We start from the raw sequence: 144,179 nt of genomic DNA, 5'->3' as shown, positions 1-144,179 counted from the left end.
ACCAATATTCAAAAAGGGTGTAAAAGGGAACCTGGAAACTATAGGCCGGTAAGCTTAACATCTGTTGTGGGTAAAATTTTTGAAGGGTTTCTAAGGGATACCATTATGGAATATCTCAATGTTAATAAATGTTTAACTCCATATCAATATGGATTTATGAAGGATCGCTCCTGTGAAACTAACCTGATCAGCTTCTATGAGGATGTAAGCTCTCAAATGGACCAAGGAGAATCATTGGATGTCATTTATCTCGACTTCTCTAAAGCATGTGACACTGTCCCACATAAAAAGATTGGTCAGTAAGATGAGAAAGCTTGGGCTAGGGGAAAATGTGTGTAGATGGGTAGGGAGCTGGCTTAGTGATAGAAAACAAAGAGTGGTTAATAATGGGGCATCCTCAGATTGGGCCAGGGTTACTAGTGGGGGACCACAGGGGTCTGTATTGGGCCTCCTACTATGTAATATATTTATTAATGATCTAGTGGATGGCTTACACAGTAAAATATCAGTATTTGCAGATGATACAAAACTATGTAAGGTAGTTAACACAAAGGAGGACAGTTTGCAACTACAGACAGATTTGAGTAAATTGGAGAATTGGGCTGAAAAATGGCAAATGAGGTTTAACACAGATAAGTGTAAGGTTATGCACATGGGAAGGAGAAATGCTCAGCTACTTACTGGTAGCGGTGTTTTTCAGGAGCCCATGACCCTCCCTAATCGGGTGGTGCAGTGAGATTCCGAGTGCCCCACAATTAGTAGATCGTCTAGATAGGGGATCACAAGAATGTCTTGTTCGTGCAAATGAGCCTTAACCTCCGCCATTATCTTTGTGAAGACCCGGGGTGCCACCGCCACCCCGAAGGGAAGTGCCCTGTAATGAAAATGGCCTATAACTCCGCCCACTGAAACAGCCACCCTTAGGAATTGCTGATGATCTGCGTGTATCGGAACATGATAATAGGCGTCTTTAAGGTCTAAGACTACTATAAAGTACCCACTGAAAAGCAATTTAATCGCCGATTTCACAGACTCCATTTTGAAAGAGTGAATTTCAATTAATTTCTTGAGGCTTCTGAGATTAATAATGGTGCGGAAGGAGCAGTCGGGATTCTTAACTAGAAAGAGGGGGGAGTAGAACCCCTTACCTCTTTATAGCTCAGGAACCTTCACCAAGACACCTTTCTTAGGGATCCCCTCTCATGCTCTGTAATGCAACTGAGGAGGGAGAGAGGGCCGCCCTTTTTATGTCTGTAGGTTTCACTAGAAGCCTTCACTAGACCCCTGTACAGCTGTTTAAGGAGGCCCAGACTTTATAGTGAAGGGACAGGAGTGAGGGCCTGTTCCCAGGAGCTACAGTCTGAGGAAAGGGCTAAAAAGCCTTCACTAGACCCCTGTACAGCTGTATAATGAGGCCCAGGCTTTATAGTGAAGGGACAGGAGTGAGGGCCTGTTCCCAGGAGCTACAGTCTGAGGAAAGGGCTACAAAGCCTTCACTAGACCCCTGTACAGCTGTATAATGAGGCCCAGACTTTATAGTGAAGGGACAGCAGTGAGGACCTGTTCCCAGTAGCTACAGTCTGAGGAAAGGGCTAAAAAGCCTTCACTAGACCCCTGTACAGCTGCATAATGAGGCCCAGGCTTTATAGTGAAGGGACAGGAGTGAGGGCCTAATCCCAGGAGCTACAGACTGAGGAAAGGGCTAAAAAGCCTTCACTAGACCCCTGTACAGCTGTATAATGAGGCCCAGGCTTTATAGTTAAGGGACAGGAGTGAGGGCCTAATCCCAGGAGCTACAGACTGAGGAAAGGGCTAAAAAGCCTTCAGTAGACCCCTGTACAGCTGTATAATGAGGCCCAGGCTTTATAGTTAAGGGACAGGAGGAAGGGCCTGTTCCCAGGAGCTACAGTGTGAGGAAAGGGCTAAAAAGCCTTCACTAGACCCCTGTACAGCTGTATAATGAGGCCCAGGCTTTATAGTGAAGGGACAGGAGTGAGGGCCTGATCCCAGGAGCTACAGTCTGAGGAAAGGGCTAAAAAGCCTTCACTAGACCCCTGTACAGCTGTATAATGAGGCCCAGGCTTTATAGTGAATGGACAGGAGTGAGGGCCTGTGCCCAGGAGCTACAGACTGAGGAAAGGGCTAAAAATCCTTTACTAGACCCCTGTACAGCTGTATAATGAGGCCCAGGCATTATAGTGAAGGGACAGGAGTGAGGGCCTGTTCCCAGGAGCTACAGTCTGAGGAAAGGGCTAAAAAGCCTTCACTAGACCCCTGTACAGCTGTATAATGAGGCCCAGGCTTTATAGTGAAGGGACAGGAGTGAGGGCCTGTTCCCAGGAGCTACAGTCTGAGGAAAGAGCTAAAAAGCCTTCACTAGACCCCTGTACAGCTGTATAATGAGGCCCAGGCTTTATAGTGAAGGGACAGGAGTGAGGGCCTGTTCCCAGGAGCTACAGTCTGAGGAAAGAGCTAAAAAGCCTTCACTAGACCCCTGTACAGCTGTATAATGAGGCCCAGGCTTTATAGTGAAGGGACAGGAGTGAGGGCCTGTTTCCAGGAGCTACAGTCTGAGGAAAGGGCTAAAAAGCCTTCACTAGACCCCTGTACAGCTGTATAATGAGGCCCAGGCTTTATAGTGAAGGGACAGGAATGAGGGCCTGTTTCCAGGAGCTACAGTCTGAGGAAAGGGCTAAAAAGCCTTCACTAGACCCCTGTACAGCTGTATAATGAGGCCCAGGCTTTATAGTGAAGGGACAGGAGTGAGGGCCTGTTCCCAGGAGCTACAGTCTGAGGAAAGAGCTAAAAAGCCTTCACTAGACCCCTGTACAGCTGTATAATGACGCCCAGGCTTTATAGTGAAGGGACAGGAGTGAGGGCCTGTTTCCAGGAGCTACAGTCTGAGGAAAGAGCTAAAAAGCCTTCACTAGACCCCTGTACAGCTGTATAATGAGGCCCAGGCTTTATAGTGAAGGGACAGGAGTGAGGGCCTGTTCCCAGGAGCTACAGTCTGAGGAAAGAGCTAAAAAGCCTTCACTAGACCCCAGTACAGCTGTATAATGAGGCCCAGGCTTTATAGTGAAGGGACAGGAGTGAGGGCCTGTTCCCAGGAGCTACAGTCTGAGGAAAGAGCTAAAAAGCCTTCACTAGACCCCTGTACAGCTGTATAATGAGGCCCAGGCTTTATAGTGAAGGGACAGGAGTGAGGGCCTGTTCCCAGGAGCTACAGTCTGAGGAAAGGGCTAAAAAGCCTTCACTAGACCCCTGTACAGCTGTATAATGAGGCCCAGGCTTTATAGTGAAGGGACAGGAGTGAAAAAACTGGGGAGAGGAGCCAGAAGAGCCGGACTGCCCATCACTAACCTGCAGAGCCGCACTCCACATATATGGCTGCTCTGTGCACAGGACCTGTGATGAGGTCACAGGAGGGGAGGAGTCAGGGGGTCACATGATCTCCGGAGTGCTGACCTCCATGGAGCCTTCTCCTCAGTCAGTGACATTCCCGCCATTATTTGCCCCTCACTACTGGCACAATTACCCCGCGCCGCCTTCTCTACACAGTGTTATGTGTGGAATGTAACGTGTGATTTCTCTGGAGGGAAATAGACCCCACACATGAGGGAATTCTCCCCAGTTACCGGCCGTCTACTATATGGCGGCATATGATTGTGCTATCCACTCCACACCAGGAGCTAAAATGCCCAAATCTCTAATGTAACCGCTATAAGAGAAGATATAACAAATTTCCCCTAAACTCACACAGCGGAGGAGGCCTCACTTGGAGCAATGTGACTCGCGCACAGAAAATCTATTCCCGGTTCTGTGATAAGTTATCGGCCGACAGGAAGAAGAAAGGTCTGAATTACAGCCCAGACTGGAGGAGAAACTGCAGGAGTTAGAATTGGCCAATCAGCGCTCTTCACCCCTATACTTCTCTACACAAATACAAGACATGAAATGACAATTAGACGCCATTCTCACCACCAGAACGGAGAGGCGCTAACTTGGAGTAAAGCCGCGTTTTATCACCATGCCAATAAGCCTAATAAGATGCCGCTCGTAAGCTCAGAATGAGAGAGTCACTGCATATAATCTCCTCTATAAAAGACCCTAAGGGTCAGATCTCAGCCCACCCCGATGTCATGTATAGCACTTATAATGAACACTCCCAGAGTTTGTATTCGCCCCCACAATCACCCCCCCCACTACTGGAGTCATTCCTTCTCACACTACATCTACCTAACCTGACTGAGTCCGCGGCACAACAACTCCATTTACACATCTCTGAGGAGGAAATAGTTTCATCAATCAAAAAACTAAAAAAGGAAAGGCCCCGGGGCCGGATGGTCTTACAGCAATATATTATAAAAAATGCAGCGATGTGCTGACACCACATATAAAAACCTCTGTAATTCACTACTAAATGGCTCACAGCTGCCCCCTGAGCTCTACGTGGCGCATGTAACCGTAATCCCTAACCCTAAGAAAGATCATCTCACCACAAATTATAGACCTATATCCCTCTTATACATTGACTTCAAAATCTTTACATCCATTGTGACTAACAGGACCAATAAAATCCTCCCTCACCTCATCCATCAGGGTCAGGTTGGTTTTATACCAGCGCGACAGGCCCCAGATAATATTAGGAGAGGGCTAAATATTATTCATACAACTAACCTACAGCAAAAGCGACTTCTCCTGCTTGCATTAGATATTGAGAGGGCTTTCGATTCGGCGTCCTGGACATATCTCTTTACTGTTCTATCGGAAGTCGGATTCTCCCCTAAACTTATAAAGTGCCTCCAATTGTTATATGATAGCCCTATCGCTTATGAAAAACTCCCGTCACCACATCCCCCTCCAATTAATATTCAGAAGGTACCAGGCAGGGCTGTCCTCTATCTCCAGATCTTTTTGCTTTTGCAATGGATCCCATTGGGGAAGCAATAAGGAGAGATCAGAATATCCTGGGCCCTGAGAATATGGGAGACCAATATAAAGTCAGCCTCTTTGCGGATGATCTCCTGCTAACATTAATAAGTCCCCACACTACACTCCCTCACTTGTTTTCCCTCCTTCACGAATTTGAGAAGATCTCAGGGTTAAAGATTAACATTAATAATTCCGAAGCATTATTTGTAAATTTTCCTAAGAGCAAACTAATATAGCCTCCCATTTTGGGTTTATACACAAAGAACATTATCTAACATATCTGGGTATCAACTTAACAGCCAACAGGTCACCTCTGTTTAGGTGGAATTACTCTCCACTAGAGTTGAGCGATACCGTCCGATACTTCAAAGTATCGGATCGGAATGGATCGGCCGATCTTAAAAAAAAGTATCGGTATCGCCGATTCCGATACCGGAAGTCCCATTCAAGTCTATGGGACTTCCGGTATCGGAATAAGAAAAATCCTGTTTTTCCCTTGTACAGCCTCTCTGGGGTCTGTACGGGCCTTTCGGGGGGCTGTGCCGGCCTGCCGGGGGGCTGTGCAGGCTCCGGTGGGCTGTGCCGGCCTGCCGGGGGGCTGTGCCGGCCTGCCGGGGGGCTGTGCAGGCTCCGGGGGGCTGTGCAGGCTTCGGGGGTCTGTGCAGGCATCGTCCGATGGGACTACAAGTCCCATCGGGCGATGCCTGCTACCATGACAGTGATTGACACATTAGCCAATGATGGGACAGTAGTAGTCCCATCATCCGGCTAATGTGTTGAATGTAAAAAAAAAAAAAAAAAAAAATTACATGCTACATACATACAACATGCATACTACATACATGCTACATTCATACTACATACTACATACATGCTACATTCATACTACATATATACTACATGCAACATACATACTACATATATACTACATGCAACATACATACTACATATATACTACATGCTACATACATACATACTACATATATGCTACATACATACTACATATATACTACATACTACATACATACTACATGCATGCTACATACATAATACATGCTACATACATACTACATATATACTACATGCATGCTACATACATACTACATGCTACATACATACTACATACATACTACATACATGCTACATACATACTACATGCTACATACATACCACATACATACTACATACATACTACATGCTACATACATACTACATATATACTACATGCATGCTACATACATACTGCATGCTACATGCATGCTACATACATACTACATACATACTACATGCTACATACATACCACATATATACTACATACATACTACATACAATACATTCATACAATACATACATAGACATACAGTACATATAACATAGAGTAACATACTTACCAATACTTGTCACATTGTTCCCCGAAGCCATTGTCGTCTACGGAATAAATATTAACATAACAAACCACAAAAATACTCACCCACGATCCGAAGCAGTCCACGAGTGTGTCCCACGACGATCTTGGGTAGAGAACTGCAGCATCAGCTGTTGCTGCCGTTCTCTACGGGCTGCAGGAATCCAATGACGGAAGGTAGGTATCCTTCCGCACTGTATTCCTCCGCCACTTAAAAAAAAAAAGTCCCTAGTCTCACTTTATGCCATTGCTGTGTGGGAAATTCCCACGCAGCAATGGCATAAAGTGAGACTAGGGACTTTTTTTTTTTAAGTGGCGGAGGAATACAGTGCGGAAGGATACCTACCTTCCGTCATTGGATTCCTGCAGCCCGTAGAGAACGGCAGCAACAGCTGATGCTGCAGTTCTCTACCCAAGATCGTCGTGGGACACACTCGTGGACTGCTTCGGATCGTGGGTGAGTATTTTTGTGGTTTGTTATGTTAATATTTATTCCGTAGACGACAATGGCTTCGGGGAACAATGTGACAAGTATTGGTAAGTATGTTACTCTATGTTATATGTACTGTATGTCTATGTATGTATTGTATGAATGTATTGTATGTAGTATGTATGTAGTATATATGTGGTATGTATGTAGTATGTATGTAGTATGTATGTAGCATGCATGTAGCATGCAGTATGTATGTAGCATGCATGTAGTATATATGTAGTATGTATGTAGCATGCATGTAGTATATATGTAGTATGTATGTAGCATGCATGTAGTATGTATGTAGTATGTATGTAGTATGTATGTAGCATGTAGTATGTATGTAGTATGTATGTAGCATGCATGTAGCATGCAGTATGTATGTAGCATGCATGTAGTATATATGTAGTATGTATGTAGCATGTAGTATGTATGTAGTATGTATGTGGTATGTATGTAGCATTTAGTATGTATGTAGTATGTATGTAGTATGTATGTAGCATGTAGTATGTATGTAGCATGCATGTAGTATATATGTAGTATGTATGTAGCATGTAGTATGTATGTAGCATGCATGTAGTATGTATGTAGTATGTATGTAGTATGTATGTAGCATGTAGTATGTATGTAGCATGCATGTAGTATATTTGTAGTATGTATGTAGCATGTAGTATGTATGTAGTATGTATGTAGTATGTATGTAGTATATATGTGTTATGTAGTATGTATGTATGTATGTAGTATGTATGTAGCATGTAGTATGTATGTAGCATGCATGTAGTATGTATGTAGTATGTATGTAGTATTTTTTTTTTTTTTTAACATTTAACACATTAGCCAGATGATGGGACTACTACTGTCCCATCATTGGCTAATGTGTCAATCACTGTCATGGTAGCAGGCATCGCCAGATGGGACTTGTAGTCCCATCGGACGATGCTTGCACAGACCCCCGGACATCAGCACAGCCCCCCGGCAGGCCGGCACAGCCCCCCGGCAGGCCGTTACAGACCCCCACAGGGTGCACAGACCACCGGCAGGCCGGCACAGCCCCCCGGCAGGCCGGTACAGACCCCGGGCAGTCCACACAGCCCCCCGGCAGGCCGGCACAGCCCCCCGGCAGGCCGGCAGAGACCCCCGGAAGGCCCGAAATGACGGCGCATCATGATGCGCACACACCGTGCATCATGATGACGTCAGGCTGTCAATCAACTTTGAACTTCCGATTCCGATGCCGACTTCCGATATTGAAAAAATATCGGAAGTCGGTATCGGAATTCCGATACAGCAAGTATCGGCCGATACCCGATACTTGCGGTATCGGAATGCTCAACACTACTGTCCACTGATCCAAAACTTCCAGAGGGACCTGGATAGATGGGCTTCCTCAAAGTTATCCTTGCTCGGCAGAATACATGCATTAAAAATGGTGTCACTGCCTCGCTTCTTATATCTATTTAGGTCCCTCCCAATTATGGTACCAGCCAGAACGTTCACTCATTTATAGAGTTGAGCGACTTTTGGTTTTTTAGGGTCGCGTTTCGTTTCGTGAAACCCGACTTTTCCAAAAGTCGGGTCGAGCAAGATCGTCCGATTATAGGGAAAAGTCGGGGTCGTCCCGAAACACGAAACCCAATGTAAGTCAATGGGGAATAAAAGTCGGCAGTGAGAGGAGGACAGGAAACACACCTACAGTGCCCATTTGAATGCCAAAAGCATCAATTCTTCTTACTTAAGCTTGTCAACCTTAATTAACTTCATAATACAAGTTACGCACTGAAAAATGGGGGTTATTTGGCTAAAGTTGTGGGGGGGAGGGCTGGCTGCAGGATTTCATGTGCCCTGGGCGAAAGAGCGCCCCTTTAACACATACCACAACTCATCATGCTCCGATACGGCAGAGAAATAGCGGTATAGTACAATGAAAAATACCTCACTTTTTACATCTCATGACGAGGCCCATCTATTTCTCCATACAGAATCATTGGTCCCATATAATGTTTGAAACAGTATATTATTATTATTATTATTATTTATTGTTATAGCGCCATTTATTCCATGGCGCTTTACATGTGAGGGGGGTATACATAAAAACAAGTACAATAGTCTTAAACAATACAAGTCATAACTGGTACAGGAGGAGAGAGGACCCTGCCCGCGAGGGCTCACAATCTTCAAGGGATGGGTGATAATACAGTAGGCGAGGGTAGAGCTGGTCGTGCAGCGGTTTGGTCGATCGGTGGTTACTGCAGGTTATAGGCTTGTCGGAAGAGGTGGGTCTTCAGGCTCTTTTTGAAGGTTTCGATGGTAGGTGAGAGTCTGATATGTTGTGGTAGAGAGTTCCAGAGTAGGGGAGATGCGCGAGAGAAATCTTGTATGCGATTGTGGGAAGAGGAGATAAGAGGGGAGTAGAGAAGGAGATCTTGTGAGGATCGGAGGTTGCGTGCAGGAAAGTACCGGGAGACGAGGTCACAGATGTATGGAGGAGACAAGTTGTGGATGGCTTTGTATGTCATGGTTAGGGTTTTGTAATGGAGTCTCTGGGCAATTGGGAGCCAGTGAAGGGATTGACAGAGGGGAGAAGCTGGGGAATAGCGGGGGGACAGGTGGATTAGTCGGGCAGCAGAGTTTAGAATAGATTGGAGGGGTGCGAGAGTGTTTGAGGGGAGGCCGCAGAGCATGAGGTTGCAGTAGTCAAGGCGAGAGATGATGAGGGCATGGACTAGGGTTTTTGCAGATTCTTGGGTGAGGAATGAACGGATGCGTGAAATATTTTTGAGTTGAAGTCGGCAGGAAGTGGAAAGGGTTTGGATATGTGGTTTGAAGGAGAGATCAGCATCAAGGATTACTCCGAGGCAGCGAGCTTGTGGGACTGGGGAGAGTGGGCAGTCATTTACTGTAATTGATAGGTTCGTAGGGGGGGTCACGTGAGATGGGGGAAAGATGATGAATTCTGTTTTGTCCATGTTGAGTTTCAGATATCTAGTGGAGAAGAAGGGTGAAATAGTGGACAGACATTGAGGGATATGATGAGCTCCACATAATGCTACAGTATATGTTGGTCCCCATGGATGAAGCTCCACTGTCTTATGGGCCCAAATAAAGCTCCAAACATAATGGGCCCCATTTCTAATGCTCTAGTGTATAATGGGCCCTGTAAATGCTGCTCCAGTGTCTGATGTCCACCTTTGGAATGTTCCAGTGTATGGTGGGCCCCATCTATCATTCTCCAGAGTATAGTGCCCAACAAAAATTGCTGTCCCAACATTGAAAACAATCAAATAAGTCTCCTCGCTAGGGAATCCCTGTACTTGTCTGGATTCCTCGTCGTCCCCATCTTCCATCTCACTGCACAGTATTTCAACTTTGCAAGTGCTGTGATCCTGAGCAAGCAGGGGGGGCCCACTCGTTGGCGACGGCACTGGCACAGGGCCCCTGATAGTACGGTGGTGTGTCTGATGGCGGGTGGGCCGAACCTGCACTTTCATCTGCAGCTTCCTCTTTGTCACCGTGTAAGATGGAACTGTATATGGGAAGGGTAACCTGAGTTTCATCAGGGTCAGATTCAGGTCATGTAGCGTGCGAGGGGAATGTAGTGGTCTGGGTCAATGTACCAGCAGATTCATCGAGCAGTGGCTGGGCATCAGTGCACTTGTGTCGCCCCCAGGAGTACGGTCGCCACAGTGGCATTACCTTCTTCCTAGGGAGTGTGATGTCATGCTTGGGAGCAACGAAGGATCTCTCTAGCAGGTTAACTGATTGGGCGGCGTTATTCCCACGAGTCATGACCCTCCAAACAGCGTTCATGAAGGCAAAGTGTTTGTTTTACGTGGGCAGTATGGTTGCAAAGCTGAACCTTAAAGGAATGTCCAGAAGGGCACCACCAGGAGTGGAGCCTACGGTTAAATTCGACTCCACCTGGGAAACCTCAACCATGCCAGCTACAGAACAGATGCACACATTGCAAGCTTAATTCCGTTAACGAACGAGACTCCGTCATGCCCCGCGGTCCGAGTCCGGCTTACTAGATGGACACGTGAGGCTCTGGCACATGAGATTGGCCAATAACTGGTGTGTCATGCCCTTACATGTCCGTGGCTGCATGTGCGCTACACTGAAAAGGCCAGCGTTTGTCGCTTACAGGTGCAGATAACCCGCTGAACAACGTTAGTGATGGGGATCACTGATTACAATTATTACCCGCGAACGATGATTTCCCAGTAAGTGCAGGTCAACCGCAGTTCCGGAATTAGCCCTAACCGTCATTCCTGAAAAAATGACAAACTTACGTGTGCAAACCACAGGTGCTGTAGCTTGCTTAACAGCTCGCCAGCCGTTCTCACGCCCAGTATGGATTACACGTGATTGCACAAAGGTGAGAAAGGGTACCGTATCCCCAGATAACATGTATGGATAGCGTACACATTCAAAATATATGTCTCAGGAGGCAGGCTCAGACGGTGTTAGGCCCAGTATGGATTGCACGTGATTGCACAAAGGTTAGAAAGGGTACCGTATCCCCGGATAACATGTATGGATAGCGTACACATTCAAAATATATGTCTCAGGAGGCAGGCTCAGACGGTGTTAGGCCCAGTATGGATTGCACGTGATTGCACAAAGGTTAGAAAGGGTACCGTTTCCCCGGATAACATGTATGGATAGCGTACACATTCAAAATATATGTCTCAGGAGGCAGGCTCAGACGGTGTTAGGGCCAGTATGGATTGCACGTGATTGCACAAAGGTTAGAAATGGTACCGTAACCCCGGATAACATGTATGGATAGCGTACACATTCAAAATATATGTCTCAGGAGGCAGGCTCAGATGGTGTTAGGCCCAGTATGGATTGCACGTGATTGCACAAAGGTTAGAAAGGGTACCGTTTCCCCGGATAACATGTATGGATAGCGTACACATTCAAAACAGTATGTCTCAGGAGGCAGGCTCAGACGGTGTCAGGCACAGTATGGATTTGACGGCCCAGACTACACAGCGGAGGAGCAGGGAGAGGTAAAGATTGCAAATGCTGGGGCCCTGCCCAAGCAAGGGGGGCCAACTCGTGGGCGTCGGTACTGGCACTGGGCCCCTCATAGTACGGCGGTGTGTCTGACGGCGGGTGTGCACCACCACCGTCAGAGACACTTGATTGCACTATGAAGGACCCTGTACCAGTGCCCGCGCCCAAGAGTCGGCCTACCCACCTGTCCAGGGCAACGGCACTCGCACGGTGTCGTGCGCTAGGTGGTGACCCCGGCCATGGGGGGGGGGGCAGCACAGTTAGGGAGTTTTAGAAAGTGGCATATGTTGATGTTGGACATTCAGCTGATGCAAAAGGTGAAATAGGTCAAGTCCCAGGAAGAGGTGGACCAAAGCAAGCCATTTTTCTGTCACCCTATGTGTCATCAGAGGAAGGTGGGACAAAATCCTTGGAAACCCATGCGTGGTTCATTTTAATGAAGGTTAGATCATCCACATTTTGGGTTGACAGACGGGTCCTTTTTTCTGTCAGGATTGATCCAGCTGCACTGAAGACTCTTTCCGATAGCACACTTGCAGCTGGGCAAGCGAGCTCCTGTAAGGCATATTGTGCCAATTCAGGCCAGGTGTCCAGTTTAGCGGCCCAATAATCAAAGGGGAATGACCTGTGTGGGAGAACATCGATATGGGAGGAAAAGTAGTTTGTAACCATAGTTGACAACTGCTGTCTCCTGTCACTTTCCATCGATGCAGTATTACCAGTTGTGTGAGCGGTACTTGAAAAATCAGTCCACAACATTGTCATGAAACCCCTGTCTCCAACGCCACTTCTGCTGTGTGCACCACGAACACCTCTGCCAAGCTGCCCCCGTTCCGTACGGCTCGTGTGAGAACCATCACCGCTGCTGTGTGCTGGGAATGCCTCAAGCAACCGATTTACCAGAGTTGCTTGTTTATTAGCCAATATTAGGTCAAGGTTCTCCTGTGGCATGATGTTTTGTAATTTGCCTTTATAGCGTGGATCCAGGATGCTGGCCAACCAGTAGTCGTCATCGTTCATCATTTTAGCAATGCGTGGGTCCCTTTTTAGGATCTGCAAGGCATAATCTGACATGTGGGCCAATGTTCCCGGTGTCAATGATGCACTGCGAGTGCTGGTTGGAGGAGCACTTTCTGGCAAATCCACATCCCTCCAGTCACGCACAAACCCTGTACCAGACCTTGCCACGCCAACATTTTCACTTGCCCCACGAGATGCATCCTCCTCCCCTAAGTAATCATCCCCATCATCCTCCTCCTCCTCCTCTTCTTCCTCCACCTCGTCCAGGAGAGGTCCCTGAGCAGACAATGGCTGAATGTCATCAAGGATTCCCTCCTCCTCTTCCTCCTCATCAACATTGGCTGCAGACGCCTGCTCCTTAAGGTGCGTCAAAGTTTGCATGAGCAGATGCATAAGTGGGATGCTCATGCTTAGGATGGCGTCGTCTGCGCTTACCAGCCGTGTGCATTCCTCAAAACACTGAAGGACTTTACAGAGGTCTTTCAGCTTCGACCACTGCACACCTGTCAACTCCATGTCTGCTCTCAAAGTGCCTGGCCGTGTATCCTCCCACAAATGCATTATGGCCTGCCTCTGCTCGCACAGCCGCTCCACCATGTGCAGGGTGGAGTTCCACCTTGTTGCAATGTCGATAATGAGGCGGTGGTTGGGAAGGTGGAGCAATCGCTGCAGCTTCTGCATACGAACGGAGTGTACAGGCGACCGGCGGATGTGCGCGCACAGTCTTCGCACCTTCTGGAGCAGGGCTGTTAACTCCGGATAATTTTTGAGGAAGCACTGCACCACCAGGTTCAAGGTGTGAGCCAAGCAAGGTATATGGCTGAGTTTTGAAAGGGCTATGGCTGCCACAAAATTACGGCCGTTATCACTAACTACCTTGCCTGCCTCAAGATGTACACTGCCCAGCCATGACTCAGTTTGTCGCTTCAAGTACTCGGCCAGCACCTCGGCGGTGTGTCTGTTGCCCAAACACATCATCTGCAACACAGCCTGCTGACGCTTTCCACTAGCTGCTCGATAGGGGGACACATCATGTGCAACAGTGGCAGCTGCAGATGGAGTGCTCGTACGACTGCGCTCTGTGGACGAGCTTTCGCTTCTGGAGGAGGTGGAGGAGGAGGAGGGTCGAACGCCTACAGCCAACTGTTTCCTATACCGTGGGCTAGGCAGCACTGCCCCACCACCGCTGTCCCCTGTGGACCCTGCATCCACCACATTAACCCAGTGTGCAGTGATGGACACGTAACGGCCCTGGCCATGCCGACTGGACCATGCATCAGTTGTGAGGTGCACCTTTCCGCTCACTGACTGCTTGAGTGCATGGACAATGCGGTCTTTCACATGATGGTGGAGGGCTGGGATGGCTTTGCGAGAGAAGAAGTGGCGACTGGGTAGGTCATAGCGTGGTACTGCATAGGCAATGAGTTCGCGGAAAGCTGTGCTTTCCACCAACCGAAAGGGCATCATCTCAAACGAGATTAGTTTGGCAATGTGGGCGTTCAAACCCAGTGTACGCAGATGAGAGACTGAGTACTTTCTTGACCTACTCATAGTGTCTGGGAGGGTGAGCTGGACTTGAGAGCTGCATATGGTGGAAGTAGCGGTGGACAGGGCGGACTGAGAGAGGGTTGATGATGGTGATGGAGTTGGTGTTCTTTCTGATGGCCTAGAATCAGTCTTTCGTTGATATAACAGTGGGATTCCCTGACTGCTGTGGCCTTGCAACAACACCTCAACATTTGCTGCTGTGCTAACCGGTGGGCTTACAGTGGGGGAAACAATGTAGCGTTGCTGACTACCTTCGTTGTGATCAGTTGCACATGTGGCACTTGAGGTTTGGTGTTGTGTCCATGCTTGCAAGTGCATGCTGGTTAAATGTCTAAGCATGCAACTGGTATTCAAATTTTTCAGATTTTTCCCTCGGCTAAAGGTCTTTGCGCACTTCTTACAGATAACCTTGGCCTGATCATGAGGATTTTGTTCAAAAAAGTGCCACACTGCACTCTTCCTACTTTGGCAGACATTTTGCGGCCTAGCACGCTGTGATCTTTTGACCCTCTGGACAAGCTGTCCAGCAACTCTTTTGATGTTTGGAACTTGTCTTTGGAGTGCTCCGGGCCTGCCAGATAACAGCTGTTGCGATGTCGATGTCTGCTGTGGATGCTCCTCATCTGAGCTATTGGAAGCAGCACCCTCTTCCCCCAATGGATGCCAATCTGGGTCAACAACTGGGTCATCCATCACCTCCTCTTCTATGTCATGTGCACCTTCCTCTGTGTCACCGTGTATGGTGGTATAGTGTGCGGGAAGGGGCACCTGAGTCTCATCAGGGTCAGAATCTGGCTCTGTACACTGCGAGGACAATGTAGTGCTCTGAGTGAATGTACCAGCAGAATCATCCATCAGCGGCTGTGCATCAGTGCACTCCATGTCAGATTCATCTTGGCCTGGGTAATTCACCATTTCACTTGATAATCCAGGCATGGTATGTGAAAACAGCTCCATGGAGTAATCAGTAGTATGGTCTGCGTCATCCTTCAATCTTGGTTGGGGTGAAGGACACAAGGAAAGGTGTGGTTCATGAATATGAGCCTCCAATGACGACTCAGTGCTTTGCTTTTTACAACTGAAGAAGAGGAGGCGATAGAGCTGGAGGCTGAGTCAGCAATGTAAGACAAAACTTTTTCCTGATGCTCTGGCTTTAAAAGCGGTTTGCCAACTCCTAGAAAACTAAGCATTCGAGGCCTTATGTAGCCAGACGATGACGCAGGCTCAACACCTCCTGCATTCGGTCCTATTTTGCTCTTGCCACTACCATCAGATCCACCACCAACACCATCATTACCAGCTGCCAACCCCCGCCCAATTGCACGGCCTCTTAAACCAGCCTTCCTCATTTTTGGTAGAAATGTAGACAAAATCCAACAAACTATATAGTAATGTAAAACAAGGTACAAGGTGTCTATAGGACAGGGGAGATTTTGAATTTCTGCACACACTTGTGGACACTGGACACTTTTGGATTGTGTGAGGCCCACTGATATCTGAGCGCTATGTGACAGGCTCGATAGCACAGCTGTGACCAAAGTGACTAGAGGATAAGGGAGATTTTGAATCTCTGCACACACTTTTGGACACTGGACACTTTTGGATTGTGTGAGGCCCAATGAATATCTGAGCGCTATGTGAGAGGCTCGATGGCACAGCTGTGACCAAAGTGACTAGAGGATAAGGGAGATTTTGAATCTCTGCACACACTTTTGGACACTGGACACTTTTGGATTGTGTGAGGCCCAATGAATATCTGAGCGCTATGTGACAGGCTCGATGGCACAGCTGTGACCAAAGTGACTAGAGGATAAGGGAGATTTTGAATCTCTGCACACACTTTTGGACACTGGACACTTTTGGATTGTGTGAGGCCCAATGAATATCTGAGCGCTATGTGACAGGCTCGATGGCACAGCTGTGACAAAAGCGACTAGAGGATAAGGGAGATTTTGAATCTCTGCACACACTTTTGGACACTGGACACTTTTGGATTGTGTGAGGCCCAATGAATATCTGAGCGCTATGTGACAGGCTCGATGGCACAGCTGTGACCAAAGTGACTAGAGGATAAGGGAGATTTTGAATCTCTGCACACACTTTTGGACACTGGACACTTTTGGATTGTGTGAGGCCCAATGAATATCTGAGCGCTATGTGACAGGCTCGATGGCACAGCTGTGACAAAAGTGACTAGAGGATAAGGGAGATTTTGAATCTCTGCACACACTTTTGGACACTGGACACTTTTGGATTGTGTGAGGCCCAATGAATATCTGAGCGCTATGTGACAGGCTCGATGGCACAGCTGTGACAAAAGTGACTAGAGGATAAGGGAGATTTTGAATCTCTGCACACACTTTTGGACACTGGACACTTTTGGATTGTGTGAGGCCCAATGAATATCTGAGCGCTATGTGACAGGCTCGATGGCACAGCTGTGACAAAAGTGACTAGAGGATAAGGGAGATTTTGAATCTCTGCACACACTTTTGGACACTGGACACTTTTGGATTGTGTGAGGCCCAATGAATATCTGAGCGCTATGTGACAGGCTCGATGGCACAGCTGTGACAAAAGTGACTAGAGGATAAGGGAGATTTTGAATCTCTGCACACACTTTTGGACACTGGACACTTTTGGATTGTGTGAGGCCCAATGAATATCTGAGCGCTATGTGACAGGCTCGATGGCACAGCTGTGACAAAAGTGACTAGAGGATAAGGGAGATTTTGAATCTCTGCACACACTTTTGGACACTGGACACTTTTGGATTGTGTGAGGCCCAATGAATATCTGAGCGCTATGTGACAGGCTCGATGGCACAGCTGTGACAAAAGTGACTAGAGGCTAAGGGAGATTTTGAATCTCTGCACACACTTTTGGACACTGGACACTTTTGGATTGTGTGAGGCCCAATGAATATCTGAGCGCTATGTGACAGGCTCGATGGCACAGCTGTGACAAAAGTGACTAGAGGATAAGGGAGATTTTGAATCTCTGCACACACTTTTGGACACTGGACACTTTTGGATTGTGTGAGGCCCAATGAATATCTGAGCGCTATGTGACAGGCTCGATGGCACAGCTGTGACAAAAGTGACTAGTGGATAAGGGAGATTTTGAATCTCTGCACACACTTTTGGACACTGGACACTTTTGGATTGTGTGAGGCCCAATGAATATCTGAGCGCTATGTGACAGGCTCGATGGCACAGCTGTGACAAAAGTGACTAGAGGATAAGGGAGATTGGATTGCTTTTAAAAAAGCAGTTTGCAGAGCAGTGGGTAAACAGCAATGCCAGCCTGTCAGGAAGCCTTAAAAGGCAGCCCAACAACCAACACCACTGATACACCACAATATAGCCTCCCCTTGCACTGCACACACAGTGACTGGTGTGTTGTGCAGGCCAAATTGCTAGCAGCAGAAGCAGTTTTTTTTTCTTCTCAGCAGGACAAAAAAAAAAATTGGGATTGCTTTTAAAAAAGCAGTTTGCGGAGCAGTGGGTAAACAGCAATGCAGGAATGTCAGGAAGCCTTAGAAGGCAGCCCAACAACCAACACCACTGATACACCACTATATAGCCTCCCCTTGCACTGCACACACAGTGACTGGTGTGTTGTGCAGGCCAAATCGCTAGCAGCAGAAGCAGTTTTTTTGTCTTCTTCCCTGCCTAATGCTCTCCCTACAGACTCAGCAGCAACCTCTCCCTATACTGAGATCGGCAGAAGTAAGATGGCGGTCGGCGTGCACGCCCTTTTATACCCCCTTTGACGCCCACCAAAGCAAGCCAATCACTTGCATGCCCTTCTGAAAGATGGTGGTGACCCCTGCCTATGTCATCACGTTGCCCACAGTGTCCGTGGATCCTGATTGGCTGAAAAAGAGCGCAAAACAAACTTTTGAAACGCGACTTTGGCGCGTAAGTCGCCGACCTCGTGGCCGACCTCATCCTAGGGTCGGGTTTCGTTTCATGAAACCCGACTTTGCCAAAAGTCGGCGACTTTTGAAATTTTTCGACCCGTTTCGCTCAACTCTACTCATTTACACTCTACGATGTCTAAGTTTCTTTGGCTCGGAAAACAACCCAGAATTGTGCAAAAACTTATGTTCCGTCACAGAAAAGAAGGGGGTTTATCCCTCCCTAATTTTACACTTTATTACAAGTCGGCACAGACTACTCCATTAATAAGTGCGTGTTCATATCCCAATAGTCCGAGATGGGTTATTCTGGAATCATTTCTCTCCAAACCATTCTCTTTATCAGGCCTAATGTGGACCACAGACCGACTTCCACGGGGGTTAATGAATGTGGCTCCTTTTACAGTCCACTCGTTGCTTCTTTGGAGGAAAGTCTGGTTTAAATATAACTTACAATCAAGCCCTTCTCCCCTGACAGCTATATTACAAAACCCCATGTTCCCGCCAGGCCTTGAGCCACTAATTTTTTCTTGGTGGAAGCTGAAAGGTATTCATATACTTAAACATTTGTGTTCCCCATTTAATATCTTACTTGACAGACAGGAATTTGTTCAAATATTTGACCCTCCAGTTCGGGAGGTAATGCGATTGAACCAGATCTCCCACTTTGCAAAGCAGATCCTCCCGAGCGGTACTACTCTCAGGGCAACGAGTTTTATTTTTGAAAATAAATGTCTAAATGACCCTTTGGGCAGGGGAACGATCTGATTGATCTACTATGCTATAAATTCTCCACAAGATGATAAAAAATTGAAGTATACAGTATGTTACAGTGGGAGGAGGATCTGGGGTTTGAACAGTCAATTGATGAATGGTATTGTAGCTGTGACACTATATCATGAGGTAGTCACCAGACTTCCCTTGTGGAGACCTCCTTAAAACTATTGCACAGGAAAAAATTCACAACATTTTTCCTAAAATCTCGGGAGACTGTTTTAGGGGCTGTGGAATATCTGGTGACATGAGACATATTTGGTGGTCTTGTATGGTGGTTTCTGAGATATGGGAGAAGGTGAAGCGTCTGATAGCACAGATGTATGGTGGACCAGTTGATCTGGAACCTTCTACCCTTTTACTGGGAACCAGGCCTTCTCGGCTTCCAGAAAGCTTTCAGAAGCTAGTAAACTACTTATTTATGGCCACTAAAATCCACATTGCGGCAAAGTGGAAGTCATCCTCACTGTCAATATCTATGGTGAAAGAGAAGATGAACGACATTATGTTATTCTCATTTGTGGCCCCAGCGTTTCTTGTAGAATAAATCCCTTTCTCACACAGTCCTGTAGTAATGACTTTGTTCTCACGTTTTGTTGGAGGGTTCGTCTGACTCCATCTTATGTTATCAGTATAAGTGCGAGAGATGAGAGACCGACGACTGCAGTTTTACCGTGTGAGTCCGGCGTCAGTTCTACAGTGTGAGATATGCGGGGTCTGTGACCGAAGCTGGGGGTATACGGGTGTATACAGCATACACAGGGGTTTGCGACTGAAGCTGGGGGTATACGGGTGTATACAGCGTACACAGGGGTCTGTGACCGAAGCTGGGGGTATACGGGTGGATACAGCATACACAGGGGTTTGCGACTGAAGCTGGGGGTATACGGGTGTATACAGCGTACACAGGGGTCTGCAACCGAAGCTGGGGGTATACGGGTGTATACAGCATACACAGGGGTCTGCGACCGAAGCTGGGGATATACGGGTGTATACAGCATACATGGAGGGGTCTATGCCTGAACCTGGGGGTATACGGGTGTATACAGCATACACGGAGGGGTCTATGCCCCAAGCTGGGGGTATACGAGTCTATACAGCGTACACAGGGGGTCCGTGACCAAAGCTGGGGGTATACAGGTGTATACAGCGTACACAGAGGGGCCTGCGACTGAAGCTGGGGATATACGGGTGTATACAGCATACACGGAGGGGTCTATGACCGAACCTGGGGGTATACGGGTACATACAGCGTACATAGGGGGATCTGTGACCAAAGCTGGGGGTATACGGGTGTATACAGCATACACAGAGGGGCCTGCGACTGAAGCTGGGGTGTACGGGTGTATACAGCAAACACGGAGGGGTCTATGACCGAACCTGGGGGTATACGGGTGCATACAGCGTACATAGGGGGATCTGTGACCAAAGCTGGGGGTATACGGGTGTATACAGCATACACAGAGGGGCCTGCGACTGAAGCTGGGGTGTACGGGTGTATACAGCATACACGGAGGGGTCTATGCCCGAACCTGGGGGTATACGGGTGCATACAGCGTACATAGGGGGATCTGTGACCAAAGCTGGGGGTATACGGGCGTATACAGCATACACAGAGGGGCCTGCGACTGAAGCTGGGGTGTACGGGTGTATAGCACACAGGGGGTCTGTGACCAAAGCTGGGGGTATACAGGTGTATACTGCGTACACAGGGGTATGCGACCCAATCTCGGGATTTAGAGGTGTATACAGTGAACATAGGGGTCTGTGACCGAAGCTGGGGGTATACAGGTGTATACAGCGTACAGAGTGGTCTGCGACCGAAGTTGGTGGCATACGGGTGTATACAGAGTTCGCAGAGGGGTCTGTGACAGAAGCTGGGGGTATACAGTTGTATACAGCATACACACAGGGTTCTGAGACTGAAGCTGAGGGTATACGGGTGTATACAGTGTGAGAGACGCGGGGTCTGTGACCAAAGCTGGGGGTATACGGGTGTATACAGTGTACACAGAGGCGTCTGCGACCGAAGCTGGGGGTATACGGGTGTATAAAGAGCACACTGAGGGGTCTGCGACCGAAGCTGGGGGAATACAGGTGTATACAGCATACAGAGGGGTCTGCAACTGAAGCTGGGGGTATACAGGTGTATACAGCGTACACTGAGAGGTCTGAGACTGAAGCTGGGGGTGTACGGGTGTATACAGCGTACACCGAGGCGTCTGCGACCGAAGCTGGGGGTATACAGCATACACAGAGTGGTCTGCGACCGAAGCTGGGGTTATAAGGGTGTATACAGCATACACAGAGGGGTCTGTGACTGAAGCTGGGGGTATACAGGTGTATACAGTATACACAGGGGTCTGTGACTGAAGCTGGGGGTATACGGGTGTATACAGCATACGCAGAGGCGTCTGCGACCGAAGCTGGGAGTATACCTCGTACACACACAGCTCTGCTTGGTACATCTCGTACACACACGGCTCCACTCCGTAGACCTCGTACACACTCGGCTCCGCTCCGTACACCTCGTACACACACGGCTCCGCTCCGTACACCTCGTACACACACGGCTCCGCTCCGTACACCTCGTACACACGCGGCTCCGCTCCGTACACCTCGTACACACACGGCTCCGCTCCGTACACCTCGTACACACACGGCTCCGCTCCGTACACCTCGTACACACTCGGCTCCGCTCCGTACACCTCGTACACACACGGCTCCGCTCCGTACACCTCGTACACACACGGCTCCGCTCCGTACACCTCGTACACACTCGGCTCCGCTCCGTACACCTCGTACACACACGGCTCCGCTCCGTACACCTCGTACACACACGGCTCCGCTCCGTACACCTCGTACACACACGGCTCCGTCCGCTCCGTACACCTCGTACACACGCGGCTCCGCTCCGTACACCTCGTACACACGCGGCTCTGCTCCGTACACCTCGTACACACACGGCTCCGCTCCGTACACCTCGTACACACACGGCTCCGCTCCGTACACCTCGTACACACACGGCTCCGCTCCGTACACCTCGTACACACACGGCTCCGCTCCGTACACCTTGTACACACACGGCTCCGCTCCGTACACCTCGTACACACACGGCTCCGCTCCGTACACCTCGTACACACACGGCTCTGCTACATCCACCCTGTAAACCCCTCCTGACCCCACACAGAAACTTCCCCTCATCCAGCACCATGACAACCAGCACAGCAGAGTCCTGCACACACTGAGGCCCCTGATCATGTGACCCCTGACTCCTCCCCTCCTGTGACCTCATCACAGGTCCTGTGCACTGAGCAGCTGTAGAAATCTCCGGCCTCGGGGGTCTCACCAGACTTCGCTCTTTTCTTGCAGGGGCCGCAGTGGATTTCATCCTGGATCCATAGAGCTGAATAGAGGAGCGATGTTCCTTCACTCTGATGGGAATTGATGGTGACGTTGATGAGTCTATGAAGAACGTGTTCAGCTGCCGACTCCGAGGAGGAAACTGCTTGTTGTCTGTGGCCTAAATATATAGGTTTTATTAGTAGATGTCAGGGGAGAAAACTAAACCCTGTAAGATAATAAATCTCCTCATATGTTTCCCTTATTATCTCCAGTAATTGTATTATTACACAGGATTCTTATGATGTTACATCGGATCATCATCTTCTCATTCAGGTCTCTACAATATTGGATCCTCTCAGAGAAGATCTTCTACAGAAGAGAATTTTCCTGATTTACCCATCAAGGATGGATATGGACAGAGACAAGATGGCGGAGAGGATGTTACACCTCACCCTAGAGATCCTCTTCCGTCTCACTGGAGAGGTGAGAGATTCTGATGACGTCACATTACATCATTCTTATCTATGGGAATAACAGATGGACAGAACTGGAGAGGTGAGGACTCTGGAAATGTCTGTAGTGAGATTTATTAATGTGTCTCTCCATAACCAGGATTACACAGTGGTGAAGAAGACCTCTAGTGATCGCTGTCAGGACCCTGTGTCTGAGGGATGGGGAAGACCCCTGAGCCCAATCACGGGGCCTCCACCTCACCCCCTGATCCATGAGGACATCAATGACCAGAAGATCCTGGAACTCATCTACAAGATGATTGAGCTGCTGACTGGAGAGGTGACACTGCTGGGAATGCTGGGACATTATACAGTAACACTATGAAGGGATCGGGGGGATGACGGTATCATTGTATGTGTCAGGTTCCTATAAGGTGTCAGGATGTCGCTGTCTATTTCTCCATGGAGGAGTGTGAGTATTTAGAAGGACACAGAGATCTGTACAAGAACGTCATAATGGAGGTTCCCCAGCCCCTCACATCACCAGGTAATAGACAGGACTAAATACACACGGCCTATAATTATCTGTATGTAGAGAATGAATTCAGTCCCTGTATGTGTTTCCTCCAGATCTATCCAGTAAGAGGACAACACCAGAGAGATGTCCCCGTCCTCTTCTTCCACAGGACTGTAACCAAGAAGATCCCAGTGCTCCTCAGGATCATCAGGTAGATGGAGAGAAGGTGTCAGGAGATCTCCCCTATGATGTGTAGACGGCTGTGAAGGTCTTGTGCTCAGTCTTGTTTTATCCACCAGTATTATATGTTTTATACTTGTGTAATGAGAGCGGTGGAGATGGCAGGATTAGAGCTGATCATAGATGGGACTTCTCCATCTGTCGGTGACTTTTACAATATTTGTTTCAGGGTGAAGATCTGACCCATATTAATCCTACAGAGACATATGTGAGAGATGATGAGTGGTGTAAAGAGGAGATTCCCACATATGACTACCCAGGTGAGTAGTAACCACTGAATGCAGAGAAGTCACAGATTCCTCTCAGTCACCGGCTGTGGCTGCTTTATCGGTGGTGTAGTCCGGCCGTATTACCATGATCACCATTTTGCCTCTAGACCACAACATTCTCCTCCACCCAAAGCTGTTCAAATTTGTTTGGGCATTGAAAGCCCTTTTCTATAGAACTAGGAACCTGGAGGATCCACCTACCCCCAGGTATTAGTGTGAGGGTGATCCCTTAAAGCGAGATCTATATGATTGCTTGTACCTGACCCAATATAGGCCGAGTGTCACACCGAACACAGAGTTAGATGTCTACTTCTTTCTCAGCAAAGGCTTGCACACAACTGAAGTTTTCTCAAGACAAAGAGACAGGAAACGGGTGTCACACAATCTTCTGAGTAGCCAGTGTCAGTCTATGATACGTCCATTTCAGCTTCACTTCCATATATGACCTAGCATAATAGTATCGTGGATTCTGGCTGATGAATTGGGACATATATAAATTTGTAGGACAATATGCTCTAGCAAGCTATCTGTCATAAACAAATGAAAAAAAAATTAGTCCAAATTTTTCCACGTCCACATTTACACTTGGAAAGACATTAAAATTAGGGATGAATGGAGTAGCTGAATCCGAAGCCTCCCATCTGGGAAATGCTTCATCAAGAGGCAAAAGCCCCTTGGTCATTGGTGTGCGCCAATTCACGAGCACTAGGGACAGCGCTAGTACTGGGCATTGTTCCCTGAGTTGGAGACATTTCTCCAGAAGCGCTATTTGTCCTTCTTGTTGTACTGGTCCTTGTGTGTGAGGATGGACCAGAATCACTGCTCATTTCTGAGCTATCACTGTCGCTGCTACTAAAGCCCTCGAAATCCACATCGCCATCTGACACTGCACTTTCTTCACTGTCAGAACATAAAAGTGCATAAGCCTCCTCTGCACTATAATACTGACCGGCCATTTTATTCGTTTTGATTTTTTTTTTTCCGGAAAAAGAAAACTCTGACATGACTGATGTGACGTGACCCAATTATTGGGGAGACAATTCTTTGGCCTAATCCTAACTTCAGCCTAACAGTAACCGTTACTTTAGCCCAAACACTAACTCTAACTTTAGCCACAACATTAACCCTAACTATAGCATTAACAGTAACCTGCCTTATCTGTTTTTCTATTGACAAATGATGGACCTGATTGGGGACTTGTTTTTTGTGAGATGAGAATTGGTATTATTTTTGCCTACATAACATTGATTGGTTTCTTTTTATTCGATATTTGGGAGGCAGAATGAACAAACAGTTGAACACCACACACTACTGGTTCATCCAACAAGGTTTTCTATTAGACGGTGAACTGTCATTGTCTTGGTAAATAATTAAAGTTTTTTACATAGCTTGCCATTTTTATGGACAGTTTAAGTAGAAATATTCAAAAATATAAAACTCAAGGATATTTTATTAAAAAAAATTGTTTATCTTGGCAGATGACTGTACCAGGAGATCAGAGAAACAGCTGACATCTTCAATTTTTAAATCTGATGATCTTGATATCCTACAAGATACAAATGAAGTGAAAGCCATTACTCCAGATATACCATCATCCATTCACAGCAAAGATCTGTCATCTGATCCTATGAAACAGGTCCCATCTTCTGATTCATTACTGACTACTAAGGAAAATCAAAGTCACAAAAGAGGCATTAAAAAACACACTGCTCCTAAAGCAAAGAAGTCATTTTCATGTTCAGAATGTGGGAAATGTTTTAACAAGAAATCTCATTTTGTTACACACCAGAGAACTCACACAGGGGAGAAGCCTTTTTCATGTTCTGAATGTGGGAAATGTTTTAAATGGAAATCACAATTGGTTAATCACCATAGAACTCACACAGGGGAGAAGCCTTTTTCATGTTCAGAATGTGGGAAATGTTTTAACTGGAAATCACATTTGGTTAATCACCATAGAACTCACACGGGGGAGAAGCCTTTTTCATGTTCAGAATGTGGGAAATGTTTTAACTGGAAATCACATTTGGTTAATCACCATAGTACTCACACAGGGGAGAAGCTTTTTTCTTGTTCAGAATGTGGGAAATATTTTAACCGGAAAGAACATCTTATTAGTCACCAAACAACCCACACAGGAGAAAAGCCTTTTTCATGTTCAGAATGTGGGAAATGTTTTAACCAGAAAGCGATTCTTGTTACACATCAGAGAATTCACACAGCAGAGAAGCCATATTCATGTTCAGAATGCGGGAAATGTTTTAACAAGAAATTTCATTTTGTTACACACCAGAGAACTCACACAGGGGAGAAGCCTTTTTCATGTTCTGAATGTGGAAAATGTTTTAACTGGAAATCACAATTGGTTAATCACCATAGAACTCACACAGAGGAGAAGCCTTTTTCGTGTGCAGAATGTGGGAAATGTTTTACACAGAAATCACATTTTGTTTCTCACCAGAGAACTCACACAGGGGAGAAGCCTTTTTCCTGTTCAGAATGTGGGAAATGTTTTAAGCAGAAAGCGATTCTTGTTAGACATCAGAGCAGTCACACAGGGGAGAAGCCTTTTTCCTGTTCGGAATGTGGGAAATGTTTTAACCAGAAAGCGATTCTTGTTAGACATGAGAGCAGTCACATGGGGGAGAAGCCTTTTTCCTGTTCAGAATGTGGGAAATGTTTTAACCAGAAAGGAAGTCTTAATGAACACCATAGAACTCACACAGGGAAGAAACCTTTTTCCTGTTAAGAATGTGGGAAATATTTTAACAGGAAAGCACTTCTTGATCGCCATCAGAGCAGTCACACAGAGAAGCCTTTTTCATTTTCTTAATGTGGGAAATATTTTACTTGAAAATCAACTGTTAATAAACATCAGAGACGTCACATAGGGGAGAAGCCTTTTTTATGTTCATAGTGTTGGAATAGTTTTAACCAAAATTGAATCTCTTTAAATGGGTTGTCTCTTGTCATTCCTCAAGTTTGCTGACAAACTAGGATAAAACTAAACTTTATTAATTCCAAATGTAAAACTATACCCATAATTTACCCCCTGAGGCTATGTGTACATGTGTGGAATTGCAGGAATTCCAGAATTCCATTCCGCGGGACATATGCGAGAAAACCGTATTTTAAATTCCCACCTATTTCCCGCTTAAAAACTAGTGATATGCAAGTGTAATAAGTTTTCAAAATGCTAGCGTTTTCCAAGTGATCTGTAACTAATCTCCAAGCAGTGAGGGAAAAACTATGCAAATAGTTTAAATAATCAAGTAATGCTATTTGATTTCATCACCATTCTTACCCTTTATGTAAATACTGAATGTGGGACACTTGTTAAGTCTAAAAATAGGTTACATACCTGTATATAAAGAGTAAAGAGACAGAGGGAAAAAGCCAGAGAGATTCTGCCAAGACATCCATACATCCCAAAAGGACCAGAGACAGGACAGCAGACATTTTACATCATGGCTTCATTGCGAGGGACACAGATCTATGATTCTATATAGGAAACAACCTAGGGGTTTTTAGCCTCAGTTGGAAGAATACCGATCTGCTTCATTGACCATTGCTGAACTATGGATACGTTTTGTGACAGGTTATGATCCTCAGATCAACTAGCCTTGTTCCTTGTATGGACTCAATGGACTGCCATCTTTCTACACTTGTTGTCACCTCTCTGTGTGCGTGCCACAGGTGGAGTAACCGACCCTGGAATATGAAGCCAGGTTGTGATCTTCGGATCAACTGGCCGTGTATGGACTGTCATCTTCCTACGCTTGTCGTTACCTCCTCTCTGTGTGCGTGCCACAGGTGAGGTAGCGACCCTTGAAGATATGTAGTCACAGCTGCTCTTATCCCAGCGGGTCAGTGGAGGGTGAGACTCTGTAATGTGCCCCATCTTGGGTATTTTGCTGGGACTGTTCTATGTGTTATCTGCCTGTTTTGTGGTACAATAAAGCATTGCCACACTGTTTTACCCTCACCCTGTGCTGTCTGAGTAGAGTTTTGCCCACTTTAAAAGGATAGCAGGAATTTGGCAGGGGAAGAGTCCTGAGGAGATCATTTGCATATTCCCAGTGCCTTCTGGGATAAGTGAAGAGTCTCCGCGAGCTCAACGATCACTGGATTTTGGCCGTTGCAGCTGAAAAGAGGAAATCGGTAAACCGCGCGTCTATCAGCACGTGAATTTTGGCTCATTTTTCATCGATTCGAAATCTCTTTAACAATCTCAATATGGAAGAGGCCAGGAGCCATTTGGTGAGCTGCATTTCTTGCTACATGTTCACAGACTTAACAGTGGAAAAGCCAAACTTCACATGCCACAAATGCAAGCTTGTGACCCTGTTGGAGGAAAAGTTGCAAAATCTCGAGGAGAGGTTAGCTACGTTGAAGATCATTAAGGAAGGTGAAGAGTTCTTAGACAGAGCAGAATTATCTCTTCATGTTACAGAAAGAGATGAAATTCGAAGTGCACCTGAAGAAACAGAGGAATGGAAACGTGACCCAGAGAAGCAGGAGGATCAGGAGGCAGTCAGCACCCACACTGCTCAGGAACCAGTACCAGGCTCTTACGCAGGAAAACGATGAAGAAATACATCAGGATAAGACTTTGCCCACAAACAGCAACCTTGTACGCCTTCAGAGTCCTCCTGGATGGAGAAAGAAAAATGTTGTGAAGAAGAAACGGAGAGTGGTGGTCATGGGGGATTCCCTGTTGAGAGGAACAGAGGCCGCTATCTGCAGACCGGATATAACTTCAAGAGAAATGTGCTGTCTTCCAGGTGCAAAAATTAAAGATGTGTCTGACAGGATATCAGGACTCTTCAGACCTACAGATGACTACCCATTCCTGCTACTAAATGTGGGGACAAATGACACCGCAAGAAACGACCTGGAAATCATCTGCAGAGACTTTGAAGACTTAGGCAAGAAAGTGAAAGAACTGGGAGCGCAGGTGGTCTTCTCTTCCATCCTCCCAGTGGATGGCCATGGAACAAGGAGGTGGAATAAGATTCTGCAAGTGAACAACTGGCTACGTCGATGGTGCCGTCAGCAACGATTTGGATTTCTGGATCACGGAGTCAATTACCTATACGATGGACTACTTGCCAGAGATGGGGTGTGAAGAAAAAATATCTCTTTCTTACTTTTTTCTTTAGTAAGAGCACAGTGAGGATAGAAAGGAAAACAATATTGAATTGTGTGGATAAAGCAAATCTTGTTTACTGTTCATTCAAAAAAAGGATTACAAAAATGAAGAAAAGTAAGTTCATAGCACACAAAATATAAATATTAGATTAAAAGAAGGGAAAAAACAAGTATTCATTGGTTCTTACATATGGTCTTGAGGCATGTGGTATGTGTTGGAGATTCTCAAGGTATGAGAGATCTCCCTGTAAACGACTTAGGTCGGCTTTTATACTATTTTGACCCATAGACTTGCATTAGTGTCTATTTTTCCTGTCTCATAACCACATATGGTGATCTGGTGATCTGCCGCTACGTTCATAGCTTCTACCAAATTAGAACAACAGTAGTAACTTATAGAATATGTATATTAGTTTTTATGCATTACCTTATTCTGAAAAACTTAAGCCTATGGCCTTTGACCTTTGGAACCATTTACAACCTCCAAATAGCCACATATTGACAGTTCTGATAAATGCTCTATAGTTCTGACAAACAGGGAACAGATGTATGAGCCAAAGTATTCAGAATAGCTCACTCACCCACTAACCAGAGTTTCTGCTTCCCTGCAAATGTTAAGCAATCTATATTATTTTTTTATTATAGAAATACTGATATTTTACAGTCCCCCCTGATTATGATTTGAGAAATATCATAATCAATCCTAGCTCATTCTCTCACCATTCGTATCACATTCATTCTTTATTCTGAAAACCTTGTATCACCATCTGCCCTGAATGTCATCTGAATTCTCAAACCTATTGTAATAATTAAATCAGAGAGTTATATTTTTCCGTTTTAACATCTGTCTTAAAATATCCTCTTCCTTTTTCATTTCTATCTTTATATTCTTATAAATTCTCCTAATTTTACACATAATAATTATTTGATATATTATACACAGCAAAACTATAATAAATATGATAACAATCGGATTAGATGATACATTCCCTGCTGCCATTTTCGCTGAAGACTGTGACCAACTAGTTACGGATTTTCCTAAATTCCTCCACCAAGATGACCCTGACATACTCGTCCATTCATGGTCAATATCATGTAAATTCCCTTGCTCATGTCTGAATACGATTTCAGCTTCTTTTAATTGTTTTGTCAACAGATTTAATAAACCCTTGTCTTTCTTTATCTCATTTGTCAGTGTACATAAAAAATCCCCTTAAAACACAATTTTATTAATGATCATAAAACACACCTTCCCAGTGACGTTGAAAAAATGTCAAAAAATAGACCTAGTATAAGGTGCTGCATAGCCCTACATTAAGGCCTAACTGATACCTTCCTATCCGTGGAGGTTGGCACCCTAATAGTACGATATTGGCGCCCCCACTCAACGAGGACTATCCCTCACTTCCCTAGTGATCCCTAGTATCACAGAGGGGAAAACAATTTCCAAGATAGAACAGTAATGAAAAGATCAGAATGCCCTAGGACTTATGCAGACCAAACAGATAATACAGCAATAAAAACATTTACCACATCATGATATCATGTGACCCACAAAGATAGCAGCTATTCTCGCTTGGAGAGATAAACATCCTCATATACAATCAGCAATTAATAAAAGGTCACTTATCATGTCTCATGGGGGACCCTCAACGCGTTTCCCCGCCGTAGCGGTTCATCAGGAGGAATAGTCCTATCAAAGATATTGTTGCTGCTTCATGCCTGATACCTTCAATAATAATGGCACCAGAAGTCTAGGAAACCGGATTTAAATAACCGGTGTGATTGTATTGCATACCACCCACTATCCGGCAGTCCAATCGGTGTGAAGATGCAAATAACTGAGAGAGTGTGAATGGATGTTCAGACTGCAATCGGTCTTCCCTAATGGGATGAATGAATGCATCTCATATGCCTGTTTTTTATGATCTTTTGATTCTCTGGTTGGTTGAACTTGCCCTTTCTCTGTTATAGGGGGTTATGATAAGAGGCTCTATATGTCTGGCATATTGGATGATGCCTGTATGGCATGGGCCACATTGTATGGTTGATTTGATTTATCGCATAGCAATATGCACATATTTTTATTTTTCTATATTCCTTGAATTTCTGATGTGCAGCATTATGCCGAATATGAGGACATTGGTACTACTAGATTTATTGGGGTTATCCTTACTGTGATAAATCTGTGGGACATTGTATTGCGGGCAGACTCTTTATTTTCTGGCGATCTCATGTGATGCGCTCTGTCTGTTTCTATGGTTACATCATTGAGCAGGGAGAAAACATGTGATCGGAAGGTCCGGCCCCATTGGTGATGCGTCCATTGCTGGTTACTATGGGCGTGTCCGGGAGCAAAGGGGAAACATGTGACCGGAAGTTCCGGCGCCATTTTTGATTCCCCTCCGCCCTGCCCGCACAGGATGGTTCCGGAGGCTACAGCCCGCTGAGGGGGTTGCGTGACCGGAAGTATGGGCGCCATATTGGATACGCCCCACGGTGGAACGCACGCTAATGACCCCCCTTCCGCTTTGAATTTCGAATGCAGCGGCGGGCTCTCAGGTATATGACATTTTTTGCTGCACACCTGGCTCTCAGTTATTTGCATCTTCACACCGATTGGACTGCCGGAGAGTGGGTGGTATGCAATACAATCACACCGGTTATTTAAATCCGGTTTCCTAGACTTCTGGTGCCATTATTATTGAAGGTATCAGGCATGAAGCAGCAACAATATCTTTGATAGGACTATTCCTCCTGATGAACCGCTACGGCGGGGAAACGCGTTGAGGGTCCCCCATGAGACATGATAAGTGACCTTTTATTAATTGCTGATTGTATCTTAGGATGTTTATCTCTCCAAGCGAGAATAGCTGCTATCTTTGTGGGTCACATGATATCATGATGTGGTAAATGTTTTTATTGCTGTATTATCTGTTTGGTCTGCATAAGTCCTAGGGCATTCTGATCTTTTCATTACTGTTCTATCTTGGAAATTGTTTTCCCCTCTGTGATACTAGGGATCACTAGGGAAGTGAGGGATAGTCCTCGTTGAGTGGGGGCGCCAATATCGTACTATTAGGGTGCCAACCTCCACGGATAGGAAGGTATCAGTTAGGCCTTAATGTAGGGCTATGCAGCACCTTATACTAGGTCTATTTTTTGACATTTTTTCAACGTCACTGGGAAGGTGTGTTTTATGATCATTAATAAAATTGTGTTTTAAGGGGATTTTTTATGTACACTAAGTTTTTTCCAATCTCCATGAATTAGTGATTTTTTCTGGTTTATCTCATTTGTCCACAAATCCCAAGGAAATTTATTGACTTGTGACAAATTGAACTGGATCGGAAGGACTTTCAGACATCTTGAGCCTATTGACGTAATATTAATACTTCCTTCCTTCTTTGTGAGAGCTTTAACATTTCCCTCTATACAATATAAACCTACTGTCAGATTTTCGGCATGTACACAAGATGAGAAGAATGCAGAAACTGCTTCTCTTCCTGACATAACTTGGAAACAAATCCTGTTAGCACTTACTGGTGTCACCGGGTCATGTATCGTGTGGACAGTCTCAACTCTGGCATGACATGAGGTATGATTATGGAAACATGAATGATAAATGACTTTATCCTGGCCAGGTAGACACATTACCTTGGAAACAAAATTTAAGCATGACGAAATGTCTAATTGTTCAGTGTTTATACCATCAAATGCAAACTCTGTGTACTGTAATTGATAATATAACAATTGTGTAGGGCTGACAGGAATTCCCAGAACACCTATAGGAACCAGGGTTTCTTCCCTTCCTGACACTGGAATCAATGATGTTCCTACACAAATGTTCTGTTCACATCCTAACCACTTATTTACCCACAAATCTGTATGGTTTAACGCAAAGTTATATTCTATGGGCAAATTTATTATTAGCCCTAAAGGGGTAATTCCACTTTGTAAGGCTTGTGCAATCATTTTCAGATTGGTGGAATATTCAATCTGAATTTCTAGACATGTTTTGGCCACTTGAGATTCCTGTTCACTTTCCATTAAAGCTAAAGTAGCATCTTGAAGATGTGATACAGAAGATCCCAATACAGTAGCAGTGTTCAAAACCATCTTTTCAAGGACTTGATTCAAGCTTTTCTGAATCTTTACCCCTTTTCCTCCAATATACCCAATATTTTCCAGATCTGATTTAAGTGTATGAATGTCCATAGTGTTAATTAAACTTCCTACTGTTCCTAATCCCCCCAAAATACCTTCTAACACTCCCCTCTTACTTCTAACCTGTGTTGAAGTTCTTTTCCCAAACCATTGTTCTATTCCCATCTCCATGTTAGTGAGATGTGGTTGACACTGGGGATATCTAGAAGAGATTTTCCAGTTAGACATGTTAAAGGTCCATACCATGGTCAGAAACACTCCATCTCGTAACAGAGGTTTAGTTTGGAACTGATTGATCTGAAAAGGAGTAGATGGTTGAAATCTTGTCTGTGTGCATACATTATCCACTGCTGATCATATATTTACCTTTACATCTCTACATTGTTTGTAGTTATATTTCGTTAAAATGCAACATTGGTAAAGTCCAGAATCCTTAGGAGATGGATTATCTACAGCAAAAATAAAATCCTTATTTAACCATCTCACGTTACCGGATTGACCTCTGTGTATAACATTTGTTGGACCATTTGAAAAACTTCCCAAAAATGATTTATCTTTGGTCCATATTAACAAAGATTCTGAAGGTAGCTCTAACCTCGTGCTGCATTTTAGTAATAAAGGAGACATATTTTCTTGACTATATACTGCTTGTGGTGTAACCCTTACTTCTGGAGCTATAGTATTTGAAACTGTAAAAACTACAGATACCTGTACTTGTACTGGTTCTCTGGTTCTCTGAAAATTCCATGTTTTTACCCAATCCTCGTCTCCTTCTGTAATAGAAAGAAATGCAGGATCTAAAACTTTCCCAAATAGTTGTGTCCTTAACCAAGCATCTGTTTTGGATGTTTCAACTTTCCCTTTTGCGATCATATCATTTGTAATATCTCCTGACCACACAGCTCTCTCTTCTCCTCTTATCTCTATATTCCAGAATAACACATCTGTAGGACTACATTCCCATGTGCCTGTCTTATTATTGTGTATATAATCTCCTTGTAACTGTGTGAACTTCGTCTTAGGTCCTGTGGCTGCATGTAATATTATGTCAGTGTCATGTATGAAGTGTAGCTCAATACAGCATTTTGCACCAAAACCCATGCAAATGTTTCCAGTAATATCTACTGAATCGTCCGGTATGTCCTCATCTATTAAGCTTTGTAGATTCGTTCCTCTTGGTTTCCTTGGATGTAAAGTTCCTTTGAAAAGTTCCTTCACTTCACTAGTATTTGTTCCATGGTGTGAAATATCTTCAGCGTAGATCACAGTTGAAACAGTACAAAACAGCAGAAATGTGATTCCCATCAGATAGTAGCTTTTCCTGGGAAATGTCTTTTTCTCCTGAAGGATTGGTGTTGAATCCCTTCCATCAAGGACGTGGAGTTTCGTATTCCAGTTCTTATTGGAATCCATTTCTTCCTAAAAGAAATGCAGTATCATTATTTTGCAATATACAGTTTGCATTGATCAACATGTACCCACAATTTTTGTTGTCTGCGGGTATTTTTAACCACCTTAGATGCTCGTTGCACAAGTATCATCACTTGTCCCATGGTTTCGATAATTTCAAAGGGACCTTCCCAATTACTTTCCCAAGGTCCATTCTTCCTGAAAGTTTTAATCATCACTAGAGCCCCTTTCTTGAATTTGGATACATATGGTGGCTCCATTCTCTGCATTCTTGATGCAGCATGTGGAAGAATCGTTTTCAAATTTTCCTGCAACAATTGCAACCATTTGGACCTTGCAACAGCATCTTTTTGTGGTGTAGACAAAAATGGTTCATGAGGAAAAATCAATGGCATTTTTCTTCCTGTCATCAGTTCAAAAGGAGTAAACTGAGTTGTGGCAGAGGTTGTTCCTCTTACACTCAACAGTACAAAAGGTACTGCATCAACCCAAGTATTGCCTTTGTCCAATAACATCTTGGCAATTCTGGATTTTATTGTTCTATTCATCCTTTCCACAATACCAGCAGACTGTGGATGGTAGGGTACATGAAACTGTTGTCGTACCCCTAGAATAGCACAAACGGCTTGCATGATTTTTCCTGTAAAGTGACTTCCTCGATCAGAGGTGATCATTCTTGGGATCCCCCAAGTACAAAAGACATGATTAACTAATGCTCTAGCTGTAGACAAAGCATCATCTTTCCTGACAGGTAAAATTTCAACCCACTTAGAAAAAACATCTACCACAACCAATGCATACCTGAGACCATTTTTACCTGATGGTAACGGTCCAATGTAGTCGATTTGTAACGTAGACCATGGACCATCTGCAGGTGCGATTCGGAGTAGTGGCGGTTTCTGTCCTTTTGGTCTTGGATTAATTTGGGCACAAATGAGACATGATTGAACAACACTTTGCACTGTCTCTTCCATCTTTTCCCAGTAAAATTTCTCTCTGAGAATGCCTAACAATTTTTGTTGGCCCAAATGACCCAAACTTTCATGATTGTATTTTGTGAACTCAACCTGTAGATGTCTTGGGACAACAGGACGCAACTCCCCGTTTAAGTCATGACACAAAACCCCGTTTTCACAAACAAAGGGAGGTTTTGGATCAACCCGGGAAGCAACAAGAGATGAGTCTTTTTCTTGTTCTTCCGCAAAAGAAGGGATATGCGTGTCTGTTCTTTGAACTGCTGAAACCTCGAGAGGTTCAGGTTCAAACACCTCTTCTCCTGTCAGGGCTGCCTCTTTGGCTAGCATATCTGCGGTTGCATTTCCAACAGATAATTCATCATCAGATTTTTTATGGGCCGGAACCTTGACAATAGCAAAACCATTAGGGTTTTTTGATGCTATCCTGAAAATTGTCTTCAGTGTGTCACTGTGTACAAGAGTCTTATTAGATGAATCTACATAGCCTCTTTTTTCCCAAACTGACAAGTAATCTGTCAGTGATCTTACAACATAAGAGCTATCACTGTAGATCACAATGGGACACTGATCATCTGCTTCATTCAGCTGTAGTACCATTTTTACTGCTTCTAGCTCTGCTCTTTGAGCTGAAAAATGACTCGGTAATTTGTGCTTCACAACCTGTCCTCTTTTGGGATAAAAAATGGCATATCCTGAATAATAGTGCCCATCTGAATAGAATCTGGAACCATCTACAAAAATTGGTTCGTCTGTTACCTCTGCTTTCCGTCTGAAAAGTGATGGACTTGGATCCTGAAAAGACTGTAAACAATCATGAGTTTGTCCTTCATATTGCATCAGCTGAGGAAGAACATATTTGGCCTTGTAATCTACCTCAATTTGTTTGGGAGACAATGACAATAACCAATGAGCAAATCTCTGATGTGACACACCTGGGATATTATTCTCAAAGAGAAGTTTTAGTGTAGAGTGAGGAGTTTGCAAAATGATTTTGTTGAACCCGACAATATGTTCGGTTGCTTTGACTGCAAAGTACACACCTACCAAGTGTCTTGCACAGGTCTCAAAACCTTTTTCAACAGGTGAGAGAAGTTTTGAAAAATAGCCCAAAATTCTCCACTCTTCTCCCTGTAATTGCAGTAATACAGCAGAAACAGATGTTCCTGATGTATGCACTTGCAAAGCAAATGGAGCCGAAGGATCTACTGTGGACAAAGCAGGTGCATTTTGTAAATTCATTTTCAATTGTTCAAATGAGGTTTGCTGTTCATCACCCAAAGGACCAAAGTAATCACTGTTTTCACCTTTCAAAAGATCATATAAAGATCTGGCCTTATCTGCAAAATTCTCAATGAAATCCCTTGAATAATTCATAAGACCTAAAAAATGTCTCAATGCCTTGTGTGATGTCGGAATTGGTAGGGAAGCAATTGCCTCAATTCTTTCCTGCAGTGGCTGCCTTTTTCCTGGACTCAACAGCACCCCTAAAAATCTGACCTCAGTCTGCATTAATTTGACCTTTTTGGTGTTCAATTTCAACCCTGCATCATGCAGCAACTCAAACAATTCTGTCAGAAGAGAAACATGTGTCTCTTTATCCTCTGTAGACAATAAAATATCATCCACATATTGCAGAATGCAATCAGGCCTCGAAAATCTGGATAATACCTTTGCCAATGCCTGATGAAAAACACTAGGTGACAAATGTGCTCCTTGAGGTAACCTGCAAAACAGATATTGCTCGTCCAAGAAAGTAAATGCAAACTTATACTGACAACTCTTTTCAAGAGGTATACTGAAAAAACCATTGCTAATGTCCAGTACAGAGAAGTATTTGGCCTTTGCATTTAACCTTGCCATCATGTCATGAGTATCTGCCACAATTGGCGCGACATTGGGTGTATGCTTATTAAACATCCGTAAATCCAATATCATTCGATAAGAACCATCAGATTTCAAAACACACCACAAAGGATTGTTACTTACAGAATTAGCCTTTCGGATAACACCTTGATCTAACAATTCCTGTATGATCTTTGACATAGAGTCAATTGATTCTGGAGGCAATTTATACTGACGCTGTGGCGGGGGATCACGCCCCTCCACATTCACGATAACGTCCTTCATTGTTCCAACCTCATTCCTGAACTGAGCCCAAAGAGAAGGAAAAAGCTGTACAATTTCTGTCAATACCTCGTCATCATTAGTGTCAGGCCACAAATGGTCAGATGACACCACATTATTCAAGCAAATACTTCCAACATGGCTATAATCATTAGGATCAATGACTACCGGTTTACAACCATTGGAATCTTTCCAGATCACTTGATTTCCTAGGTCAACTACCCATCCGAATTTCTGCATAAAATCTGTGCCAAGTATATTTTCAGAATCACGACAATACCAGATGTCAATTTCTGTTTTGAAAGATCTAGGTATTTCCAAAATCACATTGGGAACTAAGGTCGCTTTAGTTCCACCTTTTCCACTGAAACCGACAATTGTACAAACTGGTGAATCTGGGTTTAGCTTCAAATCAAGGTTTGTAACACTTAACTGAGCTCCTGTGTCAATGAGAAATACAACATTCTGGCCTGCTAAACTTACTTTGATAAATGGTCTTCCACAGTCATCCAATGTAACTCGAGTCACAAATTCCAATGGATGTGGTACAGGAATAGTCTGTGATTGTCAGAAAGATGAAGGAGATGGGAGAAGACCTGTGTCCTTTTTAAAAGACCTTGGAATTCTATCCCTTGACTCTGTTTCCTTCACTGTCATTTCTCTGATCTGTCTGATTAATGGTGCATATGGTGACTGTGTTTGTCTGTTGGCAGTCTGAGCAGGTGCAGATAATTGTAATGCAGGTGCGGAAGGTGTGGTGTATGATTTTGGCATGAGTCCGTTTTCCCTTCCAAGCTTACCTGTTCCTTGTGTACCCATCTCTGATTCTGCTCTCAAAAATTTCCTGCACTGCCACTTCAAGTGTCCAGGTATACCACAAAAATAACAATGGATATTGTTCCTTTGTGTAGTATTTTTACCTCTATGCTCAATGTAATCCCTGCTCTTGGAGAATACTGTGGCTCTAGGTTTCAGCTGACTGTCTTCCTTCTCATGAACTACCGCTATTTTAGCCTTGACCTGATTTTGTTTCATGGATCTCCTTACTCTGTCAATAAAAACTGTTGCTTCTTGCAATGATGGCTGAGTGTTAGCCAATTGCACTGAGGCAGGATCTAAGTACTTGAACTTCTTTACAAAAAATTTGATCATGGATGCCGGCTCTTCGTGAGGCCCGAGATCCATTACCATCCTATAGGCCTGTTCAAACTTTACCAAAAAAGAGAATGGGTCTTCAGAAATATTTGTTTGTAAACTCCCTAAAATATCAACTGTAGGCATGTCTTCTCCAGTTGTAAACAATACTAATTGTCTAAGTCTGTCTTCTTTTGTACTATGTGCCATTTCATTCTCATCATTTAATCTGGGTGTGGTCTGTAATCTTTTTCCCATATGTGAAGGTAACCAAACTTTGAATATTTTATTCTTTTGCTCATCATTCAGATTGTATTTGTCTGTGTTTGATTCAAAAGTGTCCGCATTATAAAAGGCATCCATCTTATCATTGTAATTTGGAATGTCTTTTACAATTTTCATTAGCTGATCGTGTATTTTCAGATTAATGCGTGCTGCTCTGTCATGTAATTTTTTCCGTTGTAATTCTACTGCCTCTAATTCCTCTACTGAAGCATCTGGATTTTGCATATTTGGTACAAATGATGACGCAGCAGCACTCTCCTCCTGTTTACCTGTTGATCTTGTGTTAGCAGAAACCCTTTTTATATCTTGTCGTAATTTGGACAATAACTCTGTCCTGGTATCTATTTGATCTTCCAATTGTTCAATATGCTCTGACAAAATCAAACAATTTGGACAATCAAAGTAATCCCCGTCAGACTCTTGTGTGTCACGTGGTGTGTCAGTGTGATTAATGTCTTGTGTGACAATGCATGTTTTATAGGTGTTAGGTTCAGTTTTCTCAAAGACTAAGCTATTATACACATGGACTAGCTGCATAACATTCTGAAGTTTCCTTTGTAATTTTCTAACTGAGAAAAACCTTTTGTCAATTTTAACATTTTCTGCCTCACATTGATTATACAAACTAGACCATAATTGGGCATCCGTATGATTATGAACAAACTTGAAATCTATGTTACTTTTCTTAGCATAATCATGTATAAAATCCATTATATTTTTTCTCACCTATTGAGAGTCTTTCCCGTCAATGGATGGTCCTCTGTGTCCTTATGCAATCCTCAGATCTCCGTCTGGATGAGACGCATGCAGCTCTTTACGATCCTCACCCGTCGTCTTCAGGTTCAGTGTGATCCTTTGTGCCGTGAAATAGTGGAATTCCTGAGGAAGCTTGTACAACAGGTGGTTTTTTAGCAGAGTTCGTGCTCCCCCCTTGCACAATCGAGGAAGGAATGCCAGCCAAAATTAGCACAAAAGATCAATCTGGCTAAGGCTCGCCAAAATGTAGAAAAATATATATATATATATCTTCTTGCACGGTTGAGAATCAAAAGTAAAGGCAATGTTGAATTGAGGATAAAATAAATCTTGTTTTTAATTGTTCATTTCCAAAAGTGATTACAAAAATGAAGAAAAGTAAGTTCATGACATGCAATAATTATTTGAAGAGAAAACGAGCATTGTTCTTACATATAGGCTTGAGCAGCTGTCCGGGTGTTCGAGAGTCTCAAGGGATATGAGATCTCCTGAACAAGAGTTAGGCCGGCTTTATATACTATTCTGACCTATAAACTACAACCACATATGGTGGCTTGCCACTATGTTCATAAGTTCTTCCATATTAAGTGAACCCTAGTTATTTTAAACAATATGCATACAGTTATTTATGCATTACCTTAGTCTGAGATATTTAAGCCTAAAGTCTGAGATCTTTAGAACCATTCATTATCTCTAAATAGTCACATTTTGACAGCTTTGACTATTTTGACCTATACATTTGACAAGAGAGACAGCTGTGTGAGCCAAGGCACTCAGAATAAGTCAGTCACTTCTCTAAAGTAAGCAAAGCCTGTTAACTATATTCTGTATGAGAGAATTAATCCATATTATAGAAATACTGATATTTTACATATGTCCATGTCCACCCTTGCGCCGACAGTTACCCGCCTCCCGTTGCCCGATAAATATTCTGGGGATGGAGTCCCTCCTCCATCAGCGGACCCGGGTGCATCTGTAGGAGATGGTCGCGAGCATTTGATGTCGCTGGTTCGTTCGTCGGTGACTTCGTCTACGTGGCAAGCCTATGATGCCGTTAGACCGACTGTCTGGTTACTAGGACACTCCTACATATTTTGAGCAGCACAGCGAGCTGAGTGCCGCCCTGGGGGGAGGCATCTAGGTTTCCGTGACGTGGCCTTCATGTGGAGAGGCATCAGGGGCTTGCAATGGCCGCAAGTTCTACCGGAAGTGGTATCGATTGCAAGAGGAGCCAGGGGTCCTATAATTTTGGATTCTGCACGCAGGGGGGAATGATCTATGATCGTACAAGGTGGCAGAGCTTCTCACAATGATGCGGGCTGATATGGAACGTTTCCATGGTTTTTTTTTCAGGAATTGGTGCTAGTCTGGTCTGAGATTGTCCCGAGGGCGGTGTGGCAAGGAGCTAGGGATGGTATTGCCGTTGAGCGCACTAGGAGGACCATACACGCCTGTATTTCTAAGATGGTGCGTGAGAGGTTTGGTTGTTAGACACAGACAACTGGAAGGGGATAATGCTGCTTTATTGAGACCTGACGGGGTGCACTTGAACAATATCGGGCTCGATATCTTATCCGGTCTCCAAGATGGCATAGAGCAGGCATTGCTACTGATGGGTGGGGGTCGGAGTCCTGTTTGAGAAACAGGATCCTCCGTGGCGGTGGAGAAGTAATGGCACATAAGTTACGGCTTGCTGGCTGACTTGCCTGCGAATATGGAGTAGGGCATTAGGCAGCGAGCGCGTTTTTAAGAAAGCTAAGTGCCTTTTCAAATGGTTGGTAAGAAAACATTTAATAAAGCTGTGACTGACCTTCACCCATCACTTGGTCTCTGAGTTTTGATTTGTATGGTTAAGTGGGGCTGAGGAAATGCGCCAAGGGGTTGTTTAGCCCTATGTCAACACAGTCAAACAGGAGGAGAGGTACTGTGCAGTATATACATATACAGGAGTGGTACTGTGCAGTGTATATATATACAGGAGGAGTGGTACTGTGCAGTATATACATATACAGGAGTGGTACTGTGCAGTGTATATATATATATATATATATATATATATATACATACATACATACAGGATGAGTGGTACTGTGCAGTATATACATATATAGGAGTGGTACTGTGCAGTGTATATATACAGGAGGAGTGGTACTGTGCAGTATATACATATACAGGAGTGGTACTGTGCAGTGTATATATATACAGGATGAGTGGTACTGTGCAGTATATACATATATAGGAGTGGTACTGTGCAGTGTATATACACAGGAGGAGTGGTACTGTGCAGTATATACATATACAGGAGTGGTACTGTGCAGTGTATATACACAGGAGGAGTGGTACTGTGCAGAGTATATATAAAGGAGGAGTGGTACTGTGCAGTATATACATATACAGGAGTGGTACTGTGCAGTGTATATATACAGGACAGGAGTTGTACTGTGCAGTGTATATATATACAGGAGGAGTGGTACTGTGCAGTGTATATACAGGAGGAGTGGTACTGTGCAGTGAATATATATAGGACTGGAGTGGTACTGTGCAGCGTATATATACAGGACAGGAGTAGTGGTACTGTGCAATGTATATATACAGGAGTGGTACTGTGCAGAGTATATATACAGGAGGAGTGGTACTGTGCAGTGTATATATACAGGAGGAGTGGTACTGTGCAGTGTATATATACAGGAGGAGTGGTACTGTGCAGTGTATATATACAGGACAGGAGGAGTGGTACTGTGCAGTGTATATATACAGGAGGAGTGGTACTGTGCAGTGTATATATACAGGAGGAGTGGTACTGTGCAGTGTATATATATACAGGAGGAGTGGTACTGTGCAGTGTATATATATACAGGAGGAGTGGTACTGTGCAGTGTATATATATACAGGAGGAGTGGTACTGTGCAGTGTATATATATACAGGAGGAGTGGTACTGTGCAGTGTATATATATACAGGAGGAGTGGTACTGTGCAGTGTGTATATACAGGAGGAGTGGTACTGTGCAGTGAATATATACAGGACTGGAGTGGTACTGTGCAGTGTATATATACAGGACAGGAGGAGTGGTACTGTGCAGCGTATATATACAGGACAGGAGGAGTGGTACTGTGCAATGTATATATACAGGAGTGGTACTGTGCAGTGTATATATACAGGAGGAGTGGTACTGTGCAGTGTATATATACAGGAGGAGCGGTAATGTGCAGTGTATATATACAGGAGTGGTACTGTGCAGTGTATATATACAGGAGGAGTGGTACTGTGCAGTGTATATATACAGGAGGAGTGGTACTGTGCAGTGTATATATACAGGAGGAGTGGTACTGTGCAGTGCATATATACAGGAGGAGTGGTACTGTGCAGTGCATATATATACAGGGCAGGAGGACTGGTACTGTGCAGTGTGTATATGCAGGACAGGAGTGGTACTGTGCAGTGTATATATACAGGACAGGAGTGGTGCTGTGCAGTGTAAATATACAGGACAGGAGTGGTACTGTGCAGTGCATATATACAGGCCAGGAGGAGTGGTGCTGTGCAGTGTATATATACAGGACAGGAGGAGTGGTACTGTGCAGTGTATATATACAGGAGGAGTTGTACTGTGCAGTGTGTATATGCAGGATAGGAGTGGTACTATGCAGTGTGTATATACAGGACACGAGTGGTGCTGTGCAGTGTATATATACAGGACAGGAGGAGTGGTGCTGTGCAGTGTATATATACAGGACAGGAGGAGTGGTGCTGTGCAGTGTATATATACAGGAGTGGGACTGTGCCGTGTATATAGACAGGAGTGGTACTGTGCAGTGTGTATATATATACAGGACAGGAGTGGTACTGTGCAGTGCATATATGCAGGACAGGAGTGGTACTGTGCAGTGCATATATGCAGGACAGGAGTGGTACTGTGCAGTGTATATATACAGGACAGGAGTGGTGCTGTGCAGTGTATATATACATCACAGGAGTGGTACTGTGCAGTGTATATATACAGGACAGGAGTGGTACTGTGCAGTGCATATATGCAGGAGGAGGGGTACTGTGCAGTGTATATATAGGAGTGGTACTGTGCAGTGTATATATACAGCAAAGGAGGAGTGATGTCGTGCAGTGTATATATACAGGATTGGTACTGTGCAGTGTATATATACAGGACTGGAGTGGTACTGTGGAGTGTATATATACAGGAGTGGTACTGTGCAGTGTATATATAGGAGTGGTACTGTGCAGTGTATATATACAGGAAAGGAGGAGTGATGTCGTGCAGTGTATATATACAGGATTGGTACTGTGCAGTGCATATATACAGGACTGGAGTGGTACTGTGGAGTGTATATATACACAGGAGTGGTACTGTGCAGTGTATATATACAGGATTGGTACTGTGCAGCGTATATACACAGGACAGGAGTAGTGGTACTGTGCAGTGTATATATATATATAGGAGTGGTACTGTGCGGTGCATATATACGGGACAGGAGGAGAGGTACTGTGCAGTGCATATATACAGGACAGGAGTGGTACTGTGCAGTGTATATATACAGGAGTGGCGCTGTCCAGTGTATAGATAAAGGAGGAGTGGTACTGTGCAGTGTATATATACAGGACAGGAGTGGTATTGTGCAGTGCATATATACAGGACAGGAGTGGTGCTGTGCAGTGTATATACAGGAGTGGTACTGTGCAGTGTATATATACAGGAGGAGTGGTACTGTGGAGTGTATATATACAGGACAGGAGTGGTGCTGTGCAGTGTATATATACATCACAGGAGGAGTGGTGCTGTGAAGTGTATATATGCAGGACAGGAGTGGTACTGTGCAGTGTATATATACAGGAGTGGGACTGTGCAGTGTATATAGACAGGAGTGGTACTGTGCAGTGTATATATACAGGACATGAGTGGTACTGTGCAGTGCATATATGCAGGACAGGAGGAATGGTGCTGTGCAGTGTATATATACAGGACAGGAGTGGTACTGTGCAGTGTATATATACAGGACAGGAGTGGTACTGTGCAGTGTATATACAGGAGTGGTGCTGTGCAGTGTATATATACAGGACTGGAGGAGTGGTACTGTGCAGTGTATATATACAGGAGGAGTGGTACTGTGCAGTGCATATATACAGGACAGGAGGAGTGGTACTGTGCAGTGTATATATACAGGAGTTGTACTATGCAGTGTGTATATACAGGACACGAGTGGTACTGTGCAGTGTATATATACAGGACAGGAGGAGTGGTGCTGTGCAGTGTATATATACAGGAGTGGGACTGTGCCGTGTATATAGACAGGAGTGGTAGTGTGCAGTGTATATATACAGGACAGGAGTGGTACTGTGCAGTGCATATATGCAGGACAGGAGTGGTACTGTGCAGTGCATATATGCAGGACAGGAGTGGTACTGTGCAGTGTATATATACAGGACTGGAGTGGTACTGTGGAGTGTATATATACAGGAGGGGTACTGTGCAGTGTATATATAGGAGTGGTACTGTGCAGTGTATATATACAGGAAAGGAGGAGTGATGTCGTGCAGTGTATATATACAGGATTGGTACTGTGCAGTGCATATATACAGGACTGGAGTGGTACTGTGGAGTGTATATATACAGGAGTGGTACTGTGCAGTGTATATATACAGGATTGGTACTGTGCAGCGTATATACACAGGACAGGAGTAGTGGTACTGTGCAGTGTATATATATAGGAGTGGTACTGTGCGGTGCATATATACGGGACAGGAGGAGAGGTACTGTGCAGTGCATATATACAGGACAGGAGTGGTACTGTGCAGTGTATATATACAGGAGTGGCACTGTGCAGTGTATAGATAAAGGAGGAGTGGTACTGTGCAGTGTACATATGCAGGACAGGAGTGGTACTGTGCAGTGTATATATACAGGACAGGATTGGTGCTGTGCAGTGTATATATACAGGAGTGGTACTGTGCAGTGTATATATACAGGAGGAGTGGTACTGTGGAGTGTATATATACAGGACAGGAGTGGTGCTGTGCAGTGTATATATACAGGACAGGAGTGGTACTGTGCAGTGCATATATACAGGACAGGAGTGGTGCTGTGCAGTGTATATATACAGGAGTGGTACTGTGCAGTGTATATATACAGGAGGAGTGGTACTGTGCAGTGCATATATGCAGGACAGGAGGAGTGGTGCTGTGCAGTGTATATATACAGGACAGGAGTGGTACTGTGCAGTGTATATATACAGGACATGAGTGGTACTGTGCAGTGCATATATGCAGGACAGGAGGAGTGGTGCTGTGCAGTGTATATATACAGGACAGGAGTGGTACTGTGCAGTGTATATATACATGACAGGAGTGGTACTGTGCAGTGTATATACAGGAGTGGTGCTGTGCAATGTATATATGCAGGAGTGGTACTGTGCAGTGTGTATATGCAGGACAGGAGTGGGACTGTGCAGTGTATATATACAGGAGTGGGACTGTGCAGTGTATATAGACAGGAGTGGTACTGTGCAGTGTATATATATATACAGGGCATGAGTGGTACTGTGCAGTGCATATATGCAGGACAGGAGGAGTGGTGCTGTGCAGTGTATATATACATGACACGAGTGGTACTGTGCAGTGTATACAGGAGGAGGGGTACTGTGCAGTGTATATATAGGAGGAGTGGTGCTGTGCAGTGTATATACACAGGAGGACTGGTACTGTGCAGTGTATATATACAGGACAGGAGTGGTACTGTGCAGTGTATATATACAGGAGTGGGACTGTGCAGTGTGTAAAGACAGGAGTGGTACTGTGCAGTGCATATATACAGGACAGGAGGAGTGGTACTGTGCAGTGTATATATACATGAGGAGTGGTACTGTGCTGTGTGTATATGCAGGACAGGAGTGGTACTGTGCAGTGTGTATATACATGACAGGAGTGGTGCTGTGCAGTGTGTATATACAGGACAGGAGGAGTAGTGCTGTGCAGTGTATATATACAGGACAGGAGTGGTACTGTGCAGTGTATATATACAGGACAGGAGGAGAGGTGCTGTGCAGTGTATGTATACAGGACAGGAGGAGTGGTGCTGTGGAGTGTATATATACAGGACAGGAGTGGTACTGTGCAGTGTATATACAGGAGAGGTACTGTGCAGTGTATATATACAGGAGGAGTGGTACTGTGCAGTGCATATATATACAGGACAGGAGGAGTGGTACTGTGCAGTGTGTATATGCAGGACAGGAGTGGTACTGTGCAGTGTATATATACAGGACAGGAGTGGTGCTGTGCAGTGTAAATATACAGGACAGGAGTGGTACTGTGCAGTGCATATTTACAGGCCAGGAGGAGTGGTGCTGTGCAGTGTATATATACAGGACAGGAGGAGTGGTACTGTGCAGTGTATATATACAGGAGTGGTACTGTGCAGTGCATATATACAGGACAGGAGGAGTGGTACTGTGCAGTGTATATATACAGGAGTTGTACTGTGCAGTGTGTATATGCAGGATAGGAGTGGTACTATGCAGCGTGTATATACAAGACACGAGTGGTACTGTGCAGTGTATATATACAGGACAGGAGGAGTGGTGCTGTGCAGTGTATATTTACAGGACAGGAGGAGTGGTGCTGAGCAGTGTATATATACAGGAGTGGGACTGTGCCGTGTATATAGACAGGAGTGGTACTGTGCAGTGTGTATATATACAGGACAGGAGTGGTACTGTGCAGTGCATATATGCAGGACAGGTGTGGTACTGTGCAGTGTATATACACAGGAGGAGTGGTACTGTGCAGTATATACATATACAGGAGTGGTACTGTGCAGTGTATATACACAGGAGGAGTGGTACTGTGCAGAGTATATATAAAGGAGGAGTGGTACTGTGCAGTATATACATATACAGGAGTGGTACTGTGCAGTGTATATATACAGGACAGGAGTTGTACTGTGCAGTGTATATATATACAGGAGGAGTGGTACTGTGCAGTGTGTATATACAGGAGGAGTGGTACTGTGCAGTGAATATATATAGGACTGGAGTTGTACTGTGCAGCGTATATATACAGGACAGGAGGAGTGGTACTGTGCAGCGTATATATACAGGACAGGAGTAGTGGTACTGTGCAATGTATATATACAGGAGTGGTACTGTGCAGAGTATATATACAGGAGGAGTGGTACTGTGCAGTGTATATATACAGGAGGAGTGGTACTGTGCAGTGTATATATACAGGAGTGGTACTGTGCAGTGTATATATACAGGAGGAGTGGTACTGTGCAGTGTATATATACAGGAGGAGTGGTACTGTGCAGTGTATATATATACAGGAGGAGTGGTACTGTGCAGTGTATATATACAGGAGGAGTGGTACTGTGCAGTGTATATATATACAGGAGGAGTGGTACTGTGCAGTGTATATATATACAGGAGGAGTGGTACTGTGCAGTGTGTATATACAGGAGGAGTGGTACTGTGCAGTGAATATATACAGGACTGGAGTGGTACTGTGCAGTGTATATATACAGGACAGGAGGAGTGGTACTGTGCAGCGTATATATACAGGACAGGAGTAGTGGTACTGTGCAATGTATATATACAGGAGTGGTACTGTGCAGTGTATATATACAGGAGGAGTGGTACTGTGCAGTGTATATATACAGGAGGAGCGGTAATGTGCAGTGTATATATACAGGAGTGGTACTGTGCAGTGTATATATACAGGAGGAGTGGTACTGTGCAGTGTATATATACAGGAGGAGTGGTACTGTGCAGTGTATATATACAGGAGGAGTGGTACTGTGCAGTGCATATATATACAGGGCAGGAGGACTGGTACTGTGCAGTGTGTATATGCAGGACAGGAGTGGTACTGTGCAGTGTATATATACAGGACAGGAGTGGTGCTGTGCAGTGTAAATATACAGGACAGGAGTGGTACTGTGCAGTGCATATATACAGGCCAGGAGGAGTGGTGCTGTGCAGTGTATATATACAGGACAGGAGGAGTGGTACTGTGCAGTGTATATATACAGGAGGAGTTGTACTGTGCAGTGTGTATATGCAGGATAGGAGTGGTACTATGCAGTGTGTATATACAGGACACGAGTGGTACTGTGCAGTGTATATATACAGGACAGGAGGAGTGGTGCTGTGCAGTGTATATATACAGGACAGGAGGAGTGGTGCTGTGCAGTGTATATATACAGGACAGGAGGAGTGGTGCTGTGCAGTGTATATATACAGGAGTGGGACTGTGCCGTGTATATAGACAGGAGTGGTACTGTGCAGTGTGTATATATACAGGACAGGAGTGGTACTGTGCAGTGCATATATGCAGGACAGGAGTGGTACTGTGCAGTGCATATATGCAGGACAGGAGTGGTACTGTGCAGTGTATATATACAGGACAGGAGTGGTGCTGTGCAGTGTATATATACATCACAGGAGGAGTGGTACTGTGCAGTGTATATATACAGGACAGGAGTGGTACTGTGCAGTGCATATATGCAGGAGGAGGGGTACTGTGCAGTGTATATATAGGAGTGGTACTGTGCAGTGTATATATACAGCAAAGGAGGAGTGATGTCGTGCAGTGTATATATACAGGATTGGTACTGTGCAGTGTATATATACAGGACTGGAGTGGTACTGTGGAGTGTATATATACAGGAGTGGTACTGTGCAGTGTATATATAGGAGTGGTACTGTGCAGTGTATATATACAGGAAAGGAGGAGTGATGTCGTGCAGTGTATATATACAGGATTGGTACTGTGCAGTGCATATATACAGGACTGGAGTGGTACTGTGGAGTGTATATATACAGGAGTGGTACTGTGCAGTGTATATATACAGGATTGGTACTGTGCAGCGTATATACACAGGACAGGAGTAGTGGTACTGTGCAGTGTATATATATATAGGAGTGGTACTGTGCGGTGCATATATACGGGACAGGAGGAGAGGTACTGTGCAGTGCATATATACAGGACAGGAGTGGTACTGTGCAGTGTATATATACAGGAGTGGCGCTGTCCAGTGTATAGATAAAAGGAGGAGTGGTACTGTGCAGTGTATATATACAGGACAGGAGTGGTATTGTGCAGTGCATATATACAGGACAGGAGTGGTGCTGTGCAGTGTATATACAGGAGTGGTACTGTGCAGTGTATATATACAGGAGGAGTGGTACTGTGGAGTGTATATATACAGGACAGGAGTGGTGCTGTGCAGTGTATATATACATCACAGGAGGAGTGGTGCTGTGCAGTGTATATATGCAGGACAGGAGTGGTACTGTGCAGTGTATATATACAGGAGTGGGACTGTGCAGTGTATATAGACAGGAGTGGTACTGTGCAGTGTATATATACAGGACATGAGTGGTACTGTGCAGTGCATATATGCAGGACAGGAGGAATGGTGCTGTGCAGTGTATATATACACAGGAGTGGTACTGTGCAGTGTATATATACAGGACAGGAGTGGTACTGTGCAGTGTATATACAGGAGTGGTGCTGTGCAATGTATATATGCAGGAGTGGTACTGTGCAGTGTGCATATGCAGGACAGGAGTGGGACTGTGCAGTGTATATATACAGGAGTGGGACTGTGCAGTGTATATAGACAGGAGTGGTACTGTGCAGTGTATATATATACAGGGCATGAGTGGTACAGTGCAGTGCATATATGCAGGACAGGAGGAGTGGTGCTGTGCAGTGTATATATACAGGAGGAGTGGTACTGTGCAGTGTATATATACAGGAGGATGGGGTACTGTGCAGTGTATATATACAGGACAGGAGTGGTACTGTGCAGTGTATATATACAGGAGTGGGACTGTGCAGTGTATAGACAGGAGTGGTACTGTGCAGTGTATATATACAGGAGGAGTGGTACTGTGCAGTGCATATATACAGGACAGGAGGAGTGGTACTGTGCAGTGTATATATACAGGAGGAGTGGTACTATGCTGTGTGTATATGCAGGACAGGAGTGGTACTGTGCAGTGTGTATATACAGGACAGGAGTGGTGCTGTGCAGTGTATATATACAGGAAAGGAGGAGTGGTGCTGTGCAGTGTATATATACAGGACAGGAGTGGTACTGTGCAGTGTATATATACAGGACAGGAGGAGTGGTGCTGTGCAGTGTATGTATACAGGACAGGAGGAGTGGTGCTGTGGAGTGTATATATACAGGACAGGAGTGGTACTGTGCAGTGTAAATACAGGAGTGGTACTGCGCAGTGTATATATATACAGGAGGAGTGGTACTGTGCAGTGCATATATATACAGGACAGGAGGAGTGGTACTGTGCAGTGTGTATATGCAGGACAGGAGTGGTACTGTGCATTGTATATATACAGGACAGGAGTGGTGCTGTGCAGTGTAAATATACAGGCCAGGAGTGGTACTGTGCAGTGCATATATACAGGCCAGGAGGAGTGGTGCTGTGCAGTGTATATATACAGGACTGGAGGAGTGGTACTGTGCAGTGTATATATACAGGAGGAGTGGTACTGTGCAGTGCATATATACAGGACAGGAGGAGTGGTACTGTGCAGTGTATATATACAGGAGTTGTACTATGCAGTGTGTATATACAGGACACGAGTGGTACTGTGCAGTGTATATATACAGGACAGGAGGAGTGGTGCTGTGCAGTGTATATATACAGGAGTGGGACTGTGCCGTGTATATAGACAGGAGTGGTACTGTGCAGTGTATATATACAGGACAGGAGTGGTACTGTGCAGTGCATATATGCAGGACAGGAGTGGTACTGTGCAGTGCATATATGCAGGACAGGAGTGGTACTGTGCAGTGCATATATACAGGACAGGAGTGGTACTGTGCAGTGCATATATACAGGACAGGAGTGGTACTGTGCAGTGCATATATGCAGGAGGAGGGGTACTGTGCAGTGTATATATAGGAGTGGTACTGTGCAGTGTATATATACAGGAAAGGAGGAGTGATGTCGTGCAGTGTATATATACAGGATTGGTACTGTGCAGTGTATATATACAGGACTGGAGTGGTACTGTGGAGTGTATATATACAGGAGTGGTACTGTGCAGTGTATATACAGGAGTGGTACTGTGCAGTGTATATATACAGGAAAGGAGGAGTGATGTCGTGCAGTGTATATATACAGGATTGGTACTGTGCAGTGCATATATACAGGACTGGAGTGGTACTGTGGAGTGTATATATACAGGAGTGGTACTGTGCAGTGTATATATACAGGATTGGTACTGTGCAGCGTATATACACAGGACAGGAGTAGTGGTACTATGCAGTGTATATATATAGGAGTGGTACTGTGCGGTGCATATATACGGGACAGGAGGAGAGGTACTGTGCAGTGCATATATACAGGACAGGAGTGGTACTGTGCAGTGTATATATACAGGAGTGGCACTGTGCAGTGTATAGATAAAGGAGGAGTGGTACTGTGCAGTGTACATATGCAGGACAGGAGTGGTACTGTGCAGTGTATATATACAGGACAGGAGTGGTACTGTGCAGTGCATATATACAGGACAGGATTGGTGCTGTGCAGTGTATATATACAGGAGTGGTACTGTGCAGTGTATATATACAGGAGGAGTGGTACTGTGGAGTGTATATATACAGGACAGGAGTGGTGCTGTGCAGTGTATATATACAGGACAGGAGTGGTACTGTGCAGTGCATATATACAGGACAGGAGTGGTGCTGTGCAGTGTATATATACAGGAGTGGTACTGTGCAGTGTATATATACAGGAGGAGTGGTACTGTGCAGTGCATATATGCAGGACAGGAGGAGTGGTGCTGTGCAGTGTATATATACAGGACAGGAGTGGTACTGTGCAGTGTATATATACAGGACATGAGTGGTACTGTGCAGTGCATATATGCAGGACAGGAGGAGTGGTGCTGTGCAGTGTATATATACAGGACAGGAGTGGTACTGTGCAGTGTATATATACATGACAGGAGTGGTACTGTGCAGTGTATATACAGGAGTGGTGCTGTGCAATGTATATATGCAGGAGTGGTACTGTGCAGTGTGTATATGCAGGACAGGAGTGGGACTGTGCAGTGTATATATACAGGAGTGGGACTGTGCAGTGTATATAGACAGGAGTGGTACTGTGCAGTGTATATATATATACAGGGCATGAGTGGTACTGTGCAGTGCATATATGCAGGACAGGAGGAGTGGTGCTGTGCAGTGTATATATACATGACACGAGTGGTACTGTGCAGTGTATACAGGAGGAGGGGTACTGTGCAGTGTATATACACAGGAGGACTGGTACTGTGCAGTGTATATATACAGGACAGGAGTGGTACTGTGCAGTGTATATATACAGGAGTGGGACTGTGCAGTGTGTAAAGACAGGAGTGGTACTGTGCAGTGCATATATACAGGACAGGAGGAGTGGTACTGTGCAGTGTATATATACATGAGGAGTGGTACTGTGCTGTGTATATGCAGGACAGGAGTGGTACTGTGCAGTGTGTATATACATGACAGGAGTGGTGCTGTGCAGTGTATATATACAGGACAGGAGGAGTAGTGCTGTGCAGTGTATATATACAGGACAGGAGTGGTACTGTGCAGTGTATATATACAGGACAGGAGGAGAGGTGCTGTGCAGTGTATGTATACAGGACAGGAGGAGTGGTGCTGTGGAGTGTATATATACAGGACAGGAGTGGTACTGTGCAGTGTATATACAGGAGAGGTACTGTGCAGTGTATATATACAGGAGGAGTGGTACTGTGCAGTGCATATATATACAGGACAGGAGGAGTGGTACTGTGCAGTGTGTATATGCAGGACAGGAGTGGTACTGTGCAGTGTATATATACAGGACAGGAGTGGTGCTGTGCAGTGTAAATATACAGGACAGGAGTGGTACTGTGCAGTGCATATTTACAGGACAGGAGGAGTGGTACTGTGCAGTGTATATATACAGGAGTGGTACTGTGCAGTGCATATATACAGGACAGGAGGAGTGGTACTGTGCAGTGTATATATACAGGAGTGGTACTGTGCAGTGCATATATACAGGACAGGAGGAGTGGTACTGTGCAGTGTATATATACAGGAGTTGTACTGTGCAGTGTGTATATGCAGGATAGGAGTGGTACTATGCAGCGTGTATATACAAGACACGAGTGGTACTGTGCAGTGTATATATACAGGACAGGAGGAGTGGTGCTGTGCAGTGTATATTTACAGGACAGGAGGAGTGGTGCTGAGCAGTGTATATATACAGGAGTGGGACTGTGCCGTGTATATAGACAGGAGTGGTACTGTGCAGTGTGTATATATACAGGACAGGAATGGTACTGTGCAGTGCATATATGCAGGACAGGTGTGGTACTGTGCAGTGTATATATACAGGACTGGAGTGGTACTGTGGAGTGTATATATACACAGGAGTGGTACTGTGCAGTGTATATATACAGGAAAGGAGGAGTGATGTCGTGCAGTGTATATATACAGGATTGGTACTGTGCAGTGTATATATACAGGACTGGAGTGGTACTGTGGAGTGTATATATACAGGAGTGGTACTGTGCAGTGTATATATAGGAGTGGTACTGTGCAGTGTATATATACAGGAAAGGAGGAGTGATGTCGTGCAGTGTATATATACAGGATTGGTACTGTGCAGTGCATATATACAGGACTGGAGTGGTACTGTGGAGTGTATATATACAGGAGTGGTACTGTGCAGTGTATATATACAGGATTGGTACTGTGCAGCGTATATACACAGGACAGGAGTAGTGGTACTGTGCAGTGTATATATATAGGAGTGGTACTGTGCGGTGCATATATACGGGACAGGAGGAGAGGTACTGTGCAGTGCATATATAGAGGACAGGAGTGGTACTGTGCAGTGTATATAGACAGGAGTGGTGCTGTGCAGTGTATATAAACAGGGCATGAGTGGATAGTGCAGTGCATATATGCAGGACAGGAGGAGTGGTGCTGTGCAGTGTATATATACAGGACACGAGTGGTACTGTGCAGTGTATATATACAGGAGGAGGGGTACTGTGCAGTGTATATATAGGAGGAGTGGTGCTGTGCAGTGTATATATACAGGAAAGGAGGAGTGATGTCGTGCAGTGTATATGTACAGGATTGGTACTGTGCACTGTATATATACAGGACTAGAGTGGTACTGTGGAGTGTATATATACAGGAGTGGTACTGTGCAGTGTATATATAGGAGTGGTACTGTGCAGTGTATATATACAGGAAAGGAGGAGTGATGTCGTGCAGTGTATATATACAGGATTGGTACTGTGCAGTGCATATATACAGGACTGGAGTGGTACTGTGGAGTGTATATATACAGGATTGGTACTGTGCAGCGTATATACACAGGACAGGAGTAGTGGTACTGTGCAGTGTATATATATATATATAGGAGTGGTACTGTGCGGTGCATATATACGGGACAGGAGAGGTACTATGCAGTGCATATATACAGGACAGGAGTGGTACTGTGCAGTGTATATATACAGGAGTGGCGCTGTGCAGTGTATAGATAAAGGAGGAGTGGTACTGTGCAGTGTACATATGCAGGACAGGAGTGGTACTGTGCAGTGTATATATACAGGACAGGAGTGGTACTGTGCAGTGCATATATACAGGACAGGAGTGGTGCTGTGCAGTGCATATATACAGGAGTGGTACTGTGCAGTGTATATATACAGGAGTGGTACTGTGGAGTGTATATATACAGGACAGGAGTGGTGCTGTGCAGTGTATATATACATCACAGGAGGAGTGGTGCTGTGCAGTGTATATATGCAGGACAGGAGTGGTACTGTGCAGTGTATATATACAGGAGTGGGTTTGTGCAGTGTATATAGACAGGAGTGGTACTGTGCAGTGTATATATACAGGACATGAGTGGTACTATGCAGTGCATATATGCAGGACAGGAGGAGTGGTGCTGTGCAGTGTATATATACAGGACAGGAGTGGTACTGTGCAGTGTATATATACAGGACAGGAGTGGTACTGTGCAGTGTATATACAGGAGTGGTGCTGTGCAATGTATATATGCAGAAGTGGTACTGTGCAGTGTGTATATGCAGGACAGGAGTGGGACTGTGCAGTGTATATATACAGGAGTGGGACTGTGCAGTGTATATAGACAGGAGTGGTACTGTGCAGTGTATATATACAGGGCATGAGTGGATAGTGCAGTGCATATATGCAGGACAGGAGGAGTGGTGCTGTGCAGTGTATATATACAGGACACAAGTGGTACTGTGCAGTGTATATATACAGGAGGAGGGGTACTGTGCAGTGTATATATAGGAGTGGTGCTGTGCAGTGTATATATACAGGAGGAGTGGTACTGTGCAGTGTATATATACAGGACAGGAGTGGTACTGTGCAGTGTATATATACAGGAGTGGGACTGTGCAGTGTGTATAGACAGGAGTGGGACTGTGCAGTGTGTATAGACAGGAGGAGTGGTACTGTGCAGTGCATATATACAGGACAGGAGGAGTGGTACTGTGCAGTGTATAAATACAGGACAGGAGGAGTGGTGCTGTGCAGTGTATATATACAGGACAGGAGGAGTGGTGCTGTGCAGTGTATATATACAGGACAGGAGGAGTGGTGCTGTGGAGTGTATATATACAGGACAGGAGTGGTACTGTGCAGTGTATAAATACAGGAGTGTTACTGTGCAGTGTATAAATACAGGAGTGTTACTGTGCAGTGTGTATATGCAGGACAGGAGTGGTACTGTGCAGTGTATATATACAGGAGTGGAACTGTGCAGTGTATATAGGCAGGAGTGGTACTGTGCAGTGTGTATATATACAGGACAGGAGTGGTACTGTGCAATGCATATATGCAGGACAGGAGTGGTACTGTGCATTGCATATATACAGGACAGGAGTGGTACTGTGCAGTGCATATATGCAGGAGGAGTGGTACTGTGCAGTGTGTATATATACAGGACACGAGTGGTACTGTGCAGTGTATATATACAGGACAGGAGGAGTGGTGCTGTGCAGTGTATATATACAGGACAGGAGGAGTGGTGCTGTGCAGTGTATATATACAGGAGTGGGACTGTGCCGTGTATATAGACAGGAGTGGTACTGTGCAGTGTGTATATATACAGGACAGGAGTGGTACTGTGCAGTGCATATATGCAGGACAGGAGTGGTACTGTGCAGTGTATATATAGGAGTGGTACTGTGCAGTGTATATATACAGGAAAGGAGGAGTGATGTCGTGCAGTGTATATATACAGGACTGGTACTGTGCAGTGTATATATACAGGACTGGAGTGGTACTGTGGAGTGTATATATACAGGAGTGGTACTGTGCAGTGTATATATAGGAGTGGTACTGTGCAGTGTATATATACAGGAAAGGAGGAGTGATGTCGTGCAGTGTATATATACAGGATTGGTACTGTGCAGTGCATATATACAGGACTGGAGTGGTACTGTGGAGTGTATGTATACAGGAGTGGTACTGTGCAGTGTATATATACAGGATTGGTACTGTGCAGCGTATATACACAGGACAGGAGTAGTGGTACTGTGCAGTGTATATATATAGGAGTGGTACTGTGCGGTGCATATATACGGGACAGGAGGAGAGGTACTGTGCAGTGCATATATACAGGACAGGAGTGGTACTGTGCAGTGTATATATACAGGAGTGGCGCTGTGCAGTGTATAGATAAAGGAGGAGTGGTACTGTGCAGTGTACATATGCAGGACAGGAGTGGTACTGTGCAGTGTACATATACAGGACAGGAGTGGTACTGTGCAGTGAATATATACAGGACAGGAGTGGTACTGTGCAGTGTATATATACAGGAAGAGTGGTACTGTGGAGTGTATATATACACAAGACAGGAGTGGTGCTGTGCAGTGTATATATACATCACAGGAGGAGTGGTGCTGTGCAGTGTATATATGCAGGACAGGAGTGGTACTGTGCAGTGTATATATACAGGAGTGGGACTGTGCAGTGTATATAGACAGGAGTGGTACTGTGCAGTGTATATAGACAGGAGTGGTACTGTGCAGTGTATATAGACAGGACATGAGTGGTACTGTGCAGTGCATATATGCAGGACAGGAGGAGTGGTGCTGTGCAGTGTATATATACAGGACAGGAGTGGTACTGTGCAGTGTATATACAGGAGTGGTGCTGTGCAATGTATATATGCAGGAGTGGTACTGTGCAATGTATATATGCAGGACAGGAGTGGGACTGTGCAGTGTATATAGACAGGAGTGGTACTGTGCAGTGTATATATACAGGGCATGAGTGGTACTGTGCAGTGCATATATGCAGGACAGGAGGAGTGGTGCTGTGCAGTGTATATATACAGGACAGGAGGAGTGGTGCTGTGCAGTGTATATATACAAGACACGAGTGGTACTGTGCAGTGTATATATACAGGAGGAGGGGTACTGTGCAGTGTATATATAGGAGGAGTGGTGCTGTGCAGTGTATATATACAGGAGGAGTGGTACTGTGCAATGTATATACACAGGACAGGAGTGGTACTGTGCAGTGTATATATACAGGAGTGGGACTGTGCAGTGTGTATAGACAGGAGTGGTACTGTGCAGTGTATATATACAGGAGTGGTACTGTGCAGTGTATATATACAGGAGGAGTGGTACTGTGCAGTGCATATATACAGGACAGGAGGAGTGGTACTGTGCAGTGTATATATACAGGAGGAGTGGTACTGTGCTGTGTATATGCAGGACAGGAGTGGTACTGTGCAGTGTATATATACAGGAGGAGTGTGTCACGGGGGCTTAGTTCAACTAAGGCTGAAATACCCGGGGCCCCTGTGGTGTCCCTTTACTAGGGGAAACCCTGTCTGACCCTCAACCCAGGGTTTTTGCTGAAGGTGCAAATGCCTGAGCCTCCGACCTTTCCTTATCTCCTGCTCAGCCCTGCACTTAACCCTCCACCCAGTGAGAAGTCACCACCAAAGCTCCCACACAAATAATGACAGACAGGGAGAACTTAAACTGCACTGCGCCGCACACACACAGGAATAAACAGTAATGTGAACAGGGCACAACTAAACACAAATATGGGAAGGAGAAAGGATAACGACGGATCATACGACACCAGATATGAATCTCTCTCTCTTGAACACCTCCACTCCAGACCGGAACCACTTGGTATGAAACACAAGCTATAATCGGCGACGCCCATAGGCCAGCATGACTATTTAAAGACCGTGGGCGTGACTAACCATCCAACCTGGTCTCCAGCAGGATTAACCCCCGAGAGCCTGAAGATCAGGCCGGCGCCACTGAGGCTATAGTGGCTGGAGGTGGAACTACCTCTGCCTGCCGGATGCTGTGGTGTGAACAGCGTCCGACATGACAGAGTGGTACTGTGCAGTGCATATATACAGGACAGGAGGAGTGGTACTTTGCAGTGTATATATACAGGAGGAGTGGTACTGTGCTGTGTGTATATGCAGGACAGGAGTGGTACTGTGCAGTGTATATATACAGGAGTGGTACTGTGCAGTGTATATATACAGGACAGGAGGAGTGGTGCTGTGCAGTGTATATATACAGGACAGGAGTGGTACTGTGCAGTGTATATATACAGGACAGGAGGAGTGGTGCTGTGCAGTGTATGTATACAGGACAGGAGGAGTGGTGCTGTGGAGTGTATATATACAGGACAGGAGTGGTACTGTGCAGTGTATATACAGGAGTGGTACTGTGCAGTGTATATATACAGGAGGAGTGGTACTGTGCAGTGTGTATATGCAGGACAGGAGTGGTACTGTGCATTGTATATATACAGGAGTGGAACTGTGCAGTGTATATAGACAGGAGTGGTACTGTGCAGTGTGTATATATACAGGACAGGAGTGGTACTGTGCAGTGCATATATGCAGGACAGGAGTGGTACTGTGCAGTGTATATATACAGGACAGGAGTGGTACTGTGCAGTGCATATATGCAGGAGGACTGGTACTGTGCAGTGTATATATACAGGACAGGAGTGGTGCTGTGCAGGGTATATATACAGGACAGGAGGAGTGGTACTGTGCAGTGTATATATACAGGAAAGGAGGAGTGGTACTGTGCAGTGTATATATACAGGACAGGAGTGGTACTGTGCAGTGCATATATGCAGGAGGAGGGTTACTGTGCAGTGTATATATAGGAGTGGTACTGTGCAGTGCATATATACAGGACAGGAGGAGTGGTGCTGTGCAGTGTATATATACAGGACAGGAGGAGTGGTGCTGTGCAATGTATATATACAGGACAGGAGTGGTGCTGTGCAGTGCATATATACAGGACAGGAGGAGTGGTGCTGTGCAGTGTATATATACAGGACAGGAGTGGTACTGTGCAGTGTATATATACAGGACAGGAGTGGTGCTGTGCAGGGTATATATACAGGACAGGAGGAGTGGTACTGTGCAGTGTATATATACAGGAAAGGAGGAGTGGTACTGTGCAGTGTATATATACAGGACAGGAGTGGTACTGTGCAGTGCATATATGCAGGAGGAGGGTTACTGTGCAGTGTATATATAGGAGTGGTACTGTGCAGTGCATATATACAGGACAGGAGGAGTGGTGCTGTGCAGTGTATATATACAGGACAGGAGGAGTGGTGCTGTGCAATGTATATATACAGGACAGGAGTGGTGCTGTGCAGTGCATATATACAGGACAGGAGGAGTGGTGCTGTGCAGTGTATATATACAGGACAGGAGTGGTACTGTGCAGTGTATATATACAGGAGGAGTGGTACTGTGCAGTGTGTATATGCAGGAGTGGTACTGTGCAGTGTATATATACAGGACAGGAGGAGTGGTGCTGTGCAGTGTATATATACAGGACAGGAGTGGTACTGTGCAGTGTATATACAGGAGTGGTACTGTGCAGTGTATATGTACAGGAGTGGTACTGTGCAGTGTGTATATGCAGGACAGGAGTGGTACTGTGCAGTGTATATATACAGGAGTGGGACTGTGCAGTGTATATAGACAGGAGTGGTACTGTGCTGTGTATATACATATACAGGAGTGGTACTGTGCAGTGTATATATACAGGAGTGGGACTGTGCAGTGTATATAGACAGGAGTGGTACTGTGCAGTGTATATATACAGGACAGGAGTGGTACTGTGCAGTGCATATATGCAGAACAGGAGTGGTACTGTGCAGTGTATATATACAGGACAGTAGTACTGTGCAGTGCATATATGCAGGAGGAGTGGTACTGTGCAGTGCATATATGCAGAACAGGAGTGGTACTGTGCAGTGTATATATACAGGACAGTAGTACTGTGCAGTGCATATATACAGGAGGAGGGGTACTGTGCAGTGTATATATACAGGAGGAGTGGTACTGTGCAGTATATACATATACAGGAGTGGTACTGTGCAGTGTATATATACAGGAGGAGTGGTACTGTGCAGTATATACATATACAGGAGTGGTACTGTGCAGTGTATATATATACAGGATGAGTGGTACTGTGCAGTATCTGTATCCAACATTCTGCCCCAGCTCACAGCCTGCCCCCATGTCCAGCATTCTGCCTCAGTCTCCAGCATTCTGCCCCAGCTTTGAGCATTCTGCCCCATGTCCAGAATTCTGCCCCAGCGTCCAGCATTCTGCCTCGTCTCACAGTCTGCCCTCATATCCAGCATTCTGCCACCAGCGTCCAGCATTCTGTCCCCAGCGTCCAGCATTCTGCCCCATGTCCATTCTGCCCCCAGTGTCCAGCATTATGCCCCATGTCCAGCATTTTGCCCCAGGCTCCCTGGATAGCCGCTCTCAAAAAAAAAAAAAAAAAATTCTTCTTACCTTGTTATCTGGCTGTGATCCAGCGGCGAGGCTCCCTCCCTCTCCCAGTCCCACGTGGCACACTGACTGAATGAGGAAGTGGAGGAGCAGAGCAGTGTGTGACGTCAGGTGAGGGCGGAGCTGTGGCTGGACCATTGTGCAGGGGGGGATTTCGGCGCTGGCTGGACCATGGTGCGGGGGGGGGGGGGCCTGCCCGAGGGGCCCGGCAGGCGCTGAGTCTGAATTTAAAATATAGCTGCAGAAGCCTGTATAAAATGTAGGGGGGCCCCAGCGCGGATCGGGCTGCCAGCATGGTCGGGCCCCCCTAATCACCGGGCCCCATACACATGTAAGGCCTGTCATGCCCTGATGGCGGCCCTGGTTTCAGGATGCTTGACAGTTGGCATGAGACAAGACTGGTGGTAGCGCTCACCTGGTCTTCTCCGAATAAGCCGTTTTCCAGATGTCCCAAACAATCGAAAAGGGGATTCATCAGAGAAAATGACTTTACCCCAGTCCTCAGCAGTCCACTCCCTGTACCTCTTGCAGAATATCAGTCTGTCCATGATGTTTTTTCTGGAGAGAAGTGGCTTCTTTGCTGTCCTCCTTGAGACCAGGCCTTGCTCCAAGAGTCTCCGCCTCACAGCGTGTGCAGAAGCACTCACACCTGCCTGCTGCCATTCCTGAGCAAGCTCTGCACTGCTGGTAGTCCGATCCCACAGCTGAAGCACTTTTAAGAGACGGTCCTGGCGCTTGCTGGTCTTTCTTGGGCGCCCTGGAGCCTTTTTGGCAACAAGGGAACCTCTCTCCTTGAAGTTCTTGATGATGCGATAGATTGTTGACTGAGGTGCATTCTTTCTAGCTGCGATACTCTTCCCTGTTAGGCCATTTTTGTGCAGTGCAATGATGACTGCACGTGTTTCTTTAGAGATAACCATGGTTAACAGAAGAGAAACAATGATGCCAAGCACCAGCCTCCTTTTAAAGTGTCCAGTGGTGTCATTCTTACTTAATCATGACAGATTGATCTCCAGCCCTGTCCTCATCAACACCCACACCTGTGTTAATGGAGCAATCACTGAAACGATGTTAGCTGGTCCTTTTAAGGCAGGGCTGCAATGATGTTGAAATGTATTTTGGGGGATAAAGTTAATTTTCTAGGCAAATATTGACTTTGCAAGTAATTGCTGTTAAGCTGATCACTCTTTATAACATTCTGGAGTATATGCAAATTGCCATTAGAAAAAATGAAGCAGTAGACTTTGTAAAAATTATTATTTGTGTCATTCTCAAAATTTTTAGCCATGGCTGTACAGACCAAAGTTTGGACACACCTTCTCATTCAAAGAGTTTGCTTTATTTTCATGACTATGAAAATTGTAGATTCACTCTGAAGGCATCAAAGCTATGAATTAACACATGTGGAATTATATAATTAACAAAAAAGTGTGAAACAACTGAAAATGTGTCTTATATTCTAGGTTCTTCAAAGTAGCCACCTTTTGCTTTGATTACTGCTTTGCACACTCTTGGCATTCTATTGATGAGCTTCAAGAGGTAGTCACTGGAAATGGACTTCCAACAGTCTTGAAGGAGTTCCCAGAGATGCTTAGCACTTGTTGGCCCTTTGGCCTTCACTCTGCGGTCCAGCTCACCCCAAACCATCTCGATTGGGTTCAGGTCTGGTGACTGTGGAGGCCAGGTCATCTGGCGTAGCACCCGATCACTCTCCTTCTTGGTCAAATAGCCCTTACACAGCCTGGAGGTGTGTTTGAGGTCATTGTCCTGTTGAAAAATAAATGATGGTCCAGCTAAACACAAACCGGATGGAATAGCATGCCGCTGCAAGATGCTGTGGTGGCCATGCTGGTTCAGTATGCCTTCAATTTTGAATAAATCCCCAACAGTGTCACCAGTAAAGCACCCCCACACCATCACACCTCCTCCTCCATGCTTCACGGTGGGAACCAGGTATGTAGAGTCCATCCGTTCACCTTTTCTGCGTCGCACAAAGACAAGGTGGTTGGAACCAAAGATCTCAAATTTGGACTCATCAGACCAAAGCACAGATTTCCACTGGTCTAATGTCCATTCCTTGAGTTCTTTAGCCCAAACAAGTCTCTTCTGCTTGTTGCCTGTCCTTAGCAGTGGTTTCCTAGCAGCTATTTTACCATGAAGGCCTGCTGCACAAAGTCTCCTCTTAGCAGTTGTTGTAGAGATGTGTCTGCTGCTAGAACTCTGTGTGGCATTGACCTGGTCTCTGATCTGAGCTGCTGTTAACCTGCGATTTCTGAGGCTGGTGACTCGGATGAACTTATCCTCCGCAGCAGAGGTGACTCTTGGTCTTCCTTTCCTGGAGCGGTCCTCATGTGAGCCAGTTTCTTTGTAGCGCTTGATGGTTTTTGCCACTGCACGTGGGGACACTTTCAAAGTTTTCCCAATTTTTCGGACTGACTGACCTTCATTTCTTAAAGTAATAATGGCCACTCGTTTTTCTTTACTCAGCTGCTTTTTTCTTGCCATAATACAAATTCTAATAGTCTATTCAGTAGGACTATCAGCTGTGTATCCACCAGACTTCTGCACAACTGATGGTCCCAACCCCATTTATAAGGCAAGAAATCCCACTTATTAAACCATAGTCATGAAAATAAAGAATACGCTTTGATTGAGGTGTGTCCAAACCTTTGGTCTGTAGTGTGTGTGTGTGTGTGTGTATATATATATATATATATATACACACACACACACATACTATGACTTATCTCGGCTAAGACAAAGCCTAGATCCTCAGGCTACATCCACATCATGGGCGTAGCCAGGATCAAACCTGGGGGGGGCAGAACCTCATACTGCACACCCCTACACTTGAAAATAAAGCCTGCACCTTAAGAAGATGTGGTGGTGAATGCAGTATATTTATTCCAACTATCAGTTGATGTTACTGAAGACGAGCAATGCCTGTCCTGGGCGTCCTTTTGGGCAGCTATGAGGTGGACCTGACTGGTGCTAAAAAAAAGGAGTGTTAGTCTGTGTGCTATCCGGCTTTCATTCTTTTTGGTACAGATATGATATGGATAGACAGATATATAAATAAAAGCAGATTAGAAATCTGCTCTGATATTGAAAACATTATCTATGAGCTCAAAAACCTTTCAGGTGATGCAGTTTTTAAAAAGCTGATCGGCTTTTGCAACTGAAAAACGTATCCTCAAAAAACGCAGCAAAAACGCTGTGTGTGAATGTAGCCTTAGATCAGGAATAGAACAGCCATTTATAGGACATTTCATAACTTTCCCAAATTCCTATGAAAAAATATTCAGCACATTCTGCATTGAACTACTGTACCCAATTTATTATATATTTTAGGAGTCGGAATCGGTCCATTTTATACCAACTCCGACTCCACCAAAATGAGCTCCGACTCCGACTCCACAGCCCTACATACTAAGGTTGTGTTTTATCTCCCGTCCACCACACTCCAGCTCCGGCTCCGCCCCCTAAGCACCATCCTCTGCTCCCCCCATGCTCAGCCTCTGCTCCCCCCCCATGCTCAGCCTCTGCTCCCCCCCCATGCTCAGCCTCTGCTCCCCCCCCATGCTCAGCCTCTGCTGCTCCCCCCCATGCTCAGCCTCTGCTGCTCCCCCCCATGCTCAGCCTCTGCTGCTCCCCCCCATGCTCAGCTTCTGCTCCCCCTCCCATGCTCAGCTTCTGCTCCCCCTCCCATGCTCAGCCTCTGCTCCCCCTCCCATGCTCAGCCTCTGCTCCCCCCCCATGCTCAGCCTCTGCTCCCCCCCCATGCTCAGCCTCTGCTCCCCCTCCCATGCTCAGCCTCTGCTCCTCCCCATGCTCAGCCTCTGCTCCTCCCCATGCTCAGCCTCTGCTCCTCCCCCATGCTCAGCCTCTGCTCCCCCCCATGCTCAGCCTCTGCTTCCCCCCATGCTCAGCCTCTGCTCCCCCCACTCTCTCTCTCTCCCTCCCCATGCTCAGCCACTGCTCCCCCCCCATGCTCAGCCTCTGCTCCCCCCCCATGCTCAGCCTCTGCTCCCCCCCATGCTCAGCCTCTGCTCCCCTCCCATGCTCAGCCTCTGCTCCCCCCCCATGCTCAGCCTCTGCTCCTCCTCATGCTCAGCCTCTGCTCCCCCCCATGCTCAGCCTCTGCTCCCCCCCCATGCTCAGCCTCTGCTCCTCCTCATGCTCAGCCTCTGCTCCCCCCCATGCTCAGCCTCTGCTCCCCCCCCCCCATGCTCAGCCTCTGCTCCCCCCCCATGCTCAGCCTCTGCTCCCCCCCATGCTCAGCCTCTGCTCCCCCCCATGCTCAGCCTCTGCTCCTCCTCATGCTCAGCCTCTGCTCCCCCCCATGCTCAGCCTCTGCTCCCCCCCCCCATGCTCAGCCTCTGCTCCCCCCCATGCTCAGCCTCTGCTCCCCCCCATGCTCAGCCTCTGCTCCCCCCCCCCATGCTCAGCCTCTGCTCCTCCTCATGCTCAGCCTCTGCTCCCCCCCATGCTCAGCCTCTGCTCCCCCCCCCATGCTCAGCCTCTGCTCCCCCTCATGCTCAGCCTCTGCTCCCCCCCATGCTCAGCCTCTGCTCCCCCCCATGCTCAGCCTCTGCTCCCCCCCATGCTCAGCCTCTGCTCCCCCCCCCCATGCTCAGCCTCTGCTCCTCCTCATGCTCAGCCTCTGCTCCCCCCCATGCTCAGCCTCTGCTCCTCCTCATGCTCAGCCTCTGCTCCCCCCCATGCTCAGCCTCTGCTCCCCCCCCCATGCTCAGCCTCTGCTCCCCCCCATGCTCAGCCTCTGCTCCCCCCCCATGCTCAGCCTCTGCTCCCCCCCCATGCTCAGCCTCTGCTCCCCCCCCATGCTCAGCCTCTGTTCCCCCCCATGCTCAGCCTCTGCTCCCCCCCCCCCATGCTCAGCCTCTGCTCCCCCCCACGCTCAGCCTCTGCTCCCCCCCCCATGCTCAGCCTCTGCTCCCCCCCCCATGCTCAGCCTCTGCTCCCCCCCCATGCTCAGCCTCTGCTCCCCCTCCCATGCTCAGCCTCTGCTCCCCCCCCATGCTCAGCCTCTGCTCCCCCCCCATGCTCAGCCTCTGCTCCCCCCCCATGCTCAGCCTCTGCTCCCCCCCCATGCTCAGCCTCTGCTCCCCCCCCATGCTCAGCCTCTGCTCCCCCCCCATGCTCAGCCTCTGCTCCCCCCCCATGCTCAGCCTCTGCTCCCCCCCCCATGCTCAGCCTCTGCTCCCCCCCATGCTCAGCCTCTGCTCCCCCCCATGCTCAGCCTCTGCTCCCCCCCCCCATGCTCAGCCTCTGCTCCCCCCCCCCATGCTCAGCCTCTGCTCCCCCCCATGCTCAGCCTCTGCTCCTCCCCCCATGCTCAGCCTCTGCTCCCCCCCCCATGCTCAGCCTCTGCTCCCCCCCATGCTCAGCCTCTGCTCCCCCCCCATGCTCAGCCTCTGCTCCCCCCCCATGCTCAGCCTCTGCTCCCCCCCATGCTCAGCCTCTGCTCCCCCCCATGCTCAGCCTCTGCTCCCCCCCATGCTCAGCCTCTGCTCCTCCCCCCATGCTCAGCCTCTGCTCCTCCCCCCATGCTCAGCCTCTGCTCCCCCCCCATGCTCAGCCTCTGCTCCCCCCCCATGCTCAGCCTCTGCTCCCCCCCCATGCTCAGCCTCTGCTCCCCCCCATGCTCAGCCTCTGCTCCCCCCCATGCTCAGCCTCTGCTCCCCCCACTCTCTCCCCCCACACACCGTCTCCCTTCTGTCCTCTGCGGGGTGTCGCCGCTCCCTCCTCCGGGCTTTGTGTTGTGCCGCGCTCTTCCCCGCTGACAGCTCCGCTCCTCTGCTGCGCTCTCCACAGCAAACATTACGACACCACCGTCGCCTCCTCCATGACTCAGTCCGGCCTCCCACGTCTCCTCACCACACGTCACTTCCCCGCCCGGCCGCCATTTTAGTTCCTGTGGTGGCGGAGCACAGGCGGAAGTGCCGCCATCTGTAGCAGCGGCTGCGGTCCTCCTCACCGTGTCTCCGCCGAGTCAGGAGGTTTTCGTGAGGGGGAGATCTCGGCGGCCTGATACCATAATGCCGTCCACCCCGCTCCGTGTGGCCGTGGTGTGCTCCAGAACCGCAGCATGGAGGCGCACAATCTCCTCAGGTAATGGCGGAGCCCCTTCTTCTTCAGTCTGTGCGCGTAGTTCGGGCCGTGTGAGGCCGGTGATGTCTCTAGGCCTCTGTATGTGACGGAGGACCCTGGGAGCGGCCATACCTTCTTACACACACCTCCATGGTGGCCTTTTCCCCCTCAGATGTAGGAAAATTACACATTTGTAACTGAATGTGTTAGAAACTTTTTTTGGGTGGGAACTTGCGCCATATAACAACTCTCCGGCCATTTTATTTAAAATTCTTTTATATGACTGGGAAAGGATTAAAAGCATAACAGTAGTGGCCTTTTCAGTTACCGGGGCCGACTAGGCCTCACATGGGTTCTGGTCGGGTCGTCATCAGTCCAGTCTGGGCAGGTGGTGTGTATATATATATATATAATTTAGTTTTCACCCCCCCAGTCTCTTCGCTAGTTTTAATCTTCAGGGGCCTGAAGGTCCTGGAAACCCTTTTATTTCGAGTGATTTCTGGCCGAAGCAAACTTAGGTTTGTTTGTGTCTGGTGGAAACTGATGGCCTTCACTCTGTTTTTTTTTTCTGTTTTTGGAGTAAAAAAAAAAATATATATATTAGGTTCTTTTCACACCAGGACGTGTACACTGAATATATTCTATAGGGTATAACAGGCACCCGTCTGCCGAGAGAACGTCCTTCTCAAATCCATCTGACCACTGTACATCCAAAAACACTTACCAGCTGATTCATCAGTTTAAATTTTTTTTTTTTTTTTAAGCCAAAAAATGTCTCTTGATGTTTTTACAGCCTCTCTGTTAACTTTGTGAAAAGTTGAATAAAATGCCTTTATCTACGATCATCTGATGTCTTGTTACAAAGAAATTAGACAGGGACAGAGTTTTGAATATTGGAATATTACAATTTTTTCTCATGTAGGGTGACCAGCCAATGTTACTGGGCACAGTGAGGCTACATGAAAGCTCCACATGTCCACTGTTAACTCCTGGTGGATTGTTTTATTAGTAATCTGTTCATTATGGTATAAGTTGTATGCACAACTTTTTGTGTTTTTTGTGTTGTATTTGAATTCAAATGGAATTTGAATTCAGGGGGTCAGAGCCTGGCTGTCCATGGATAAAAGTGGTCCTTGTGGTGCAGGCTTGAGGGTGCACAAATGCCCAACAGAGCACCACACAGCCCCATTAACTGCTCCCTCACCTCAGTCTGGTAATTAGCTTTCAAATGACATCCCAATGTCCCCTCTGGCTTTGCCAGAAGTCCCACCAGGGGCCCCAATGTCTGATTTGGACAGCAGATCTGTACTGAAGTCCCTGGTGGTGCAAACTCTTGTGTCACCAGGGAGCATGTCAATGTCAGCAGTCAGGATGGCCTAGTGGTCTAAGGCACTGTGTTCAGGTTGCAGTCTCCCGTGGAGGCGTGGGTTCGAATCCCACTCCTGACAGCAGCAGTACTGGTCCCTGGAGGTGCAAGCTGTTGTGCACCAGGGAGCGTGTTAAGCGTCTGCAGTCACCACATGTGGAGGCGTGGGTTCAAATCCCACTCCTTGACAGCAGCAGTACTGGTCCCTGGAGGTGCAAGCTGTTGTGCACCAGGGAGCGTGTTCAGCGTCTGCAGTCACCACGTGGAGGCGTGGGTTCGAATCCCACTCCTGACAGCGACAGTTTTTTTTTTTTTTTTAAAGAAAAGAAAATAAACCTAGTGGCAGCATGTGTAATAACAGTCTCCAGTGGAGGCGTGGGTTCGAATCCCACTCCTGACAGCAGCAGTACTGGTCCCTGGAGGTGCAAGCTGTTGAGCACCAGGGAGCGTGTTAAGCGTCTGCAGTCACCACATGTGGAGGCGTGGGTTCAAATCCCACTCCTTAACAGCAGCAGTACTGGTCCCTGGAGGTGCAAGCTGTTGTGCACCAGGGAGCGTGTTCAGCGTCTGCAGTCACCACGTGGAGGCGTGGGTTCGAATCCCACTCCTGACAGCGACAGTTTTTTTTTTTTTTTTTTTTTTTTTTAAAGAAAAGAAAATAAACCTAGTGGCAGCATGTGTAATAACAGTCTCCAGGTCTTATAGCCTAATGTATACACCATAAATATTTATATGTGTGTCTATACAGTTGGTGTATATATGTGTGAGTATATTTTTTAGCCTTAAAGTTTTGATTCTCCATCCTCATTTCTTTCTTTTCCAAATCAAAAAAACACTCGTGTGAGAGCAATCTGCATCCAAAAAAACTTAGGGATAGGGACAATTTAGTGAGTACGTCGGGCTCCCTTAAAAGGTCAATTCACCCAACGAACAAGGGTGCTGCTCAGGGTGGATTGATTTAAATCACGCCAATTTAAATCACGATTTAAATCAAAAGATTTTTTTCTATTTAAATCGGATCGATTTAAATCATGATTTTAATCATGATTTAAATCACTGATTTAAATCAAAAGGTTTTTTTTTAATATAAATCACGATTAAAATGAGAAGTGAGAGCAGTGTGCATGTGCGCCCATAGTTACACGGACGAAAGTAGGGGCAACGATCTAACGCCAGGGTGAGGGGGCGACCCCAAAGTAAGTAAAAATCTTTTTTGTTTTACTATATGGCAATAGGTAGGTGTTTAAAAGCAGCATGTCTTAATTGTATAAACTATTAATAGCCTCCACATTTTGTTCATACTGCCCCTTTAATTCCACACTTCTAGCTTGGTTTCAGTTTTGGTTTAGTTTCTTTTTCCCTGCATTCAGTTGACATGCCCAAACTTGTTGGATAGTCAGCAGTACTTGGCTCAGGCTGTAGTAACATCAGCAGTGCTTGGCTCAGGCTGTAGTAACAATCAAACTTCATAAGTGATCTGTGTGAGCCATGGCAGCAGGTCGTAAGAGAGACCCTATTTGGGTTCATTTTGTTGAGATGCCAGCAGCAGAGCTTGGAAAGAAAGGTGCAAGAGCAAAGTGCAAATACTGTCAAAAGGATATCCAAGGACTTGTTTGCCGTTTGAAATCACATTATGAAAACTGCAATCAAATGATTTAAATCAAAAAAATCTGATTTTTTTGATTTTTTTAAAAAATTCAAGATTTTTATCCACCCTGGTGCTGCTTGCTCGTCGGGTGAGATGGGCAGCACGATTATTATCATCTAACACGCTTTCCTAGGATAATCTGCCAACACAAATCTCTTCTTGAATGGACAATCGTTTCTTAAATGACAATTTATGCTGATAAAAAAAACCAAAAGCTCTAAATTAGGAAGGAGGCTGGAGGGGGGGGCGTCAGGGACTGGAGGGGGGAGACAGAGGCTGGAGGAGGAAGTGTGGTGGTGTAGACGGGGCTGCGGGAGGCTGTGTGGTGCTGTAGAGCGGGTTGCGGGAGGCTGTGTGGTGGTGTAGAGGCCTACAGGGCCACACAGCCCCCTGGTGTGACTTCCCGAGTGCCATGACAGCTGACTGTATATACATGTTTACACATACATGTATGTACATGTGCCATGACCGCTCCTTAGACCATACATACATGGATTGTCACTTACCCAAACCGAGGATGAAGAGGCTTAGCTGCTCCACATGATGATGGTGGCCGGAGAGCTGTGTTCCTCCATAGCGATGTCGTCCATTAGGCAAACTTGGTGTCCTTGTCCCGCCAGTTCTTGAGCCAGTTTAGTGTCCACGATGCCTTGTTACCTATTGGAAAAAAAAGGGAAAAGGAAATTATTGAATTTTGACATAGAATAAAAATTAAGTCCTATGAATTGTACTGGTACATTAACCCCTTTTTCTACGAGCGTATATTGCCAGCAGACACACAGAGAGCGGGCGACTGCCCCAAGTGTTACCTACTGAGAGACAGAGAAATAAAAAAACAATAATTAATAAGGGAAATATTGCATTCATAATTAGTGTTCACAGCAGAGTGACAACACAGCCCCCCTAACCCTCCCCTACCCCACAGGGAACGCCTGTACCCCGCCATGCCCCCCACAGCTGTGCCCATACACTGTCCTCACCTCCCCCTGCAGGGACCCCCTGTCTCCCACGCAGTGCCCCCCACAGCTGACCCCAAACACTCTGCAGGGACCCCCTGTCTCCCACGCAGAGCCCCCCACAGCTGACCCCATACACTCTGCAGGGACCCCTGTCTCCCCCGTAGTGCCCCCCACAGCTGACCCCATACACTCTGCAGGGACCCCCTGTCTACCCGCAGTGCCCCCCACAGCTGACCCCATACACTCTGCAGGGACCCCCTGTCTCCCCCCCACAGCCTCCGGGCTGCGAAGAAATCGCGACGGAGCCGCCGTCCCTGTACCGGAGCACAGCCCGCTGCCACCACCGCACCGCAGAGCGCCGCCCGCTGCCACCACCACAGAGCCCACCTGCCCCAGCACAGCTGCCCCTGCCCCAGCGCAGCTGCCCCTGCCCCAGCGCTGCTGCTGCCCCTGCCTCAGCGCAGCTGCCCCAGCGCAGCTGCCCCTCCCCCAGCGCAGCTGCCTCTCCCCCAGCGCAGCTGCCCCAGCACAACCAACCTGCCCTAGCACAGAGCCGCCACCGCACGAGCCTGGACCACTGAATGACCCCTGTGACTACTTCACCTGTGCCAGATCCCTTCCCAGGTAAGCTGAATTCGGACTGTAAGACGGACCCCCATTTGACACATTATTTTTTTTCCCCCTATTTTCCTACTGAAAATTGGGGTGTTCTTATGGTCCGTTGCATCTTTTTTTTTTTTTTAAAGAAAAGAAAATAAACCTAGTGGCAGCATGTGTAATAACAGTCTCCAGGTCTTATAGCCTAATGTATACACCATAAATATTTATATGTGTGTCTATACAGTTGGTGTATATATGTGTGAGTATATTTTTTAGCCTTAAAGTTTTGATTCTCCATCCTCATTTCTTTCTTTTCCAAATCAAAAAAACACTCGTGTGAGAGCAATCTGCATCCAAAAAAACTTAGGGATAGGGACAATTTAGTGAGTACGTCGGGCTCCCTTAAAAGGTCAATTCACCCAACGAACAAGGGTGCTGCTTGCTCGTCGGGTGAGATGGGCAGCACGATTATTATCATCTAACACGCTTTCCTAGGATAATCTGCCAACACAAATCTCTTCTTGAATGGACAATCGTTTCTTAAATGACAATTTATGCTGATAAAAAAACCCAAAAGCTCTAAATTAGGAAGGAGGCTGGAGGGGGGGGCGTCAGGGACTGGAGGGGGGAGACAGAGGCTGGAGGAGGAAGTGTGGTGGTGTAGACGGGGCTGCGGGAGGCTGTGTGGTGCTGTAGAGCGGGTTGCGGGAGGCTGTGTGGTGGTGTAGAGGCCTACAGGGCCACACAGCCCCCTGGTGTGACTTCCCGAGTGCCATGACAGCTGACTGTATATACATGTTTACACATACATGTATGTACATGTGCCATGACCGCTCCTTAGACCATACATACATGGATTGTCACTTACCCAAACCGAGGATGAAGAGGCTTAGCTGCTCCACATGATGATGGTGGCCGGAGAGCTGTGTTCCTCCATAGCGATGTCGTCCATTAGGCAAACTTGGTGTCCTTGTCCCGCCAGTTCTTGAGCCAGTTTAGTGTCCACGATGCCTTGTTACCTATTGGAAAAAAAAGGGAAAAGGAAATTATTGAATTTTGACATAGAATAAAAATTAAGTCCTATGAATTGTACTGGTACATTAACCCCTTTTTCTACGAGCGTATATTGCCAGCAGACACACAGAGAGCGGGCGACTGCCCCAAGTGTTACCTACTGAGAGACAGAGAAATAAAAAAACAATAATTAATAAGGGAAATATTGCATTCATAATTAGTGTTCACAGCAGAGTGACAACACAGCCCCCCTAACCCTCCCCTACCCCACAGGGAACGCCTGTACCCCGCCATGCCCCCCACAGCTGTGCCCATACACTGTCCTCACCTCCCCCTGCAGGGACCACCTGTCTCCCACGCAGTGCCCCCCACAGCTGACCCCAAACACTCTGCAGGGACCCCCTGTCTCCCACGCAGTGCCCCCCACAGCTGACCCCATACACTCTGCAGGGACCCCCTGTCTCCCCCGTAGTGCCCCCCACAGCTGACCCCATACACTCTGCAGGGACCCCCTGTCTACCCGCAGTGCCCCCCACAGCTGACCCCATACACTCTGCAGGGACCCCCTGTCTCCCCCCACAGCTGACCCCATACAGGCATACAGTTACCGGCCGGCAGCTCCAAGGTTCAAATCTGGCGCTCAGGTGACGTCATTGTTGCTGCAGTTAGACCGAGAAAGCAGGGGGTGGGCTCGGAGCCACGTGACACAGAGCCCGGCCGCCCATCCCCCAGCCTCACTGTACTGCAAGCCAGGGAGAGACTGTTTGTGTGCTGCACGGCGCTGACTCCGCCCCCCGAGCCAGGGGATGAGTCACAGGCAGCTCGGCGTGTCACACGACTCCTCCCTCTTCCACCTTCTATGCAGGCCGGATCTTGGTTCCCATAGCACAGTGACCCTGCCCACCGGCCAGTCACTGCCGCCCCTCCCCCACCACTAAGCGATCTTACACAGCAGCACAGAGCCAGGGAGGAGATGGGAGATGACCCCGCACCACACAGCGGAGCACTATGAGCCCTGGGGGTGCAGCGCTGACCCCACCCACGCCGCACCACACAGCGCAGCGCTATAAGCCCTGGGGGCGCAGCGCTGACCCCACCCACCCCGCACCACACAGCGGAGCACTATGAGCCCTGGGGGCGCAGCGCTGACCCTGCCCACCCCGCACCACACAGCGCAGCACTATGAGCCCTCGGGGCAGTCTCCCGTAGAGGCGTGGGTTCGAATCCCACTCCTGACAGCAGCAGTACTGGTCCCTGGAGGTGCAAGCTGTTGTGCACCAGGGAGCGTGTTCAGCGTCTGCAGTCACCACGTGGAGGCGTGGGTTCGAATCCCACTCCACACAGCGCAGCACTATGAGCCCTCGGGGCGCAGCCAGGGGTGGGATTCAGCGGGTTCTCCCCGGTTCGGTGGAACCGGTTGTTAAAGCTATTGCTCTCATTTTTGGCACCATTAGCCGGCTCTCACTTTTGAAAATGAGATTTCAAATTTTGAGGTCTGCGGCAGATTCTTTCCGGCGTCCATGCTCCCGGAGGCCACTGCAACATGGCGGCGGCCAGCAAGGGAAGTGCGGGGGCCTCCGGGCTGCGAAGAAATCGCGGCGGAGCCGCCGTCCCTGTACCGGAGCACAGCCCGCTGCCACCACCGCACCGCAGAGCGCCGCCCGCTGCCACCACCACAGAGCCCACCTGCCCCAGCACAGCTGCCCCTGCCCCAGCACAGCTGCCCCTGCCTCAGCGCTGCTGCTGCCCCTGCCTCAGCGCTGCTGCTGCCCCTGCCTCAGCGCTGCTGCTGCCCCTGCCTCAGCGCTGCTGCTGCCCCTGCCTCAGCGCTGCTGCTGCCCCTGCCTCAGCGCTGCTGCTGCCCCTGCCTCAGCGCTGCTGCCTCTCCCCCAGCGCAGCTGCCCCAGCACAACCAACCTGCCCTAGCACAGAGCCGCCACCGCACGAGCCTGGACCACTGAATGACCCCTGTGACTACTTCACCTGTGCCAGATCCCTTCCCAGGTAAGCTGAATTCGGACTGTAAGACGGACCCCCATTTGACACATTATTTTTTTTACCCCTATTTTCCTACTGAAAATTGGGGTGTTCTTATGGTCCGTTGCATCTTATAGTCCAAAAATACGGTAATTTATCCTGAGATTACAGAGTCTGCAACTTTTCTATCTAGCCAGTTAGAAGTGACTCATTGTAACACTTAGGGTACCGTTACACCTAGCGATGCACCAGCGATCCCGACTAGCGATATGACGCGGTCAGGATCGCTGGTACATCGCTAGGTGGTCGCTAGTGAGCTGCTACACAGGCAGATCTCACCAGCGACATTGCTGGGGACGGGGATCGCTACTTACCTGTCAGACGCGGCGATCCTGCGTCCTCCCGCCCTGGGCGCCACAGGAAGCCCAGCAGGAAGTGGCCGACGAGGAATGGACCAGGAGCTTCTCGCGCGATCAGTGATAACCAGCGGGGGAGCCGGTCGGAGGTAAGTATCACATGCAGGGATATCGCTAGCAATATCGCTGCAACGTCACAAAATCAGTGACTTTACAGCAATATAGAATCATAGAATCGTAGAGTTGGAAGGGACCTCCTGGGCCATCTGGTCCAACCCCCTGCTCAAAGCAGGATTCGCTAAATCATCCCAGTCAGATGTCTGTCCAGCCTCTGTTTGAAGACTTCCATTGAAGGAGAACTCACCACTTCTCGTGGCAGCCTGTTCCACTCATTGATCACTCTAACTGTCAAAAAGTTTTTTCTAATATCTAATCTGTGTCTCTTCCCATTCAGTTTCATCCCATTGCTTCTAGTCTTTCCTTGTGCAAATGAGAATAAAGTTGATCCTTCTACAATGTGACAGCCCTTTAGATATTTGTAGACAGCTATTAAGTCTCCTCTCAGTCTTCTCTTTTGCAAACTAAACATTCCCAAATCCTGCAACCTTTCCTCATAAGACAGGGTTTGCAGACCGGTCACCATTCTGGTCGCTCTTTTCTGAACTTGCTCCAGTTTGTTGATGTCTTTTTTAAAATGTGGTGCCCAAAACTGGACACAATATTCCAGATGAGGTCTGACCAAAGAGGAGTAGAGGGAAATAATGACTTCACGTGATCTAGACTGTATGCTTCTGTTAATACATCCTAGAATTGCATTTGCCTTTTTTGCTGCTGCATCACACTGTTGACTCATATTCAGTCTGTGATCTATTAGTATACCCAAGTCTTTTTCACATGTGCTGTCACTTAGCCCTATTCCTCCCATTCTATATATGCTTTTTTCATTTTTATTGCCCAGATGTAGTACTTTGCATTTCTCCCTGTTAAAAACCATTCTGTTAGTTGCTGCCCACTTCTCCAGTTTATTTAAATCTTTTTGAATCCTCTCTCTCTCTTCTCTAGTATTAGCTATCCCTCCTAGCTTTGTGTCATCAGCAAATTTAATCAGTTTACCCTCAATTCCTTCATCTAAATCGTTGATAAAGATGTTGAACAATACAGGGCCCAGGACAGAGCCCTGTGGTACCCCACTTGAGACATTCTTCCAACTGGATGTGCAGCCATTTACGACCACTCTTTGGGTCCGATCACTAAGCCAGTTATGAATCCACCTAACAGTTGCCTTGTCCATTCCATACTTAGTCATTTTTTCAATAAGGATTGTATGAGAGACTTTGTCAAATGCTTTGCTGAAGTCAAGATATACTATATCTACAGCATTTCCTTGATCCACCCAATCAGTGATACCGTCATAGAAGGAAATTAAGTTAGTCTGACATGACTTATTAGTTAGAAACCCATGCTGACTCTGTTTAATCACTTCATTCTTATCCAGGTATTGACATACATGTTGTTTAATAATTTGTTCAAAGATCTTTCCTGGTATAGAAGTCAGACTCACCGGCCTATAGTTGCCTGGGTCCACCTTCTTCCCCTTTTTGAAGATAGCAACAACATTTGCTCTTCTCCAGTCTTCTGGCACTTCTCCTGTTCTCCAAGAATTTTCAAAGATTATGGAGAGGGGTTCAAAAATATTGCTAGCGATATCGCAGTGTGTAACGGGGTCTTTACAGACAATGGCGTTTACCATCTGTCTGCAGAACTAAAGTAATGAAAAAGAAGCTGGTAATTAGCTTTCAAATGACATCCCAATGTCCCCTCTGGCTTTACCAGAGGCCCCAATGTCTGATTTGGACAGCAGATTTGAAAAGACATTTTCAGTCTGGGGCAGTCTTGGGGGTTCTCAATCCCCTTAACTACTCTGCAGAAGGGGTCAGGCAAATCAAGCTTGGCAGGAACATCATCCAGGAGGCCACCTACATACAGCAACATCACTTGTCCCCCTGCTCCAAATGGAATTTGAATTCAGGGGGTCAGAGCCTGGCTGTCCATGGATAAAAGTGGTCCTTGTGGTGCAGGCTTGAGGGTGCACAAATGCCCAACAGAGCACCACACAGCCCCAAGAACTGCTCCCTCACCTCAGTCTGGTAATTAGCTTTCAAATGACATCCCAATGTCCCCTCTGGCTTTGCCAGAAGTCCCACCAGGGGCCCCAATGTCTGATTTGGACAGCAGATCTGTACTGAAGTCCCTGGTGGTGCAAACTCTTGTGTCACCAGGGAGCATGTCAATGTCAGCAGTCAGGATGGCCTAGTGGTCTAAGGCACTGTGTCCAGGTTGCAGTCTCCCGTGGAGGCGTGGGTTCGAATCCCACTCCTGACAGCAGCAGTACTGGTCCCTGGAGGTGCAAGCTGTTGTGCACCAGGGAGCGTGTTAAGCGTCTGCAGTCACCACATGTGGAGGCGTGGGTTCAAATCCCACTCCTTGACAGCAGCAGTACTGGTCCCTGGAGGTGCAAGCTGTTGTGCACCAGGGAGCGTGTTCAGCGTCTGCAGTCACCACGTGGAGGCGTGGGTTCGAATCCCACTCCTGACAGCGACAGTTTTTTTTTTTTTTTTTTTTTTTTAAAGAAAAGAAAATAAACCTAGTGGCAGCATGTGTAATAACAGTCTCCAGGTCTTATAGCCTAATGTATACACCATAAATATTTATATGTGTGTCTATACAGTTGGTGTATATATGTGTGAGTATATTTTTTAGCCTTAAAGTTTTGATTCTCCATCCTCATTTCTTTCTTTTCCAAATCAAAAAAACACTTGTGTGAGAGCAATCTGCATCCAAAAAAACTTAGGGATAGGGACAATTTAGTGAGTACGTCGGGCTCCCTTAAAAGGTCAATTCACCCAACGAACAAGGGTGCTGCTCAGGGTGGATTGATTTAAATCACGCCGATTTAAATCATGATTTAAATCAAAAGATTTTTTTCTATTTAAATCGTATCGATTTAAATCATGATTTTAATCATGATTTAAATCACTGATTTAAATCAAAAGGTTTTTTTTTTTAATATAAATCACGATTAAAATGAGAAGTGAGAGCAGTGTGCATGTGCGCCCATAGTTACACGGACGAAAGTAGGGGCAACGATCTTAACGCCAGGGTGAGGGGGGGACCCCAAAGTAAGTAAAAATCTTTTTTGTTTTACTATATGGCAATAGGTAGGTGTTTAAAAGCAGCATGTCTTAATTGTATAAACTATTAATAGCCTCCACATTTTGTTCATACTGCCCCTTTAATTCCACACTTCTAGCTTGGTTTCAGTTTTGGTTTAGTTTCTTTTTCCCTGCATTCAGTTGACATGCCCAAACTTGTTGGATAGTCAGCAGTACTTGGCTCAGGCTGTAGTAACATCAGCAGTGCTTGGCTCAGGCTGTAGTAACAATCAAACTTCATAAGTGATCTGTGTGAGCCATGGCAGCAGGTCGTAAGAGAGACCCTATTTGGGTTCATTTTGTTGAGATGCCAGCAGCAGATCTTGGAAAGAAAGGTGCAAGAGCAAAGTGCAAATACTGTCAAAAGGATATCCAAGGACTTGTTTGCCGTTTGAAATCACATTATGAAAACTGCAATCAAATGATTTAAATCAAAAAAATCTGATTTAAATAAAAAAAATCTGATTTTTTTGATTTTTTTAAAAAATTCAAGATTTTTATCCACCCTGGTGCTGCTTGCTCGTCGGGTGAGATGGGCAGCACGATTATTATCATCTAACACGCTTTCCTAGGATAATCTGCCAACACAAATCTCTTCTTGAATGGACAATCGTTTCTTAAATGACAATTTATGCTGATAAAAAAAACCAAAAGCTCTAAATTAGGAAGGAGGCTGGAGGGGGGGGCGTCAGGGACTGGAGGGGGGAGACAGAGGCTGGAGGAGGAAGTGTGGTGGTGTAGACGGGGCTGCGGGAGGCTGTGTGGTGCTGTAGAGCGGGTTGCGGGAGGCTGTGTGGTGGTGTAGAGGCCTACAGGGCCACACAGCCCCCTGGTGTGACTTCCCGAGTGCTATGACAGCTGACTGTATATACATGTTTACACATACATACATGTGCCATGACCGCTCCTTAGACCATACATACATGGATTGTCACTTACCCAAACCGAGGATGAAGAGGCTTAGCTGCTCCACATGATGATGGTGGCCGGAGAGCTGTGTTCCTCCATAGCGATGTCGTCCATTAGGCAAACTTGGTGTCCTTGTCCCGCCAGTTCTTGAGCCAGTTTAGTGTCCACGATGCCTTGTTACCTATTGGAAAAAAAAGGGAAAAGGAAATTATTGAATTTTGACATAGAATAAAAATTAAGTCCTATGAATTGTACTGGTACATTAATCCCTTTTTCTACGAGCGTATATTGCCAGCAGACACACAGAGAGCGGGCGACTTCCCCAAGTGTTACCTACTGAGAGACAGAGAAATAAAAAAACAATAATTAATAAGGGAAATATTGCATTCATAATTAGTGTTCACAGCAGAGTGACAACACAGCCCCCCTAACCCTCCCCTACCCCACAGGGAACGCCTGTACCCCGCCATGCCCCCCACAGCTGTGCCCATACACTGTCCTCACCTCCCCCTGCAGGGACCACCTGTCTCCCACGCAGTGCCCCCCACAGCTGACCCCAAACACTCTGCAGGGACCCCCTGTCTCCCACGCAGTGCCCCCCACAGCTGACCCCATACACTCTGCAGGGACCCCCTGTCTCCCCCGTAGTGCCCCCCACAGCTGACCCCATACACTCTGCAGGGACCCCCTGTCTACCCGCAGTGCCCCCCACAGCTGACCCCATACACTCTGCAGGGACCCCCTGTCTCCCCCCCACAGCCTCCGGGCTGCGAAGAAATCGCGACGGAGCCGCCGTCCCTGTACCGGAGCACAGCCCGCTGCCACCACCGCACCGCAGAGCGCCGCCCGCTGCCACCACCACAGAGCCCACCTGCCCCAGCACAGCTGCCCCTGCCCCAGCGCAGCTGCCCCTGCCCAGCTGCCCCTGCCCCAGCGCTGCTGCTGCCTCTGCCTCAGCGCAGTTGCCCCAGCGCAGCTGCCCCTCCCCCAGCGCAGCTGCCTCTCCCCCAGCGCAGCTGCCCCAGCACAACCAACCTGCCCTAGCACAGAGCCGCCACCGCACGAGCCTGGACCACTGAATGACCCCTGTGACTACTTCACCTGTGCCAGATCCCTTCCCAGGTAAGCTGAATTCGGACTGTAAGACGGACCCCCATTTGACACATTATTTTTTTTCCCCCTATTTTCCTACTGAAAATTGGGGTGTTCTTATGGTCCGTTGCATCTTTTTTTTTTTAAAGAAAAGAAAATAAACCTAGTGGCAGCATGTGTAATAACAGTCTCCAGGTCTTATAGCCTAATGTATACACCATAAATATTTATATGTGTGTCTATACAGTTGGTGTATATATGTGTGAGTATATTTTTTAGCCTTAAAGTTTTGATTCTCCATCCTCATTTCTTTCTTTTCCACATCAAAAAATCACTCGTGTGAGAGCAATCTGCATCCAAAAAAACTTAGGGATAGGGACAATTTAGTGAGTACGTCGGGCTCCCTTAAAAGGTCAATTCACCCAACGAACAAGGGTGCTGCTTGCTCGTCGGGTGAGATGGGCAGCACGATTATTATCATTTAACACGCTTTCCTAGGATAATCTGCCAACACAAATCTCTTCTTGAATGGACAATCGTTTCTTAAATGACAATTTATGCTGATAAAAAAAACCAAAAGCTCTAAATTAGGAAGGAGGCTGGAGGGGGGGCGTCAGGGACTGGAGGGACAGAGGCTGGAGGAGGAAGTGTGGTGGTGTAGACGGGGCTGCGGGAGGCTGTGTGGTGCTGTAGAGCGGGTTGCGGGAGGCTGTGTGGTGGTGTAGAGGCCTACAGGGCCACACAGCCCCCTGGTGTGACTTCCCGAGTGCCATGACAGCTGACTGTATATACATGTTTACACATACATGTATGTACATGTGCCATGACCGCTCCTTAGACCATACATACATGGATTGTCACTTACCCAAACCGAGGATGAAGAGGCTTAGCTGCTCCACATGATGATGGTGGCCGGAGAGCTGTGTTCCTCCATAGCGATGTCGTCCATTAGGCAAACTTGGTGTCCTTGTCCCGCCAGTTCTTGAGCCAGTTTAGTGTCCACGATGCCTTGTTACCTATTGGAAAAAAAAGGGAAAAGGAAATTATTGAATTTTGACATAGAATAAAAATTAAGTCCTATGAATTGTACTGGTACATTAACCCCTTTTTCTACGAGCGTATATTGCCAGCAGACACACAGAGCGGGCGACTTCCCCAAGTGTTACCTACTGAGAGACAGAGAAATAAAAAAACAATAATTAATAAGGGAAATATTGCATTCATAATTAGTGTTCACAGCAGAGTGACAACACAGCCCCCCTAACCCTCCCCTACCCCACAGGGAACACCTGTACCCCGCCATGCCCCCCACAGCTGTGCCCATACACTGTCATCACCTCCCCCTGCAGGGACCACCTGTCTCCCACGCAGTGCCCCCCACAGCTGACCCCAAACACTCTGCAGGGACCCCCTGTCTCCCACGCAGTGCCCCCCACAGCTGACCCCATACACTCTGCAGGGACCCCCTGTCTCCCCCGTAGTGCCCCCCACAGCTGACCCCATACACTCTGCAGGGACCCCCTGTCTACCCGCAGTGCCCCCCACAGCTGACCCCATACACTCTGCAGGGACCCCCTGCCTCCCCCCACAGCTGACCCCATACTGGCATACAGTTACCGGCCGGCAGCTCCAAGGTTCAAATCTGGCGCTCAGGTGACGTCATTGTTGCTGCAGTTAGACCGAGAAAGCAGGGGGTGGGCTCGGAGCCACGTGACACAGAGCCCGGCCGCCCAGCCTCACTGTACTGCAAGCCAGGGAGAGACTGTTTGTGTGCTGCACGGAGCTGACTCCGCCCCCCGAGCCAGGGGATGAGTCACAGGCAGCTCGGCGTGTCACACGACTCCTCCCTCTTCCACCTTCTATGCAGGCCGGATCTTGGTTCCCATAGCACAGTGACCCCGCCCACCGGCCAGTCACTGCCGCCCCTCCCCCACCACTAAGCGATCTTACACAGCAGCACAGAGCCAGGGAGGAGATGGGAGATGACCCCGCACCACACAGCGGAGCACTATGAGCCCTGGGGGTGCAGCGCTGACCCCGCCCACGCCGCACCACACAGCGCAGCGCTATAAGCCCTGGGGGCGCAGCGCTGACCCCACCCACCCCGCACCACACAGCGGAGCACTATGAGCCCTGGGGGCGCAGCGCTGACCCTGCCCACCCCGCACCACACAGCGCAGCACTATGAGCCCTCGGGGCAGTCTCCCGTAGAGGCGTGGGTTCGAATCCCACTCCTGACAGCAGCAGTACTGGTCCCTGGAGGTGCAAGCTGTTGTGCACCAGGGAGCGTGTTCAGCGTCTGCAGTCACCACGTGGAGGCGTGGGTTCGAATCCCACTCCACACAGCGCAGCACTATGAGCCCTCGGGGCGCAGCCAGGGGTGGGATTCAGCGGGTTCTCCCCGGTTCGGTGGAACCGGTTGTTAAAGCTATTGCTCTCATTTTTGGCACCATTAGCCGGCTCTCACTTTTGAAAATGAGATTTCAAATTTTGAGGTCTGCGGCAGATTCTTTCCGGCGTCCATGCTCCCGGAGGCCACTGCAACATGGCGGCGGCCAGCAAGGGAAGTGCGGGGGCCTCCGGGCTGCGAAGAAATCGCGGCGGAGCCACCGTCCCTGTACCGGAGCACAGCCCGCTGCCACCACCGCACCGCAGAGCGCCGCCCGCTGCCACCACCACAGAGCCCACCTGCCCCAGCACAGCTGCCCCAGCACAGCTGCCCCTGCCCCAGCGCAGTTGCCCCTGCCTCAGCGCTGCTGCTGCCCCTGCCTCAGCGCTGCTGCTGCCCCTGCCTCAGCGCTGCTGCTGCCCCTGCCTCAGCGCTGCTGCTGCCCCTGCCCCAGCGCTGCTGCTGCCCCTGCCTCAGCGCAGCTGCCTCTCCCCCAGCGCAGCTGCCCCAGCACAACCAACCTGCCCTAGCACAGAGCCGCCACCGCACGAGCCTGGACCACTGAATGACCCCTGTGACTACTTCACCTGTGCCAGATCCCTTCCCAGGTAAGCTGAATTCGGACTGTAAGACGGACCCCCATTTGACACATTATTTTTTTTTCCCCCTATTTTCCTACTGAAAATTGGGGTGTTCTTATGGTCCGTTGCATCTTATAGTCCGAAAAATACGGTAATTTATCCTGAGATTACAGAGTCTGCAACTTTTCTATCTAGCCAGTTAGAAGTGACTCATTGTAACACTTAGGGTACCGTTACACCTAGCGATGCACCAGCGATCCCGACTAGCGATATGACGTGGTCAGGATCGCTGGTGCATCGCTAGGTGGTCGCTAGTGAGCTGCTACACAGGCAGATCTCACCAGCGACATTGCTGGGGACGGGGATCGCTACTTACCTGTCAGACGCGGCGATCCTGCGTCCTCCCGCCCTGGGCGCCACAGGAAGCCCAGCAGGAAGTGGCCGACGAGGAATGGACCAGGAGCTTCTCGCGCGATCAGTGATAACCAGCGGGGGAGCCGGTCGGAGGTAAGTATCACATGCAGGGATATCGCTAGCAATATCGCTGCAACGTCACAAAATCGGTGACTTTACAGCAATATAGAATCGTAGAGTTGGAAGGGACCTCCTGGGCCATCTGGTCCAACCCCCTGCTCAAAGCAGGATTCGCTAAATCATCCCAGTCAGATGTCTGTCCAGCCTCTGTTTGATGACTTCCATTGAAGGAGAACTCGCCACTTCTCGTGGCAGCCTGTTCCACTCATTGATCACTCTAACTGTCAAAAAGTTTTTTCTAATATCTAATCTGTGTCTCCTCCCATTCAGTTTCATCCCATTGCTTCTAGTCTTTCCTTGTGCAAATGAGAATAAAGTTGATCCTTCTACAATGTGACAGCCCTTTAGATATTTGTAGACAGCTATTAAGTCTCCTCTCAGTCTTCTCTTTTGCAAACTAAACATTCCCAAATCCTGCAACCTTTCCTCATAAGACAGGGTTTGCAGACCGGTCACCATTCTGGTCGCTCTTTTCTGAACTTGCTCCAGTTTGTTGATGTCTTTTTTAAAATGTGGTGCCCAAAACTGGACACAATATTCCAGATGAGGTCTGACCAAAGAGGAGTAGAGGGAAATAATGACTTCACGTGATCTAGACTGTATGCTTCTGTTAATACATCCTAGAATTGCATTTGCCTTTTTTGCTGCTGCATCACACTGTTGACTCATATTCAGTCTGTGATCTATTAGTATACCCAAGTCTTTTTCACATGTGCTGTCACTTAGCCCTATTCCTCCCATTCTATATATGCTTTTTTCATTTTTATTGCCCAGATGTAGTACTTTGCATTTCTCCCTGTTAAAAACCATTCTGTTAGTTGCTGCCCACTTCTCCAGTTTATTTAAATCTTTTTGAATCCTCTCTCTCTCTTCTCTAGTATTAGCTATCCCTCCTAGCTTTGTGTCATCAGCAAATTTAATCAGTTTACCCTCAATTCCTTCATCTAAATCGTTGATAAAGATGTTGAACAATACAGGGCCCAGGACAGAGCCCTGTGGTACCCCACTTGAGACATTCTTCCAACTGGATGTGCAGCCATTTACGACCACTCTTTGGGTCCGATCACTAAGCCAGTTATGAATCCACCTAACAGTTGCCTTGTCCATTCCATACTTAGTCATTTTTTCAATAAGGATTGTATGAGACACTTTGTCAAATGCTTTGCTGAAGTCAAGATATACTATATCTACAGCATTTCCTTGATCCACCAGAATGAGCCGAATTCTGCGTTAGAGCTGGGAATCCGCTCCTACTGAGTTCAGAAAGTGAACATAGTTCAATATTGTGGGAATCCATTCTGCTCACAAACAGTATTGACAGGAGACCAGAACCACAGTGTAACAGGGCCACAGAGAGAAACATGGGTTCCAGGACATATCGGCCCCCAAAGTCCTGTTAAAAAAACTAGAAATCACGAATATCAAGGAATTTATGGAAAAAAGAAAAGAAAAAATTGGGACGGAAAGAAAAAGGGGTATGTTTTTCATATTAGGCTCAATATATACCTGGCTTGGTTTTAATAAGGAGGAAATATAATTTTCACACCATTAAGGTTCAGGAATTGACAAGGAAGTTATCAATTGTAACCGGGACCTTTGAAACTTCTGGATATTACAGACCCGCTTTTTAGTTTGACATATGTTAAATCTACCGATCTCAAAGAACAACTGCCCATAATAATATATGCTATTCACCATAACTGCTGGACGTGAAGCACCATGTATCTTATCAATGGTATCTAGAGGAGGGACCATTATTAGTGTTCATCAGCAGGAGCTGTCTTCCAGGGACAACAGATATATATATATATATATATATATATATATATATATATATATATACACTCACTGGCCACTTTATTAGGTACACCATGCTAGTAAGGGGTTGGACCCCCTTTTGCCTTCAGAACTGCCTCAATTCTTCGTGGCAGAGATTCAACAAGGTGCTGGAAGCATTCCTCAGAGATTTTGGACCATATTGACATGATGGCATCACACAGTTGGCGCAGATTTGTCGGCTGCACATCCCTGATGCGAATCTCCCGTTCCACCACATCCCAAAGATGCTCTATTGGATTGAGATCTGGTGACTGAGGAGGCCATTTGAGTACAGTGAACTCATTGTCATGTTCAAGAAACCAATCTGAGATGATTCGAGCTTTATGACATGGCGCATTATCCTGCTGAAAGTAGCCATCAGATGTTGGGTACATTGTGGTCATAAAGGGATGGACATGGTCAGCAACAATACTCAGGTAGGCTGTGGCGTTGCAACAATGCTCAATTGGTACCAAGGGGCCCAAAGAGTGCCAAGAAAAAATTCCCCACACCATGACACCACCACCACCAGCCTGAACCGTTGATACAAGGCAGGATGGATCCATGCTTTCATGTTGTTTACGCCAAATTCTGACCCTACCATCCGAATGTCGCAGCAGAAATCGAGACTCATCAGACCAGGCAACGTTTTTCCAATCTTCTACTGTCCAATTTCGATGAGCTTGTGCAAATTGTAGCCTCAGTTTCCTGTTCTTAGCTGAGAGGAGTGGTACCCAGTGTGGTCTTCTGCTGCTGTAGCCCATCTGCCTCAAAGTTCGACGCACTGTGCGTTCAGAGATGCTCTTCTGCCTACCTTGGTTGTAACGGGTGGCAATTTGAGTCACTGTTGCCTTTCTATCAGCTCGAACCAGTATGCCCATTCTCCTCTGACCTCTGGCATCAACAAGGCATTTCCGGCCACAGAACTGCCGCTCACTGGATTTTTTTTCTTTTTCGGACCATTCTCTGTAAACCCTAGAGATGGTTGTGCGTGAAAATCCCAGTAGATCAGCAGTTTCTGAAATACTCAGACCAGCCCTTCTGGCACCAACAATCATGCCACGTTCAAAGGCACTCAAATCACCTTTCTTCCCCATACTGATGCTCGGTTTGAACTGCAGGAGATTGTCTTGACCATGTCTACATGCCTAAATGCACTGAGTTGCCGCCATGTGATTGGCTGATTAGAAATTAAGTCTTAACACACAGTTGGACAGGTGTACCTAATAAAGTGGCCAGTGAGTGTGTGTGTGTGTGTGTGTGTGTGTGTGTGTGTATATATATATATATATATATATATATATATATATATCCATGCCCACTCCACATAGCAACCAAACACTAAGCATCTTTCATTTCACCAGAGCTGTTTAACCTCTCTCTGACCTCAGATGTACTATTCCGTCTATATGACCTGGGACTTAATTCCCATGGACAGAATAGTACATCATGCACTTTAATGCGATACTAAAATTCCGACGTCATCTTACCTGTAGGAAGATGGTGTCGGCATCCTGGGCTGCGTCCTCCTCCATCCGGCCTCCCGATCACTGTGATTGGCGGTTCAATTCTGAATAGCCAATCACAGCCTTTCTCATTGTTTCCCCCAATCAGATTGGCTGAAACAGTGAGGTCCCAGGCTAGGATCGAGTGCTGATGTATTAGATCCCAGGCCGGTGCCTGGCAACGCCAGGCATTGGCCAAAACTGCTTAGATTGGCACAATCAATAGCACCAATCGCAGGGCACAGTAGCGGTGTTACCGCGCTGTACCCTGCCGGTATCTGCCTGGATCAGTGCTGTAATAGCACCAATCCTAGGCCAGTGCCTAGGAAAGGTCTGGTATGGCCTGCAGGTGAAGCTTAGCACGATCAATGTAATCGATCGTGCCAATCACAGGGCACAGCTGCCGTGTGACCGCGTTGTGCCCTGCTGGTGACCTGCCGGAGACCTGGCCTAGAATTGAAGCTGTAAGCTCCGATCCTAGGCCGGTGCCTAGAAACACCGGCATCACCAGGACCAGCACTGATTGGTGGGATTGATTTTATCATCGACCCCTCCAATGACAGCTCACAGCAGCGGTATGACCGCTCTGTGACCTGTCTCTGACTTGTCTGTGACCGCACTGCAGGTCCTCATACTAGCTGAGGATTCCTGCAGATCAATTACACTGCCAGAGCCCCTCCTGTGCTGGGTCTTGTTGTGCCACTGAAACCTGTGACACCACAATTCCTGCTGAAGAAAGAAGACAGAAGAAAGAAGAGAGACTACAACCTTAAGTGTTGATCCCTGAAGCGGCCCCCTGCCCAATCTCTCTTCATCCACCCCAATTCCCCATCCCCTTCTTTTTACCCCCTCCACCCCCTTTGCGCCACCTCCGTGCGCACATTTAGCAGCTGCCGAGCGTTGATTGGTGACGTAGTTCACAAATCAACACTCGTGCTCGCTTTTTTCTCAACCCTCTTTGCGCCAAATCTGTACATATATCATGCAGCCGCCAAACTTTGATTAGTGACGCAGTTCACTTATCAGAGCTCGTTCCTGCCGTTTTCCATTTTTTTCACCCCCCTTGCGCCACCCCGTGCGCACATAAGGCAGCTGCCGAACTTCTATAAGTGAAACAGTTCACTTATCAGAGCACATGCCTACTGTTTTAGACACTTTATTTTCGCGACCTCCATGGGCACATCCAGCAGCCACCGAACTTTGATAAGTGACACAGTTCACTTATCAGAGCTAGGGCCTGCTGTTTTACACTTTTCTTTTCACAGGCATTTTTTTCTCCTTATTTGCTTTTTTCTTTTAGCTTTTTCTTTTCAGAATAGTTTGCACCAATCACTATCCCCCCATACATACAGTTATAAATAAAGTACACCCAAGCACCATACTCATAAAAAAATGTCCCACCTGTCACATTTGTCCCAACAGTGCTATTCATTGGAGGAGGCATATGTTTTTCTTGCCTCCGCCACTGATAGCGAGGGAGAGGATCCCACATTTCTAAACTTTTCTGATTCTTCATCTTCCTCCTCAGGTCCTCGGAACCGCCACGCAGATGTCCCAGGACAGAAGATAGGCAGCGCCCACCATTCCAGATGATGAAGATGAACCAGCGCACTCCACTGTGGACCCCGTATGGACCTCGCCCCCCCGAAAAATTACGAGCCACTGATTCCTGATTTTGTGGCAGAATCAGGAATCACATTTAGTGTCTCCTGTAGACGCAGTTGAAATGATGCATTTTTGGGGCCTGGTCCTTCACATGGGGATCCTGAAGAAGCCAGAAATTCGGTAATATTAGAGTGTTGATATTTTATATAACACTTCAGTGTTCAGAATGGTCATGGCCCGGAAGCGTTTTGAGACCATCCACAAATTTCTGCACTATACTGATAATAAGGTTTTAAATACATTAAATAGGGACTGCTTCATGAAGGGTTACTGTGACGTGGTGAAGCGGTATGCGGCTTGGCATACATTTTTTGCAAAAAACGTATCAACTAAATACCCTGTATTTGTTATACAGCACTTGCTGATCACTGTTATGTTTTTTACTGCAGAGTATTTTTGCAAATTTGTCTTTTTGTGTTCTCTTGTGTTTCACTATACTGATAATGCAGTGTCCCCCGCGAGATGACCCCAACTTTGACCGTGTGTTCAAAGTTCGGCCGGTCATCGAACGCTTCAACAAAAAATTTGCTGAAGTGTACATGCCCAAAATGGACATCTGCGTGGATGAGTCCTTAGTCCATTATAAGGGAAGGCTCGGTGTTGTGAATTCACTTTCTGGTCTGCCTCTGGTTGCTGGTGGGGGTGGTGGAGCTGGTTGTATTGACAGAGGAGTCATGAGTTCTCTTTCTGGGCTCCCTCTGGTGGTTGCAGGAGGTAATGAAGCTTATCTAATTAACAGAGACCTGGCGCCTGATAATGAGGACGACGATTAGACATCTGGAGTCTCTGACTGGATTTAAGACAGCCGACTCCCTCTTTCCATGCTGGTGATTTTTCCTGCCTCCTGAGGTCTTAGTTTCCAGTTCAGTCCCTGCATTCTCATGCTAAGTGTTCTTTGCTATTGTTCACATCGATTTGGTTTTGTCTATTCAGTTTTGTGTGGTCAGTCAGCCCCGACTGGGGCTGTGCTGAATTTCCATTCTTATGTTACTGTTTGTGCCAGTTTGCTTTTTGTCCCTTATTAGATTGGCCTCTTTTTGCTCTGTTTTCAGAATATGCCAGAGTGCTGATATAGTGGGAGAAGTCTAGTGACTTCAGGGTATTTTTTGCTATCTGAAGTGTTGGACATTTTTGAAGGGTTTTTTGGCATGATTGCAGACAGTATCTTTCCTTTCCTGTCCTTTCTAGTTAGTGTGGGCCCCATCGTTTGCTCAGCCTGTGCTTGTGTTTTCATCTTGTCTCACCGACAATATATGTTTGGGGGCTATCTATTCCTTTGGAGTCTGCTCTGGGGCAGTTTACATTTCCCCTTTTCTTGCTTTAGGCTTATTTAGTCCTCTGGCTGTGTCGAGGCATCTAGAATCATCGTAGGTACGCTCCACGGCTGCTGCTAGTTGTGTGGGTAGGATCAGGGGTCTGCAATCTGCTTAGTTACCAACCTCTCTGGTTTTCTGTGGCTTAGCCTGGGCTTGTTTTCCTCCTCGGTGACCCAATCTTAACAGAATCACCAGCCTAAACCGCAGATTCTAGGGTACTCAAAAGCAGGAAAGAATTGTAGAAAAAAAAAAAAGTGTCAGAATTTTTTCTTTATATGTATTTTTTCCTCTTTTTCTCTGGGGCCATGGGAGGATTTCTTCCTTAATGGAGATAAAGCAATTGTCTGATCGTGTTGAGCAGCTCGCTGCTGAAGTGCGGGGAATTTCCACCTATCTCGCTCAATCACATGCTGTTGAACCAAAAATCCCTACTCCTGATGTGTTTTCTGGGGATCGGTATATATTTTTGAATTTTAAGAATAATTGTAAATTATTTCTTGCCTTGAAGCCTAACTCATCGGGGAGCTCTTTGCAGCAGGTTAAAATTGTCATCTCCTTGCTGTGCGGTGATCCCCAGGATTGGGCTTTTTCTCTGACACCTGGAAATCCTATTCTGACTAATGTGGATGCATTTTTTCAAGCCTTGGGGTTGTTGTATGATGAACCTAATGCTATTCATCAAGCTGAGAAAACCCTATTGGCATTTAACCAAGGTCAGGATTCTGCAGAGTTATACTGTCAAAAATTCCAAAAGTGGGTGGTCCTTACTACATGGAATGATGGTGCCTTGGCAGTTCTCTTTCGGAAGGGTTTATCAGAAACCGTAAAAGATGTTATGGTGCGATTTCCTGTTCCCTCTGGTCTAGATGATTCTATGTCATTGGCCATTCAAGTTGATCGGCGTTTACGTGAACATAAAACTACACGAGAGGCATTGCAGCCTTTTGAACAAACGTCTGAACCTGTGCAATGTGATAGGGTTTTGTCTAGGGCGCAACATCAGGAGTTTAGAAGGCGTAATAAGCTGTGTTTTTTCTGTGGAGATGCCTCTCATACTATTTCTGTCTGCCCTAAACGAGAGAAACATTTTGCACACACATTTGCTGTGGGCAGTGTACAACCTAAGTTCCTTTTGGCAACTACTCTGATCTGCTCCTTATCCACATTTTCCGCTAAGGCTTTTGTAGATTCAGGAGCAGCTTTGAATCTGATGGATTTGGACTTTGCTAAACGTTATGGTTTTCCCATGATACCTCTGCGGACGCCTATTCCTTTGAGGGGTATTGATGCTACTCCTTTGGCGGAGAATAAACCTCAGTTTTGGACCAAGGTGATAATGCGGGTCGCCCCAGAACACCAAGAAAATTGTAAATTTTTGGTGCTGCACAATTTGCATGATACTATTGTTCTGGGTTTTCCCTGGTTGCAAACTCATAATCCAGTTTTGGATTGGACATCTGTGTCTGTGGTGAGTTGGCGTTGTCAGTGTGTTCTTAGTGACACTCATGTTTTCTCCACCTCTCCTCAGTCTCATGATATTCCTGATTATTTGGCTGATTTTTCTGATGTATTTAGTGAGAGTAAGTCTGCATTTTTGCCTCCTCATAGGAGTTCTGACTGTGCAATTGAGTTGATGCTCGGGTGTAATTTTCCCAAGGGTCGGCTTTTCAACTTATCTGTACCCGAACATGATGCTATGCGATCTTATATCAAGGAGTCGTTGGAGAAGGGTCATATTAGACCATCCTCTTCACCCTTAGGTGCTGGGGTTTTTTTGTTACCAAGAAAGATGGTTCATTAAGACCTTGTATTGACTATCGTTCCCTTAACAAAGTTACAGTTAAATATCAGTACCCGTTACCCCTGATTTCTGATTTATTTTCCAGAGTTAAAAGTGCCTGCTGGTTTACCAAGCTTGACCTCAGGAGGGCGTATAATCTTGTTCACATCAAGCACGGGGATGAATGGAAGACAGCGTTTAATACTCCTGAGGGACATTTTGAGTACCTGGTGATGCCTTTTGGGCTCACTAATGCCCCTTCTGTCTTCCAATCCTTTATGAATGATATTTTTCTGGACTTTGTGGATAAGTTTTTGATCATCTATCTGGATGATATTTTGATCTTTTCCAGTGATTGGGATTCTCATGTGGAACATGTCCGGACTGTGTTCCGGATTTTGAGGGAAAATTCCCTGTATGTTAAGGAATCGAAATGCCTCTTTGGTGTACAGAGGATTTCATTTTTGGGATTTATTTTGTCTTCGTCGACTATTGAAATGGACCCGGCCAAGCTACAGGCCATTTATGATTGGGTTCAGCCCACTTCTTTGAAGGCTCTCCAGAAGTTTTTGGGGTTTGCTAATTTTTATCGTAAATTTATAGGTAATTTTTCTGGTATTGTCAAACCACTGACTGATCTGACCAAGAAGGGCGCTGATGTGCTGAAATGGTCTCCAGAGGCTGTCTCGGCATTTCAGGAGCTTAAGCGGAGATTCACTTCTGCTCCGGTTCTACGGCAACCTGATGTCTCACTTCCATTTTAGGTGGAGGTAGATGCTTCTGAGATTGGTGCAGGAGCTGTTTTGTCCCAAAAAGATCCGGTGACTTCTAAAATTAATCCTTGTGCCTTCTTTTCTCGAAAGTTCTCCCCATCTGAACGTAACTATGTCGTGGGGAATCGGGAATTGTTGGCCATGAAATGGGCATTTGAAGAGTGGAGACATTGGTTGGAGGGAGCTAGACATCAAGTTGTGGTCCTCACCGACCACAAGAATTTGATTTATCTTGAATCGGCCAAGTGCTTGAACCCTAGACAGGCTAGGTGGGCCTTGTTTTTCACACGTTTTGATTTTGTGGTCTCTTTTCTTCCGGGCACTAAGAATGTCAAGGCAGACGCCCTCTCTAGGAGTTTCCTTGCTGATTCTCCTGTTGTGACTAAGCCTGCTACCATCTTAGGCGAGGGGGTAGTTCTTTCTGCCATCCAGGGTGGATAAAAATCTTGATTTTTTTAAAAAAATCAAAAAAATCAGATTTTTTTGATTTAAATCAGATTTTTTTGATTTAAATCATTTGATTTAAATCAGATTTTTAAATCAAGTTGTACACAAGCAAAACTTTGTCTTTTTGCAAATCTAATTGTTTTACACAAATAAAAATATTAAAACAGTTGATTATGAAACCTAATAATTTTTATTTGCACTATTAAACACTCAGAATTGAACTACAGAGAGTAAGTACTTTTTAACAATAGCCTATCTCTAACGTTTGAAGTAAGCAAACATCTTCAGTGAATACATCAGTCCTTTAAGCCTACTGTTTATTTAGGACTTTTAATAGGAAAACCAGTTGTCCTGCTTTAGCAGTTCCTAAGCGGTTTCGGACTGTTGTGTGCACAAAACCAAATGAAGAAAACAATCTCTCTACTCCTGCGGATGAAGCCGATGCAGTCAGTAGCTGAGTAGCTAGATTTATTATCTTTGCTGGAAGAACAAGTGATTGCGACTTCCACCAGTCCAGTGGTTTTAGTTCATTAACGACGTTATCTGCAAACATGTATTTTTGAAATGGTGCAGATTCACACTTCAATTTCAGCACAGTTGCCACAATGTCATGGTTAGTATTGGCGAGCCACTCCATTGCAGAGTTGATTTCCGCCTCAGTTAATTTTTCCCTCTGTAGATGGGATGCAAGATATTGGCTAAATAGTGTTCTTCTTTTAATGCTTGGTCCTTGCGGTGCTGTATTGCAACCTTTACATTGTTTGAGAGGTTCAAGAGATCTAGAGAACCTTCTAAATCTTTCCAAACTTCTGTGGCATCAGCTATGGTTGCAGTATCTTTCTGCATTTTATCCAACGCAATCGATATTGGCTTTAACCTTTCCAAAAGGTCCTCGGCATTTCTCTTCACACCAAGATTTAATACTTTGCTTCGTATATTAGCATCAATTTTATCCCGATGTGTTTCGCAAATGGACAGTAATTTTGACCAGTTGTTAATAAACAGTTCCAAGCAGTCAGCCAAGGTATTCCATCTAACATCTTGTGGTAGAACCAACTTCAGTCCTCCCATTTCCTTGTAGGTTGCATGTGCAAAATGATTATTGCGGAAATATTTAACAATTTCTACAACATGTTCCTTGACACCCAAAATATGCAGGTCTTTTGCCAAAAGATGCAACAAATGGGCAGAACAACCGTATGTAATGACATTTGTGTCATCCTGTGCCAGTTCCGCTCGCATTTTTGCCACATTGCTTGCGTTATCAGTAACTAAGCTCCTTACTTTACATCCAAACTGTTCTTGGCATTGGTGAATTGAGTTCTTAGCAATTTCAAGTAAATATTCAGCAGTATGTGAATTTCCAGATGTGTCGATTGTGTCTGTAAGGTAAGTTTCACCATCTTCTGTTGTGACACAAGTGCAAATTATGGGGTCGTTGTGGATGTTGCTCCAACCATCCAAGCTCATGTTAACAACCTTGTCTTTCAAATATTTTGTACAAGCCGCTCTTTCTATGTCGTATACAGCCTGAAGATGTTTTCCTGAGATATCAAATCTACTTGGTGGTTTGTAGCCTGGTCTAATTCCTTCGATCATTTGTACAAACAATGGGTGCTCAACTAGTCGGAAAGAAGAATTGGTTGCAAATATGAATTTAGCAATTAATTCATCAAAATGTTCTTTCTGGCTCGTCGTAGTCTTTAAGATGAATTTTTCTACACTTTGCACGCAAAGTTTTTTTTTGGGCTGCTTTCTTGAAGTTGTACCCAGATATTGATTGTCACGTGCAGCACAAGCCATATTTGACCCTGAAAGCACAGAAATTAAAAATATAAATCGACTGCGTATTTGAAGAAATATAACGAAAATATTGAAACAAACTTTTTGAACAATGTAATGGTCCTCGTCCTATAAGGGCTGTCTCAAAAGTTATGCTACTCAAGTTTTCCGGTGAGGTTGCTGTAATACTGGTAACTAATATCAGAGCCTCAGCAACTGAAAAAAATTATGTCACAAAAGTTTTAAAAATGTTTTTTTTTTAAAATGGTCAATTTGGCAGACTTCAAAAGTGAATTGCAGCCTACAATAAAAAAAAAATAAGCGTATACACACTTTATTTTTACTTAAAGGACATGTGCACCTTTATTTTTTAAGGTGCAGCCAGTCACAGTGTGCACATGTCCTCCCCCCGCAGCTCTCTTACCTCCGATGTCAGCGCTGCGGGGATCCGTGGCTTCGTTCTGCCCGTCCGCGAGCGCGCCTCCATTCATTTCAATGGAGCGTGCGGCCCGCTGACGTCACGCCGCTGGATCACTGCGAGTAGGCCGCAACCGGAGGACGGGAGGCGGACGGTCAAAACGAAGCCACGGAGGTAAGAGCGCTGCGGGGGGAGGACATGTGCACCTTAAAAAAATAAAGGTGCACATGTCCTTTAGCGTTAATTTTCTGTGAAATATTGCCTTAACATAAATTTAAATTCTATACTCCAGAACTACCAGTGCTAGAAATTTTTCTTTTCATAGCCTTTAACCATCCCAGTAAAATGTCTGTTAAAAAAATAGGTTGTAAATTAATTGCCAGACTTACCACTAGTACTAGGCTCCTGGTGCATAAGAAGCTGTGGGGGTTCATTGACATTAGTTGTATCACTATCAACATCTTCATTTCCCTTCTGGTTGCAGTTTTCATAATGTGATTTCAAACGGCAAACAAGTCCTTGGATATCCTTTTGACAGTATTTGCACTTTGCTCTTGCACCTTTCTTACCAAGATCTGCTGCTGGCATCTCAACAAAATGAACCCAAATAGGGTCTCTCTTACGACCTGCTGCCATGGCTCACACAGATCACTTATGAAGTTTGATTGTTACTACAGCCTGAGCCAAGCACTGCTGATGTTACTACAGCCTGAGCCAAGTACTGCTGACTATCCAACAAGTTTGGGCATGTCAACTGAATGCAGGGAAAAAGAAACTAAACCAAAACTGAAACCAAGCTAGAAGTGTGGAATTAAAGGGGCAGTATGAACAAAATGTGGAGGCTATTAATAGTTTATACAATTAAGACATGCTGCTTTTAAACACCTACCTATTGCCATATAGTAAAACAAAAAAGATTTTTACTTACTTTGGGGTCCCCCCCTCACCCTGGCGTTAGATCGTTGCCCCTAGTTTCGTCCGTGTAACTATGGGCGCACATGCACACTGCTCTCACTTCTCATTTTAATCGTGATTTATATTAAAAAAAAACCTTTTGATTTAAATCATGATTAAAATCATGATTTAAATCGATCCGATTTAAATAGAAAAAAATCTTTTGATTTAAATCGTGATTTAAATCATGATTTAAATCGGCGTGATTTAAATCAATCCACCCTGTTAACTAGTGGGACAGTTTTATAGGGCGGGTCGTTACGGATGCAGCGATACTAAATGTGTGTATTTTTATTGCTTTTTTTTTCCAAAAAATGAATTAGGGATTTTTTTTTTTATAAATTAATTTTACACTTTTTTTTTTTTTTTTTTTTTTACTTTATTACATTGTCCCAGGGGGGGACATCACTGTCATGTGTCTGATCGCTGATCTGACAGGTTGCACAGCACTGTCAGATCAGCAATCTGACAGGCACTGCTGGCTTCCTCCGTGCCTGCACTCTGCAGGCACTGAGGAAGCCGCCTCCCTGCAGGCCCCCGCGGCCATATCGGATCTGGAGGCCTGCAGGGAGGAGGACCCTCGGAGCGACACAGCACATCGCATCGCTCCGGGGGTATCAGGGAAGCACGGATGGAACCCTCTCCCTGCATGCTTCTCTCCAATGTCCCAGTACACTGCGATCATGTTTAATCGCAGTGTGCCAGGGGTTAATGTGCCAGGGGCGGTCCGTGACCACCCCTGACACAGTGCAGAGTGTCAGCTGTGATAATCAGCTGACACCCGGCTGCCATAAGCGGCGCTCCCCCAGTGAGTGCTGCTGATCGCATTAGATTTACTATTCCATCCTTGGGACTTACTGTAGGTCCCAGGTCAGATGGACGGAATAGTACATCTAATGTAGGAAAGGGGTTAAGGCACATTAGAGATTAATGAGAAAAAAAAAAAACATTTTGTACCAAAGTCCCCTGTTCTTTAGCTGCAAAAAATGTATTGAGGTACTTAACACAAAATTCCTCTCTCATTGAATCCACTATAGGACACGAGCATGGGTAAAGGGAAGAGGACCTGTTGTGAATTCTCTCTCTGGCTTCCCTCTGGTGATTACTGAAGATAGTGGAGCTGGTCAGATTGACAAAGGGGTTGCGAGTTCTCTTTCTGGACTCCCTCTGGTGGTTACTGGAGGTAGTGGAGTTGATCTGATTGACAGAGGCTTGTCACCTGATGTTTGTGCTTTCATCTTGTTTCACCGTCAATACATGTTGGGGGCTGTCTATTGCTTTGGGGTCTGCTCTGGGGCAGTTTAGATTTTCCCTTTCTTTCTTTAGGCTTATTTAGTTCTCCGGCTATGATGAGGTGTCTAGGACCACCGTAGGCACGCTCCACGGCTACTGCTAGTTGTGTGGATAGGATCAGGGGTCTGCAATCCGCTAGTTACCAACCTCTCCGGTTTTCTGGGCTTAGCTTGCTTTTTGTTTCTTCCTCCTCGGTGACTCATTCATAACAGTGGGCCCCATCGTTGCACAGTCTATTTTTCTGCCTGCGTTTGTGTTTTCATCAACAATATATGTTTGGGGGCTAGCTATTCCTTTGGGGTCTGCTCCAGGGCAGTTTAGATTTCCCCTTTCTTTCTTTAGGCTTAGTTAGCTCTCCGGCTGTGCCGAGGCGTCTAGGATCATCGTAGGCATGCTCCATGGCTACTGCTAGTTGTGTGGATAGGATCAGGGGTCTGCAATCCGCTTAGTTACCAACCTCTCTGGTTTTCTGTGGCTTAGCCTGGGCCTGCTATCCTCCTCGGTGACCCATTCATAACAGAATCACCAGCCTAACTGTAGACTCTAGGGTACTCTAAGTGTCAATTTTTTTTCCATATATTTTTTCCTTTTTTTTCTGGGGCCGTAGGAGGATATTTTTTGTCTAAATGGAGACTAAGCAATTGTCCTATCGTGTTGAGCAGCTCGCTGCTGAAGTGTGGGGAATTTCTGCCTATCTCGCTCAATCTTCTGCTGTTGAACCAAAAATCCCTACTCCTGATGTGTTTTCTGGGGATCGGTCTAAATTTCTGAATTTTAAGAATAATTGTAAATTATTTCTTGCCTTGAAGCCTAACTCCTCGGGGAGCTCGGTGCAGCAGGTTAAAATTGTCATCTCCCTGCTGCGCGGCGATCCCTAGGATTGGGCTTTTTCTCTGACACCTGGAGATCCTATTCTGGCTAATGTGGATACGTTTTTTCAAGCCTTGGAGTTGTATGATGAACCTAATGCTGTTGATCAAGCTGAGAAAACCTTATTGGCATTGAACCAGGGTCAGGATTCTGCAGAGTTATATTGTCAAAAATTCTGAAAGTGGGCGGTCCTTACTAAATGGAATGACGATGCCCTAGCGGCTCTCTTTCGGAAGGGTTGGGCAGAAACCATAAAATATGTTATGGTGGGATTTCCTGTCCCCTCTGGTCTTAACTCCATGTCATTGGCCATTCAAATTGATCGACGTTTACGTGAGCGTAAAACTACACGAGAGGCGTTGCCGCCTTTCGAACGAACTTCTGAACCCATGCAATGTGATAGGGTTTTGTCTAGGGCGCAATGTCAGGAGTTTAGAAGGCGTAATAAGTTGTGTTTTTTCTGCGGGGACGCCTCTCGTACTATTGCTGTCTGCCCTAAACGAGAAAAGCGTTTTGCTCACACATTTGTGGTAGGCAGTGTACAACCTAAGTTCCTTTTGGCGATTACCCTGATCTGCTCCTTGTCTACATTTTCCGCTAAGGCTTTTGTAGATTCAGGAGCAGCTTTGAATCTGCTGGATTTAGACTTTGCTAAACGTTGTGGTTTTCCCATGATACCCCTGTGGACTCCTATCCCTTTGAGGGGTATTGATGCTACTCCTTTGGCGGAGAATAAACCCCAGTTTTGGACCCAGGTGATAATGTGAGTCGTCCCAGACCACCAAGAAAATTGTAAATTTTTGGTGTTGCACAATTTGCATGATACTATTGTTCTGGGTTTCCCTTGGTTGCAAACTCATAATCCTGTTTTACATTGGAAATCTGTGTCTGTGGTGAGTTGGGGTTGTCAATGTGTTCTTAGTGACACTCCTGTTTTCTCCAGCTCTCCCCAGTCTCATGATATTCCTATTTGGCTGATTTTTCTGATGTATTCAGTGAGAGTAAGTCTGCGTGTTTGCCTCCTCACAGGAGTTATGACTGTGCAATTGAGTTAATGCCCGGGCGTAAATTTCCCAAAGGTCGGCTTTTCAACTTATCGGTACCCGAACATGATGCTATGCGATCCTATATCAAGGAGTCATTGGAGAATGGTCATATTAGACCATCCTCTTCACCTTTAGGTGCTGGCTTTTTTTTGTGGCCAAGAAAGATGGTTCACTAAGGCCATGTATGGACTATCGTTCCCTTAACAAAATCACTGTTAAATATCAGTACCCGTTACCCCTGATTTCTGATTTATTTTCCAGAGTTAAAGTGCCTGTTGGTTTGCCAAGCTTGACCTCAGGGGGGCGTATAATCTTATTCGCATAAAACACGGGGATGAATGGAAGACAGCATTTAATACTCAGGAGGGACTTTTTGAGTACCTGGTGATGCTTTTAGGCTAATGCCACTTCTGTCTTCCAGTCTTTTATGAACGATATATTCCGGGACCTTGTGGATAAGTTTTTGATCATTTGTCTGGATGATATTTTGATCTTTTCCAGTGATTGGGATTCTCATGTGGAACATGACCTGATGGTGTTCCGGTTTTGAGGGAAAATTCTCTGTATGTTAAGGGATCGAAGTGCCTCTTTGGTGTACAGAGGATTTCATTTTTGGGATTCATTTTGTACCCGTCGGCTATTGAAATGGACCCGGCCAAGATACAGGCCATTTATGATTGGGTTCAGCCTACTTCTTTGAAGACTCTCCTGAAGTTTTTGGGTTTTGCTAATTTCTACCGTAAATTTATAAGTATTTTTTCTGGTATTGTTAAACCACTGACTGATTTGACCAAAAAGGGCGCTGATGTGGTGAATTGGTCTACAGAGGCAGTTTTGGCATTTCAGAAGCTTAAGCGGAGATTCACTTCGGCTCCGGTTCTACGGCAACCTGATGCCTCACTCCCATTTCAGGTGGAGGTAGATGCTTCTGAGATTGGTGCAGGAGCCGTTTTGTCCCAAAGAGATCCGGTGAGTTCTAAGATGAATCCCTGTGCCTTCTTTTCTCAAAAATTCTCCCCATCTGAACATAACTATGACGTGGGGAATCGGGAATTGTTGGCCATGAAATGGGCATTTCAAGAGTGGAGACATTGGGTGGAGGGAGCGAGACATCAAGTTGTGGTCCTCACTGACCACAAGAATTTGATTTATCTTGAATCAGCCAAACACTTGAATCCTAGACAGGCTAGGTGGGCCTTGTTTTTCACGCGGTTTAATTTTGTGGTCTCTTTTCTTCCAGGCACTATGAATGTTAAGGCGGACGACCTTTCTAGGAGTTTCTTTGCAGATTCTTTTGATGTGACCAAGCCTACTACCATTCTAAATGAGGGTGTAGTTCTTTCCGCCATCTCACCCGATTTGAGACGTGCCCTGGAGGAATTTCAGGAGGACAAACCTGAACGTTGCTCTATGGGTAAATTGTATGTTCCTGACCTGTGGAGGAAAAGCGTAATGTCTGAAATTCATTTCTCCGCATTGGCTGGTCATCCAGGTATTTTTGGTACCAGAGATTTGGTGAGTCGGTCTTTTTGGTGACCTGCCTTATCTCGTGATGTCAGGAATTTTTGTGCAGTCCTGTGGGACTAGTTCTCGGTCCAAGCCCTGTTCTCGTTCTAGTGGGTTGTTGATGCCCCTGCCGGTGCCCAGGAGGCCATGGACTCATACCTCAATGGATTTTATTTCTAATCTTCCTGTCTCTCAGAGAATGACTGTTATCTGGGTCATCTGTGATAGATTTTCTAAGATGGTCCATCTTGTACCACTCCCAAAGTTGCCATCTTCTTCTGAGTTGGTGCCCTTGTTTTTACAACAGGTGGGTTTGGTTGCACGGGATTTCTGAGAACATTGTGTCGGACAGAGGAGTCCAGTTTGTTTCCAGATTTTGGAGAGCTTTTTGTTCCAAACTGGGAATTCAGTTATCTTTCTCCTCTGCATTTTATCCTCAGACCAATGGGCAAACTGAGAGAACAAACCAGACTTTAGAATCCTATTTGAGATGTTTCCTATCTGCTGATCAGGATGACTGGGTCTCAGTTTTGCCCTTGGCCAAATTTGCGCTAAACAATAGGGCTAGTTCTGCCACTTTGATGTTGGCCTCTTTCTGTAACTTTGGGTTTCATCCTCGATTTTCTTCAGGGCAGGTGGAATCTTCGGCCAAGTGTGGATTCTGTGGTAGAGAGAATGCAGCAGATTTTGGACCAAGTGGTGGATAAGTTGTCCCACTCTCAAGAAAAATGCCAACAGTTTTCCAACCGGCATAGGACCATTGGTCCCAGGTTTAAAGTGGGTGATATGGTTTGGTTGTCTTCAAAGAATATTCCTATGAAGGTTGCGTCTCCAAAATTCAAATCAAGATTCATTGGACCTTATAAGATTTTGGAAATCCTTAATCCCGTTTGGCTCTTCCAGTTACGTTTAAGATTCATAACGTGTTCCATAAATCCTTGTTGAAAAGGTTTGTAGAGCCAGTAGTTCCAATGGAGGCACCTCCTGACCCTGTATTGGTTAAAGGTAATTTGGAGTATGAGGTAGAGAAAATATTGGATTCTCGTTTGCTAGACGGAGACTCCAGTACCTGGTCAAATGGAAGGGTTATGGCCAGGAGGATAATTCTTGGGTCTCTGCTTCTGACATTCATGCCGAAAGATTGGTTCGTGCTTTTCACCGGGCCCATCCTTACCGGCCTGGTGGCATGGTTGAGGGTTCGGTGACTCCTCCTCAAGGGGGGGGTACTGTTGTGAATTCTCTCTCTGGTGATTACTGAAGATAGTGGAGCGGGTCAGATTGAGAGTTCTCTTTCTGGGCTCCCTCTGGTGGTTATTGGAGGTAGTGGAGCTGATCTGATTGACAGAGGCTTGCCACCTGATAATGAGGAAGACGATTGGAGATCTGGGGTTTCTGATTAGGATTTAAGACAGCTGACTCCCTCTATCCCTGCTGGTGATTTTCTTCCTGTGCCTCCTGAGGTCTGATGTCTCCTGCTCTTTCCCTGCATGTTCAGCTAAGTGGTTCATTTGCTATTCTGTTTGCATTTGATCTGGTTTTGTTTATCTCTGCTTTATGCGGGTCAGCTAGCTCTGCCTGGGGCTGTATCACCGCCCATATGTTACTGCACGTGCCAGTTTGTTTTGTCCCCTTTTATATTGGTCTCTTTTTGCTTTGCTTTCAGATTATACCAGAGTGCTGATCTAGTGGGGGCGACGTTGTGCGACTTCAGTGTTTTTGTGCATCAGACGTGTTGGATTTTTGCAGGGTTTTTTGCGTGATTGCAGACAGTGTCTTTCCTTTCCTGTCCTGTCTGGTCAGTGTGGGCCCCATCGTTTGCTCAGTCTATTTTTCTGCCTGCGTTTGTGTTTTCATCTTGTCTCACCGACAGTATATGTTTGGGGGCTAGCTATTCCTTTGAGGTCTTCTCTGGGGCAGTTTAGATTTCCCCTTTCTTGCGTTAGGCCTAGTTAGCTCTCCGGCTGTGCCGAGGCGTCTAGGATCATCGTAGGTATGCTCCACGGCTACTGCTAGTTGTGTGGACAGGATCAGGGGTTTGCATCCGCTAAGTTACCAACCTCTCTGGTTTTCTGTGGCTTAGCCTGGGCCTGCTATCCTCCTTGGTGACCAAATTTTATCAGGGACCTAGGTGGGCCCTGTGCCATATATAACAAGTCCTAGGATGACCCCAAAAAAACCCATGAAACAAAGCCCCGAAAAAATAGAGAGAAGCATGACAGTACGTACAGCAGATAAGGTAAAGGTGAGAAATAAATATTGGACAAAGGAAATGAAAAGGTGGTAGACCCCCACAGGACCAACCCTAGCAAGCCACGAGAAGTGGAAAGAGGGGACGGGAACTTCGGAGATCTTAGACTCATCTATCTGACATCGGAGGGGTGCTGGGTCACACCAATTTTGGCAGAACACGGATGGTGGAGGCACCAGCACTCCACTTGGTGGAGATATGGCAAATGATGAATTGCCATCCAAAGAGGTCACTACTGTGGAGGGCATGGTGAAAAAAGACAGAGGAAACCCACAACACCTAGAAGAAAACAAAGAAATTTATGTAAGAAAAATCCTGCCTAAATTGTACAAAAAGCCATGGCCGCCCCTCCCAATATTCACACCGTGATCTAATGCCCATCAGCAACAATGTACAAACTGAACATGAGGTTATTACTTTACATTCTGATAAGCCTGTATGAAGCCCACTACCACGTCACAGTTACCAAAACAGGGGGGCCCTAGCTTTAAAGGGAATCTGTGCTCCCATTTTTGGCCAATAAGCTGCGGCCACCGCCATCAGGGGCTTATCTACAACATTCTGTAATGCATTCTGTAATGCTGTAGATGAGCCCCGGATGTAACCTGAAAGATAAGAAAAAAAGAGTCAGATTATACTCACCCCGGGATCCGGTCCGATGGGTGTTGCGGTTCGGTCCGGGTCCTCCCATCTTCATGTGATGCCGTCCTCCTTCTTCCTTCTGCAGCAGCGCAGGCCCTCTCTGACCTTTCCCAGCGCACTGCAGTAATTTACTCTGCCCTCAACAGGGGGAAGAAGGGGAACGTCATCACATGAAGATGGGAGGACCCGGACTGGACAGCGACACTAACCGCCCCCGGTGAGTATAATATAACTTGTTTTTCATATCTTTCAGGTTACATCCGGGGCTTATCTACAGCATTACAGAATCTTTTAAAGGTGCGACCTTGGTTACAGTGACAGCGCCCCCGGCAGGGAGAGGGGCAGCGCACTTCCTTCCCTAGGTAGACTCCTAGCACGCAGTCCCATGCAAGCAATATTACCCCCTTCTCCCCAGGTAGACCCCCCTCCAGCATGCGCATGCAGCCCCATGCAAGCAACATCACCCCCTTCTCCCCAGGCAGACCCCCCCTCCAGCATCCAGCCCCATGCAAGCAACATCACCACCTCCCCAGGCAGACCCCCCCCTCCAGCATGCACATGCAGCCCCATGCAACCAACATCAACCCCTTCTCCCCAGGCAGACCCACCTCCAGAATGCAGCCCCATGCAAGCAACATCACCCCCTTCTCCCCAGGCAGAACCGTCCTCCAGCAACATCACCCCCTTCTCACCAGGCAGACCCCCTCAAGCATGCACATGCAGCCCCATGCAAGCATCACCCCCTGCTCCCCAGGCAGACCCCCCTCCAGCATTCACCCCCATGCAACCAACATCACCCCCTTCACCCCAGGCAGACCTCCCTCTCCAGCATGAACATGCAGCCCCATGCAAGCAACATTACCCCCTTCTCCCGAGGCGGACCCCCCCCCTTCAGCATGCACACGCAGCTCCATGCAAGCAACATCACCCCCTTCTCCCCAGGCATACCCCCCCTCCAGCATGCGCATGCAGCCCCATGCAAGCAACATCACCCCCTTCTCCCCAGGCAGACCCCCCCTCCAGCATCCAGCCCCATGCAAGCAACATCACCACCTCCCCAGGCAGACCCCCCCTCCAGCATGCACATGCAGCCCCATGCAACCAACATCAACCCCTTCTCCCCAGGCAGACCCCCCTCCAGCATGCACATGCAGCCCCATGAAAGCAACATCACCCCCTTCTCCCCAGGCAGACCCTCCTCCAGCATGCGCACGCAGCCCCATGCAAGCAACATCACCCCCTTCTCCCCAGGCAGACCCCCTCCAGCATGCGCACGCAGCCCCATGCAAGCAACATCACCCCCTTCTCCCCAGGCAGACCCCCCTCCAGCATGCGCACGCAGCCCCATGCAAGCAACATCACCCCCTTCTCCCCAGGCAGAACCGTCCTCCAGCAACATCACCCCCTTCTCACCAGGCAGACCCCCTCAAGCATGCACATGCAGCCCCATGCAAACATCACCCCCTTCTCCCGAGGCGGACCCCCCCTTCAGCAAGCACACGCAGCTCCATGCAGGCAACATCACCTCCTTCTCCCCAGGCAGACCCCCCTCCAGCATGCGCACGCAGCCCCATGCAAGCAACATCACCCCCTTCTCCCCAGGCAGACCCCCCTCCAGCATGCGCACGCAGCCCCATGCAAGCAACATCACCCCCTTCTCCCCAGGCAGAACCGTCCTCCAGCAACATCACCCCCTTCTCACCAGGCAGACCCCCTCAAGCATGCACATGCAGCCCCATGCAAGCATCACCCCCTTCTCCCGAGGTGGACCCCCCCTTCAGCAAGCACACGCAGCCCCATGCAAACAATATCACCTCTTTCTCCCCAGGCAGAACCCCCTCCAGCATGCAGCCCCATGCAAGCAACATCACCCCCTCCCAGCTCGTGCATGAACATCCACTTACCTGCCATGACACCGGCAGGTTCCTGTCTGCTGCTCTGCTCTATGGAGGAGGAGGCCCCGCCCCTTCTGGTCACATGGGCATGACGTCAGCACAACTCCAAGCCGACTTGGATTTAGCCTCTACCTTTTTTTTTAACAGCTGTAACCGGAAGTAGAAGCGGCTCACCTCCGGTATCACAGATCATCGATCTTGTGGAGCGACAGGAGAGCAGTGTGGAGAGCGCGCAGCACAGGAGGGAGCGGCCGACACCCCGCAGAGGACAGAAGGGAGACGGTGTGTGGAGGGGGGAGAGAGTGTGGGGGAGCAGAGCCGGAGCTGGAGGGTGGCGGACGGGGGCAGAGCCGGAGCTGGTGCGTGGCGGACGGGGGCAGAGCCGGAGCTGGTGCGTGGCGGACGGGGGCAGAGCCGGAGCTGGTGCGTGGCGGACGGGGGCAGAGCCGGAGCTGGTGCGTGGCGGACGGGGGCGGAGCCGGAGCTGGTGCGTGGCGGACGGGGCGGGGCCGGAGCTGGTGCGTGGCGGACGGGGGCAGAGGCGGAGCTGGTGCGTGGCGGGCGGGGGCAGAGCTGGTGCGTGGCGGATGGGGGCGGAGCCGGAGCTGGTGCGTGGCGGATGGGGGCGGAGCCGGAGCTGGTGCGTGGCGGACGGGGGCAGAGCCGGAGCTGGTGCGTGGCGGGCGGAGCCGGAGCTGGTGCGTGGCGGACGGGGGCGGAGCCGGAGCTGGTGCGTGGCGGACGGGGGCGGAGCCGGAGCTGGTGCGTGGCGGACGGGGGCGGAGCCGGAGCTGGTGCGTGGCGGACGGGGGCGGAGCCGGAGCTGGTGCGTGGCGGACGGGGGCGGAGCCGGAGCTGGTGCGTGGCGGACGGGGGCGGAGCCGGAGCTGGTGCGTGGCGGAGCCGGAGCTGGTGCGGGGCGGAGCCGGAGCTGGTGCGGGGCGGAGCCGGAGCTGGTGCGTGGGGGGCGGAGCCGGAGCTGGTGCGTGGCGGACGGGGGCGGAGCCGGAGCTGGTGCGTGGCGGACGGGGGCGGAGCCGGAGCTGGTGCGTGGCGGACGGGGGCGGAGCCGGAGCTGGTGCGTGGCGGACGGGGGCGGAGCCGGAGCTGGTGCGTGGCGGACGGGGGCGGCTGTTGTGTGTGTGTGTGTGTGTGTGTATATATATATATATATATATATATATGTGTATGTGAGATCTATATGAAATGCATATATTTCCATCACAATCCCTCCTTATAAGAATCCTGCTCCTTTCACAAGCGCTGCAACTCTTTTATGCTGCCAGTGGGTTGACGCATGCCTGATGCATACGCCCCCCCTCCATACAGACTTTTGCAAATGGGCGGTCAGGAGGTCTGTCCCTAGCGGGGGTTCATTGCATTGTAATCAAAGTCTCTTAGTCAGCAGTCTATGCAGTCAGTGGTGTGTATTCTCTAGCGGGTAGGTAATTTATTCAGTCAGGTAGGGCTTCCACAGCATCATTCCAGCTCAGGTTGGGTTGGATCAAGGAAATGCTGTAGATATAGTATATCTTGACTTCAGCAAAGCATTTGACAAAGTCTCTCATACAATCCTTATTGAAAAAATGACTAAGTATGGAATGGACAAGGCAACTGTTAGGTGGATTCATAACTGGCTTAGTGATCGGACCCAAAGAGTGGTCGTAAATGGTTGCACATCGGAAGAATGTCTCAAGTGGGGTACCACAGGGCTCTGTCCTGGGACCTGTATTGTTCAACATCTTTATCAACGATTTAGATGAAGGAATTGAGGGTAAACTGATTAAATTTGCTGATGACACAAAGCTAGGAGGGATAGCTAATACTAGAGAAGAGAGAGAGAGGATTCAAAAAGATTTAAATAAACTGGAGAAGTGGGCAGCAACTAACAGAATGGTTTTTAACAGGGAGAAATGCAAAGTACTACATCTGGGCAATAAAAATGAAAAAAGCATATACAGAATGAGAGGAATAGGGCTAAGTGACAGCACATGTGAAAAAGACTTGGGTATACTAATAGATCACAGACTGAATATGAGTAAACAGTGTGATGCAGCAGCAAAAAAAGGCAAATGCAATTCTAGGATGTATTAACAGAAGCATACAGTCTAGATCATGTGAAGTCATTATTTCCCTCTACTCCTCTTTGGTCAGACCTCATCTGGAATATTGTGTCCAGTTTTGGGCACCACATTTTAAAAAAGACATCAACAAACTGGAGCAAGTTCAGAAAAGAGCGACCAGAATGGTGACCGGTCTGAAAACCCTGTCTTATGAGGAAAGTTTGCAGGATTTGGGAATGTTTAGTTTGCAAAAGAGAAGACTGAGAGGAGACTTAATAGCTGTCTACAAATATCTAAAGGGCTGTCACATTGTAGAAGGATCAACTTTTTTCTCATTTGCACAAGGAAAGACTAGAAGCAATGGGATGAAACTGAATGGGAGGAGACACAGATTAGATATTAGAAAAAACTTTTTGACAGAGTGATCAATGAGTGGAACAGGCTGCCACGAGAAGTGGTGAGTTCTCCTTCAATGGAAGTCTTCAAACAGAGGCTGGACAAACATCTGACTGGGATGATTTAGCGAATCCTGCTTTGAGCAGGGGGTTGGACCAGATGGCCCAGGAGGTCCCTTCCAACTCTACGATTCTACGATTCTATGATTCAGGTGTATCTCTTGGTATGAGAGCTTTCTTGCAATGCGATGCGTGGATCCAGGTGGGGGTTTTTCCTCCAGGTTGGTGGCGTCAGCACTTGGAGAAGCGCCATCAAATCTGGAATTGAGTGCTCTCCTTACAAACTTTTTCAACCAACACTTAGTCTCCTGACTTCAGGGCGTGCATACCAGGCACCAAATCTGGACCTGGCCATGAAGAAGAAACTCGAGAATGGACATTAGCAAGAGTCTTGATAAATTCAATTACACAAGCAAAGTATCACATTGCATAGTCAACTGCTGGGAAGAATACCCCTAACCTGAGTTTAGACCAAAATAAAATTTAATATTGGTGACAGCTTTTACTGAGCCTATGGGAGTGTCTAATGCCATGGTTTGTCTCTTGGGCAATTTTTTAGCATGCTGCTCTTAAGTGTCCCACTTAGTCTATGGTGGGGGATGGTGGGAAGTGTGTAGGCCTAAGTCTGACCCTACTGCTGATCAGATCTCTTGTGTCAGGTTTGCTGTGAATGTGGGTCCCTGATCACTTGCTATCACTTCTGGAACCCCATATCTACACACTATTTTTTAGAGTAGCTTCTTTGCAGTAGTCTTCACCAACTGGTTCCTTACTGGGAAAGCTTCAGGCCAGATGATGTGGGAGAACTTTTTCCACTCGCCCAATGTTGCATTTGTTGGGTGCTAGACATCTGCTGGAAATTTGGCTGTTAAGGTGGGAGTCCAGATCAATCAGGTCATTCATCTGTGTCTTCAATTCTGTGTGGGGGCCATGTATCCATTGAACCACCATAGGGTACATACTTTGAGGTAGTCTGGGTGTGCCTTGAGGTAGACGTTTGAGGTAGACAGGGTTTTGGAGTTCAGTGCTTTTGCCCTTCAGCATCCAGCTTTCCTTCTCCTCCTTTGGGGTCTGGTCCTACTACTTCTTGAACAGATCCCAGGACGTCATTTTTTGTCAGGCTTTCTCGTCTTCAGTCGTTATGTAGTTGCCGTCCGGCTCTATGACCTCTCCCACTTTTCGAAATGGTCTTCCTTTGGCTGCCACGTCTGCCATGTCGATACCCCATGCCTCTACTGTTTTCAGTTTTCCGTGTGCCTTGACCTTTAACACTGCCACCACTTTTAGAAGTTGAAGAGCATCCAGCAGGTCCCTGATGGCTCCATGATGCTTCACGGTTGACCCGCTTGCTATGATGAAGTCTCTTGCAGCCCAGATGGGTCCGAAGTCGTGTGCCATGCCATGCGAGTACTTTCGTCAGCGCTATCAGTTCTGCTTCTTGGACTGACAAACTTCTGGACCATAGGATGTCTTGATTGCTGGTTACTGCAGATCTATGGTATCCTGCAGATTTTTCTCTGAAGAGTCCGTATCTGCATCCCCCTCTTGTGAGTGGGAGTAGAATGGCGGTGGAAGATGTATCTGCATCCCCCCCGTGGGAGTAGAGTCAGGCAACGGCTGAGAGCACTGAAGAGTGGTGGGGAGAGAATCTCCATTGGTTGTCCAATAATGACATCAGCAGCCTTGTCCAGGAGGGCGTGTGCTGCAAATATTGTTTTCATGCAGGAGGGCCACCCCCCTTGCAACTGGATCCAGGCCAGCGGAGAGGTAGTCTAGAGGCCTCTGGTTTTCCTCTGTGGGTCTGTTTTAAGACGCCAGTGGCATGACCTTCTTTTTCCATTCGGTAAAGATGGAATGGCTTCTCGTAGTCAGGGAGGCCTGGAGCTGGCGCAGAGACTATGGAGTCTTTCAGTTTCCTGTACGAGATGAAGGCTGCAATGCGTTGATGCAATTGTACAGAGGCTGCATTAAGACTGGAGCACCAGGGATCCAAGTTCTGCAGTACGAGACTAGACCAAGGAAGGCCAGCGGTCTTCCGGTCATCTGTCAAGCGGTTTGTCTGGCGGGCAATACGGTGTCTTCAGGAACGTAACTTGCTTTTGACACCTGGACTCTGTTTTTCCAGAACTTGCGTTGCTGCTCCACCAGGTAGAGTAGAGGAGATGAGGAAAGGGCTGTGCAGGTAGAGATGTCGATGACTTATGCATGTTCTGCAATCCAGTTGACGAGGATGGAGGACAATGCTTTGGTGAGCTGTGAAAGGCTGTTCTGGGCCCTCTTGGGCGTCACTGTCCATGTGTTCTGCACCCCCCTTGTGCGTTTTCAGGTCGTCCAGGTGAACATTGAAGGAAGCATTGGACAGATCCATCACCGTGAGCACTGTTGCTGTGACTGGCATGTTTGACAGCAGAGTGTGCAGATCTGGCACAACTGGGGTTTCAAACATGGTTGCTTTGTTCACAGCCCTCAAGTCATGCACCATTCTGAACCTGGCTGCTTCTCCTTTCACAGGTTTCCTCCTGATTGGGAAAAGCTGGGACTGCACGATGATTCCTATGGACGAGGTGGCTCAATCTGGCCTTGCTCTTCACAATTCTGTGAGGGACTACCATCTTCTGGCACAGAGCCGGCAGGGAAACAAGCCGTTTACTGGGGTCCTCTTCATCAGAGATGACGTTCAGCTGAGCTTTCTTGCTCTCCACCAAGGCGGTCATTGTGGTAACTCCTGCTCTGATCACAGGGGGTCTTTTTGCTGGGACGTCTTCTTTACCAGCCAAAACACAAGCCGTGGAGACACCATCACATGTTTCTCAACGCAAGCAATGACTAGCCAGGTCTTTCCCCAGGAAGGAACAACCACAGGAAGGGCAGTCTCCAATGAAGGAAACCACCTATGCCTCTAGACATTGCTTCTACTGGCCATTTTCCTACTCCACACTGATGAGGGGCAATACCCCGAAACAGCTGTCTGTGGATGGATACCATGTTTTGGCATAGGTGGTTTCCTTCATTGGAGACTTCCCTTCCCGTGGTTGTTCCTTCCCGGGGAAAGACCTGGCTAGTCATTGCTTGCGTTGAGAAACATGTGATGGTGTCTCCACGGCTTGTGTTTTGCATGTTTTTACATATTTCCCATAAGGGATGGGGGGGGCATTGCTCTAGAATCACTGCATTGAGAAACATGTGATGGTGTCTCCGCAGTGTTGGATGTTGATCTCCAGGAGTTCATTCATCCTCATTTTTCACATTCTTTAACAGCAAGCAGCCGTTCCTTTCACCTAGCTTGATCTCAGGTCAGCATTTGTTAACCAGTTTGAGGAGCTGAGTGGCCTTCTTCTGGTCCAGGGCCTGGATAAACTTCAGGGAGCACCTTCAGAATCTTGTCCAAGATGATCCTCTGGAGCCGGAAGCAGTGCAGCCATTTCACGAAGCGTGTAAGGTCCCTTTGGGTTGAAAATTTCCTGGCCCATACCCAAGTTCTTCGGCCGTTTGTTGAACAGCGATTCCACTCAGACCTCCAGTTGGTCAGAGACAGTTTGACTCTGGGTGGTGGACAGGGTATGCTGGGCAGTGTGAGGGTACGGGGTTCCAAACTTGAGTGACACCCACCCTGGCGCAACTTGAAGTCTCCCTTGGGCCACAGGCTATTGGGTACTATATCCAGCACCTCCTTGAGTAGGCTTGCACCGGTTCAAGGCTCTTGTAGGGCCACCAGCATGATTGATTCTTCTTGGGTCAGAGGTGGAGAAAATGTCATGTCAATGTCTCTCATCCGGTGGGGTGGGCTGCTCTCCACCATAAACTGAAACAGGATGGAGTGTCCTGGCTGTGTCCACACGCTCAGGGGCTTGTAAAGCCCCCATCACACATAGCGATTTTTTTTGTGACGCAACAGCGATCTCACCAGCGAGATCGTTGTGTGTGACAGCTATCAGCGACTGGCCCCCCTGCCGGGTATCGCTGATCGTTGTTGAAACATCTGTACATATTTGGGGTCGCTGGTCTCCCGCTGGCCAGCACGCATCGCTGCGTGTGACAGGCGGGAGACCAGCGAGCTGGAGCTGGTAACCAAGGTACACATCGGGTTTCTAAGGGGTGCGCGCCCCTTAGAAACCCGATGTGTACCTTGGTTACCAGCTCTCTGCATCAGCACGCTGGTAATTAAGATACAATGCGGGTAACTAAGCGACGTGCGTCGCTTGTTACCCGCGTGTCACTGGTACTGATCGCTGGTGAAGCTGCCTGTTTGACAGCTCACCAGCGATCATGTAGCGACACACCAGCGATCCTGACAAGGTGATATCGTTGTCAGGATCGCTGGTGAGTCGCTATGTGTGACGGGGCCCTAAGCTGGGAATGTCTGACTTGACCTTCAATCCCCACACAAGACAGTGTTCTGATAGGCAGGAGGGGTTGGGGAGTTCCACATGCCTCATCACACTTCTGACTGCACCAGTGTCCACAAGGAAAGATATGACAACCCCCGGAGATTTGAGGTATTGGGTCCGCTGATGGAATTTTACATGTCAGGGGTGTGATGTCTTGCGGACCTGGCTTGCCTCTGTCCTATAGACAGGGTTCTTCACTGTTTCCTGTGTTTCTTGCTTGGCCTATTCCCCTGCGTGATGTCCTGGGCTGCCGGGGTGCTGTGCACTGGTTCCGGAAATGACCAAGGTTGCCACAGTTGTAACACCTGATGGGTCTCCCGTCCCTGCAGGGTGGGTGCTCTTCCACATCGGTGGCCACCATAGGAGGGGCTGTCTTCCGCACTCCTGGGTGGGACTGAATTCTTCTGGCTACTGCGAGCAGGGCATCTACGGCTATTGACCTGTACTCAGGCCTGGTCACTGTCAGCAGCTTCTTGATTGGTTCTCTTAGTCCATGCCTAAAGGCCTCTGCCAACATTTGTTTGTGTATCTGATCATGAATAGTGAAGCCTAAGTCTTGGAATACTTGCCTCACTCTGCCATGAAACTTGTCTACAGACTCTGTCTCGGCCTGGCTCATGTTATGTAGGCTGAGTGCTTGTCTGGCTTTGGCCTACTCTCTGAGCTGCTCAATTAGCTTTGATCCTGACTCCCAGGAGTGCACATCTAATTCTGATGGAAGCTTGAAGTGTTCCTTCATGATTGGCCAGAGTGTTTCACCTGCTTTTAATTCCATTATGGACCAGAGATCAATCCAGATTGCAGATGTTTGCTGGCTCTGCTGCATTCTTCAGTAAAATGGAATGGGGTCCATATCTGGGTCTGGCAGATTTTTCAGAATACTCAACACCTGACTAGGGGTGAAGGGCACATAGTGTAAGAGTTCTGGCTCTATCTGCCCCTGCCTACTTGGTGTCTGTGGGTTTCTTCACCTAGTACTGGGCAGCATGTATGCTGTCCCCTCTTCATATTCATCAGAGGAGAAACTGTGACATTGTGTGGGTGCTCCCCTCTTCTGAGGTTGCAGGGCTGCCTGGCACTTAGGATCCTCATTGTAAGACCCAGCAGCTGCAAACGCTGATGACTCACACCTCCCTTCTGCTAGCTGTTGTATTGGGGGGGCACCTGTGGTGTTATGTGTAGGGAGTGTTTCACTTTCTTCTCCTGGTATCCTAGCTGGCTCTTTAGAGAGGATGCCCTGTGGAGATAAGGACACCTCATTTTCTGGATTTGGCACTGGCCCAGCTGGTGACAATGAACTGAGAGGTGGGAGAGAGGGTGAGGAGCAGGGAGGGGTAGAGGAGAGAGTGGAAAGGTGGGGAGATGAAAAAAAAAAAGAGGGAGGAGAGGAGGAAGGTGATAGAAGAAGAGGGGAGAGAGAAGACGAGGGGGATGAGGGAGGAGGAAAGACAGAGGGAAAAGATGAGGGAGGAGGAAATATAGGAGGAAAAATAGATGAGGGAGGAGTGGAGAGGGAGGAGAGGGAAGGAGCAGCGGACTCCTTCCCCTTTTCTGCAGTCAGAGAAGGCATGCTTGGACTTGTGCCTTCTCCCGGGGGAGTGGGAAGCGGGGTGCCTCACAGACGGCACAGCTTAGAATTCCGCTGAAAACACTTTTTTCTCTCTTGTACACGTAAAAATAATCCTTTCCTGTTCACCTAACTCTCAGTACTTCTATGCTGTAAATCCGCTGCCACTTTATAAAACGCGGACTTCAATTCAGCTCAACTAACTTCCCTTTTTTCTTAATGCATTATGCCATGCTGCAGCTTAAAAGCTGCCCCTGTAAATCTACATTCTTAACTTTCTGAATAACACTTACTATGTCTATTCCAAAAACTTCAAAGATAAAGGTGATTAAAACTTCAAAAACTTCACAACCCTTTTTTTAAACTTGCTTAAAAAGGAAAGAAAAAAGCAAAAAAAAACCAAAATATTTATAAAAACTTCAAAAGAAAATGGAAAGCTAATAAAAACTCAAAAAATGGAGAAAAAAGAAAACAAAGAATAATCAAGAAGTTGGTAAAACTTGAAAAGAGCACCTCCAAAAAGAAATCAAAAATCCAAAATTCAGTACAACTTCCAGCAATAAAATGTCCGTGCACAAATGGAGGATACACACACTTCCCCTTTCCTCTGCCTGCATCTCTCAGTAAAATCTTCTGAGAACAATGGAAACAAAAGAGCAAACTGAGACAATGGTATATATTCAACAACCCAGCATTCCCAAAAATTCTCACACTACAGTAAAAAACTTCCACCAAATGCAAGATAAAACAAGGGAAAAGCAGAGTACAGAACAAATGTGACAATATGAAAAATATCAGAGAAGCACCCTACGGGCAAAAGAGGAAGTGTAAAAGAAAAGGAAAAAAACTTTCTGCTTCAGATCTTCGTTGATGCACATATAGACGTCCGGGGAGAAATCGAGGCCCTCTTTAGTGACACGTAGCACAAGCAGCTCTGGTAACCAACAACTGCCAATCACACTTGGTGTACTACGCTCGGTCACCCGGGAATGTTAACACACTGTACCGGTTGTCCCGCCGGTAACAGGAATCAGTGATAACTCCCACAAAATTGCCACCATCTGTACCTGGCTGGCCTCTCCTGTCCTTCCGATGTACAGGTGAATCGGTGGCAACCTGTCAAGTGATTTGGCTTGCGATATTTCCCCCAAGCTAAACACTACCACGTGCCTGGCGATCTGGGTACTCCTGTCCCTTCCGATGCATGGGTGTATATGTGATAGCTTGATAGGAGACTAGACTAGTGATATCTCTCTAAGCCCCCACAACCCATACCTGGATAGGCTTCTCCTGTCCTCCCTGTGTACAGGTTTATTTGTGAGGACTTAGCAGGGGAAGTTGAATCTCAGATATCGGTTTCCCAGCAACCACATGCACAATCAATCACCGTTCCACCAGCTCTATCCCGGATCTAGACACAAACAGGACCCAAAGCAGACACCTTGGCTTATCCCAGGGTTTGGATAAGGGTGTGGACTTTTACACTACCTGGGAATGCGGTGGTGACCACACCTGACCGGCTAGAGGTACAGACCCGGACTGGGCACAGGGGACATTCTGGTAAGATAACCAGATTTTCTTACCTTATGGAGTTGCGCAAATCTCCGTCCCCATGAGCCAAGGCCTTAGTCGGCACCTCCGTCTCTCTGGTCAGCAGGGTCCCCGTGCGTTTCGTCCACAGCCCCGCGTCTCTGCGCCAGATGATATGGAAATTTGGATAGATATATTTCTGTGTGCTGCGGCCTGTCCTAATTAGAACAGAGTCTCATTGAGCGCTCAACAGAAAAGACACCCTAAACACCTTGTTAGCAGTATCTCTTTCCAGCAGGACTCTGCTGGTTTATTGCACATACGCGTATATGGTTTTATAATTACATACAGAAAGGAGTGGTTAGTCAATTAACATAAGGTTTGTGTTTTAATGCTATTGACTATTTGAGTAAATGAACTTATATGGCAGTGTCCGACATGAGGGTGATTTAGCATCATATGATTTACTCTTATGCATTGTCTAGCAATGTCAGCAAACCTCCGATATCAGCTAGTGCATCTGGTCCAACTTCCTCCTTTCCCATGGCTGGCTGATATATCACAAGACAATGCTACCATGAGACTATGCTGGTTCTCCAGACTGGCTCATGGGGTTAGTAGGTCATTTTCAGCAATTGATTATAAGGTTCAAGATAGCTATGAAAATGTGTCTATCAGTATATAAGGATATATGCAAGTGAGATCTGTATGAAATGTATATATTTCCATCACCGCTGGAGTGTGGTGGACGGGAGATAAAACATAACCTTTAGTAAGATAGTAGGATAAAAACAATTTTGTGTCCCCCAGAGTGAATTAATATAAATGTATCGGTGAAGTCACAAATAAAGGGGCGTGAGGAGCACAGCCCGATCAGGAGGAATGATTCCCACTTGCAACGGCCGAACTGCAACCAGCAAGTCCCAGAATCTCACGTTATGGATCTGGGAGAATCCCACAGAACCCCGCAAACAATGACTGACAGATTCTGGCTGCATATAACAGTAATGACTGGAATCTGGATGACATTAATAGAGTTACCACCCGAAATATGCCAGAGCAATAAGTGAGGAAAGGCACAAGCTCAGCCATTCATGAAGGGGGTGCGGGAGGAAAAGGAGATCCTGGGTCCAGGATGCTCCATATAGGACAAGGGGAAGAAAATTCCCTACAAGACCCTAAAGGGCTAACAGTAGTCTATCCCCAAGACTCCCCCCTGACTGTCCACAGCTCCCCCTATGCTAAACAAGCCCTGCACACCCCCATGGAAGGGCCCAATGCGTTTCTTCCAAGCTGAGTCATCAGGGGACTTATCCTTGTGATAGGAGGTCAGGTGCCATAGTGCTGAGCTAAATGGGGGGGGAGGGGAGTATGAAATACATACCATGGTACTTCCGGTGGTTGAAACGCACACCAGGGTGCCATAAAGGTGCGTGAGCCGCAAGGAAAAAATCTGCGACACTCAAATGAAGGCGGACTACTAATTGTGTCCCATGAGGCAGAGGCGTGCACTCCACAACCTAGTGTTTCCAGTAAGTGGAACGCACGCCAAAATAACTTGTGGTTTCTTCAACCACATAGAAGTAGAATATGCAACCGAGTTGGCTTGATGATGCGCGGTCCACAGCCTTTTATTTCCGGCATGTGTAACGCACGCCAATGCCACATGCGGCATGTGGAACGCACGCCAATGCCACATGCGGCATGTGGAACGCACGCCAATGCCACATGCGGCATGTGGAACGCACGCCAATGCCACATGCCGCATGTGGAACGCACGCCAATGCCGCATGTGGAACGCACACCAATGCCGCATGTGGAACGCACGCCAATGCCGCATCCGGCAAGTGGAACGCACGCCGACGCCACATCTGGCAAGTGGAACGCATGCTGACGCCACATCCGGCAAGTGGAACGCACGCCGACACCACATCCGGCAAGTGGAACGCACGCCAATACCACATCCGGCAAGTGGAAAGCACGCCAACGCCACATCAGGCTTTGATGGCACCTTCCCTTTAAACTGCCATGGTTTTTGTTGCAGCCGCTCCTGTGCCGTCCCTGCGGTGTACATCTATGTTATGGTTCCAAAAGGAGTTAATTTGTAAAAAAAAATGTTTCACTTGTTAAAAAATAGTAAAACGTGTCTTCTGCTTTATGTTTTTCTTTTTACAAGAATTGTTGGAGCCAATTTTTCATTAGAAACTTTTTAATGTCAGCTTTTTCTGGAGTTTTTCTTGTAATATAGGAAAGTCTTAGGCCAGAAATAATCCCCATAAATCACTGTACATGGAGACTTTGGGATCCAATCATTTCTGTCCGCGTTGATTGTGGAAACAAAAAATCTTTTCTAAAAGCCTCAAACTTCTGTGTGTGACTCAGAGCTGAGATCTAACGTGATAGAAGATTCCAGTGTGGGGAAGACGGGAAACCTTCATATAGACGGCCGGTGGGGATGGAGGCAGTGACCGACTCTGGCCAAATCTGTCTCTAGAGCCGTATTAGAAGATGAAGATGTCGTCCTCATCATGAAGGAGTTATTTCTCATGTCACGTGTAATGAATATCTCCTGCAGTATTGCTAATGCCGATTCCAGTGTCGGTAATGAGACGAGAATTAGCGTTATGGAAGATGAGTCTATGAGGAACATGTTCAGCTGCCGACTCCGAGGAGGAAGCTGCTTGTTGTCTGTGGCCTAAATATATAGGTTTTATTAGTAGATGTCAGGGAAGAAAACTAAACCCTGTAAGATAATAAATCTCCTCATATGTTTCTCTTATTATCTCCAGTAATTGTATTATTACACAGGATTCTTTTGATGTTACATCGGATCATCTTCTTCTCATTCAGGTCTCTACAATATCGGATCCTCTCAGTGAAGATCTTCTACAAAAGAGAATTTTCCTGATTTACCCATCAAGGATGGATATGGACAGAGACAAGATGGCGGAGAGGATATTGCACCTCACCCTAGAGATCCTCTTCCGTCTCACTGGAGAGGTGAGAGATTCTGATGACCTCACATTACATCATTCTTATCTATGGGAATAACAGATGGACAGAACTGGAGAGGTGAGGACTCTGGAAATGTCTGTAGTGAGATTTATTCATGTGTCTCTCCATAACCAGGATTACACAGTGGTGAGGAAGACCTCTAGTGATCGCTGTCAGGACCCTGTGTCTGAGGGATGGGGAAGACCCTTGAGCCCAATCACGGGGCCTCCACCTCAACCCCTGATCCATGAGGACATCAATGACCAGAAGATCCTAGAACTCATCTACAAGATGACTGAGCTGCTGACTGGAGAGGTGACACTGCTGGGAATGCTGGGACATTATACAGTAACGCTATGAAGGGATCGGGGGATGACGGTATCATTGTATGTGTCAGGTTCCTATAAGGTGTCAGGATGTCTTTGTCTATTTCTCCATGGAAGAGTGGGAGTATTTAGAAGGACACAGCGATCTGTACAAGAATGTCATAATGGAGGTTCCCCAGCTCCTCACATCTCCAGGTAATAGGACTATATACACACGGCCTATAATTATCTGTATGTAGAGAATGAATTCAATCCCTGTATGTGTTTCCTCCAGATCTATCCAGTAAGAGGACAACACCAGAGAGATGTCCCCGTCCTCTTCTTCCACAGGACTGTAAGCAAGAAGATCCCAATGTTCCTCAGGATCATCAGGTAGATGGAGAAGGTGTCAGGAGATCTCCTCTATGATGTGTAGACAGCTGTGAAGGTCTTGTGCTCAGTCTTGCTGTATCTACCAGTATTATATGTTTTATACTTGTGTAATGAGAACGGTGGAGATGGCAGGATTAGAGCTGATCATAGATGGGACTTCTCCATCTGTCTGTGACTCTTACAATATTTGTTTCAGGGTGAAGATCTGACCCATATTAATACTACAGAGACATATGTGAGAGAAGATGAGTGGTGTAAAGAGGAGATTCCCACATATGACTACCCAGGTGAGTTGTAACCACTGAATGCAGAGAAGTCACAGATTCCTCTCGGTCACCGGCTGTGGCTGCTTTATCGGTGTGGTAGTCCTGCCGTATTACCATGATCACCATTTTGCCTCTAGACCACAACATTCTCCTCCACCCAAAACTGTTCAAATGACTTTGGGCATTGAAAGCCCTTTTCTATAGAACTTACAACCTGGAGGATCCGCCTAACCCCTGGGATTAGTGTGAGGGTGATCCCTTAAAGCGAGATCTATATGATTGCTTGTACCTGACCCAATAGAGGCCGAGTGCACGCTTCAAGAGTCACACTGAACACAGAGTTAGATGTCTACTCCTTTCTCAGCAAAGGCTTGCACACAACTGAAGTTTATTCTTATGACAGAGAGACAGGAAATGGGTGTCACACAATCTTCTGAGTAGCCAGTGTCAGTCTATGATAGGTCCATTTCAGCTTCACTTCCATATATGGTATCCAGTATCTCAGCTTCTGCATTCCAAGGATTCCTTCCAGGGTGTTGTCTGAAGACACAGATGCCATCTTGGTACACCATATCTGAACTGACTTATGTAAGGGTTAATAATTTCATCAGCCATTCTCTCCTTCACATTAGGAGACGCTGACCGTTACCTGCCCAGCTCTGTAACTATAAAGCCAAATGACAGCGTACGTAGAATGTGCTGACAAGATAGGAAATCACTTGAATAAAAATCTTATGCTGGGCCTGTAAGAGAAAGCGGAGGGTAATGATGCTGTTGGCTTCCTAGATCCCTGAGATCTTATCGGATGAATCTTCTCTCCCTTCTGTGCTGCTGAATGTCTCATGGTCCCTACAAGACCAGGTCCAGTCTTTCTGGCCAATCTTCCCTTTTATGAGCGACACCAGTAAATGTGCAGTGAGGCCAAGTGTGAATTTCTGTCCAATAACAGCAGAGTTTCCGTTTATCCTGACTTTTCAATTTGTATTAAAACCAACTAACTTCCAGGAGGATTGTGATAACCTACAGGACAAACATTCCACCTGTGCCCTGATAGATCTCTAAGCTGTGCGTGGCTGAGGGCTGTAATATACATTTATTCCCGCCTGCAGGAGATGTGTTGGCTCCAGCCCTGGTGTCATGGATTCACTCCACATCATAAATTACATTGTTTCTTATCCTAAGGAATTTAGATTACTGCACAATCTCTCCTGAAATGGGGAGCAATATTATTTCTCTAATCTTCTGCTCAGGATCCATAGTAGCTCCAATGGTCCACCATAAATGAGGGCAACTCTGGTTTACTGTTGTGTAATCTGTATTTGTAGTTTTCAGTTAATGAGATTCTCGTGCTCTGGGGCGGGGCTGTGGGCGGGGCTTTATGTGGTGCTCTGATTACATATTCATCTATATTGGCTTATGACAGGTCGCTGATCCCTCACTGACCTGCCCCCCATTATTACATAATAATAATAATAATAATCTTTATATAGCGCCAACATATTCCGCAGCGCTTTACAGTTTAACAGTTTCAAAACACAAGTCATAAGTAACAATGTTAACAATACAATAATTAAAGCAAAATAAGACGACCCTGCTGGTGAGAGCTTACAATCTACAATGAGGTGGGGGAGATACAGAGTACAGGTGTGTATTTACAATGGTGTATTTACAATGATGGTCCAACCATCTTGTGGGATTGAGGGATGGATGGAGATAGTGAATGGGATACACACGCACACTTACACATACAATGACTTTGATTAGTGAACGTGATAGGCCGCTCTGAACAAATGTGTTTTAACCCCTTCACCCCCAAGGGTGGTTTGCACGTTCATGACCGGGCCAATTTTTACAATTCTGACCACTGTACCTTTATGAGGTCATAACTCTGGAACGCTTCCATGGATCCCGGTGATTCTGACATTGTTTTCTCGTGACATATTGTACTTCATGTTAGTGGTAAAATTTCATTCAAATAACTTGCGTTTATTTGTGAGAAAAACGGAAATTTGGCAAAAATTTTGAAAATTTCGCACTTTTCCAACTTTGAATTTTTATGCCCTTAAATCACAGAGATACGGCACACAAAAAACTTGATAACTAACATTTCCCACATGTTTACTTTACATCAGCACAATTTTGGAACCAAAATTTTTTTTTGTTAGGAAGTTATAAGGGTTAAAAGTTGACCAGCGATTTCTCATTTTTACAACACCATTTTATTTTTAGGAACACATCACATTTGAAGCCACTTTGAGGGGTCTATATGATAGAAAATACCCAAAAGTGACACCATTCTAAAAACTGCACCCCTTAAGGTGCTCAAAACCACATTCAAGAAGTTTATTAACCCTTTAGGTGCGTCAGAGGAATTTTTTTGAATATTTAAAAAAAAATGAACATCTAACTTTTTTTCAGGTTCAATTTTTTTTATTTTACCAAGGGTAACAGGAGGAATTGGACTGCAAAAGTTATTGTGCAATTTGTCCTGAGTACGCTGATACCTGATTGGTGGGGGGGGGGAATAACTGTTTCGGCGCATGGCAGAGCTCAGAATGGAAGGAGCGCCGTTTGACTTTTTCAATGCAAAATTGGCTGGAATTCAGATCGGACGCCATGTCACGTTTGGAGAGCCCCTGATGTACCTAAACAGTGGAAACCCCCCGCAAGTGACCCCATTTTGGAAACTAGACCCCCTAAGGAACTTATCTAGATATGTGGTGAGAACTTTGAACCCACAAGGGCTTTACAGAAGTTTATAACGTACAGCGGTACAATTTAAAAATCATATTTTTTCCACAAAAATGATCTTTTCACCCCAATTTTTATTTTCCCAAGGGTAACAGGACCCTAAAAGTTATTGTGCAATTTGTCCTGAGTACGCTGATACCCCACATGTGGGGGTAAACCACTATTTGGGCGCATGGCAGAGCTCGGAAGGGAAGCAGCGCCATTTGACGTTTTTGGCTGGAATTGAGATCGGACACCATGTCACGATTGGAAAACCCCTGATGTACCAAAACAGTGGAAAACCCCCACAAATGACACCATTTTGTAAACTAGACCCCCCAAGGAACTTATCTAGATGTGTGGTGAGCACTTTGAACCCCCCAGTGCTTCACAGAAGTTTATAACGCCCGGGCGTGAAAATAAAAAATTCGTATTTTTTCCACACACATGATCTTTTAGTCCCCATTTTTTTTATTTTCCCAAGGGTAACAGGAGAAATTGGACCCCAAAAGGTGTTGTCCAATTTGTCCTGAGTATGCTGATACCCCATATGTGGGAGAAAACTACTGTATGGACACACCTCGGGGCTCGGAAGAGAAGTAGTGACGTTTTGGAATGCAGACATTGATGGAATGGTCTGCGGGTGTCATGTTGCCTTTGGAGAGCCCCTGATGTACCTGAACAGTGGAAACCCCCCACAAATGACCCCATTTTGGACACTAGACCCTCCACGGAACTTATCTAGATGTGTGGTGAGCACTTTGAACCCCCAAGTGCTTCACAGAAGTTTATAACGCTCGGACGTGAAAATAAAAAAATCATTTTTTCCCCCAATTTATTATTTTCCTAAGGGTAACAGGAGAAATTGGACCCCAAAAATTGTTTTGCAATTTGTCCTGAGTAGGCTGATACCCTACATGTGGGGGTAAAACACTGTTTGGGCGCATGGCAGAGCTTGGAAGGGAAGGAGCACCATTTGACTTTTTCAACTCAGAATTGGCTGGAATTGAGATCAGACGCCATGTTGCATTTGGAGAGCCCCTGATGTGCCCAAACAATGGAAACCCCCAATTCTAACTCCAACCCGAACCCCAACACACCCCTAACCCTAGCCCTAACCCCTAGCCCTAACCCTAATGGAAAAATGGAAATAAATACTTTTTTTTTATTTTATTATTTTTCCCTAACTAAGGGGGTGATAACGGGGGATTTGATTTACTATTTATGGCGGTTTTTATATTTGGCAGTTGTCGCACGCTAAAGGACGCTTTTTATTGTAAAAATAGTTTTTGCATCACCACGTATTGAGAGCTATAATTTTTCCGTATTTTGACCCACTGAGTCATGAGGGGTCTTATTTTTTGCGGGACGAGTTGACGTTTTTATTGGTACCTTTTTCGGGCACGTGACATTTTTTGATCGCTTTTTATTCCGATTTTTGGGACGCAGAATGAACAAAAACCAGCGTTTCATGAATTTCTTTTGGGGGAGTGCGCTTACACCGTTCCGCGTGCGGTAAAATTGATAAAGCGGTTTTATTCTTCGGGTCAGTACGGTTACAGCGATACCTCATTTAGGTCTTTTTTTATGTTTTTGTCGGTTTTATGCAATGAAAACTATTTTATATAAAAAATAATTATTTTTGCATCGCTTTATTCTGCGAGCTATAACTTTTTTATTTTTTCGCTGATGATGCTGTGTGGCGGCTCGTTTTTTGCGGGACAAGATGACGTTTTCAGCGGTACCATGGATATTTATATGCGTCTTTTTGATCGCGCGTTATTACACTTTTTGTTTGGCGGTATGATAATAAATCATTATTTTTTGCTTCGTTTTTTTTTATTTTTTAAGGGGTTCGCTAAAGGGGTTAACTAATGGGACAGTTTTATAGGGCGGGTCGTTACGGACGCGGCGATATCTAATATGTGTACTTTTATTGTTTTTTTTTTTTTTATTTCCAAAAAATGGATTTATTTGGGGGAATATTTTTTTTTTTTCTAATTTATTTGGCAATTTTTTTTTTAATCATTTTAACACTTTTTTTTAATTTTTTTTTTAACTTTATTAAATAGTCCCAGGTGGGATATCACTGTCCTGTGACAGATCAGCATTAAGGATGGACTGGAGAGGGGATAGTAGAGTAACGGAGAGGCCAATTAATAGAGCATTGCAGTAATAATAATCTTTATTTTTTATATAGCGCTAACATATTCCGCAGCGCTTTACAGTTTGCACACATTATCATCACTGTCCCCAATGGGGCTCACAATCTAAATTCCCTATCTTTGCAATGTGGGAGGAAACCTGAGTACCTGGAGGAAACCCACGCAAACACAGGGAGAACATACAAACTCCTTACAGATGTTGCTATCCACTGAGCCACCATGCTGCCCATAATGCAGGTGGGAGTGGATCAATGCTACAGTGAGGGTTTTTGTTGTTTCCATGGTGATAAGGCGGATTCTAGAGATGTTCTTTAGGTGTAAGCGGCAATAGCGGGCATGAGATTGTATATGGGATGTGAAGGAGAGATTGGTGTCAAACAACACCCAGACAGCGCGCCTGCTACCATGGCGTTATTATGGTGCCACCCACGAGAGGGAAATGTCAGATTTAGGGAGATTAGTAGACGGCAGGAGCAGAAGAATTTCCGTTTTTGAGAGGTTGAGTTTCAGATAGAGAACGGACATGATGTTGGAGACTGCGGACAGACAGTCACTGGAGTTCTGTAGTACAGCGGGGCTAAGGTGGGGGGATGACATGTATAATTGTGTGTCATCAGCATAAAGATGTTACTGAAAGACAAATCTGCTGATGGTTTGTCCAATTGGGGTGGTGTAGAGGGAGAAGAGGGCCAAGGACTGAGCCCTGAGGTACCCTGACATTGAGAGGAAGAGGAGATGACGTGGAGCCAGAGAACAAAACTTTGAAGGAGCAGTCGGAAAGATAGGAAGAGAACCAGGAGAAAGCAGTGTCCTAAATGCCCAGTGATTGGAGCCTAGAGAGTAGGAGACGCTGATCAGCAGTGTCGAAAGATGCAGAAAGGTCGAGAAGAATGAGCAGAGAGTGGTGACCATTGCGTTTTGCTGTCAGAAGGTCATTGGTCACTTTGAGTGCATTTTAAGTCAAATGTAGGGGCGGAAGCCGGACTGTGAAGAGTCTAGGAGGAAGTGAGTGGAGAGGTAATGGGTAAGCCGGGAGTAGACTAGGCGCTGCAAAAGTTTAGAGATGAAGTGGAGATTGGAGACTGGTCTGTAGTTAGTGCAGGATGGGTTGAGAGCGGGTTTCTTTAGTAATGGAGTAACGATGGCTTGTTTGAAGGAGGATGGGAAAATGCCCGAGGAGAGGTTAAAGATTGTAGTTAGGTGAGTTGTGATGACTGGAGAGAGAGACTGGAGGAGATGTGAGGGAATGAGGTCGGTCGTGCATGTAGTCGGACGAGAAGAAGACAGGAGTCTGGAGACTTCTTCTGTGATGGGATCAAATGTGGAAAGTGAGCCATGGGAATCACAGCACTTGGTGGTTGGGTGCAGATTTCCTGATGGATATTATCTATTTTTTCTGTAAAGTGGGAGGCCAGGTCATCAGCACAAATGTCAGTGATAGGGGCTTGTGCTTTTGTCCTGAGGAGGGAGTGAAAGGTGTCAAAATGTTTCTTGGGGTTGTTGGCTAGTGAGATCAGGGTGGTGAAGAAGTTCTGTTTGGCGAGGTAAAGGGCAGCGTTATAGGTTCTTAACATAAATTTGAAGTGGATGAAGTCTTCTGGTGTGCAGGTTTTTCTCCATAGGCGTTCAGCACTCCTAGAGCATCGCTGGAGAAGTTGAGTTTGCGATGTGAGCCAGGGCTGTTTTACTCTGTGTTTGGAAGTTCTGAGGGTGAGGGGCGCTACTTGGTCAAAGGTGCTTCTAAGAATGTCGTTGTAGTGATGAACAGCCAGATCAGTACAGGAAAAAGAGGAGATTGGGGACAGTGATGAGTGTAGTCTCTTATAGACGCTACTACGCAGGCGCCGCCATCGCCGGTGATAATTTGCTGGATGTAATTTTTTTTCTAAGCCTCACAATAGCCACAATATTATAGGCATTATCAACAATAATATCAATGCTATTATATGCATTATGTAATAATGGGGGCAGGTCAGTGAGGGATCAGCGACCTGTCATAAGCCAATACAGAGGAATATGTAATCAGAGCACCACATAAGTCTCATTGACAGTTACAGGAATCGTTTGATCGCAGTGATTGCCTCAAAAGGTTGTGCAACAAAATATTAACCCTTTCATGCCAGAGCCTGTTTTTGCCTTTGTGACCAATTTTTTCAGCTCTGACCAGTGTCACTCTATGAGGTCATAACTCTAAAATGCTTCAATGAATCATGGTGATTGTGAGACTGTTTTCTTGTGACATATTGTACTTTATGATAGTGGTAACATTTATTTGATATGACTTGCCTTTATTTGTTAAAAAAAGGAAACTTGACAAAAATTGTGAAAATTTTGCAATATTCACATTTTTTTTATGCTCTTAAATCAGAGAGTCATATAGCACAAAATAGTTAATAAATTAACATTTCCCACATGTCTACCATCAGCACAATTTTGGAAACAATTTTCTTTTGTTAGGAGATTATAAGGGTTAAAAGTTGACCAGCGATTTCTCATTTTTACAACAAAATTTACTAAACCATTTTTTCAGGGACCACCTCACATTTGAAGTGTTTGGGGGGTCAATATGACAGAAAATACCCAAAAGTGTCACCATTCAAAAAACTGCACCCCTCAACGTGCTCAAAACCACATTCAAGAAGATTATTAACCCTTCAGGTGCTTCACAGGAATGAATGGAATGTGGAAGGAAAAAATAAACATTTCTATAACAAGAAATTTCCTTTAGACCTAGTTTTTTTTACTTTCGCAAGGGTAACAGGAGAAAATGGATTATACATTTTGTTTTGCAATTTCTCCTGAGCATGCCGATGATACCCCATATGTGGGGGAAATCTACTGTTTGGGCACACTGCAGGGCTGAGAAGGGAAGGCGCGCCATTTAACTTTTTGAATGTAAAATATGCTGGAATAATTAGCGGTTGCCATGTCGTGGTTGGAGAGCCCCTGATGTGTGTAACCAGTGGAAACCCACAACAAGTGACCCCATTTTGGAAACTAGACCCCCCCAAGGAAATGTGTGATGGGCGTTTTGAGCTTCCAAGTGCTTCTTAGAAGTTAAATACGTAGAGCCGTGAAAATAAAAAGTCATGTTTTTTCCACAAAAAATGATCTTTTCACCCTCCATTTTTTTTCCAAAGGGTAACAGGAGAAATTGGACCCCAAAAGTTGTAGTGCAATTTGTCATTGGTGTGCGCCAATGCAAGAGCACTAGGGACAGCACTAGTACTGGGCATTGTTCCCTGAGTTGGAGACATTTCTCCAGAAGCGCTATTTCTCCTTTTTGTTGTACTGGTCCTTGTGTGTGAGGATGGACCAGAATCACTGCTCATTTCTGATCTATTACTGTTGCTGCTACTAAAGCCCTCAAAATCCACATCGCCATCTGACACTGCACTTTCTTCACTGTCAGAACATAAAAGTGCATAAGCCTCCTCTGCACTATAAAACTGACGGGCCATTTTAACCATTTAACCCTAACAGTAACCCTAACTTTAGTCTGACTTTAGCCTAACAGTAACCCTAACAATAACCCTTACTTTAGCCTAACAGTAACCCTATTGTATTAACTGTAACCTGCCTTATCTGTTTTTCCATTGACAGATGAAGTGAATGCCATTACTCCAGATATATCATCATCCATTCACAGCAAAGATCTGTCATCTGATCCTATGAAACAGGTCCCATCTTCTGATTCATTATTGACTACTAAGGAAAATCAAAGTCACAAAAGAGGCATTAAAACACAAACTGCTCCTAAAGCAAAGAAGTCATATTCATGTTCACAATGTGGGAAATGTTTTAACCACAAAGGGAATCTTGATGCACACCAAAAAACCCACACAGGAGAGAAGCCTTTTTCATGTTCAGAATGTGGGAAAAGTTTTATAAATACATCAAATCTTATTGCACATCAGAGAACTCACACAGGGGAGAAGCCTTTTTCCTGTTCAGAATGTGGGAAATGTTTTAATAATAAATCACATTGTGTTGAACACCAGAGAATCCACACAGGAGAGAAGCCTTTTTCATGTTTAGAATGTGGGAAATGTTTTGGACAGAAATCATGTTTTCTTTCCCACAAGAGAACTCACACAGGGGAGAAGCCTTTTTCATGTTCAGAATGTGGGAAATATTTTGCACACAAAGCACATTTTGTTGCCCACCAGAGAACTCACACAGGGGAGAAACCTTTTTCATGTTCAGAATGTGGGAAATGTTTTACTCAGAATTCAAGTCTTGTTACACATCAGAGAATTCACAGAGAAGAGAAGCCATATTCATGTTCAGAATGTGGGAAATGTTTTAACCGGAAATCACAATTGGTTGATCACCATAGAACTCACACAGGTGAGAAGCCTTTTTCCTGTTCAGAATGTGGGAAATGTTTTAACCACAAAGGGACTCTTATTATTCACCATAGAACTCACTCAGGGGAGAAGCCTTTTTCCTGTTCAGAATGTGGGAAATGTTTTAAGCACAAAGGGACTCTTATTATTCACCATAGATCTCACACAGGGGAGAAGCCTTTTTCCTGTTCAGAATGTGGGAAATGTTTTAACCAGAAATGGCATCTTGATGAACACCAAAGAACTCACAAAGGAGACAAGCCTTTTTCATGTTTAGAATGTGGGAAATGTTTTACTCAGAATTCAACTCTTGTTACACATCAGAGAATTCACACAGCAGAGAAGCCATATTCATGTTCAGAATGTGGGAAATGTTTTAACCGGAAATCACATTTGGTTGAACACCATAGAACTCATACAGGGGAGAAGCCTTTTTCCTGTTCAGAATGTGGGAAATGTTTTACTCAGAATTCAACTCTTATTGCACATCAGAGAATTCACACAGCAGAGAAGCCATATTCATGTTCAGAATGTGGGAAATGTTTTAACCGAAAATCACAATTGGTTAATCACCATGGAACTCACACAGGAGAGAAGCCTTTTTCCTGCTAATGTGGGAAATATTTTAACCAGAAAGCGCTTCTTGTTAGACATCAGAGCAGTCACACAGAGGAGAAACCTTTTTCATTTTCTTAATGTGGGAAATGTTTTACTTGGAAATCAACTGTTAATAAACATCAGAGATGTCACATAGGGGAGAAGCCTTTTTTGTGTTCATAATGTTGGAATAGTTTTAGCCAAAATTGAATCTTCTTAAATGGGTTGTCTCTTGTCATTCCTCATGTTTGCTGACAAAAGGATAAAACTAAATTTTATTAATTCCAAATATAAAACTATACCCATAATTCATCCCCTGAAGGTTAGTCAATAGGTGACTAAAAGAAAAAACATGTACCCCACAGTTCAGTACAGTACATAGGGTGAGGTGATGTATACACACTCACTCTCCAAAACTCTCATTTCTATGGGTTTCGTCGTCCTCACCAAAGGCGACTCATCAGGAGACTATTTAATATTGACCTATATTCAAGTGAGACTAGACAAAAAACTAAAATCATGAATCATGTTATCCGAAACAGTCAGAAAACTAGCCCCATATTGGCAGATCCCAGACCTCACACTATACTTTGTAAGTTTATAAGCCCCTCCAGTGTCAGGAATAGATAGTATGTGACAATACAGTATAATTCTTGTGTTTTTCTCCTATAGGGACTGCCCTAGTTTGGTAATGTAACTGCTGTTAATTAGTAGTGCAGACAAATTATCCTAGACTAAACTCAGTCTTCAGACGGCCCAATACGTACCACTCAGGGAAAACTTACCTGCTCCAAAGATCATTAGCAGCTTCTAACTAATGGCCATGCTGCAGTCTGTCAGGGAATGAGTGCAATATCGTTATACAGACTAGGGATATGTGCAGTCATAATGTCTGGGAGATCTGTGCCATTATTTAGTATGAATATGGAAATTATCTCTGAAAGGTAAGTGTTCCCTGAGCGGTATATACTGTATTTTCACATACTATCTATTCCTGACTCTGGAGGGGCTTATAAACTTACACAGTATATAGTCTGAGGTCTGGGATCTGCCAATATGGGGCTAGTTTTCTGACTGTTTCGGATAACATGATACATGATTTTAGGGTTTTCTTCATCTAGTCCCGCTTGAATATAGTTCAATATCAAATAGTCTCCTGATGAATGAATGAATCCAATGAATATTCATTTCTGTTATGTAGCGGCACACGTGACTGCTGGCAGCAGCAGGAAGCCAGTGGCTGACACTGCGCACTACAGAAGAACAATGAATACTCACCGCTATCTCTGATGAACAGTCCCGGTGAGCACTCCGGCAGCTGTGCAAATAACGCTATAACAACGCATTCCCATGCAATCCTATGGGAGTCCGCAATTGCTGTGCCCATGCCTTGGATTTTTTCGCTGTGGAATCGCATTGCGGTAAAATCCGCACCATGTCCATTAATTTTGCGGAATCTCGGCGATTCCGCTGCTATAGGATTGCATTGAAACGCGCACTTTACACATGTGGCTATGCCCACTATACGTAAAGTGAGTGCTTCATGTGCGGATGGTACCCAGGGTCTGGAGGAGACTTTCCTCCATGCCCTGTGTACCATATTCCTGTAAAAAAAAAATAGAATTAAAATTAAAAAAAATGGTTATATTTACCCTCTGTCGGCCCCCGGAGTCCTCCCGGCCCTCAGCCATGCTGCCAGCAACTCCTGTTCCCAGGGATGCATTGCGCAAATGACCTTTGTGACGTCACGGTTGCGTGACAGCTACGTCATCAGAGGTCATTCATGCAATGCATCCCTGGGAACGGAAGTTGCTGGCAGCGTCGCTAAGGACCGGGAGGACTTTGGGGGCCAACAGAGGGTAAGTATACACATATTTTTTTCTTATTTTTAACATTCTATCTTTTACTACTGATGCTGCATAGGCAGCATCAATAGTAAAAAGTTGGTCACACTTGTCAAGCACTATGCTTGACAAGTGGGACCAACCTGTTTATCACTTTTTCAAGCGATGCTTCAAATCGGTTGGAAAGTGCTAGCATTATGGAAGCTAAAAACGCTTGCAAAATGCTTGTGTTTTGCCGGAAAACGCTTGCAAATTCCGCATGCATTTTACCCACGGCAGGGAGTTGTGGAAATGCTGCAGACAATTTTGCAGCATTTCTGCAGCGTGGGCACATAGCCTAAAACAATTGCTGGCATCGGAGCAGGACGCTGTGAGGGAGCCCTGGGTAGGTAAGTGTAATTTTTTTTTAATATTTTCTGATGGGGCCCTGCATACCAGGATAAGGATGGGGGCCCTGCACACCAGGATAGGGATGGGGCTATCATACTAGCATAGGGATGAGGGCGATCATTCCTGCCAGGATAGGGATGAGTGATCCATGCATACTAGGTAAGGATGAGATGGCCATGTGTATCAGGATGGGAGTGAAGGGACCATATATACCAGGATAGGGGATATTAAGTACAGAGTTGACCACATTTTTTGCGTTAATTTTTTTCCTAATTTCCTGCTCTAAAACCTAGGTGCGTCTTATCGTCCAAAAAATACGGTATATATTTTTTTTTTTTTCAGTGAACTCATTCCTCATGTTTGGCCTCATTAAGATAAAAACATTCATACTCCGCTGGCGTGCCGGCTCCACTTCAGCGGTGTCGAGACTCACTGTCCCGAGGCTTATGTGAGGTTCTCACATCACACGAGCCCTGCACCCAATCAGCGGCAGCTTCACTGTTCCTTCCTTCGGACGTAGGTGGGGACAGTGACGTCAGCGCTGATTGGGCACAGGGCTCACATGATGTAAAAACCTCAAAAGAGACCCAAGAACACAAGTGCCAACACCGCTGAAATGGAGCCACCATGGGAGGTTTGTGTAAGTGTTTTTATTTTTAACAGGACCAAACATGAGGAATGAGAAGGGGATGTCCAACTAGTTGTCAACCTTTTTATCAAAAATCCCACACAGGGAAAAGTCATTATTATACCGAGAGTGTGAGAAATGAATGACAGGAAAATCGTATTTTGTTGACCTTCAAAAATAACTCAGATGAGAAGAACCTATATATATTATTCACAGATTGTACAAAAACATGATGCACGCGGCGTGCGTTCAAGGATGGAATATTATATGGGAGTTTTATAGAATAAATTCAAGATGAGAATATTATATGGGAGTTTTATAGAATAAATTCAAGGTGAGAATATTATATGGGAGTTTTATAGGATAAATTCAAGGTGAGAATATTATATGGGAGTTTTATAGGATAAATTCAAGGTGAGAATATTATATGGGAGTTTTATAGGATAAATTCAAGGTGAGAATATTATATGGGAGTTTTACAGGATAAATTCAAGGTGAGAATATTATATGGGAGTTTTATAGGATAAATTCAAGGTGAGAATATTATATGGGAGTTTTACAGGATAAATTCAAGGTGAGAATATTATATGGGAGTTTTATAGGATAAATTCAAGGTGAGAATATTATATGGGAGTTTTACAGGATAAATTCAAGGTGAGAATATTATATGGGAGTTTTACAGGATAAATTCAAGGTGAGAATATTATATGGGAGTTTTACAGGATAAATTCAAGGTGAGAATATTATATGGGAGTTTTATAGGATAAATTCAAGGTGAGAATATTATATGGGAGTTTTATAGGATAAATTCAAGGTGAGAATATTATATGGGAGTTTTACAGGATAAATTCAAGGTGAGAATATTATATGGGAGTTTTACAGGATAAATTCAAGGTGAGAATATTATATGGGAGTTTTACAGGATAAATTCAAGGTGAGAATATTATATGGGAGTTTTATAGGATAAATTCAAGGTGAGAATATTATATGGGACTTTTATAGGATAAATTCAAGGTGAGAATATTATATGGGAGTTTTATAGGATAAATTCAAGATGAGAATATTATATGGGAGTTTTATAGGATAAATTCAAGGTGAGAATATTATATGGGGGCTTTATAGGATAAATTCAAGGTGAGAATATTATATGGGAGTTTTATAGGATAAATTCAAGGTGAGAATATTATATGGGAGCTTTAGAGGATAAATTCAAGGTGAGAATATTATATGGGAGTTTTATAGGATAAATTCAAGGTGAGAATATTATATGGGAGTTTTATAGGATAAATTCAAGATGAGAATATTATATGGGAGTTTTATAGGATAAATTCAAGGTGAGAATATTATATGGGGGCTTTATAGGATAAATTCAAGGTGAGAATATTATATGGGAGTTTTATAGGATAAATTCAAGGTGAGAATATTATATGGGAGCTTTAGAGGATAAATTCAAGGTGAGAATATTATATGGGAGTTTTATAGGATAAATTCAAGGTGAGAATATTATATGGGAGTTTTATAGAATAAATTCAAGGTGAGAATATTATATGGGAGATTTATAGGTTAAACCAAATACCAACAGAAAATAATCGACCCAAAACAAACATTTATCGGTAAAAAGAACTCTTTATTAGGTAAAGTATAAAAGAATTGCGCCATTTTCCAATACCCGTCACATCTCCATTTTTCGTGATCTTGGGTTGGGTGAGGGATTATTTTTTACGTGCCGAGCTGACGTTTTTAATGACATTTTGGTGGAGATACAATTTTTTTTGAACACCCGTTATTTAATGCAATATTGTGGCAACCAGAAAAACGTAATTCTGGCGTTTTGATTTTTTTCTTGTTACGCCGTTTAGCGATCGGGTTAATTCTTTTTTATAGTGATAGATCAAGTGATTCTGAACACGTCGATACCAAATATGTATATGTTTTCTTTTCTTTTTATTTTGAATGGGGTGAAAGGGGGGTGATTTGAACTTTTATATATTTTTTTTATATATTTTTAAAAACACTTTTTTCTTTGTCATTGTAAGACATACAGCATTGTATATTAATTAACCAGACGACTATTTTTAGCAAACAAAGAATAATAGAATGTTATCTGTATGTTGGCTTTCAAATTTAAGTGTTGATTTCTGGTTGGTCAAGAAAACAGACTTTTGTTTGTGTAAGCCGGTGATATTGACTTTTATTGTGCGCTCATCCTTGATCACTAGTGATGATTGCTGATATGCTAATTATGCATTGTGTTATGGAGCCAGTTTGTTGGCTTCTAAAGCAGAGAGGGAAAAACTATGCAAATAGTTAAAATAATCAAGTAATGCTATAATAATCTCATCTCCATTCTTACCCTTTATGTAAATACTGAATGAGGGACACTTGTTAAGTCTAAAAATAGGTTACATACCTCTGCATAAAGAGTAAAGAGACAGAGAGAAACAGCCAGAGAGATTCTGCCAAGACATCCATACATCCTAAAAGGACCAGAGACAGGACAGCAGACATTTTACATCATGGCTACATTATGAGGGACACAGATCTATCATTCTATAGGAAACAACCTAGGGGTTTTCAGCCTGGGTTAGAAGAATACAGGTCTGCTCTATTGACCATTGATAAACCATGGATATGTTTGGAGACGGGTTGTGATCCTCAGATCAATTGGCCTTGTACCTTGTATGGACTCAATGGACTGCCATCTTCCTACACTTGTTGTCACCTCCTCTCTGTGTGTGGGCCACAGGTGGAGTAACCGACCCTGGAAGATGAAGCCAGGTTGTGATACTCGGATCAACTGGCCTTGTATGGATTGTCATCTTCCTACGCTTGTCGTTACCTCCTCTCTGTGTGCCACAGGTGGGGTAGTGACCCTGGAAGATCTGTAGTCACAGCTGCTATTATCCCAGCGGGTCAGTGGAGGGTGAGACTCTGTAATGTGCCCCATCTTGGGTATTTTGCTGGGACTGTTCTATGTGTTATCTGCCTGTTTTGTGGTACAATAAAGCATTGCCCACACTGTTTTACCCTCACCCTGTGTTGTCTGAGTAGCATTTTGACCACGTTAAAATGACAGCGGGAGTTTGGCAGGACGATCTTTGGTCCATGTGGTTTCGGCTAGCGGACCGGAGCACCCACTACTTCCCCATGTCTCTACAGGCATGCTTCAATAGTGTCCATGGGAGATTAGAAGCTGCCATAACCCTATCGGCTCTGCTACATAGAGGCAATGACCAGATCTCCTGTGTGTAGCTCACTTGCTATGAGCGCCGACCATATTGTCAGCGCTCATAGGATCCAGCAATGGCAAAACCATAGAGGTCTTTTGGAGACCTCTAGCTGTCATGCCAACCCAAAGGTGACCCGCGATCACATGACAGGGTCACCGATGGGTGGAATTTCCGGTCCATCATGTGCCGGAAAAAAAACGTGGGCTCAGTGCTGGAGCCCACATCAAAGGGAGGGAGTCCGACATCAATGTACATTTACACCCAATGTCGGAAAGGGTTAAAGGGGATTGTTTTTACAGAGACAGAAGTGGTAATTAATCATGTATACATACAAATAATTACAGAAATACACAGCTTCTAATGGTAAATAGTATAGAGTTACCACAAGAAAATATAATTTGTGTAAACCATGTGTAGATATAAAAATTCAGGTAAATGTCAAATGTTGTAGCGCCATCTAGTGGCCATGTGCGAAAGTGCCATCATAGAGTAACATGTCTCCTAAGAGAGTGTCACTATCAAGGTAGAGATGAGATAAGTGCACCGTATTTATTGAGTATAAGATAAATCCATACATAGATATATGGAACCGGATTGTAGATCTGTCACTGGATATCAGTGTATAAGGGGAATAGATCCTGTGCACTTCCCAGGTCAATACGATTAGTCCCCAATCCCCACAATTTTAAGCGTGTCCTGAAAACGCATTTATTCAGACTGGCCTATCGCCTCAACACATTAACCTAACCTATCCCTGTGTGGCAGAGCCAAAAGTTACCATAACCAGGTTCCCCGCATCATTCTCCCACATGCTTTATGCATCCATTAGCCCTCTGTGTCCGTACTGTCACACACCTAACATTATGGCTGGTCCATACAATCAGGGCAACTGTTACCACCCACCTTTCGTGTCTACCTCTTTCCTCATAGACTGTAAGCTTGCGAGCAGGGCCCTCTTTCCTCTTGGTATTTGCTATAATCTACTGTATGTGATTATTGTTATGCTGTAATGTCTATTGTCTGTACAAATCCCCTCTGAAATGTAAAGTGCTGCGGAATATGTCGGCGCTATAAAAATAAAATTTATTATTATTATTATTATTATTATTATTGAGTTAAATTGAGTTCTGTCTATGTTGCATTTTCTTGTTGAAACTTATCTTTTCTGTTCCCTTGAGAACCGAAACCAGATAACAGATAAATTCCTGTCTCTCAGCCTCCATGGCTTTCTCTGTGATTCAAACAAGCTGTGAAATCATTTTTATACTGCGCATGTCTGTAAATACTAAAATTCTTTGCTATAAAAGATGGAAGCCTAACTGATAAGCCAGAGGCGTCTTGGCAGGCATCCCGAGTTGTATCATACAGCTTGTGTCTGTGTAATTCTTCTCGACGGAGCTGATTTAATCAGAGACATATGGTGTCCTACACCCAAGAACATCGGTCCTTCGGGTGAAAGAAGTATCTAAAGGATCCCGACAGTTTCCTGGCGCCCGAACAGGGACCTGATATAGGCACCTCTCCAAGATTACCCGACCTCCGGACCATACCGGTTATTGATGATATTGTGAACAGCAGACCTAAACATCTGGCCAGGTAAGAGATCATTTTTCTCTTCTCTGCTCTTCATAATATATCATTTTAACTAAGGTCCTTATCAAGGGGAATCTAGTAGAGGAGGGGGCCGTAAAATCGGGTCTGTATAAGAACTCTGAGGAAATCGGGTGTGACATACATATGTAACTTTTGCTCGGATGAGAGGTTATTGCAGATTCTGCCTGTGTACTGCTATTTTTAGGAGAAGAACTGATGCAAATCATAACGGGTATGGTGATTGGACATTTGCAGGGACAATCCCAGACACAAACATAAGAAAGTTTCATTATGTCAAAAAGGGAGAACAGTGGTGGATATTGTTAGCATTAAATACATATATCCCATTGAGTAACACGTTGAGAGGTCAGACATTACGGAACCTAAGACTAGGTGAACAGTTCATACTACAAAGCCCAGACGGACAAGTTTTTCACAATAAGACGGTTCCGCATTAGGAATCGAGGAGGTTGTTGAGTGACTACTTTGATTTGAAGGATTGTGGAAAGTAGAAAATAAGCTGCACAGTAGGTATCCGTTCAAAGAGTGGTGATATTGCCTAACTGGGTCATGTGACAGCGTCCTTTCGGGGAGGTCACCGCCTAAGCTTAAATCAACACCCTTTACGAATAAACCTTGTGACAGATAAGAGTATGATTGAGCACAGGATCACAAAATAAGCCTGTGACAAGATATGACTGAAGAAACCCAGTGAATGGATATCCTGTTCACATCCCTGTGTGTTGTGGGAGTGCTTCTGTTTGCAGCATATATAGCGTACAAGTACACGAAACACGTAGTACAAAGAGGAACAGAAACTCCAGTCAGCACCTTAGGAAGAAGGTAACGAGGTATAGTAGAGCTGAGTCTTGAGCTTACCCAATACACCACCTAAGGCGGGGGACTAACAGAAGGGATAAGTGATACAGGATAAGAAAATGGGAAACAGTCAGGGGAGAACAGCGGAAGAAGGAAAATTGCTATGTGAAATAATAAAAGATAGATGTGGAAGTAGTGCAGCAAAAGACTTAAAGGTGGTACTAAGAGTTTTTAAGCTAAAAGGTAAAGAAGCTTTAGACGAAGAAAAATGGAAGGAGATAAAAGACACAAAATCAGGAAGAATTGCAGACAACGGGTGGGGTGAACAGGTAGAGGCATGCATTAAAGTATCACAGGTCGCTAAGCGAGAAAACTGGGTGTATAATGAGAAAACAAAAAGATGGATACGCCCCAAAGAATTTAGCCCTGTGCCTGAGAAACAGGAACCACCACCCTATCCTGCCCCAACCCGTATAACAGCCCCACCTACAGTGCCGGTTCTACCACCGTCCACCGGACTGTGCCCTGATGTACAATCACCATCACCTGATAATGGCAATCCAGGATGGATTTGTAGTAATTGTGGTCAACAAAATCCAGACTGGAGAGATACTTGCCTAGCCTGTCGTTATCACCACCCTAGCAGGTTAGCCCCTGTTAGGACTCAAACACGCCCTTTTAGGGAAGTAGATGAACAGGGTGTTACCCACACCAGACAGATTCAAACTAATCTTTATACTCCATGGTCTGCCCCAGAATGTATGGCATTATTGTCCAATGCTCCAGATCCAACTACCTTTCCTATGGGGTTTGCCCGATACATAAGACAAGTACTGACCGTACACAGAGGGACCTGGTTGGATGGGGAAGACCTATGTAGATTAAAATTACCTATAACTACCCAAGGGGAGTTTTCACAGACTATTGGACCAAATAGACCTGCTGATAATGACCAAGAGGGTAATCCTCGAACTCAGGCTTCAAGAGAGCCCTTTTTAACTGCCCTTGACAATTTTATGCAGACAAAACAGACAGAGAGGTAACATGACAGCCATACCGCAGAAACCGGGACAATCAGTAATCGATTTCTTCCGGATATTGGAAACGGCTTTCCAAGATGAGGGTCTTGATACAAATAATGAGGGAGTATCAAGACTATTGGCAAAAGCCTTCATGGAAGGGTTACTCAAAGAAATACGAGATCCCCTGAAAATAAGCACCCCTGATTGGAGGTCAGTACCTGATGCCCATGGATTAAGACAAAAAGCTATGGGAATCGAATTAGATGTGCAGGAAAGGAAGAATGCACCACCAGCAAAAACAAGGGTAGCGGTGACCCAATTTGACAATCAAGGAAATCCAATCAGTGAGGTTAGGAGGAGAACTTTTACATGTCACTATTGTAAGAAGCCAGGTCATTTCCAGAGAGGTTGCCGTAAGAGAAAAGCGGATAGAGAATCTCAGCCTAGAAGGGAGGAATCCACTGACTGACTAGGTGCAATTAGAATGCAACTTGACTCTAGGGAACCAGTAGTTAAAATCAAAGTCAACGGGAAAAAGGTACCCTTTCTAGTAGATACCGGAGCAACCTCTTCGGTGGTCAATGACAAGGTAATAACTCCAGATCTCCTTTCAGAATACTCAACCTTTGTTTCAGGATTTAGTGGGCAATCTAGCTTAATCCCTTTTAGCAAACCTCTGCCAGTTAAAATAGGACCTAAAATGTTCCTGAATAAGTTTTTATTTGTCAAAAGAGCACCTATTTGCCTATTAGGAGTAGATGTACTAAAGAAACTACAGGCAGATATCAAATTTGCAGAAGACGGTACAGTGCATCTTACTATCCCAGATGGGGATGAGGACACTCTTGAGGCTTGCATGATAATTCAAGCCCTTGAGTCACAAAGTCCTGATGACACTTGTGACACCACACCACATCCGTGGGACCCAGCCTTAGATAAATTGCCCGACACCCTGTGGGCAAAAGGGAATGCAGATATTGGTTTACTTCCCGTATCCCCAGTTGTGGTGGAGGTACCCGTGGACACAAGGTTGCCTCAGCTGCGGCAGTATCCCATTAGTGCCCAACAAGAGGCTGCCATTGAAGCACAAGTCACTGATCTTGTAAACAACGGAGCATTGGTACCGATCAAATCACAAGCTAATACGCCATTGTTTCCTGTCAAAAAGAAAGGAGGACCAGGTGACGCTCCAAAATATCGCATGGTTCATGATCTGAGAGAAATAAATAAAATCCTTGTTCCTTTGACACCTGTAGTACCTAACCCACACACGTTATTGGCGAAAATCCCTAGCCAATCGAAATGTTTTTCAGTAATTGATTTGTCAAACGCATTCTTTTCAGTACCTCTTCACAAAAACTGTTGGCACTTATTTGCTTTTACGTTTAAAGGCAAACAATATGCCTGGACCAGACTGCCACAAGGCATGCAGCATTCACCCACATTATATACACAAGCATTACAGTCTGTGTTGGCCGGCTGGCCACACCCACCTGACATTGCGCTCCTACAATACGTGGATGACCTATTGCTTTGTGCACCTAGCCTAGCTGTAAAACCCATACGCTATCATTATTGATATTTTTATCAGACAATGGGTGTAAGGTCAACAGAGAGAAATTACAGTTCTGTCAACCAAAAGTTGTATTTTTAGGACATTGTCTGTCTCATGGTACCCGACACTTAACCAATGACAGAATCACAATTGTCCAACAGATGAAAGAACCAAAAACTCATAAGCAGTTGAGAGCATTTTTGGGCTTAGTTTCTTCCTGTCGCCAATGGGTCATACATGCTAGTGAACACATGCAGCCACTGTATGATTGTATCAACACAACACCCTTTCAACTGACTGATACCGCACGAACCTCATTTCAGTATCTAAAGAAGGCCATAATATCAGCCCCAGCATTAGGCATACCCAATTATGATATGCCCTTCCAACTTATGGCTGCTGAAATCAGAGGGCATGCTACTGGCATTCTGACACAGAAACATGACAAAAAGAATAGACCCCTTGCTTACTATTCTGCTAAGCTAGACTCTGTAGCACAAGGAACACCATCCTGTGTCAGAGCAGTTTCTGCAATTGCATTACTACTTGACAAGGTTTCTGATATTGTATTGGACAACCCACTAACTGTCTGTACCACACATGATATATACGGTATCCTGAATCAGGTTTCTGCTAAACATATTTCTATGGCCAGACAACTCAGACTACAATGTGCCTTGCTTATGCCTCCTAATGTTACGTTCACCAAAACTCAGAATCTGAATCTGGCTACACTGTTGCCAATTGCGGATTCTGAAGGGGGGATAGATGAGGTAAATGAGGAACAATTGTCACTTTCTTTTGAACCCCCACACGAAGTTGAACATGAACATGACTGCATAGAACTGATGCAGCAAGAAGTTGTTGGCTTGCCCAATGTCACTGACACACCACTGCTAAATCCAGACTTTATATTTTTTGTGGATGGCAGCAGATATGCCGATGACACTGGAAAATTCCACACAGGATATGCTGTGGTGTCACCACATGAGATTATTGTAGCAAAGGCACTTCCACCCCATATGTCCGCTCAGGAAGCTGAGCTAACAGCTCTGAATGAAGCATTAAAACTTTCCAAAGGAAAAACAGCAAATATCTACACTGACTCAAGATATGCCTTTGGGATAGCACATGATTTTGGGGTTTTGTGGCGCACAAGGGGTTTCATGACAGCAGCAGGAACACCCATAAAACATGCCACACTGTTCAGAGAAATCCTCGAGAATGTGGCCCAGACACAGGAGGTGGCCATTATGAGGGTGCCAGCACACACCAGAAAAGACAACATGGAAGCGAAAGGCAACGAGAAAGCAGACTAGGCGGCAAAGCAAGCTGGTTTGGGAACTCCAGAAAAGGTAAACATAGTGCAACAGGATGCATTGGGATTGTTTACAGACCTACAAAAGTTCCAAGAAGACTCCGCCCAGACAGACAAGGAAACTTGGGAAAAGATGGGTGCCGAAAAAACGGACGGAATGTGGAAGAAAGATCAGAATCATAGAATCATAGAATTGTAGAGTTGGAAGGGACCTCCTGGGCCATCTGGTCCAACCCCCTGCTCAAAGCAGGATTCGCTAAATCATCCCAGTCAGATGTCTGTCCAGCCTCTGTTTGAAGACTTCCATTGAAGGAGAACTCACCACTTCTCGTGGCAGCCTGTTCCACTCATTGATCACTCTAACTGTCAAAAAGTTTTTTCTAATATCTAATCTGTGTCTCCTCCCATTCAGTTTCATCCCATTGCTTCTAGTCTTTCCTTGTGCAAATGAGAATAAAGTTGATCCTTCTACAATGTGACAGCCCTTGAGATATTTGTAGACAGCTATTAAGTCTCCTCTCAGTCTTCTCTTTTGCAAACTAAACATTCCCAAATCCTGCAACCTTTCCTCATAAGACAGGGTTTGCAGACCGGTCGCCATTCTGGTCGCTCTTTTCTGAACTTGGTCGAGTTTGTTGATGTCTTTTTTAAAATGTGGTGCCCAAAACTGGACACAATATTCCAGATGAGGTCTGACCAAAGAGGAGTAGAGCGATATAATGACTTCACGTGATCTAGACTGTATGCTTCTGTTAATACATCCTAGAATTGCATTTGCCTTTTTTGCTGCTGCATCACACTGTTGACTCATATTCAGTCTGTGATCTATTAGTATACCCAAGTCTTTTTCACATGTGCTGTCACTTAGCCCTATTCCTCCCATTCTATATATGCTTTTTCCATTTTTATTGCCCAGATGTAGTACTTTGCATTTCTCCCTGTTAAAAACCATTCTGTTAGTTGCTGCCCACTTCTCCAGTTTATTTAAATCTTTTTGAATCCTCTCTCTCTCTTCTCTAGTATTAGCTATCCCTCCTAGCTTTGTGTCATCAGCAAATTTAATCAGTTTACCCTCAATTCCTTCATCTAAATCGTTGATAAAGATGTTGAACAATACAGGGCCCAGGACAGAGCCCTGTGGTACCCCACTTGAGACATTCTTCCAACTGGATGTGCAGCCATTTACGACCACTCTTTGGGTCCGATCACTAAGCCAGTTATGAATCCACCTAACAGTTGCCTTGTCCATTCCATACTTAATCATTTTTTCAATAAGGATTGTATGAGAGACTTTGTCAAATGCTTTGCTGAAGTCAAGATATACTATATCTACAGCATTTCCTTGATCCACCCAATCAGTGATACCGTCATAGAAGGAAATTAAGTTAGTCTGACATGACTTATTAGTTACAAACCCATGCTGACTCTGCTTAATCACTTCATTCTTATCCAGGTATTGACAT

At 45.9% G+C, this 144,179-nt stretch overlaps 3 protein-coding genes and 1 non-coding gene across 4 annotated transcripts; all 4 read left to right on the top strand.

Annotated features, from left to right (window-relative positions):
• Window positions 1-22,685: 22,685 nt before the first annotated feature.
• LOC141056866 (uncharacterized) lies at window positions 22,686-27,895 on the top strand. Its single transcript, XM_073553324.1, has 6 exons — window positions 22,686-22,927; window positions 23,057-23,236; window positions 23,320-23,443; window positions 23,527-23,624; window positions 23,823-23,913; window positions 25,401-27,895. The coding sequence occupies exons 1-6, from the start codon at window positions 22,850-22,852 to the stop codon at window positions 26,669-26,671; spliced, it is 1,842 nt and encodes a 613-aa protein (XP_073409425.1). The 5' UTR covers window positions 22,686-22,849; the 3' UTR covers window positions 26,672-27,895.
• Window positions 27,896-67,505: 39,610 nt separating this feature from the next.
• Window positions 67,506-119,872, top strand: LOC141056833 (oocyte zinc finger protein XlCOF29-like). Its single transcript, XM_073553305.1, has 5 exons — window positions 67,506-67,941; window positions 104,767-104,917; window positions 106,663-106,797; window positions 119,369-119,518; window positions 119,648-119,872. Exons 4-5 carry the CDS (start codon window positions 119,441-119,443, stop codon window positions 119,870-119,872), a joined length of 303 nt encoding a protein of 100 aa, XP_073409406.1. The 5' UTR covers window positions 67,506-67,941; window positions 104,767-104,917; window positions 106,663-106,797; window positions 119,369-119,440.
• TRNAL-CAG (transfer RNA leucine (anticodon CAG)) lies at window positions 69,286-69,368 on the top strand. The gene has a single exon. It is a non-coding gene; the product is annotated as a tRNA-Leu (tRNA).
• A 54-nt stretch (window positions 119,873-119,926) lies between the features above and the next one.
• Window positions 119,927-130,473, top strand: LOC141056864 (uncharacterized). The gene is made up of 4 exons (XM_073553323.1): window positions 119,927-120,033; window positions 120,113-120,210; window positions 120,407-120,497; window positions 128,975-130,473. Exons 1-4 carry the CDS (start codon window positions 119,949-119,951, stop codon window positions 130,330-130,332), a joined length of 1,632 nt encoding a protein of 543 aa, XP_073409424.1. The 5' UTR covers window positions 119,927-119,948; the 3' UTR covers window positions 130,333-130,473.
• Window positions 130,474-144,179: the final 13,706 nt, after the last annotated feature.

The sequence above is a fragment of the Dendrobates tinctorius genome, unplaced genomic scaffold, assembly GCF_039654945.1.
Source record: "Dendrobates tinctorius isolate UK_male_01 unplaced genomic scaffold, ASM3965494v1 ptg000200l, whole genome shotgun sequence".
NCBI classification, from domain to species: Eukaryota; Metazoa; Chordata; class Amphibia; order Anura; family Dendrobatidae; genus Dendrobates; species Dendrobates tinctorius.
The sequence above is the reverse complement of the archived record's forward strand: the minus strand, read 5'-3'. Positions and strand labels throughout refer to the sequence as shown.

Coding starts and splice junctions, on each gene's coding strand:
- LOC141056833 (XM_073553305.1), top strand. CDS start 119,441: ATGGATATGGACAGAGACAAGATGGCGGAGAGGATATTGCACCTCACC. Junction 119,519..119,647: donor TCTTCCGTCTCACTGGAGAG/GTGAGAGATTCT, acceptor CTCCATAACCAG/GATTACACAGTGGTGAGGAA.
- LOC141056864 (XM_073553323.1), top strand. CDS start 119,949: ATGGAAGAGTGGGAGTATTTAGAAGGACACAGCGATCTGTACAAGAAT. Junction 120,034..120,112: donor CCAGCTCCTCACATCTCCAG/GTAATAGGACTA, acceptor TGTTTCCTCCAG/ATCTATCCAGTAAGAGGACA. Junction 120,211..120,406: donor ATGTTCCTCAGGATCATCAG/GTAGATGGAGAA, acceptor TATTTGTTTCAG/GGTGAAGATCTGACCCATAT.
- LOC141056866 (XM_073553324.1), top strand. CDS start 22,850: ATGGATATGGACAGAGACAAGATGGCGGAGAGGATGTTACACCTCACC. Junction 23,237..23,319: donor TTGAGCTGCTGACTGGAGAG/GTGACACTGCTG, acceptor TGTATGTGTCAG/GTTCCTATAAGGTGTCAGGA. Junction 23,625..23,822: donor GTGCTCCTCAGGATCATCAG/GTAGATGGAGAG, acceptor TATTTGTTTCAG/GGTGAAGATCTGACCCATAT.